This window comes from Podarcis vaucheri, assembly GCF_965113315.1.
Source record: "Podarcis vaucheri genome assembly, chromosome: 16".
Lineage (NCBI taxonomy): Eukaryota > Metazoa > Chordata > Lepidosauria > Squamata > Lacertidae > Podarcis > Podarcis vaucheri.
In genome coordinates, this window is record NC_138754.1 from 19,517,549 (window position 1) to 19,643,412 (window position 125,864).

The 125,864-nt window shown below is 47.4% G+C and overlaps 6 protein-coding genes and 1 long non-coding RNA gene across 12 annotated transcripts; 2 read left to right on the top strand and 5 right to left on the bottom strand.

Annotated features, from left to right (window-relative positions):
* Nucleotides 1-2,611: 2,611 nt before the first annotated feature.
* On the bottom strand, nucleotides 2,612-11,708 carry FAM89B (family with sequence similarity 89 member B). The gene is made up of 2 exons (XM_082202931.1): nucleotides 10,946-11,708; nucleotides 2,612-3,720 (listed from the first exon to the last, which is right to left on the bottom strand). Exons 1-2 carry the CDS (start codon nucleotides 11,201-11,203, stop codon nucleotides 3,436-3,438), a joined length of 543 nt encoding a protein of 180 aa, XP_082059057.1. The 5' UTR covers nucleotides 11,204-11,708; the 3' UTR covers nucleotides 2,612-3,435.
* A 3,279-nt stretch (nucleotides 11,709-14,987) lies between these two features.
* On the bottom strand, nucleotides 14,988-35,354 carry LOC309521503 (protein ZNRD2-like). Of its 2 annotated transcripts, XM_082204062.1 has the most exons (4): nucleotides 34,796-35,298; nucleotides 17,825-17,973; nucleotides 16,149-16,233; nucleotides 14,988-15,501 (listed from the first exon to the last, which is right to left on the bottom strand). In XM_082204062.1, the coding sequence occupies exons 1-4, from the start codon at nucleotides 35,142-35,144 to the stop codon at nucleotides 15,107-15,109; spliced, it is 978 nt and encodes a 325-aa protein (XP_082060188.1). In that variant the 5' UTR covers nucleotides 35,145-35,298; the 3' UTR covers nucleotides 14,988-15,106. The 2 variants fall into 2 exon arrangements, with proteins under 2 accessions (XP_082060188.1, XP_082060187.1); XM_082204061.1 differs by lacking the exons at nucleotides 14,988-15,501; nucleotides 16,149-16,233; nucleotides 17,825-17,973 and adding exons at nucleotides 23,259-25,258; nucleotides 26,182-27,526 and having other exon boundaries at nucleotides 34,796-35,354.
* On the top strand, nucleotides 18,897-20,212 carry LOC309521504. Its single transcript, XR_014214691.1, has 2 exons — nucleotides 18,897-19,263; nucleotides 19,620-20,212. It is a non-coding gene; the product is annotated as an uncharacterized lncRNA (long non-coding RNA).
* Nucleotides 35,355-36,950: 1,596 nt separating the features above from the next.
* CCS (copper chaperone for superoxide dismutase) lies at nucleotides 36,951-46,118 on the bottom strand. Its single transcript, XM_082202702.1, has 8 exons — nucleotides 45,925-46,118; nucleotides 45,005-45,077; nucleotides 43,439-43,576; nucleotides 41,552-41,732; nucleotides 41,388-41,448; nucleotides 40,282-40,359; nucleotides 39,236-39,339; nucleotides 36,951-38,207 (listed from the first exon to the last, which is right to left on the bottom strand). Exons 1-8 carry the CDS (start codon nucleotides 45,967-45,969, stop codon nucleotides 38,054-38,056), a joined length of 834 nt encoding a protein of 277 aa, XP_082058828.1. The 5' UTR covers nucleotides 45,970-46,118; the 3' UTR covers nucleotides 36,951-38,053.
* A 70-nt stretch (nucleotides 46,119-46,188) lies between these two features.
* Nucleotides 46,189-49,333, top strand: CCDC87 (coiled-coil domain containing 87). The gene has a single exon (XM_082202701.1). It carries the CDS (start codon nucleotides 46,343-46,345, stop codon nucleotides 48,938-48,940), a length of 2,598 nt encoding a protein of 865 aa, XP_082058827.1. The 5' UTR covers nucleotides 46,189-46,342; the 3' UTR covers nucleotides 48,941-49,333.
* Nucleotides 49,334-51,960: 2,627 nt separating this feature from the next.
* Nucleotides 51,961-66,498, bottom strand: LOC309520931 (RNA-binding protein 4B-like). 5 transcript variants are annotated; one of them, XM_082202913.1, is made up of 4 exons: nucleotides 66,377-66,498; nucleotides 60,753-61,175; nucleotides 55,112-55,769; nucleotides 51,961-52,535 (listed from the first exon to the last, which is right to left on the bottom strand). In XM_082202913.1, exons 2-3 carry the CDS (start codon nucleotides 61,162-61,164, stop codon nucleotides 55,120-55,122), a joined length of 1,062 nt encoding a protein of 353 aa, XP_082059039.1. In that variant the 5' UTR covers nucleotides 61,165-61,175; nucleotides 66,377-66,498; the 3' UTR covers nucleotides 51,961-52,535; nucleotides 55,112-55,119. The 5 variants fall into 5 exon arrangements, with proteins under 5 accessions (XP_082059039.1, XP_082059040.1, XP_082059042.1 ...); XM_082202914.1 differs by having other exon boundaries at nucleotides 66,382-66,468; XM_082202916.1 differs by lacking the exon at nucleotides 66,377-66,498 and adding an exon at nucleotides 66,327-66,351.
* Nucleotides 66,499-69,036: 2,538 nt separating this feature from the next.
* On the bottom strand, nucleotides 69,037-121,395 carry SPTBN2 (spectrin beta, non-erythrocytic 2). Its single transcript, XM_082202872.1, has 35 exons — nucleotides 121,215-121,395; nucleotides 113,557-113,708; nucleotides 108,285-108,458; nucleotides 106,824-106,915; nucleotides 106,460-106,540; nucleotides 106,032-106,147; nucleotides 104,871-104,983; nucleotides 103,561-103,748; nucleotides 101,007-101,124; nucleotides 99,919-100,077; nucleotides 98,655-98,957; nucleotides 97,830-97,983; nucleotides 96,621-97,491; nucleotides 95,736-95,873; nucleotides 93,348-94,104; nucleotides 91,585-91,787; nucleotides 89,713-89,803; nucleotides 88,999-89,145; nucleotides 88,264-88,527; nucleotides 87,819-88,043; nucleotides 87,344-87,433; nucleotides 86,331-86,603; nucleotides 85,356-85,486; nucleotides 84,636-84,840; nucleotides 82,804-83,178; nucleotides 82,071-82,315; nucleotides 81,414-81,552; nucleotides 80,353-80,437; nucleotides 79,705-79,901; nucleotides 77,303-77,442; nucleotides 76,405-76,480; nucleotides 75,459-75,694; nucleotides 74,903-75,076; nucleotides 73,529-73,571; nucleotides 69,037-72,524 (listed from the first exon to the last, which is right to left on the bottom strand). Exons 1-35 carry the CDS (start codon nucleotides 121,345-121,347, stop codon nucleotides 72,291-72,293), a joined length of 7,122 nt encoding a protein of 2,373 aa, XP_082058998.1. The 5' UTR covers nucleotides 121,348-121,395; the 3' UTR covers nucleotides 69,037-72,290.
* Between the last annotated feature and the right edge of the window lie 4,469 nt (nucleotides 121,396-125,864).

Genomic DNA, 125,864 nt, shown 5'->3' on the forward strand with positions numbered 1-125,864 from the left:
AGGCAGATGACTGTCAGTAGTGGTACCATTGGAGGCAGCAGGAGTCCCTCCCCATTGCAGCCTGGCAACATTTTGAAATAAAGTAAGCAACACACATTGCCATAAAGTGGGGAATAAGACCATCACATCTAGAGTCTCAAACATACCTACCTGGATCCTTTAATATTCTGAGTCATGCACAGTTTGAAATCGTAGCAAAAGTTGCCAGTCTGCTGAGTGTTTCTCAATTTTTTAAGCTAAGTGGTCATCTATTTGGTATTTTTTATACCTAGTTTTAAAATAACAATAACAATGAGTCACTCTTCCGGCTTAGCAAGAGGAAAAAACCCAAGGATCCTCTCTAGCTTCCTACTGTGGCCAGGCTCCCAGCAGATGTGCCTGGCTTAATGACATCAGTGCTGCAGGAAGTGATGTGGGGTGAAGCCCATCTCAGTGTGACACTGACACCTTTGCCAGCCTGCCTGCCAGGCTCTGCCTCCACGCCAGGGCTAGAGGAACTTTTTCTCAGCCTAAGGGCCACATTCCCTTCCGGGGGCCACGCACCAGGGTCTGAGGCAGACGTGGGAAGAGCAGTGGATGTAAATGTGGACCTTTGCATAGTAGACTATCAGGGTTTCCCAAACTTGAGTCCCCAGCTGTTTTTGGACTACAACTCCCACCATCCCTTGCTAGCAAGGGGCCTTCTCGGTAGTGGCACCCACCTTGTGGAATGCCCTCCCATCAGATGTTAAGGAAATAAACAACTATCTGAATTTTAGTAGACGTCTGAAGGCAGCCCTGTTTAGGGAAGTTTTTAATGTTTGAAGCTTTATTGTATTATTACTATTTTGTTGGGAGCCACCCAGAGCAGCTGGGGAAACCCAGCCAGATGGGTAGGGTATAAATAATATATATATAATTTGTTATTGTTTTTGTTGTTAGACCAGTGGTCAGGGATGTTGGGAACTGTAGTCCCAAAGACAGCTGGAGACCCGAGTCTGGGAAACCCTGGACTAGTACTCTCACACAGCCCTCTCTTCTTCATCAAGGCAAAGAAGAAGCAGAATCCGAGTTGGAGGACTCATCCCCAAACCAGGAAAAACCCCGAAAAGTGAGGGGTGTGGCTTGGGGAGATAGGTATGGCCTAGGGACTGCTGCTCCCCACTGCAGCAAGACCATCTAGATCATGAGGTAAAAGAGAAGCTGAATTGAATATGCCCCAGAGGAGGTGTGGCAAGCTGGAGCTGGGTCTGTGTGTGTCCAACTATGTCCACATATTATTCTTAGTGGCTCCAGTGGATTCCACAACAAGCAGCAGGCCTGGCCCATCATCAAATGCAAGAGATCTCTTTAGAGGTTGTTCAAAACCAGGATCCTCACTCCCGCCCCAGCTTGGAATGAAACGCAGACAAGACCTGGTTCTGCGAGGCCATTTTATTCCCTGGATTCATGCCACGGTTGCAATGGGCTCCGTTGCAAAAATGCCCCATTAAAAATAAACAAAACAATATATTAACTTAGCCGTCCAAAGTTTGTACCCAGTTATATAATGTGGGATGGGAGAGAAGCAGAGATCTGCCCCAACCCTTGTATTTCAAGGCCTTAAAATTAAAACAAAAAACCCAGAACAATCATATATAATTAAATATTTTAAAGAGGCCGCTTTTTAGGTAACGCGGCCGAGGCACTAATAATTAATCCAGCAAACGCAACTCTGCCTAGAAAAATCTAGCAAGTAAGCTTCTTCGTGCACAGCAAGTTCCTATCCAGCTACGCCATTTTGGGATGCTTCCAAAGGACTGGGGATGGGGTGGAGGCTGGGACAGAGCTCAGCCTCTAGAGCAGCGTTTCCCAAACCTGGGTCTGCAGCTGTTCTTGGACTACAAGTCCCATCATCCCTGACCACTGGTCCTGCTAGCTGGGGATGGTGGAAGCTGTAGTCTGAAAACAGCTGAAGACCCAGGTTTCGGAAACCCTGCTCTAGAGACACAGGAAGCTGCCTTATATTCAGAGTCCCTCTCTAGCTCAGTACTGTCTACACTGACAGGTAGCTGTTCTCCGTGGTCTCAGGAAGGGGACCTTGCCTACCTGGGGATGCGCTGCTAGGGACTGATCTGACCTCCTGCATTCAAGGGATGTGGGGCTTCATCTCCCAAAGAGAGAAAGAGAGCAGGTTTGGAGTGGCAGCCGTGGGGACTAAGCGAGGGAGGTGGCCGAGGGGAATCCTGCTACCCCAGCCCAAGAAGTCTCTTTCAGCTGGAAAATACAGTGCCTAGCTGAGGTAGCCACAGACATGGCCTCAGTTATGCCTCAAGCACCATGTACATGGAACAGAGCTGCAGCTTTTCTTTGAAATGGAAGGGGCTTCCTCAAGAGACTTCCCTTCTGGCACAGCTGCAGGGTCAGATCAAGCGCTCCTGGGCAGCAACGCTGGGAGGTTTCTTCTAGATTGGGGTGGAGAAACTTGGAGACCCCCACCAAACGCTGCTCCTAGAGGCCACAGGGCTAGTGGCCAGGGATGACAGCGGCTGGAGGGCTCCCCCATCCCTTCTCCAGGAACCTGGTTGACCACAATGGGAAGCCAGATATTTACATCCTAATGAATGCAGTGGTTCATCTGTCCCATAAGCCCCTGAGTGAGAAGAGGATGGCCTTTGGACTGGAGGCAGGCACTCCAGCCCATTGTTTTCTCCTGCTCCGGAGGATAGGACCCGAACCAATGGCTTCAAGTTACAAGAAAGGAGATTATGACTAAACGCCAGGAAGGACTTCTTGACAGTTAAGAGCTGTTCGGCAGCGGAACGGACTCCCTCGGGAGGTGGTGGACTCTCCTTCCTTGGAGGTTTTTAAGCAGAGGTTGGAGGGTCATGGATGCTTTAGCTGAGATTCCTGTATTGCAGGGGGTTGGACTGGATGACCCTCATGGTTCCCTCTTTACGATTCTGTGGTTCTATGCCCTGGAGCAGAGGTGCATTTAGGGGAACCACGACCAGCTCACCCGCAACAGGTGCCAAGCTGAGGGGATGCTGCAACAAGGACTTAGAATGGAAGGCAAGAGGCAGATTTCGGCGTTGCACGGGGCGCCGCTGAAATTTGAAAGCCCGAAGTCCGCCACTGCCTAGAGGACTAAAAGAATTGCACTCTGTTCCTGAACTGGCCACACACACAAACTTCTTTCTCTCTCTCTGGAAAGATTGCTCTGTGACATCTTGGCGGTGACTGACTGCTAAACCCCCCAAAGGTTAATTGTGAAGCGTAACGTGGTAGTGATCCTCAGGGGTCATTTGATTATGACGGAGCCAGCTGTAAACTGCCCGAATGGCCCTTCTCTCAGCCCTCCTCTCACTCCTGCCTGCGACCGACCCCCTGAATGTCTTTTGTGAAAGATGCAGGAGTCAGGTGCGGCAGCCGACACACAAGGGGGGGAAAGGCAGGTGCGGAGCAGAGGCAGAGGCTTCAGATGGTGATGTGGAAGGAGTCCTGGAGCCACTGATCCCGGGAGTTCTGGGGCTGGAGCAGGCGGAGCCGCTGGCCCAGCGGGGTCTCCTTGTGCCCGTCAGGGCTCATCTGATCCACCTCAAAGTCCTCGTCCTCATCCGAGAAGCCGTTTTCAGCAGCCAGGCTGCCTTCCGAGTGCAGCGAGGAAGACATGTCCTGGAAGAGGCCCTTGTATTCCTGAATGGACTCGTACAGGGACCAGAGCTGGCAGAGCAGAGACATGTCCAGTTGCCGGAGCCCCACCTGAAACAAAGAAAGAGCAGAGAGGCTCAGCTGGAGAATGGGCAACACCTCCCCGTAGTCCCAGCCATTCAATGTTTGCTCCTTATTCCACACCATAGAAAGAGGCAGTGCCCACGTCTCACTGCCCCTGGCAAGGTGGGTCCCACAAGCTGGCTATGCCTACCTCTGCTGGATCAGGCCAAAACTGTTAGAATTCCTGCTCCATGATTGCAGTCATGGGATTTTTGTATATCACATGACGGTATATGTTTTGACTCCACAGAGTGGGAAGTAACGGAGACAGGATGTTTGTGTTACTGTGTTCCGTGAAGTGGGACTTTTGTCCTCTGTCTTTTTCTCTTTGCTGTCTGATGCTAGAGAGAGAGGGAGCCATGTTGCAGTGCTCCGTGTGTGTTTATATGTAAATAAAGTAGGTTAGCCAAAATGCTGAGTTGCTGAGGTCTGTTACGCCAGTTGCGCAAACTCTGCAGATCCCTAAGTGTGCTGGTGTTGGTTGGCATCAATCGCTGTGATGTTCGGGCAGAAGAAAGCTTTTGAAGCTCCTGAACGATTCATCAGGAGGGAGAGAACATGCCAGTCGGGCAAGTGTCTCTGCCAGGGTCCTACTTTAGTGTAGGTTGCACTCCTGTGCTCCATCTAGTCCTGTTCTCCCAGTGGCCAACTAAGTGCCTCTGGGACACTGCTGTTAGGAAAAAAACTGCTCCCTTTCGCTTATGGGGTATCTAAGAGCCCGTATAGAGTCCTTACATAGGTTCTTTATCGGTAGGAAAAATAACAGAGGCCAACCAGAGAATATTGAGAAGCAAAGCAGCTAGTAAGCATGATCTTTATTAAACAGGGTCCCCCCACTCCCCCACGCAGGGATGGAGGAGAGGAACCCAGAACATGTGTGCAAGCTCTTATATAGACTTTTGAAATTGTCTACCCTGTAGCTCAAGACCACCCCCAAAACATCATACATACATCACAGAAAGAGGTGATCCCCAGCAGAAATTTGAGTGTGTTGCTTCTCTCCTGTCTGCCAGGATACCTGATAATGCCTTATCTGATTGCCTTTTCTGGATAGCCTGGCCATTCCTTTGAGATGGTAAATACCGTTCCTGAATCTCTTATGCATATTGATAGTTTGCCCAGCTTAACAGACACTTGCCAGACTGTATTTGCAGGGAGGTGTTAGCCCCTACAGTCCAAAAACAAATGGAAAGCTTTTCCCATTTCCTTCCTCCTTGCAGAGAAATATTTGAGGTCAATTTGGGAGAGTCAAAATGGATTCAGGATTGCTCTCCTGTACTATTTCAGACACGTGGTTTATATACTTATGTGTTTGCCTTGTGCATTTATTTTATATATATATAAGACCTTAGAATTCCCATAACAGTATGTAATAAAGTGATATGGTGGGGAAAGACAGTGCGACCAAAGCTCTATGGCAGAGCTCATAATTTGGCACCTCCAGGTACATCTGGGAAAGAGTCCTGCCCCAACCTTTGGGACCCTACCCGGACCCTGAGAGCATCCTCGGAGGCCCTTCTCTGTGTGCCCCCAATGTGAGCGGTCCAGACCAGGGTGGCAAGATGAGAAAAGGTCTTTTCTGCAGTGGTTCCCTGCAGAGGATTTTTGACTCCGTGGGTCTTTGGCCTGATGCAGCTGCTGCTGCAAGGGTCTCCACATGCTCATGTTTTGTTTAAGCACAGGGGAGGAGAACAAAATGCCCTCAAAGTCACAAGGGCCGATTTGACATCAAGGGCCAGGAAGCTCAGACTTCTTTATCACGCTGGCTCATGTACAAAGAAAAAGAGAGTAAACCAGGGGCGCCGACTTATAAAAAATATTGGGGGGGGGCCATACCGGGGTCCATACTGGCGGCAGGGTGGCAGTGGTGCTTTTGCATGCAAGAACCGGCCTGCCCTCCCCAGGCTTCGCGCCGGGAGGCGGCCACCCCCTCCTACCAACGTCACCTTAGCCGAACCCAGAAAAAAAGCTCCGCTCCGGCGGCGGGAACTCCCGTCCCCTCCATTCTCCCCTCACCCCGGTCCCTCGCCGGCGACGAATACGCCGTTCCTCGGCCCTGCGGCTCCATTCCTTTCTAAAGTCCCACCGCTGGGGGTCTTCCTCTGACTGACCGACCTGCCCGCCCCTTCTCAGGAGCTCCCGGTCACTTTGGGAGGCGCGCGCCGGAGTCCCCTGTGCGGTTTTTGGCAAGGTGCCTAATAATTTTCTTAAATTATTGGGGGTGCAGAGCCCCCCAAACGAATTTTTGAGGGGGCTCGGGCCCCCTCAGGCCCCATGGAGTCGGCGCCTATGGAGTAAGCTATAATTAGAAAAAAGGTGCCAGAAGACAATTGCTGCAAACTGAAAATGGGTTTCTAGTATGGGTTTCCCTGAAGATGGAGTGGCTGCATTTTGAAAAGTCTGCTGTGTGTTTCTGCTGCTCCCTGCTGGAGGAGGAATGCACAACACATGCTTTGAAGCCATGCCAAGTCGCACTTCTCCTTGACTCCCATTCGTTACAGTTACAGGCAACCAACCCAATTTACGTGGGGGCTGCGTTTAAGTGAAGCCGAGCATATTTGCAACACCACTGGAAAAGCCTGCAAAGAACCTCTCAACCTTTGGAAAACCTTGAAAAACCTTTTTAAAAAAACCAGACTCCCTTCCAAACTTCCTTGCTCAAGCTCCAACTCTCCACAGGCCTCAAAGGCTCCTGGGATTACACTTGCAAAGGCTTGTGGGATTGCTAGGTACTGTTTCCATTCCTTTTTTGCCCTTTCCAGGCTCTTCTAGGGACATTTTTGCAATTTTTATATTAACTTCTGGGTTCAGCGCAATGCCCACATGCACAATTGCTCATCTGTGGGGAGTTGCCTGTGCTATTAAGTGGACTGCAGTTCCAAGGGTGGTTTGCCGTCTTTGTTGGGTTTGTTTTCACAACCACCTAATGGGGGGGGGGAGGCCACTGTTTAGTCTCTTCACACACAGGAAAAGCTGAAGTTGCACCCAACCGTACAACATAAAAAGAGCCCTGATGTCTCAGACCACCAGCCTGTCTGGCCCAGCCTCCTTTCATCACAGTGGCCACCCGGATGCCCCAATGGAAAGTCTGCAAGCAGCACCCGAGGGCAAAAGGAGCCTGCCCCTCTTGCAGTTCCTGACAACTGGCAGCCAGAGGCATACTGCCTCCGGCAGCAGACCAGTGTTAGAAATTAGTCAGGCGCCAGGCGCGTTTTGCAACGGTCCAATTGTTACCATGTGGAGATTTGTGGATGCCAGGTTGGCGACTGGGGAAAGCAAAATGTCACTTAAGAGAAGGATCTGAAATGTTTTCCTTGAAGCTTGGATCTGTTTTATTCTGGATAGTTTTATTTAATGTTTTAATGTGTTGTAAACCGCTTCGAGATTTCTTCTTTAAAATATAAAGCAGTATAGAAATGATTATGATGATGATAATGATATATCACTGGGGGGGAAAGGCGCCTAGACATTCCGTTGTGGCAACCGTAACCTAGGTGCCATTTAGCAATTAGCTTATATATCTGAGTTTCTAACACTGCAGAGGACATAGCCTTATCCTGCACAAATCCCACTCTCCCAGACTTCATAGATGGAAGCTCTAGGCAGAGATGGGAGTACTTGATGCTTTCCAATGCCCAGGAGCCCCTTCAGCCAGCATGACCAATGGTCAGGAATGATGGGAGTTGTACGCCACAGGGTCCTCACGCCCGCTCTAGCCACTGTACCATACTCTCTCTTGAATTACCATCCTTTCAGTTTTGATCCACTTACTTTTAAAACTGTCGGTCATTACAAAATGGGTCTCAAGGCAAAACACTAACAACAGCTGTAGGAAATAACCTTATGTTTTACTCTAGCCTATTTAGAATTCATTAACACGGAATGCCATTGGACACCACTGAGTACTGCATTAATGTAGACTTTGGCTTATATCAAATTATCTTCACAGCCTGACATTTGATTGAGTGCACGTAACTACTTCTAATTTCCTAGGCACTGACTGCAAACAAAGACGTCTTGTAAGTAGCAAGTTTGTCCTGATCTGACGGCAGATAACAAACACTCTAAAGATGAATAAATCCAGGGTGACTGTTTCAATGAGGCAAAATACTCTGATCCTAGTTGTATTTTACAGGTGATTATGTACTATGCGGGACATGGGTGGCGCTGTGGGTTAAACCACAGAGCCTAGGACTTGCCGATCAGAAGGTCAGCGGTTCGAATCCCCGCGATGGGGTGAGCTCCCATTGCTCGGTCCCTGTTCCTGCCGGTTAACCTAGCAGTTCGAAAGCACGTCAAAGTGCAAGTAGATAAATAGGTACCGCTCCGGCAGGAAGGTAAACAGTGTTTCCGTGCGCTGCTCTGGTTCGCCAGAAGCGGCTTAGTCATGCTGGCCACATGACCTAGAAGCTGTACCCTGGCTCCCTCAGCCAATAAAGCGAGATGAGCACTGCAACCCCAGAGTCGGCCACGACTGGACCTAATGGTGAGGGGTCCCTTTACCCTTTTATGTACTAAGTAAAACAGCACCATGCAGAGCCCAGTCGATGTATGCAGGTTGATCCAAAAGCATTTTAGCATATTTACCATCTGGCTAAACTGATAATTCGGGGTGGGGGAGAATGATTATACTTTTCTCCAGGAAGAAATCCAGTGTGGCATGCAAAAAGGTTTTTAAAGACAAACAGACCATTGGCATACAGAAAATACTTAGGTCTCTGCAATAAAGTCCAAATGGTTATCAATAAAAAAGTAAGGGTGGTGTCGTAGTTAGAGAGTAGGAACAGGGGAAAGTAAAGTTAAAATCATAGAATTGCAGAATTGGAGGGAGGCCTTGTGCAACTTCCAGGAGGCTGATGCAGGAAAATGAGAAGCAGAGCACCCCAAATCTATGTCTGTCCATGTCAAGCTGACTGGGTGACCTTGGGCCAGCCACTCTCTCTCAACCTACCCTACCCTACAGGGTTGTTGTGAGAATAAAAGGGAGCAGAAACCATGGCTGGATCAAAGGAGTGTTTCAGTTAAACCACACTGCAACTTTGTATGAGAGATCGGGTTGGCAAAAAACGGAACTCCACAGCGCCATCTGGTGTCACAGTGTTAGAATGCCTAAGCAACATATATAAAGCGCTTTTTCTTTGCCAATGTAGCTGAGTCCCACATGTATTTAGAAGGGAAATGGGATGGAAATGGAAATTTAAAGCATGTGGCACACCGGATTAGGGCTGTGCGCACACCACAGAGCACTAAGAAAAGACGAATCTGGCTTCCTCAAGTCCAGAAAGTGGTAACACAGCTTTACAATAATGTACCTTAGGGTTGAGCTACCTAGCAAGGAAGGGGGCTCAGCCAGGCGATCAATGCCTTTCCTTGAGAGAGGGGGTAGTCCCCCACTTGTCTAAAGGAAGTGGCAGCGAAGACCACCCCCTTCAGAAACCCTCCCTGGGTTTGGAAAACCTAAGCAAGGAACTCCATGTCAAGCTAAGGTGATTGTTCTGTTAAAACAAGCGTTTTGGCTTGCCAGACCAAACAATTCTCCTCTGCCACCTTGTGGTGTTGCAGGAGTTCTCTCAACCCCCCGCCTCCCTGAGCCAATTCCGGGGGCTGTGGGGGAAGGGGGAAGCCCCACTGTGCAACAGAAGTCCTTGTGGAGGGCCTCCAATGAGTTGACTCCCACCCTAAATAATTGTTGGCTGGTCCCCAATGGCCCCTTCTTGGGCAAGATTATTGCATGAAACCAATTTTCTAGAGCCATTTCAATTGGGGTTTAGGCTCGGAGAGTTTCGATCAGCCCCATAGAGCCTTCAGTGGGGAGTGCTGTAGGGCTCGATCTTATCCCCCATGCCGCTTAACATCTACATGAAACGGCCAGCGTTTTGGAGTGCATTGTCAGCAACATGCTGATGAAGTACAGCTCCATTTCTCCTTTAGACGTGGAGGCATGGCAGCAGATGTGCTAGCTAGACAGATGCCTGACCTCTGTAACGGACTGGATGAAAGCCAATAAACTAAAACTTAATCCAGAGGGGCTGTTAGCTGATGGTTTCCTAGACCGGATGGGTGAGGTTTGGCCTGATGGGGTCACACACCTCTAAAGGAGCAGGCGTGTTGAATGGGGGTACTTCTGGGTCCACCAGCGTCACTTGAGCTGACGTCTTTCATCAGCTTCAGCCGATGGCCCAGCTTATATTTTTCTCTCTATATGAACAGGGATAGCCTAACTTCTGTTGTCTGGTAAACCTCTAGGTTAGATCACATTACGCCTACATGAGAATGCCTTCGAAGAGAGTTCCAAAATGGTAGCTGGTGCAGCATTCAGCAACCAGATTGCAGACAGACGGCTTTTTTGGTACAAGTGCACTGACTGGCAATTAGCTTCTCAGCTCAATCCTGAGTACTGGTATGACTTATAAAGTTCAGGACCCCAGTGCCTCAAGGGCTGCCTCTCCACACATGAACCATCCTAGGCCCTGCATTCATCATCTATAAAAACAGGCCTTCTCAGTGGTGGCTCCCCATTTGTGGAATGCTCTCCCTAGTGAGGCATGGCAGGCACCATCACTATGCATTTTTAGGCACCAGGCAATACCATCCTTATTTCACCCAGGCTTTTGGCCCTTACTTTTGGAAGTATGTTTGGGGTTTTTTTTTTACTCATCTTTTCAGTGGAGTGCATTTTAGCTTTGTTTTACTCTTGATCTTAGTGTTTATTTTGGTACATCGCTTTGAGTCACTTTTGTGAAAACGAATATGCGTAACTGTGCACTCATCCTTGCCCTTCAGGTTCTAAATGGAGAACAAAATTAAGCTGTGCCCTGCCTTGCAACCAGCTAGAAACCTTATTCAGTGTCTTTCTGGATTCCTGCAGACACAGTCATATCCTTGCAGTCAATGAGGACTAAAAAACCTGCAGAATTTCGTAGCCCAATGCCACTATCTATGCAGGTGGCTTGAAAGGACCTGAGAAATGCACATTCTGGTGGAACCCAAAACTTGAGTAGACCAAGACAATTTGTTGCCCAAGGCAGAATAGTAAATTACCCCCTCCAGTGACAAGGGACACAGCACCCAAGGCAGGTGCATCTCCCTGCTGGCACATACACAAAAGTAATACTACATCAGGTAACATAACAACTTCCTCCTCTTTCATGCCATCCCAAATCGGCCTGCTCCTTTTGCCCCGTACCAGGTCCGCCTGAGGGTCCCGACTTACCATCTCCTTGCGCAGCACCGCCAGGGCCGAGTCGAGGTTGGCGGGTTTGCTCCGGAGCAGCAACTTCTCCGAGGCGGCCTGGGACTTGCTCAGGTCGTCCTGGATGCGCGTCTTCTTGCTGTAAACTTTCTCGATCTCGCGCCACGAGCCTCCGCTGGAGTTGAGGATCCCGCTGAGTCCCTTGGGCAGCGGGGGGAGACCCTCGATGGCGCACACGTTCCCCGCCAGGCTGTCCTGGGAGGACTGCAGGCAAGTCATGGCGAAGGAGAGGAATATGTTTGGGGGGTGGGGGAGGAGAGGAGAGAGAGAAAGCGGAGGGGGGGGGGAGTCGAAATCAGCCCCCACCCGCGCCCGGGGATGGAGAGAAGAGGCCGGAGGCCGAGAGGGAGCGCCCACCGGACGGCAGAGCTAGCCAGCCCCCAGCCATATACGGAGGTGAACAGAGATGGCGGGTGGGGGCGACGCTTCAAAAAGGAGAGGTTCGGGGGCCCAGGCCTACCGGTCTCCACGCCGATTCGGCTGCAGAGAAAAAGGCACTCTGGCTATGCTCAGAGGCCCCCTCGAGACTGCTGGCTTAGGGACCTATGCAGGCTGGGAATCAGGCCCGCGCTGTCCTGCTCTTCCTCGGGCCGGCTAGCTTACCGAGGCCGGCTCGGAGGCGACCCAGCTGGCTCCCCGCATCCCGCGGCCCTGCCCCGGCCGCTCCCGACACCAGACGGCAGTGCCCTCCCGGCCGACCCGCTTGGCGCAGGAGAAGCGCCCCGGCCGCGAAGAGAGCAGCTCCGCCCGGCGCCCGTCTCCGCCTTTGTTCACGCTCTGCCCGTGGCGGCGGCTGCGGCCACACCCGCAGCGCCCCTGCCTGCCTCCCCGCTCGCTTGCCGTGGCGGCGCGGCGCGCACAAGGACGCCGCTTAAAGGGGCGGCCGCCGCAGCGGGAGGCGAAAGGACGCGGGCCTCCTTCGCCGCTTGAGCCCGTTTTCAGGCCCGGGAGGAGCTCTCGGACGTGGAGCACGTGCAGAAGTCGACGCCCTTCCCACTGGCGGGGAGAGCGCAGGTGCCGCGTCTCCAGGTTGGCAAAGGGGCTTGTTGAGCGCGGCAAGGGACTGCAGGGGTGCCTGCGCTGACGCAGGGCTGCGTTTGCTTGGAATGAAGGTCAGCGGAGACCGTGGTTTCTTTAGGGTGGCAGCTTGAATAAAATATTGGGGGGGGGGGGGAGGTAAGCCCCGCCCCGCATAATCGATCACAAGACGCGGCACACGCACACCATTTGAAATACTTTCTGGGAAAGGGGGGGGGGGAGGGACCTCTGGCCCTAGGAGTTGGTTCCTATGCTATTTCAGACCCTCCAAATCCCAGATTTACAGGAATTGTCCCAGTTTCTGATTGGATCCCGGAATGTCCTGCTTTTCCTTAAGACGTCCCTATTTTCATCGGAGAAATGTTGAAGGGTATGGAGTTATGCGACTCCGGAACCAAGGGAATAAGTAATTATACAACCTTTAGAAGACAAGCTATATTAGGGAAGTCTGACCTGGTATAAGCAGCTTCTTAGATTCCTAAGAAGTCACTGAGGATTCACAGAGTACACCAAACCCTCAGGCTGCTTCCAGCATCGCTAAACGCATAGTTCTCTCTGCCTCTGTGTGGCGCCAGAGCTCTGATCTTCCAACGCCATCCCTGCAGGTACCGTATATCACTTCTAAATATTGTCCTTGCCTTTCATGGAGGAAGTATCAACCCATCTCCCCTGAGCAAATAATTTGCTTTATCAAGAATGGTCACTTCAGAATTTCCCACCTGCTAACCATATTCACTCTGTGCCATCTGTGAGAGGCTACTTTGCCTAGCCAATGGTAGAGCCCACCCTGCTTTTGGCAATGGCTAATGAGCTAAAAACCAAGCCATGTTCCTTTTCTCCAGCACTGCTTTACTGGAGTCTGAGACCTAGTGAGAAATCCGCCAGAGGTTACCATATCCCAGTCCTTGCTGTGTCCTTCCAAATGACAAGCTAACATTTTTACCATTGTGCTTCACACATCCTGACCCTATGTAGAACGCTAAGCCTGCCAATTTTGATATGCTTAGGTCTGCCTAACTCTGATTAGGAAAAACGCAGTTTGTTTTTATTGGTGGGGAGAGAAGCTTGGCACCTTTCCGCTATCAGACTGCAGCTCTGGAAGACTGCCACTGACTGATCGTTTCTCAGTGCATCCTTTCTCTTTCAAATGACACCCAACTTCCCAACAGGAGCCATGATAGGGCAGGCTACAGTTGTCTGCTTGTGGCAACATTCTCTACTGGATTTGTTTACTTCCAGTGCAGAACGCCAAGGTATTATGCCAGACTGGGGCTTAGTGTTGTGTAACTGGGGAGGACCATACTTTGGTAGCAGAACATATGTTTGCATGGAGGCTCCATCTTTGGCATCTCAAGAGAGAAAGCATCAGGACATTCACAGGAAATGCTGCTAGGAAGCAGCTCATAGTCAACATAGGCCAACATAGGTGCCCTCTAACTGTTTCTGGCCACAGACCGGGGCAGCTTTAAAATAGGATTGGCCAACTTCAAGGACAAGGCCATCAGTGGCTACTAGCTACAACAGGTATGTTCTACCTCCACTGTCAGAGGCCATACACCTTGAATGCCAGTTTCTGGGAATCATGTATAGGGAAAGTGCTGTTGTACGAGGGTTCTGCTTGCAGGTTTTTCATAGGCATCCAGTTGGGACACTGTCAGAACAGAAGGCTGAATTAGATGGGCCTCTAGCCTGCTCCATCAGGGCTCTTGGGCACACAAGGCAGCTTCTTCTGTTCCTGTTGCATTTGTCTGTTGTCATGAAGCATAAAAACAGACGCATTCCAAATTCAGCCCCAGACTCATAATGTGTCAGGGAACTGACATCGGAGCCAGAGGCGGAGGGAAGGCTCCCAAGTGATGCTGGAGAAGGACCCAGCAGGGAGAGGAGCAGCTCATCAGCTGGGGAAGGAAATCAGCGCAACACCAGGGATAAAGGGGGGCAGATGGGGGAATCAGTGAGAGGGCTCCAGGACTCCTCGCCGGACACCAGCGGGGAGAGCACGGGTCCTCCGCTACCCACACCCTCCCTGCGCAGAAGACTTCCGCGCAGGGAGAGTAGGAGGAGACTTGGCGTCAAACAGCTTTTATGCTGGAAAAGATTTAAGAAAAGCCCACTGACGGATTCTGCTAGCGACTGAAACAGCCACAAAGTGAAGGGCTGTCCAGACAGAAAGGTTTAACCAGGCAACCTAGCCAGGAGTGGCGGCAACTTACGCATGAGCAACCCCTATTATTATTACATAATGCAAATGCAGAGAAACCTTGGTTGAATACTGTTTCACATTAGGAAGCCCGTATCACTTTCCCAAGGGCTACATTATGCCAGTAACTATCTTTGGAGCAGGCAAGAACCCAGAATTCTCACAGCAAGATGTATGTTCATGTTTCTCTGCTGTGTATAAGGATCCAACTCTGCCAGTAGAAGAGGACTAGAACATGCTATCTTCAACCCCCTCATAAAACCACCCAGGCAGGGAAGATGCCAGATTTCTCCTGACTTTCTGCAGCTTCCAATAAGCATAGGTGAAGCTATTAGTTTAATTGATCATTCATGAAGGAGAAAGCAAGGCCTATCAGAATCCACATGGATTTAGGGATGAGGAACCAGCAACATATGGAGAGTCTTAAGTCTCATCCTGACCACATTGTCTTGCCTAAAAGCAGTTGCTGAACAACACCTGAAAGGCCATGGGTGTCCTATCTCTGCTCTACATTAATGTTTGTATAGCTTGTGACTGCCCCCCTCCCCTAAGCTAAACCCTTGACAACCCTAATTTTAGAGTATCATGCAGGCAACAAGACCAGGACGTTTACTGAGTGGGCCCAAAGTTCTGCAGGATGGTTCTATGTACCCTTGTCAAAGGGGAAGTCTAACTCATTTCCCTTCCTCATTTTGTCCCAAATGAGACCCAAATAGTTCAACAAAGATCTCTAGGAACCTTTCCCAAACTTCAAGACAACCAGAATGAGACAAAAAGCAACACATTTTAATCGGAAGAAAGAGCACAGTCTTGTTTGAACTGCTCAGACTCTAATCTAGCCTCTAAGAGACACATTGCTTGGTGCCATAGGCAAGGCTGTGCTCCTATACATCAGGGCCACCTCCCTGCAACAGTTCCTTAATTCCTTTGAGGGATTCTGTGCAGGACCGGATAAGTGAGCAGAGCTGTATACTTGTTTCAACGCAAGTGCTCTGCTGGAGCTCGTGGACAGCCCAGTTGATCTTCTGCAGAATGGCCTCCTCTGCTGCAGCCAGGACACCAGTGGAAGGTGGGCAGGCAGGCACTGCAACAGGGGCTGGGAGTGCTGGAGCAATGGCAGAAGCTCTGAGTCCTGCTGCTGCCCCTTCACAGTGTTCTGGGCGTGGCACATGGCGAGGAGTTGGCAGAGAGGCGAGGTACTCAGGTGAAGTGGCATCATCCGAGTTAGCAGCTAGCTGTCGTTCACGCACTTGGGATAGAGCAGCTTGAGCATTCAGGGCTGCAGAGAAGAAGCACATAGGCATCACCACAGGACCCTGTTTCTCCTGGGCCTCCCTGAGCCCCTGCCCCAGTCCTGCGCACACACACACAAGCCTCTTGCAAGCATCCCAATGAAAAATAACAGGCAAGTACCACTGGAAGATCTAAGCAGCAACTTAACTTGTTAAGTGAAGCAGAAAAGGTTCTTTCCTGGCACACCCAGAGGCCCACTATAATAATTTTACAATAATAATATTTTTATGATTTATATGCCGTCCATCTGACTGGATTGCCCCAGACACTCGGGACATCTCGGGACAACATTTAAAACTTTCCTGTACAGGGCTGCCTTCAGATGTCTTCTAAAGGCAGAATGAACAATACAAACATGAATATAGGGATTATCCCAAGTTGCCAGAGCATCAATGTGTAAGCATTAAACAAGTGCTGCAGCACCAGTTATGGTTTATAGCAACGGCAGCATTTAAACTGCCAGAAATGGAGTCAGGCTCATGAATTATTTCCAGCTAATTAAGAAATACCTCTCCCCACCAACATATAACGGGAGGAAAGCCCTAGTTCCTAATTCCCACCCTCTGGTCCAAGACTCCTACCCTTCCCAATCCATCCCAGTGAGGCAACCTCCACACACTACCCCAAACATACCCGGATTGTCCTTGTCAACATCAGAATTAAGTTCTTGGCAGGCAACACAGTACAATTTCTTCTGCTTGTCTTGCAGCAAAATGGTCTGAAAGGGCAAGGTTATAGCAAGGAGAGAAAAGTGTCAGAGCCTGCAAAAGGAATGTGATGTGTGTGAGAGAGAAAGAATGGTGTATGGGGATGGGGAGGTGAGAGAAATGACACCAGCGAAATAAATAAAAACCTGGATTCTAGGCGCCCAAATTCTAACTGTGAGCTAATGTTTGATAGAGAAAAGATTGTCACAAGATGTCAGGTGCTGAGGAGAGAAGCAGGAGCTTCCTCCACTTTAAAGAGACAGATGCAAAATACTGGGTGCCAACCTGGGCACAATTTACCTCATTGTTTTTGCAATTACATTCAGGGACATATAAAAAAGCATTCTGCACTTGCTTAAGACCAACAGATATCCCTTCTTCAGAAAGCCTCCAGCTCTCTCCAAGGAAAAGATTAGGGCAAAACTATTGTGTGCATGTGTGTGTAGTGGTGGGGATCACAAATGATATGCAGGTGCTGCTTTCTGGATCCCTCCTATCTTCTACTGACCATATGACTGCATATTGAAACCAGTGCTCTGATTACTGGAGAGAGAGGAGCTCTCTTGGCTCCTGTTTTTAGAAAACTACAGGAGAAAAAGATTTGGCTAAAATCTGGGTGAGAACTCAAAGGCTTGTTGATCTCATTATTCCCACCCCAACTTTCTCATCAACTTTCTCAGGCATCGCATTTTTTCCCATGGTTTGAGCATAACTTGCCATTTCTCACGGTTGTTGCAAACTTGCTGAGCCTATGTGTGGCCCTCTCTCACAACCTCGTAAATAAGACCCAAAAGTCTTAGTTGCCTTCTAAAAAATAGTTGGCAGAGGCTAGCTAAGGAAGGGCAGAGAGCTCTGTTTCTCCCACAACAGCCTTTCTTTGGATGAGTGGCCTTTTCTCTCCCAGTAGCCCACTTACCTTTTATGCTGGGATCAGAGGAAGGATGGAACCTTCTGTTTCTCTTCCACCAGCCTACTCGCTAGCCTGTGGCATCAGGTGAAAGCTGAAATATGCTTTGCAGGCCAGTGACTGCCACAAAAACAGCATATACAAGCCATAATAATACTCAACACTGCCACAAACTATTTCAAGCATTCAGAATGCTTCTTATACGTTATCTTGCTGTATTCAACAGCCCTGAAAAATGGAAAGCATATTGTAGATGGGGAATGAAGTGCAGCTAGGAGACATGGCAGTGGAAAGATTCAGACCAGTGACTCCACAATTCAGAGCTCAACCTCAGCTCAACCTTTAGCAACCTGCTACCCTGATGCCTTCGTGTAGGCATCAGGTTGGCAAAGGCTGTCTTTGCCAGTCGCTACACCAACTCTTCATTATTATATAAAAGTACCGCACTTCAGGGAATTCTCCTGCCTTTAAGGTGCTTGAGTTTAAGAATGGTTTTTTATTATTATTTATTAAAAGCCCTTAAACTTCTCTCAGATGTTCTGCAGCTCCAACCTGCCCAGAAATTCTTCCTTGGCGGAGCAGGGAGAAAAGAATGACAGAAGATAGGGCACTCTGAGCGTGCTCAGAGGTCCCTTCGTTCTCCCCCTCGGCCTCGCGCTCTGCAAACGTGACCAGGCGCCTTCGCCTCCTCTCACCCCGCACTCCTCGCAGCAGTCGCCCAGCATGCGGTAGCCCTTGAGGAGATAGTCGCTCATCAGCTTGCTGATCTTGTCCTGCCGTTCGCGCCGGGCCTGGATCACCTTCTGCTCCGCCTCCGACGGCGGCTGCCACTCCGGCTCGTCGCCTGGGCGAGGGGGGGAGAATGGGAACAACGGCGGTGGGGAAACAAGCCTTCGCGGTCCCCGTCCCGCTAGCCGATTACTGGGCCAGGCTCGCCTCTCGCCAGGGCCTGCAGGCCCGGTTGCCATGGTTACCCCTCCCCGCTCACTTACCTGCCGCGTTCAGCGCCATGATGTTTCCCGGACGCCGCAGCTTCCGGCTTTGGCCACGCCTCCTCCCTGGTCGTCCTGCGCAGAAACTCCGCCTACAAGCCTCTCTGTCCTCATTTCTTTCCCTCCCCGCACGAAACTGAGGCGTTAAAACGAAGGTTCCGGCAGGACGTTTGCTTCCACTTTACGTGAACGCACGGAAATTGGCTAGGGGGCAGCGTAGAGTCTAGTTTCAAGCTTGCCTGGAATCCGTAGATTCTGGCACGCACAGGCTTCCCTCCCATAAACCCACGATGTGTCTGCGGAAGAAAGTTTGCAGCCGCTTCAAGGGAGAGAAGTCACTCTGCACATGCTCAGTGGGAGGCAAGGTTCAGTGGTAGAGGACATGCTTTCTATGCAGTGCCCCAGGATTTGGCAAGGCATTTGAATGAGAAAATGGAAAGCTGCTGCTCAGTGGAATACACAGTGCTGGTCTAGGTGAATTAAGTATGGGTGGGATCATAGTTCACATCTTTGCATGCAAAATGTTCTAGGTTCAATTCATGGCATCCTCGGTGAAACCAATATCAAGTGACAGGTGATGTAGAAGAGCAGCTGCCAGTTTGCGGGGGCAATAATGGGCTAAATTGTTGCTTCTTTTCTTTCTGACTGGGGTTTCCCAGAGATATAAGAAGAATAATAATTTATTATTTATACCCCACCCATCTGGCTGGGTTTCCCCAGCCACTCTGGGCAGCTTCCAACTGAATATTAAAAACAGTATAGCATCAAACATTAAAAATGTCCCTAAAGACAGCTGCCTTCAGATGACTTTTAAAAGTAAAATAGTTGTTTATTGCTTTGACATCTGCTGGGAGGGCGTTCCACAGGGCAGGCGCCACTACCGAGAAGGCCCTCTGCCTGGTTCCCTGTAACCTTACTTCTTGCAATGAGGGAACCGCCAGAAGGCCCTCGGCGCTGGATCTCTGTGTCCAGGCTGAACGATGGGGGTGGAGACGCTCCTATATGGCCATCTAACCAAAACACAGATATCTTGCAGTACGATTCTATGCATGTGTACTCAAATTTCACTGAATTTAATGGGACATACTTCCAGGTGTGTATAATATTGCAGCTCAACACTAATAATTCATTTACCTGCACAAGTTCCTCTGGGATGCCCTTAAAGGTAAAGGTACCCCTGCCCGAACGGGCCAGTCTTGACAGACTCTGGGGTTTGTGCGCCCATCTCACATCTATTGGCCGGGGGCCAGCGCTGTCCGAAGACACTTCCGGGTCACGTGGCCAGCGTGACAACGCTGCTCTGGCGAGCCAGAGCCGCACACGGAACGCCGTTTACCTTCCCGCTGGTAAGCGGTACCTATTTATCTACTTGCCCCCGGGGGTGCTTTCGAACTGCTAGGTGGGCAGGCGCTGGGACCGAGCAGCGGGAGCGCACCCCGCCGCGGGGATTCGAACCGCCGACCTTTCGATCGGCAAGCCCTAGGCGTTGAGGCTTTAGCCCACAGCGCCACCCGCAACCCTGGTAAGTTCTAATTAAAGTGAAAATTACTTCTGGAGATGGTGGAGAAACCCAGCAGTTTATTGTTGCAGTCAGTTAGCAGCAGCCTGGGTATGCTGACCTCTCGCCCTCAAGTAAAGGCAAAAAAGAAAGGAGTTCATGCTATTCAAAATCAACTTATTTGGGATAAATGTGCTTGAGGGTTTTTAAAAAACTGAAATGCAAATATAGGGCAGATTTTTATCTCCATACAGACAGTGTGCACAACGTATATTTAAATGACATTGCTTTCCCCAAAGAACCTCAGAAACTAGTTTGTTGGGAGTTGTAGTTCTGTAAGGTGGAAGTTTCAGTTCCCAGAACTCTTGGGGGGAAACCATATGCTTTAAATGTAGGGCATGTATGCAGTCCAAGTGGTGGGGTAGGAGGGTGTGATGTCTATGACAATCCAACAGTGTATTCCCCCGCTATGATCCCCAATCTGCACGTTGGGGATGAGGTCATAACCATCTTGTTTCATGATGCTGATACCAACCCAGTAGATGGGAGACTGAGCTTGATACTCTCTAATAAAAGACTTCATATTATTGCCATTTTGCTCTTTATTGATGAAATGCAACAGAACAGATCACGGTCTGCAGTGAAATATTACAGAGATCACTCGCTATTAATTTCCAAATAGAAACAATAATGTAGCAGGATATTAAAAACATTTCAAGTGTACTCTTTCGGCTAGCTCTGTTCACATGGTTGTATCTTCAGACAGACCCAGTTCCCGGGGTTCTTTTCTTTGCGGGCAGCGGGGCGGGTTGTCCCGTTCAAACGAGACAGGGAAGCAAAAACCAAGCGATACCATGTCAGAGGCAGCAAAAATAAAATTGCTTGGTGGTTTTCTTTCTATACCTTTCCCCCTCCGGTCACAGCAACGCCGAAACTCTCTTTCTGATGTTCTTGCAATATGAAGCCCTCGTGTGCCGCGGGCGACTAAAAATGGTTTACAAAGCTACCCTGGAAGTTTAAGCTAACGACAATTCACGAGCGCCCACTAAAGGCGGGCTGACCCTAGAAAGAAAAATACAGGCTGTTTCTGTTTCTCGGTGGACTTTTCCCGCCCCCACTATACAGAAGCGAACGCTGGGCATAGAAATCATTGGGAAAATCCAGACTTAAGTTGTGGTTGGTCAAAGATTGCAGCAAATTTTTTTTAATCATTTCAGAAAAATGTGAAAGCGCAACTCTTCTGTGCGCGAGGTAGCGGAGCGTGAGACTCCTGTAACGCAACTGATTGCTGCATTAGGGCTGTCAGAGACTCAGTAAGACTGAAGCAAAGTTTCAAGCAACGTAACCACCATGCTGGCATTTGCACTGGCAGGATGTTTAAACGCAAGCAAAGCAAACAGTGGGGTTTTTTTTCATACGAAGACTCAAGTTGGAAAGAGGACGAAGAGGGCTAGAGTCGCACCTACAGTAAAACGCCGGATTTTGCAACACTGTTCCAGCTCGGCATGTAGTAGCTGTTTAAAATCCGGGCGAGGTGCGCTTCTCAGTTTTGTCGTTCTGTGGTTGCGACCAATCGCGACTAGGGAGCGCTGAATTTTAATACCTCCCCTCCCGCGCGCCCTCGGCTGTGGAAAGGACCAGAAAGCAGCTAATGGCGATTGGCTTAGGTCTCGGAGAAAACTGGCTTCTACCAATCGACGTAGAGTATGTTAATAAGGGCGGAACTTCCTGCCACCATTAAAAAGTATCGTCCGGTTCCGCCTCTCAGGCGGTTGCCGTGGCAACGGGTGGCACGCGCTGCCGCTGCTCTTGCAGCGGCTGCGGGATACGGTGGGGATGGCCTAGTGGCGGCGTCTACCTGTGCCGCCGCCAACCTGTCTGCACGCCGGCCTCGGGCTCCCTCCAAGCGAGCAGAAATTGGCCCGCCACGCCTAAATGCATAGCCCGAGTGCAAGAGGCTTTGCAGCGCCTTCTCGGCAGCCTCTCCTCTGTTCGCCGGCGGTGTGTAGTGGGCGCCCAGCGCAACTGCCTCTCCTTGAAGACACATTTGGTGTGCGACCCGCGAAAGCAACCTCATCATCATCCGCCGCCGCCGCCACCCTCAAGAACTCCGTGTTGGCTCGCCTCTCCGAAGGGGCCGAGCTCCACCAGCTGGGGGCGCAGGGCGAGGCGGGATTCTTAAAAAAGGCCTACTAAACTCTGCCAAAGGGATCGAACCTAGTTTTATGCTGGAATAATTTCTCGCAGAGACCTATCAGACGGGGTACAAGTCTGACGCCGCAAACGGGTTGACACCTGGAGCCGCAGATACCTGTGCTCCATTTGTCCCGCAGTCGCAAAGCTTCGGGGGAAAGTCGGTAACGGGTCCTAACCTCTTAGGGTTCCCAAGGGAGTCGGCGTAGGAAGGGCAGGTTACAAAGGGATATGTAGTGACACCTGGGAAACTAGGCTTGATGATGTGTCTGCTTAAGTGACCTGTGATGCCTATTGACACCTGATCTGAAGTTTGCTGAAGGGTAAGTGTAAGCAGGTGTGTGACTAACCAGTCTTTTCAATAAAGTTTGGCTAGCACAGCAGGCCAATTCATGCTAGAGGAAGCAACAGAATTCTCTTCAACACAGAAAGTACAGCAGGCCCCTCTCAAAGCTACGATTTCAGTGTTCTTTAAAAGGAAGCCGATTCAACCTAAATGAGATTAAACCTGAGGTTGGGACACAACCCAGGGATGGACACACTGCACTGAGTGAAATGGGCAACTTATAAGGTACATACTATTTTAATATTTAATTCAGGACGTCAGAGTGCTTAAGGCTACAAACCCCAGAAGGAAACAGCAATTGCATTCGTGTTCAGGAAGCTGAACTGAAAATCCTTGGTTCAGCAAGGCTTGACCACTTGGATATAGGTCTTCTGCAATACCTCTAATGCACTTTTTACACACTTAACACAGTTCACATTTCCTCTTCTGTCTGCACAGGAATGGAGCAGACTTGTACTGTCTTGAACTACTTCCCTGAGGCAGTAGGGAAGTGTTAGATTGTTTTCTAGACCTATTTTTAAAAATGCCCCACCACACCATTTTTAATAAATGGGAGAAGAGACACAGTGTAGATGGGCAGTAAGCTCTTGAAGGATAGAAACTGAACATTTACCAGGAGAAACACATGCTGTCTTACTTCTACCACAGTAAAATCAGAGATCTCTTCCCTTTGCATTGATGCACATTTTGGCCAGCCCATCAACTCTCAAGCCCATAATTACCTTTTCCCCAAGGGGCACAGAAGGCAGATGATTGTGTAACTACAGGCAGCATAAAAACAAAGAGCGCTGCTCCTTTTTAAATTTCCATTTGTGGTCTCATTGGGAAAGTTCAATGTAGGCCTCACTAATTGAAGGGGAAAGTAATTATATGTAAGACTGTGCCCTTTGGTTTTAAGGAGCAATCCACTCTAGACTGGAATTGCAGCTCATCTGACACAAAGGGACCAAGCAAAACACTATTTAGAGCTTGTTGATGTGTTCTTGGGTGATTCTGTCTGTGTCATAGGGAAACTAAGAGGGCAGATCATGCAAGTCACAAGAAGTATTTGCCCCAAAACTCAAGAGCCTTAAAAACATGGAACAGATTCAGGCCAGGAATACAGCAAGTTTGCACATTTTAATCAGTTGCCCAGAAAGCATAATCCTATAAAAAGCAGTACAATTATTTATTAACTACCTACTTGGAAAAACACAGATAAGATTGGCTTCACTCCAAGCATTTTTGTCAAATTATTACTAGAAAATGAGCAAGCGTTCAGCCAACATTGTCAGTTGACAATGCTGCTTTTTGCTTTGTGTAGCCACGCTTACTTAAAACTCTGATTAGATTCTAATTGCTACTGCTGTTCATAAACAGTTGTAATGAAATGGAAAAATATAAAGAGGGGGGAAATGTCTCTTTGCAGTTGCACTGTGAGTTAACAGTGGCAGAAAAAGGCATTCATTAAAAAAACAAAAAAAGTTTTGCTGCAAGTGATGAAAACAGGTTTCCTGCTACAAAAGCAGCAGCACTTGGGGAGAGTACAACTACCTGCCAATAATGTCCTGGAAGATGTCCAGCTGTCCTCACCCTTCAGCATTCTGGCACTATATTTTGTGCAGAGATAGCAGTAGTAGGACATGGCACAATCTAACCAATATAGTAGGCAACATCAAGCTGAACTCCACACTTGCTCCTGACAGAACCATCACTTCAGCCCTTCACGGCTTCATGAACATCTCTCTCAATTTCTCCTACATCTTGGGGTGTGGAGCCCTCACCTATCCATGGTATTCCTCTACTTGAACCCCTGTGAGAAACCTGACTTCTCCCACTATCTGAAAAACTTAACACCATGAAAGACAAATAGGACAGATATATTGAAGTGGGGAGAGAGAAGGGAGAGGTTCCCAAAAAGCTTGTAAGGGAGCAGTCTTAAATATTGCAGGAATAACAAACACTGGAGACAGAGACCTCCCAGTTCTAGGCCTGAAGGCTGTTCCAGGCCTCTAAATATCCTGTGAAACTAAAAAGGGGAGTATTTTGATAGCATTGATCACTTATCATCATCACTGTGTGATGATCACCCACCAGCAGGGATGGTCCTGAGTTCTGCTGTTTACATACACACTTGTATGTAATATGAACGGAGTAACAGCAACATACACACCCCACCAAAACCACCAGGCAGCTGGATTTCCTAAACTATCAGTCTGCCTACTTTTTATTTACAGTTAATACAAAAAATAAAATCTAAACTCACTTCTAACTTCAGGTTTACTTGTGCACTCTATATTAGCAAAAATCAATGGATGCTGTTACATAAAAGCAACTGAGCTCACTTGGAAAGGATACAAAGTGATCCTTTCAACAAGCACATTAAATGAGGATTTCAATGCTAGAACAGTTTCCTTTCTAACAGGTGGGACATGGCAAGAGGCAGGACCAAGGAACCAGAAGCAAACGTTCACCATGTTGCCATCCTCACCCAGGGACTTTGGTTTCAAAATGACTGAATATACAGCAATTTACAGCAGTCCTGAGGCTGAGCACAGAGCCCTAACATTGAAATTAAGATAGCAACCACAAGACTCTCCTAGAAAACTGTTTACCTTGGATGGCCCCATATGGCTCGCTAAAGTAAATAACACCCTTTACTTGGTATAGGAAAAGACAACAACAACAGAAGATACAAGAGCTACAATGACAAGCTGCTAAGGGCACTGTGACAAAGGGTGAGAAGAAATGTAGTGACTAAAAGGATATTCTGAAATCAAATGGCAAAGACTTCTCATCAAGGATGCAGCAGCCGGGGTTTATGCTAGACGTGTTACAACGGCGGGCGCCAGAACAATGACGCAGTCCCACCCCAGGAAAGACGGGGGAAATCCTTTACAGGCGGCGCTGGTAACTAGCATGCAGCTGCAGTTGTGCGTTACGCATGTAATCGCCATAGGCACCCGCATATCGGGCATAATCAGACTGTGTTTCTGGGAGACGGCGATAATCCAGTTGAGCTTTTGTCGGCGAATGGCGGTACGCGTGGGGGGAGTCTGTTAAATGGCGAAAATCTGAGAGGTCAGATAAACGGCGGTCATCTGAGAGGTCAGAACCGTACCTGGTTAAGAGAAGAGACATTAGATATTTGATAAATAATAAAAACCCTCATGGCCGATGCCTTACATTATATACACACTATGATTGAGATGGCCCCCCTCCACCCGCACAGAAGATGACTGCTGAGCTGTAAGCACAGAAAAGAGCCTGCTAAAGGAATCCAAACAATAATCTTTCCTCCATTGCCTGGCTCCAACTGGGGCCGTTTTACATCTCTCAGACATGGGGAATAATCTCTCAATGGTTCAGCTGTCCTGTAATACTAATTATACTTCACCATTTAAGCAGAATTTTGAGCCTCCCATCAGAACAGTGATAAAGCACAGTACCATGCAGGAGGCCCAGACCTCACAAAACTACACTTAATAGTTTCTAAGATGGATACAAGAGCTAAGGCGTATCAAGGCTCAAAAAGACTTGGAGGTGTTGGAGGTGACCGAAAACGATGGATTATGCTCATCATTGCCAGGAATTAAAGCTGGTGCAACTCTTATTTGCAATCTCAGTCAAGTCTCAAAGGTCTAGTTTGCCATCTCTGTGGTGGGATCTGGTCAGGTAGCAGAGCCTTCTCGCAAACACGTACTCACAATTATCCAGAGATATGTGCAGGCGGGGGGAAAAGGTAAGAGCGCAGCCCATATTTGCTCCCTTCCCCACAAACAGTAAAGCACAGAAAAGATTTGAAAGATCTGATAGAGAGAAACTAATGACACAGCCAGTGTAGCAAAGGTTAAGCAAGCCCCACTCCTGACCCATCCTTGCTTTCGAATAAATGCCAATTTAAAGGCATAGCGGGAACTCTGCTCCCTCCCATGGAACCACAGAATGAAGTTGTCCTTTGAACCCCTCTGAAAAGTTCAGAAAAATCCTTGGGCAGAAGGTGCGATTGGCGTGAAAAGCATTACAACTGGTCTAGCTGCATACCTCTTATTCATTGCAGCTGCTTTTCTGTAGAGATCCTCACGGTTGCCACGCGGTGGAGAGAGGCGAGTGCGTTCATACGGCGGATGGAGAGCTGCAGCTTCTGACTGGGACAATGCTGTATATGAGGCTGCCTGTTGGGCAGATTGAGTCAGCCCATTGTATGATGGCTGAGCTCTGTAACCTGCAGCTAAGGGAACAGAAGTGGATTGCTGTGCAGCATAAGCTGTCTCTGCTGGGTTTGAGACTTGTGCTCTGTAGGCTGTTGACAGTGAAGCAGAGAGCTGTGTTTTATAGGAAGCAGCAGCAGCTGCTGCTGCTGCATCCTGCATACCATAAGCGGCCGCCAAGTTTGCTGCAGCCTGTGCCCCATATGCAGCTGGCAGGGCAGATGCAGCCTGGGCCCCATAAGAAGCGGCATGGCCAACAGCTGACTGGACTCCATATGAAGCTGTCTGTGTTGAGAGAGGGTGGGTACCATACAAGGCTGCTTGGTTGGCTGCAGGTTGGGCCCCATAAGATGCTGAGAGGGCAGCAGCGGCAGCTGCTGCCTGGGCACCGTAGGAAGCTGCTGCATATGTTGCAGCAGCCTGGGCCCCATAAGTGGCAGCGTATGTTGTTGTGGGCTGGGCCTCATAAGAAGGGACTTGAGAAGCAGCCACTTGTGCTGCTCCATAAGCAGCTGCTTGGGCACTGAGGGATGTTAGTGCTGAGGCTGCTGGCTGGGCCCCAGAAGTTGCCAGGGGAACAGAGGACTGGGCTCTATATTGATTTCCAAGCATGGCTGAGGACTGGGCTCTGTACATTGCAGCCTGCCCAGTTGTAGGCTGGGGTCTGTAAGCCATCCCAAGTGATGCTGCAGGCTGGTCTCTGTAGGCTGTCCCGTGGGAGGCAGAAGCCTGGTCTCTGTAGGATGCTTGCTGGGCTGCCATAGGAATTATGTAGCCTGCTCTTGTTGGTGAGCGTCTAATGGGGCTTCTGTCCCTTCCAAAATAGGAAGGAGATACCTGCCTAGCCTGACTGTCTTGGGAATCAATTTTAGTTAAATTGTTGTTCCCCAGGCGCTGCTGATAGTCATACTCCAGTGAAGAATAAGTTGATCCTCCCGCTGGGAAAGCAAGATTACTGGATCTCAAAGCGTCATTCCTGGGCTGGAGTTTATCCAGGGTTGGTATTTTGTTCTTTTCAGCTCTGTTGCCCAGCTGGCCGGCGTGCCCAGCTGGCCCCCTTTTATGAGCCTTATTAGAAAGTTCCACATTAATTCTCTTGCCCTTGACTTCCCTTCCATTAAGATGTTCAATGGCGGCTCTGGCATCCTCATCCTTCTCCATGTGAACGAACGCATAGTCTGATAAAGCAGCAGACAGAAGGTTATCAATAAGGAACATATGACATTTAATTACTGGAACCCACTCATACTTCGATGTGCCCTAGAAAGGCTTCAGCCTGAAACACATCTGTTTGATACCAGAAGAATGCAGAATGAATCAGCTGATGTGGCTTGCTGGGCAACTCTTTAAGAGCCACAAGGAAGGAACAGGCCACTGGCACCTATAAGGTACAAGGAACTGGCCCCTGTCTTAAAAGTTTGAAGGCTAAGCATCAAATTACCCATCCTATCCCACAGCTCACTCTGCCTCCTGCATGATTTGCACATAATTCACAGTGTGCCAAAGCATATCAAACTCTCTCTGTGCTGCTTGATTTCTCATCTTCAACGTATTAATCCTCAGCAGGACTTTCCCCCACTGCCCCCAGTCAAAATGCTGAGAACATTCCTGTTGTGCATTAAAATGTTACAGTTTCATTTATACCTGAACATCTTGCATATGGATACTATCCTACACAAATGTAAATATTTTCCCCACCCTCAAGAGTTCTGGCATTCTGCTTCTAGAAGCAATATGAAAAACTGCATTTAGGATGGTGGCTTGAAGCTGAGCTATCAAAATTTAAGGAAAAGATTAACTCTGATAAAACCAGAGGCATTTTATATGATTTTAAACACCAGAATTATGCACTACTTTAGCAAACGTGGATTTCAAATGACAGCACAAAATATACAAGGACAAAGGCCACAATTTTATTCTGCATGGTTTCCCTCCACCCACTGAATTCCACAAATCGTAACAGAATGGAGAACATACTAACAGCTTTCTCAAGGTGTGTTCCCTATTGCATCTTTCCCAGCCTTACATGCCACAGAAGGGAAAGGACAAGCACCTCTGTTGTCTACTGGACTCCGATAAGAAGCCTAAAGGACTCGTGGTTACAAGAACTGCTGGAACAAACTGTTAAGACTGCTGAATACATTTAAGACTTTCTGATGTTTCAACCTAGTGGCTGGATCCTGCTGATGCAAAAAAGGAATTTAAATCTAGGGAGCTTAAAATAAGCACCCAGTGGAATGAATCTGAGGTTCTATTCTCTAAAGTTGCTTCTTAGCTTCAATAAGCAAGTCTGTGCCAGTTTCACAAACCACACACTTTTCTTTCACTGCAAATCCAGACAATGGAAACAGGCTGCTATGCGCACATCCCCTCATAGATCTGAAAAAGAAAATATGAATCTGCTGGTAGATCTCTGGGTGATTTGCAAGGATTTCTGGTTCTGTGTTTAACTACAGAAGCAACAAAATTCCTCTCCCCTAATTATGGCTGCTGAAATGAAGAAAACCTGGGGTAACCAGGAGAGGATTTTTGTGTGGAAGGACTGAGCTGTGTTCACATACAATCAGAATTATTTGATTCTAAGTTTGTCTTTTGCACCAGGTTCCTGAATCTCAGGAGTCTAGTAAAAAAACAAACTCAGAATTAAAACAGATCCTGCAAGTCTGAAGTCTGCTCATCCCTGCCCATTCAAATAGCTAGAACAAATAAAGCTGAAATATTAGACTACTATTTCTTTAACTGTATGCTCTATGATGAGATCAGAAAAGTACTATCTAAAAGGTTTTAAGTTTGGGCCAGCATGAAGAAAACGGGAGCACTCATTATTGATGAAGACTGTGATGTATTTACTGTTGTAAGAATTTAAGGTCTTAAATATATAAATTAAATGTACAAGGCAAACATGTACATAAATATATAAACCACATGTCTGAAACAGTACAGGAAGACAGTCCTGAAACCATTTTGACTCTCCCAAACTGACCAAATGTTTCTCTGCAAGGAGGGAGGAAATGAAAAAACCTCCCCATTGTCTCTGTGCTCACAAATCCTGCCTTAAGGGCACATTTAAGGTGTGAATAGGGTGAGCCTGTGACCTGGATTCAGGAATCAAATCCAGACCCGGAAGTGTCTCCGGACAGCGCTGGCCCCCGGCCTATAGATGTGAGATGGGCGCACAAACCCCAGAGTCTGTCAAGACTGGCCCGTTCGGGCAGGGGTACCTTTACCTTTAGGGTGAGCCTGTGACCTGGATTCAGGAATTAAGTAGTTATACAGTGGTGCCTTGCAAGACGAAAATAATTTGTTCTGCGAGTCTTTACGTCTTGCAATGTTTTTCGTCTTGCAAAGCACGGTCCATCGCAACTGCACCTCTTCAAGCGGCTTTTTAAAAAAAGCGCAAGACGTTTTCGTCTTGCGAAGCAAGCCCATAGAGAAATTTGTCTAGCGAAGCAACACAAAACCGAAAAACCCTTTCGTCTAGCGAGTTTTTCGTCTTGCGGGGCACCACTGTAATAACAAAAGAGTGGCCAAAGCCCAGATAATGCAATCAGGTAACCTGGCAGACAGGAGATAACACACAGGATTCTGTTTTAGACTGCCCTGTGATGTATTTCTGCTGGAGACCACCTCTTTCTGTGATGTACTATGATGTTTCTGGGGGTGGTCTTGAGTTTGAGGGTGGGCAATTTCAAAAGCCTATATAAAGGGCTGGCACACCTTTGTTCTGGGTCCTCCTCCTCTCTCCTGTGTGTGGGGGAAGCACCCTTTTGTAACAGTTTTAATAAAGATCAGGCTTACTAGCTGCTTTGCTTCTCAATATTCTCTGGTTGGCCTTTGTTATTTCCTCCTACCAATGGAGAACCTACAAAGAACTCTATACAGGCTCTTGTGTACCCCATAAGGGAAAAGGAGCAGATTTTATTTGCAAATAGATGTATTTTACATATCTGGCTGCAACAACTAGCGCAAATTTCTTGACAATGCTTGTCAGTTCTATGAGTGGCATTTCATTGTTTAAGCAGCTGCATTTTGAAAAAAATGTAATAAAATGGAAGACTGCTAAACCAGCAAGCCATTCATTCTGCAGCACACAACAGATTCTGTTCTGACCCTCCCTATCAACTGGAATGGGGATGCACACAAATATAGAGGAGTATGTATCTGTTTTCCCCTGGTGAGATACATTGCTGATCTAGCCCGAACGCAAACTGAATTTTCATAAGTCTTCGCGTTCTCAACCAAAGTACTTTAAAAAGAAAACAACTGATCCAGAAGAAGAAACAGAAGGGAGGAAATGATTAACAGAGCTTACAGAGACAGAGTCAAGGAGATAGCATTAGACCAAACAAAAGAATCCATCCGACAACAGTTTAGAGAAAGAGAGAGAGGCAACCATTCCTGGGGATGTGAAACCCAAACCTTTGACCAGCCTCTGAGGAAACCCTATATATACTACCCTCCAGAGCACTCAGTTGAGTCTCCTGAGGTGCAGTCTGCTTCTATACACCCCAGCCTACACAGGAGGCTAATGGGAAAACTTCAGGATGGGTTTAGCTGTCCTGGAACAAATGAGATGTTGCATTTGATTACATGCTGCAAACAAGACCTGAAAGTGGCATTCAGAAGGATGTGTACACGTAAACGCAAATTAAAGATACTGTCATACGACTTACTGGAAATACAGGAGAGGAACAAAACATGAACCTTCCTCCTGACCCACTTAAATGATAAAGTTGGGACTGAAGAGACAGTTGCCTCTGACTGACAGCTCTGTACAGCATGATGCACCGCCGGGTCCTTTAAAATTATGGAAGATTCAGGAAAGCTCTAAAAGGAATGCTTGACACATCATAGCTCAAGTGACAGAGAAGAGGAATATGCAAACTCTTTGAAGCAAATGCCTACCCAAAAAGCACAGGACGCAAGTGCATTTGGCAGTAATAGTTGGGGCTATAAAGGAGAGAAAGGTGGGGCTTGCAGCTTGGGGTGACAGCTTCAGATTTAAAGAAGCTACTTACCAGCCTTAGGACTAAACTACTTGGTGGAAAAAACCTCTCTAACCACACCATTTAAAATTTTAAAAAACTCTGTATAGCACGTGTTACTATTAAAAATTACAAATTAATGTCTTGACGAAGAAATGAAGCGAGGGCTTTTAGTTACAAACAAAGTGGCTGAAAAATGTGTTTAAGAAACTGACATTCAAGCTACACAAGCTGTGAGGAACAGTTCAAGACTCGCCAGCTACAATTGTGGCAACACCTCATACCTTGGTTCAGTTATCAGTTGGAGAACTCCCTTCCTGTGGCTCTTGAGGGATACATGACTGAAACGCTGGTTGGCACTCAAATAATTTATTAGGTCGTTTTTCTTAAATATCTGTTTACTGTATCTATTTGGATTTGGAGATACAAGTAGTCTCTATAGGGGACCCATCAGATATGAATTTTATCCCCAGATTTTTGTCTGGTATCACTGGAAAATTTCTCCTTATTTACAGATACTTGCATATAAATCTTAAAAAGAGAGTGGGAGGGGAAAAGACAATAGAAGCCTAAACACTAGACCAGAAGAACCCTGGCTTAGAGGCTGCACACATGGGCATGGAGCCTCAAATCTGAGGAGTGAGGTGGGACTGCCTTAGGCACATCAGCAATAAGCACGACAGGGATGTTGACCAAAAGTCTAAGGAAAATGAATTGGGGTATTTTTCTGCCTAGGCAGAGAATAGAAATGTTTCTAACACAGCAACAGGACTTTTTTTTTAGCACTATAAAATCCTGCCAATGGAGATGTGGGCAAACGGATACCCATGACCACACCACACACAGTCCTAGCAGTATCCACCACGCAAATTTCTACCTTTGACTCTGCTCTAAGAACAGCACTTCTGGTATCCTTATAGTACAGAAGGAGTGTCTGTTGCAAATACAGTGGTACCTCGGGTTAAGTACTTAATTCATTCCGGAGGTCCGTTCTTACCCTGAAGCACCACTTTAGCTAATGGGGCCTCCTACTGCCGCCGGAGCACGATTTCTGTTCTTATCCTGAAGCAAAGTTCTTAACCTGAAGCATTATTTCTGGGTTAGTGGAGTCTGTAACCTGAAGTGTCTGTAACCAGAGGTACCACTGTACTTATTAGGCAGTACTTCTCACAGCAGGGGTGTACTGGAGGGGGAAAAAGAAACTTTAGTACTAACAACAATAACTTAGAAGCAAGTCTCAGAGAACACAGTGAGACTTACTTTTGAGTAAAGTGGCATATGATGCGGCTGCTTATGTCAAATATAAATCTATGGTGCACCTGCATTTAGAACAATGTAAATAATTCTGGTCATCTGCTGTCAAACTGTATAGAAAAGTATCCATTGAGAAATAAATCTCTCAATTAGTCATAACAAATGGAACTTGAAAGAAAATGTTCAGTGTTGAGTGCTGCTGTTCAGGATTCCAGTCACACCATCTCATCCCCATATACCCCTTTTTCTACCCCTCACAACAGTAAGTCAACACTGTGTGCCTACCAAGCATTGAGTTGTTTGGAGGGGATATTTTTCAGGGGTGTGTGTGTGTGTGGAAGAACTTTCTGATGGAAAGAGCTGTTTGACAGTGGAATGGGCTGACTCGGAAAGTGGTGGACTCTCCTTCATTGGAGGTTTTTAAGCAGAAGTTGGATGGCCTTCTGTCACTGATGCTTTAGTAGAGGTTCCTGCATTGCAGGGAGTTGGACAGATGACCAGCAGGGTCCCTTCCAACTCCACAATTCTATGATTCTACTGGTGCCCAATCCCTGCTTCATTAAAATCTTGGATTTCTCCATTGATTTTTATGGGCAGCTTTACAAATAGTTTTTCAGCATGAACCAAAAGACCCCAATTCAAACAAAGAGATAGTTCTCTCTACACCTTTTATGTCTATGTCTCTTCCTTCATGCTCCTTTTTCAGTAACTCCCATTAAATCTTCCCTCCCACCAAGTTTCTCCCATCAAATACAGCAAGTTCTCCACAGACATAAGACACGCTCAGTTCTTATTGGACTGTTTTGGGACTTCTCCCACTTAGGCCTTTTTCCCTTGAAGTTTTTGTATTTGGTACTGTACTTTTGCAAGGCTTATCCAGAGTCTGCCAATACCCCCCTCTTGTGCGTGTCTGTTGCCATTTTGGCTATATAAGTGGTAGCTGTCGATGAACTAAATATAAATTAGAATATTTAAGATATTTAAATATTAAGGATATTTAAGAAGGAAATGTTCATGTTTAGAGATTTTTGGGATGCTGAATCCTAGTGATAAACAGTTCCATGGTACTTTGCTTGTGAAGTTCCCAGGGGCCAGTTGGGGCTGGAGAAATGTTTTAAAGTAGATGATCCATCACAGTAAACTATATACTGGTTAGGAAACTTAATGGACTTGCTGATAGGCTACATGAGGGTCAATGAACTGAAGCTCAGTCCTGACAAGATGGCAATACTGTGGTTAGATGGTTCCCTACTCAGGAAAAATTGTGTCCCACATATTGCACTTGCCCCAAAGGGTAAAGTGATACTTTTTTCTTTTTTTACACTAGACTGGTATGCCAACTGTGACCACCTCTGCTGGACAAGAATAGTCTAGCTACAATGATCCATGCTCTGGCAACTCCCTACTTACACTACTGCTGGATATTGTGCATGGGGCTGACTTTAAAAGACAATCTGGAAATTGCAAGTGGTAAAAAAATGCAGCTGCTAGCTGAGCTACTGGGTTCAACATACCAGCCTGGCTCTTTAAAATACTGCACGGCAGCTTGGGATAAACATACATTATGGAAAGCCCATGCCTCCACCACCCTGCCGTGAGAGTACTACCCTTCTTCACATTAGCCCCACCGTCAGGAATAAGGCTTCTGTCAGCGGTGTGCGCGTTACAGAATTGCCTTCCTAAAGCATGACGCTTTTCGTTTAGGTGTCAGGGGAAAAAACCCAAGTCTACTGTCCCGGGCTTTTCAGCTACCGTTAAGCGCAGCAAGTTAGTCTTTGCAATCATTTAACAGGAAAAGGCGCACTCCGCACACGTTTACAGGCGCTCTTTACCTTCTCACTCAAACCAACTTTTTTACGCTCTCACGAGAAGAACTAGGCGATTTCTCGCGGAACAAGCCTACCGAGAAGCATTAGCAAGGAACAGAACCTCCCCAGCTGGAGGCAGTCTACCTCCAAGTACCTCCAGCTACTGAGGAGGCGGGGGCGGGGAGAGAGATATACAACGGCAGCAGACGGGGGACGTTGTCGGTTTCAACACCTGGCGATCGAGGCGGATCCGGAGCGGCGGGGGCGACTTAGGAGGGGGAGAAGCGGCCTCCTTCGCAGCCGAGAGGGGGAAAGGCACACGCCGCGCGCCTCCCCGGCGGCGCCGCGGTTCGGGCGGACGGTGGGGTTTTGAGGCCGAGGTCGCCTCCGCCTGCCGTACCTTTGACGACGTCGCACTCGACGACGGGCCCGTACTCCTGGAAGAGGAGGCGGAGCTCGCCGCTGGTGCAGGCGGCAGGGACGTTGCCCACGAAGATCTTGACGGTGTGCGTGGGCCTGGGGCGGGAGGGCTCCACGACGACGCGGTGCCCGTGCAGGAACTGCCCGTTGAGCTTGAGGATCGCGCGCTCGGCCGACGCGTCGTCGCGCATGTGCACGAAGGCGAACTGCTTCATGAGGGCCACCCGCAGGACCTCGCCCGGCTCGGCCGCCTCGAATAGCTCGCGCAACTCCACCTGCGAGGTCTCCTCGGGCAGGTTGCCCACGAACACCTTCACGCCCGGGTGCATCGGCTCGCCCTTCTCACCGAGCGGAGCCAGGCAGGGACAGAGAGAGAGAGAGAAAGAGAAAGAGATAGGAGGGGGAAAGGAGGGAGGAAGGAAGGCGAGAAGGAAAGACGCGTAAAATGGCGGCCCCGGCGGTGACTGTGGCGATGACCCACAGGAAAGGAGGGGCCCAAGTCGCCGCGCGTGCGCAGTGTGCTCCGCGCATTGGCGCTCCCCTCCCCCTCACAAACCGTAAGGCCCTGAACTCTGAGGAAAGGATGCGAGGCGCGTGCGCAGTGTTCCGCTAACGTCGCGAGGCGCGTGCGCACGAACACCTCCCCGGGGAGATACAGCAGTGTCTTTTAACCCTTAGAGCGTCGAGGCTGCATCTTTACATGAAATGCGTACACGTGTCTAAGGGCGACATGTTATATTGATGGGTCCCTGTAAGGCATGGGAGTAGCCAAGGGGGGTGGGGTGGGCAGCTGCCCCCCAGATCAAGTAGAAACACTTAACTAACTTGACCAATCACGTCGTTTCTGCCCCCCCAACAAAAATCCTGGCTATGCCTATGCTGTAGAGCACAGACAGGTAAAAATATAAACTACACTGTAGGTTGCACTTCTGAGTCAAATGGAGCATTTCCTCCCCCCCCCCCCCGCTTACCTAAATTCCCCTTAGATGTAAGTTAGAACTGTAAATCGATGGTTATTTATCACATTTATATGCCACTTTTTCCTTCAAAGAGCACATGGTCCCCATGAACCCAGTCAGGTAAGTTAGGCTGATAGGCTGGCCCAAAGTCACCCAGTGCGCTTCACAGGCCAAGGCGGAATTCGAACCTTGGTCTCCCCAGGTCATAGTCTAACCATTACAGCACACTGGCTTGTGGCTGGCCTGCTGAAAAGTTAGTAGCAAAGATAGGAGATTCTATTGTTTCTAAAATGGGTTAAACTTAAAAGTGCAACGTGTCCATTTTCAAGTTAATGTCAAACTAGGAGACCGGGTAGGGTGTATGCCTGAGTCCTCTCTGATTCCTGCACCCAGCAAGGATTCAATTGCTGGAACAGATTTTTGTTGACGTAGCGGCCCCCTAAGTATGGGTCCTTAAGGTAACAGAAGGAAGTGGCTCTGAGCCAGACTCGCTGGTAGTTAGAAAGACAACAGCCAGAGGTGAAATGTGCATATGAGCTAGCATCATAGAATTGTACACTATTACTTTTTCCTCTCCAGAGGAATAGCTGTGTTAACATATTGTAGTGTGATACCTTAAAGACCAACAAAGTTATTATGGCATAAGCTTTTTTGAGTCAGAGCAGAGTGGAAGCAGCTTTGCCCCCAAAAATGAGAAATCCAAGAATGTAGCATACCTTTAACCGGGCAACTGCATGTCCTACCCCCACCATAAGACCATTCTTTGATGCACTTTATAATTTGCATCTTACTAGTGGGACCTTCAACAGAATGTTGCAATGTTCCCTTACCTCCTAACAGGAGTTCTGCTCAAGGTTCTAGCCATTCCTTACCACAGGATATTCCAGTCAAATTCCCAACCTCCCCTCTCCCCCAAATCAGCATGACATTCTTCAGCTACAGCAGGCACTGTCCTCAATGACATTTTGGGGTGCGGGGTTCTTCTGCAAACAGGGTTCCTTAGGGCATACCAGTACTTCCATCTTGTTTGTTTCTGAGTTATTAAATGGTCTCAAACTTCTTCCCTTCCTAGCTCAAATTCAGTGTTCAGCTGAAAATCCCACAAACTTGAGTGACTTCTATGCAAGGAAATTATACACACCAATGAACATGTCAAGCCAAATAAGACTGGATAGCTACTAAAAAGAATTTTAAGTTTTAATGGTTCTATTAAGAGCATAATGGCACGGGTCTAGAGTATGCACACCTCAGAAGTCATGGATTCCCCTTCCCATCTCCCCAAAACATGCACTGTAGCACATAAGGCAGCCACAAACCCAACATGACAACTACTGTGCATTTATTTATTAATTCACAATAACGCCCCCTCCTGTGTTTCCATACTCACAATTATTAAGCTGGATTAGTTTCCCTATTCTGCTCATTAAACATGCACTGAAAGAGGAGGGGATAGCCACCCATTACTTTTCCCAACTCTGTGTCCCAAGGGCAAGGATGGGAAACCTGTGGGTCCCTTCAGGTGTTCTGGGACTTCAACTCTCTACAGCCCCAGCCAGCACTGGCCAATGGCCAAGGCTGATGGGAGTTGGAAGTCCAACAAGACCTGGAGTACCAATGGTTAAGTGTTGTGTTCATTTACCTTGTATTATATACAGAATCACAGTGAAGGTTTATCGCAAGAAACACCACCTCCAAAGTTCAACCAAGATCCTTAATTGGCAACAGAGAAGGTCAAGAAAGTGAGAAGCAGCCAGCGAAGTCCTACCAGAGTAGACCCATTGAAACCAAGGGCCATGATTAACTTAAGTCCACTGATTTCCAATGGATATACTTGAGAGTAGGACTCATTGGCTACAATCAAAGTGAGTGTGTCTGAAAATAAGGCACTTGAAACACCCAAAGATAAAGCTAGCAGACTTGTTTATGGGTGGCCCAAAGACACTGGAAGAGCAACAACACTTTCCAACAAACTCTTTGCTCATAAATGACTATTTTAGAATTCAGACAAGGGATATAATTCATATGACACATACCTCACAAGGACTGATGCTTTACCATGTCATTGCAGAATAGGCTACATTTCCTCCTCCAGTGCCTTTTAAGAACTTCACAATTAAGACATTCAAGGGGCTAAGCGCTTGCCATTACTACGCCACTACAAAGCAGCACCTGTTGAACTCCTGCCTAACACATTGCACTTAGGACACACAGGAAAATGAAAGCAGCTGGAACCCTTGGGATGTCCTAGCCCAAAGAGAGCCTGGGCAGAACTTCAAAGCCTAGAGATGAGGGGTGGGTTGGCCAGCAGCTTTCCGGTCTGGCCTGGCTGCAGGCCGCTCCCGTTCCTCCCACAGCGTCACTCCATCGCAGGTGCATATTTTCTTGGGGTTCTGGAAGAGGCCGGCAGAGCGCGCAATGATTCCACAGGCCACTCTAGGAAGGAAAAGGAAGGCGGCTTAAGTCCTTAGCTGCAGAGAGGACCACTAGACCAGGTCTCTGCATCCCATTATTGCAGCCTTTCTCAACCTGTGGGTCCCCAAATGTTGTTGAACTACAACTTCCATCTCCCCTAGCTAGCAAGGCCAGAGCTCAGGGATGGGAGTTGTAGTCCAACAACATCTGGGGACCCACAGGTTGAGAACCGGTGCATTACTGACTGAAAATAGTATTGCAGCTGCCTTCCCACAGCTCAAGCTCTGGAAAGACTTGGGTATGTTTAAAAAATGATATTAAAAAACCATCCACACACACAGAAGAAGACCCAGCAGACTAGACACAGTCAAATCCAACTCCAGAGATGCACTGCATATCGTGGTGGGTGGGGAAACGATCTGGCTGGCAAGAACAGGATCCTTATCTCCCCTATACCTCCCACCCCCGCAACAAAATTTTACAAGTGGTTGGGGACACCTAATGGATGTCAGAATGTTATCAGGTGCCCTGTTTTTGCAAAGTTTGCAAAGAAGTTTGAAGGAGAAGCACCGGTGGGAGGTTGTGGGTGTGGGTGTGAAGGAGCAGTCTTATGAGTGCACCTTGCTTGACCAAAGAACAACTGGGAGCTTTAAGCTCCCGATTGCTCCTCTGAAGTTTCGCCCTTTGCCCATGCCATATGGGTGGCGTGGCCTACTGAAAATGGCCTCATGGACCGAATGGGGAGGCCTGGAGGTCTACATGCTGACGGTTCCTCACCCTGCTGTACCTGTTTAAATGGAAAACCAGTTGTGCGATCAATCACTGGCTAACCTTTTCCTCAAGGCTCTGAGGAGTCCAGGCAAGAAACACCTCCAGGTAACAGGAAAGACTTGGGTCTGCCAAAGACCCTGTTGGTTTTCAGTGAGCCAGAGTAGGCAATGCTATGTCTGATGGACAAAGAATCTGCCCTGGTTTTAGACAGCTTCCTAGGTCAGGTGCCCCACCTTGCAGCAGACAAAGAGAACTCAATAAACTCTAATCCTTCTTACCTCTCACCCGAATTTCCAGTGACTTTTGAGAGCGGGTGGCTTCCGCGGCCCAAGTCGTCCTGCCCTGCGTCTACCACCAGTGAGCGGCCAATGATGTCATGAACCTAAAATGGAGCATAGCAATGCATGTGCAACCAGTCCTTGTCGCTCTAGTGATGGTGGCAGCTCCCAGCAATGCTGGCCATGCAAGGGGCACTATTGTACTTGATCCTAAACTGAAAACAACTCTGCCCAAACTATTGGGTCATGACAAAACTGTTTGGCCACTGGATGAAGTGCTGCAACACGGTGTGTTCCTGACCACTGTCAATGCTCTAAGAGAAGCTGCCAACAACAGAAGAAAACTGACAAGCAAAGCAGGTTTCATGAGCAACACCACAGAAAGGTCATTTTGACTGGGAAGTGCGTCACACAAAGCCTTGAGGCAGGGGTGGGTGTGATGTCCATTGATAGGAGGGAGCTCAGGAAAGTCTGTTTAATACAGCACAAGGTTTGCTCTGTGGAAAAGATACTGGAGTTTGTAGACATAACAGAGCCGGCACGGGAGTTGGGATGCAAGTGAGCTGTGCAGGACCAAGCTGATTGCTAGCTTAGCAAAGGCTCTTTTTATCAGCAAAATATGCAAAACCAGCAAGATACATTCAGGGCTTTGCTCTTTATACTTCTCCAATCCCAAGCCTCCTGGGTGTTATCTACGCAACTTGCTCCACCACATCATGTTCCCATTACAGGGGGAAATGAAGTAAAGGTCAGGACATGGAACACTGCTGAGGAGACAAAAGGTCAAGGAGTGGGCATGGCGGCTAGACAGCTGTAGCTTGTCTTATGCTGCGGAGGAGGGTATGCCCTCACCCTGCAACGCCATCCCTACAGGAGTTAATGAACAATCAAACTATAAAATTTTCCTACACTGTAAGAAGGGATCTATTGATTCTGAAGAAAATGGAAGGGAAAAGGAACCAGCTGCCCTGTGTCCTGTTGTTTCCATCAGTTTTTTGATCACAAGCCCACTCACTGTGCTCCTCACATCCTCCAGGAAGCCTCACCTTCAGCTGGTTGTCTTCCATCCGGAAGGAAGCCCTTCCATCATCAGCTGCCAATATATTTCCAAGATCCCCAGCATGCTGCAAACAGAGCCCCAGGAAGCACAGTTAGATTCTGGGCAGCTCAGCCCAAAACCACTATATTTGTTCCCTTTCTCTGTCCCTCCCTCTCATACACACAACACAATGTTAATCCCTTGCCTCCCTGCACACCTTTCTCCCCATCACAACCATGCTCCCAGCCAGCCCATCAAGTAACAGTTGGAGGAGTGCAGTTTACATTGCGAGGGACCATGCATGGGCTTAGGCAGGGATCTCCCCATGAGCTTGGCAGGGAAGCAGAAAAAGTTGTTGGTGGAAGTCAATTTGGCAGCCCGAGACAACCTGCGAGTGCTACACCAAATTCATCTGATTCTAAAGCGCTTTCACCAAATGTTGCCTTTCCCTGAAGAAGGCAAAAGGCGCTTGCCTCTCCTTCAACGCTCACCCTCTCCCCACTTCTTGGGGTTTTTTAACGAAAAGCTGGACTACTCAGAAATAAAAGTTCACACCACTGGATCACACCCACAAATGGATGCTTAGCCTGCCCTTAACTCCCAAAATTGGAAGTGGGTCCCAAATCAGGGCTGCAAATATTTCATTTCATTCAGTTACTTTATTATTAATTGGTGGGAAATAAATTTTGAATCACTATGGGTAGGTTTTAATTGGAGATAATGAGAGTTCAGGACACGGTTCTTTATTTTTGAGGTTATTTTGGATCTGAAAAGTTATTGCAATAGGGAACGAAAGAAGGATGCCCCTTCTAACAAATGAGCAATAGCTTGTACATTATCAGTATTCAATCAGTTACACACTTGGTTACCGTAATTAATCAACTGAAAGTTCTTTAAACTGGCTCATGGTCCTGGTTAACAATTAATTTCATTTATCAGTCACCTAGTTAAAAAACAGTCTTGTGGTGACTTAAGAGCAGAAAAAAATTGCAGAGTTAAAGCACAGCACTCATCAATATGAAAACAAGACAACCACCTCAACACCAGGAGGAACCTGGAGGGTTCCCACCCCTGCCTTAAGTAATTTAATACCTGGTGATGCCACAAACTCACCCTATGAACATCCTGGGGACCCCCATGACATTCCCCATGAGGATTGAAGTGGTCTCCACAGCTGTTTGAGAGACAAGAAAAGTTTTGATAGCGAGAGTCAGTGAAAGAAAGGGCTCCCTAAAGCCAAGGAGACGCCTCAGAAGGTGCCTGTTAATGCCTCTCACCTGTCGCAGGAATTGGTGACATCCCCAAACTCATGCACATGCAGGCCGTGCAGCCCCGGCTCCAGACCATCAATGGCGCCATCAATGAGGCAGCTTTGTGGGGACAGCTGCAAGAACCTCACCACACCCTGGACCAACCCTGGGCCAGACACCATTGCCACAGCGGCAGCACCGAGACTCCCTATAAAGGGAAGAGGTCGCACAAGTTTGCTGCTTGCTTTGAGGAGTTCCCTTACACATGTCGCTCTCAGGACCAAGAGACTTCCAGGGGAGGAAATGGCTGACTGACTGCCTCTCTGTCTACTCTCTGCTGACAGAGGTTAATTTTGTGGTGATTGATGGTATTCAGACGAAATCACAGTGGGATAAAGAGTGATCAAGGGAGTAACCTCAAGTGCTCGGATCAAAACTGTTTTCTGCTGTCTGAACTGACACTGCATCCAAACTCCTCATAAGAACCCTTCATAAGTTCTGCATTCTCCCTTAAACATTTTTGGGACAGGATAGCCTATAACTTAGCAAGATTTATCAGCCGGCAGATGAAAACTCACTGTCGAAAAACTTGCAAGAGCCACTTTCTGTCTTTAATAAAAGAGAGAAAACTGGTTGTTAAAGTGTCTAAGGCAGAGCAAAAAGCCCAATTTATGGTTGACGATAAAGATTAAGCAACTGAGGGAAAATCTTTCTTTCTTTTTTTTCTTCTTGTGGCTGGGAAACCGAAAGTAAATCGGCCATCACTTCCTCTGTGGGGGAAAAATATTGTGGGAAAACAATGTTGCTGTGACTGTGATCTTAGGGTGGAACCTTAAGGCAGAAATATTAAGTTAAAGTTGGAACTTATAAAGAAACTGTGTTGTTAATAATGATGCTTTTACACATAAGCAGGGAGGGCTAGAGAATCTGCAACTCCTGCAATCACGACGAACGCTCTAGAACAGGGGTAGGCAGCCTGTGGCCCTAGGACAGGGGTGAGAAACTTCTGACCCATGGGACACCCTTAGCTTGCTAGGGGTTCCCATTTTTGCCTGCAAGGCTGTTGTGGTTAAACCACGGCTACCTGTCAATAAATGACATCATCACAACGTTTGATGGGTGCTGTCAACTCCTGTGAAAAGCCTATGGGTACTGAGCAGGGAGTTTTCCCTTGCTTGACTTTCCAGGACTTAAAGTGGCACACAGAGCTGATCCCTGCATCTCGCAGGGATGAACCTGCAGATGGGCAGAGGATTCAGTCCTGCTAAGTTCAGCTGCATATGCCAGTTCTGGTGGGGAACTGACACATGCAGCCCATCTGTGTAGAAAGCAGAATTGCAACCCTCCACCCATCAGATGGTGCACAGGGAATTCAACCCCGCTTGGTCACTATCTTCCCCATCCCCATTTATCAGTTTTGGTGGTGGTGGGCAATCATGGGTGGTATCCAACTAAGTTCTACTTAGAGTGGATTGTTAAAATTAATGGCCTTAAATTAGTCATGTTAATTAATTTCCATGAGTCTACTCTGATCCAGTGATCTAGCCCTAAGCCTAAGGTCAAAAGTCCTCTGCAAGTTACCCATTTAGGCCTTTGGCAAGGATGGCTTGTCGATCCCCCACACAGACTGATGGGTGGAGAAAGAGAGATGGCAGACAGCCACTGACAAGTTGCCCATGAGCAAATGTCACTCTCGATGGCAGGAGGGGAGGTTGACAACTCCTGCTCTAGCCACTGTTCTTCTCTGTACCAGCACATTTTCTGATAAAAATCCTTAGCTAAAATTGCCAATATTCATTTGGGAGGAGATGAAGAAGCCATGATGCTTGGCACCTATTGAAAACGAGTTTTGAAGTTTGTTGTGGAGATATTCTAGGTGGGAAGCTGGAAGGAGGTGAGGCAGAATCAGCTTACCAGGCACAGCAGCCCCCATCCCTTTCAGCACAGCACTGCGTCCGGTGCTCTCCAATAGGCTTTGGACCTTCTCAGCACCAAGGCTAGTCTCCACCAGCACACTCTGTGATTCCAGCTGGACGTTAAGCACCTGAAGGCCTGGGGAAGAGGTAGGAGGTGGAAAGAGATAGGGAAGGAGAAGGTGAAGTGCAAAGACAGAAGTCACTGCCATGATGCAACTGTTGCATTCCACACTAGTCCATTAAACTACCCTGCTCCCCTGACAAGCCACCACTTTTACTCATAACAAGAGTCTCCTCCTTTATCCTTAACACAAAACATTCAGAAGACCTTCCTGATGGCGTAGGTGTTCTGGCTGTGGAACCAACTGCCTTGGAAGGTGGTGGACTCCCAACTTTGCTGGAGGTTTTGAAACACAATCTGGATGGGATTAGGGATGCTGTGGTAATAAATTTCCTACACTGGCAGGGGCTTGGACTAGATGACCCCCGAGGACCATTCCAACAGTATGAGTCCTCCCACACAAACCTGCCTGTTGAGTACCACCAATCTGCTATATATTTTAGAAAGTGATTTGTCTGTCTTTCTATCTGTTCTCCATAGGTCTGGCTACCTCTTTTGCCAAATTTGGCACTAGGGTTCCCACACTGGGGGTAGCTGTTGTTGTCAATGTTTGGGCATTGGCTGCCATTCTGAAGCAAGACAGCAGACCAAAATGTCACTTTGGCGTGACTTTGTCTGGATTTTTTTGGCATAGGTTCAGTGGCCTTATGAGATATCTTTACCCCTGCTTCGTATTCTCCTGGTGGCATCTGTATAGTCACTGTTCCTTTTTTTAAATGGATAGCCATATGTTTTAGCAATGTCACAAGGTAGCTAACAATTAAAATAAAAAACAGCACAAATCAAGAAAATGATACAAACACCTGGCGGGGAGAGTGGGGAACAGTTTATCAGAGAAAAGAACAAGCCCAAAAACTCAGGAATTAACCTGGCACCTGAAGCCAGGGAGTATCTAGGTTTGATGGACCTCCCTGAGTATATTGTTCCATTAAAAAGACCCTTCTGCCAGAGGAGGTGTGGGAAACCTTTGGCTTTCCAGATGTTGCTGATCAACAGCTCCTATCAGCTCCAGCAAGCACAGCCAGAGATGATGGGAGCTGTAAGATCAGAGATATATGGATGGCCAAAGATTCCCCACACTTATCTTGGCAAATTTAGACAGAAGAACCTGGAGAAAGGCTTTTGATGTTGTATGGTAGCTGTAGACAAGATGAAGACCTAGATGGACAATTGTGCTGATATTGTAACACATTTTTTTTAGTACTGCTGCGCTTTCTGAGGAGTGTCAATGTGAGCAGTTGGGAAAAATAAAATTGCAGTGCGCCCAAGGAACAGGAAAAATGCCCACTCCCTGGACAGGGTTTAGAATTGTCACTTCAGATGTTGTTCCAACTTCAACTACCATCATCCTTGCTGGCTAGGGCTGATGGTAGTTGGAGTTCAACAGCATCTGGAGGGCCACAGGATCCTGACAAATGCCACAGGCCTTCATCATCTGATCACCTGGTATTCCCTGCAGAGATGACTGAATGGCCTCAACACAATTCTGACACACCATCTGGACAGCAAACTCCAGCTGTAAAAAAGCGAGAGAAGCTCATGTGAGTCCAAAGCTGCTTATTTAAAAAAGGAAAGAAAGAAAAATGTCGTTGTATGTAGAATGCAGAATATCTCTTACTGATCTGCAGCTGGAACATGATTTCAAATTACCAGACACTATTCAAGGAAAGCAGGGGGAACAGTGCTGAACCTGGTGGGCAGGTGGTCCTCCTTAGCACATTATGTTCACAGGATAAGGTTAGTACTATGTTAGGAGCAGTAGTTTGAATCCTTCACCCATTCAACAGTCTTTCTGCTTCATACCCTATCCATGGACACCCTAAACCTGCACGTTTATCATCATCATCTTTATATCCCGCCTTTCCCCCAAACCGGTAATCAAGGTAACTTAAAAGATAAAAGCATGAAAAGATATTCATTAAAAAAGCAATTAAACACTAAAGCTATATCTTTATTGTGTGTATGTAAGCTGTATTTCACCATGGCAGATTATGTGTCCATTTAGCTGAGTATTGTCTCTTCTGACTGGAAATGGCTTTCCAGGGCCTCAGGCAGAGGAGGGCCTTTCCATTCCTCGCTGCGCGATCCTTCCTAACTGGAGCTACCGTTGGAGGAGGACTTTGCACGTCTGTTCTGCCGCCCGTTTCTCCAACCATCCGATAAAAGGTAACAATTCCACCCACCCTCACGGAAGGCTTCCTGCATGTTTGCCATAGCAGGCAGAAACACAACAGGGGCAGACGCGGCGAGGAAAAAAACTTCCCCTGCTAGATTTCTGCATGTCATGCCTCTGCTTTTTAAGGCGAGATAACGGTTGGGCAAAGAAATTAGTGGCCCACCCCCGGCGGGGGATTCTATCCCACCTTGCAGCTGCTGCTGCCTCCACCGCTTCCTGGAGGTGCTTCCATCGCCGCCGCCGCCGCCTCCTTCTTCCTTTTCCTTCACGGGGAAATGTTGCCCGCCGGACCCGCTTGTACAAACACAAAACAGGAACCCGGAAGACGCTGACCTGCCACTCTAGCTCATCTCTATGATCGGCGACCGACTCGTCCTGTAAAAAGAGCAGTAAACGGAGTTGACAACGTCACTTCCTGCCCCCTCCTCTTCGGAGTCCGCGCGCCCTTTTCCCAGGCCCGGAACCAAACTCTCGCGCTCAGCGTCCCTCGGGGAAGCCGATTGGCGCCGAGTAGTCCGTTGTGGAGTAACCATGACGACCGCTCCATAAGCCCCCTTGGGGTTGCTGTCGCTGCTGCAGCTGCAGCTTCCGCCGAGCTCCCCGCCATGAATTCGTTTGTCGCGCTTCCCCGGCGCGAGGTGTACGCCCTAGACAACACGGAAAAGGCCAACCAGCAGCTGCATGACCACTACCAGCGGATCCTCGCCCCCCTGTCCCTCTTCCCGGCCACCGTCTCCAGGTTGAGGAGCTCGATCGACAAAGGGTCCTCTGCCATCTCGTCCCTGCAGAAGCCTGTGCCTGTGCCCATCTCCCTGGCCAACCTCATGCAGCTGCTAAAAGGCCGGATGGAGGTGGGGACCCAGTGGCAGCAAGTACCCAGCCCACACCAGCGGGCCTTCCAGCAGGTCATCCTAACTGAGGTCAAGCACATCTTTAAGGATGTACAGCGTTCCCTGTATGACCCAGCCTTCAGTCCCCAGGAAAATAGGGAACTCTACCAGCACCTGGTGACTTACATTGGCTTGGTATGCCAGCACCTTTTCCGTCGCTATCTGTCTGTCATGGAGCACCATCGTGCACTGTCTGTCTTCACGGACTGTGCTAACCTAACTCGCTTCTCTGCTCAACTCTCTCTGGACTGTTCCAGGCTCCTCAATGTAGCAGCCGTCCGCCACCGCCTAATAATGGACACGAAGACCCTGCAACTCCGCCAGACCGAAACGTCCAGGAAACGGGTTAGTATGGCAGGTTGGAGGTCAACGCAGATGGACGCATGCCATCTGCGTTTCAGCATTGACTACTTCATCAGGCTTATGAAACCTCACATAACAACAATGAGACAGAAGATAGCGAAGGATATCAAGGAATTGGAGGACTTACCTTTGTTAGACATGAACAAAATAAAGCAGTTAAATCTACCAAGACCGAGCTCTAGTAGCCACTTTAGACAAATGCAGTCTGATGTGTTGACAATGCCATGCTCACGCACCAGTACTTTAGGAGATCGGTCTAAACTCCAGCGGGTTAAGCATGCCCTTTCTAGCAGTCTCAAGAGGAGCCAGTCGTTGCCCAATATGAGAGTTGGACAGCTCCTAGCAGATGAACTTGGAATTCGTTTATCTGTGCGCCCTATCAGTCCTGATCTGCCTTGTCATTATGGTGAGACCACTGAAGATGATGGGCTCAAGGGAATGGCCGGGCTGGCTGAGGACCTCCGAAGACTAGCACAGAGAACAGTCCTGAAAAGCAGCCAGCAGAAAGGAGAGCAGGATGAGGATTTAGAGCTCCCTCCCCTCATTAAAGCCTTGACACGGCGCAAGACTAATGAAGTTCGCCTTGAGCAGCTTCAGAGAATACTTTGCTCTCTGCAACGAGAGGAGTCCTTTGAGATGTCACGGAAGAACACCATGATTGCTGCCCCAGCCACACATCCTCAGGCTGCAACAGTGAACTTTAAAGTCAATGAAAGGATGGTTGTGAAGGCAGCTGATATGCAAGTGTCAGAAAGAACCTACGTAGAAGCTGTGTCTATGGAGATATGTCCAGTAATTTACAATCACCTCCTTGGAGAGATAGATAATGCTACAGTGAAGTCTCTAGATGCAAATCTTTCGACTGGTGAAGAGGTCAGGGAGATGTACAAGGAACTAATGAATACTATCCCAAAAGACCACTTGAAATTCGACCTAGGGCCCATGATAGAATCCCCTGCAACCAACATTCAACTGGCTGGGTGCTTTGCTTCCTCAACATTGACTAGGGGGGAAAGTGAACAGGTCATTAATAAAGAGCTGAGTAACATCCTGCCACCTGGACCATTTGTCCCTGAGGAAGTGTCAGAGAGCCCAAATGTACCCTTCAAAAAAAATACTGGTAAAAAAACCTCTTGGCTTAAATGGTGGAAAGCAACATTCAACACTGACGATTACTTGAAATACATTGGCACCAAGGAGTCTGACTATTTGCCAGTGATATTTCATTTATACAGCGTTAAGGAAGATGAGGAGCAACAGCCTGTATTAGATGAGGTGCAAGTAAAGAAACAAGTGAAAGTGAAGAGAGACGTGATAAAGAAAGCTGCTGAACTTCAAACCAAGAAGGAAGAGTTTGAGCATGGGAAGTGGAATTCCAAATGCGCCATGCTGCGGGGGTTGGAAAATGTTTTTTGCTCTGACCACACATCTGAGGATCTCAAGGTCTTTCAGAGAAGGCTGGAAAGACTGTGGACAGTTCTTCATTTCTCTGAACAGGAAAGGCTGGATATGGCAATTAAGTACAGCTCCAACCCATATTACTGGCTGCTCCCAGACATGCTCCAAGCTTGGGAGACAGCAGCACGGTCTATCCAGGACCGAGAACTCCTGCTGGCTGATTTGGAACAGTTTGAAGAAACTGCTTCGAATCCAAACCGCTTGTTTGACCTGGCCCCCCGCTCCTTCATAGCACGAATGAAGGAATCCAGAACCAGGAACCGCTTGCGCTCTGAGTTGGCCCAGTATGACTCAGAGCTCTATATCATCCTGAACAATATCAAAGAGTCTTACAATGACACAGTGACCTACAAGGGACGCCCATACCTGCAGAAGATGGCATGGGACACAGTGGAGATGCTCTATTGGCTACAGCAGGAGCGACGTGCCAATACATTGAGGAGAGTCGTCCAGAAAAGGGGCCTAATTCGAAGACTTCCTCCTATCACTTAGAGACTGGTACCACTGTTTAGCTCAATGGCCAACACACCAAGATGGCAGTGGAGAAGACATCTTTTCTGCACATGCACCAAATTCATCCACATACTTTTCCAGCAGACCTCTCCTTCAGCCAAGCCAAAGGTTGAAAAACATGGAGGCAGACCCCAACAACCTAGATTCAGTTTGTAGTGTCATGGTCTATTGGTGCAATAAGGGAAAGAGCAGAGAGTGGTGGTGGGGAAAATGTGGGCATGCACCAAACATCCAGAATATGTTTAGCTCATTCCAAATTTCAGAAGGGTTGTCAGTTTGTGAGATGTGCCTTATCCACAAATGAATTGGATCCTATGAAGAATTTAAGGTTCCCCTATATCCTCAAATTAAAAATGTTTCTTGTCCTCATGATTTGAAGTGCTGCCATGATCTTTGAAGTAATTGCTTACAGACATTAGGCCTGCTATGAATTTCTTCCCTATGGCTTACCTTGCCATCTTACCAAAATTCTATTAGACCATGATTTTGCAAAGAATCCTGATGTGCCTGCCATGCACATTCTCTTCAATCCCCCAGGGCCTCTGGCACAGGTTGTGTCCAGCCTGTGTCAGTGCCCCTGGGGGATGGAGGAAGCGGGATGTGGCAATTTAGTGTGTCTTCAGAGTTTTGGCTACTGTACTACAGGTTCTACAAAACTGCAAGCATACAGTACAGGTTGCTTTGATGGAGCTGGGGTGGTGGGGTTCTGCTCCATCCCATAGTTGAGTAATGGGGGACCTGGCTTACCCATCAATCTTACATGGCAACTGGAGGGTAGATGTAGAGCAACGGTTGTTGTTGTTGTTGTGCAGGGTAGATGTAGAGCAACAGTAGTGGTTGTCAGCAACTAGTTTTCCTACAGTAGAAACCAAGACCACAATCCTCATTCCAGAGTGGTTTTCAAGTAGTTACGCTATCATATGAAACTATTCATACCTGTTAGTAACAAAGAGGCAGCTAAAATCCTTTGGGGGGATAGATTTGGCAGAGCTGCCAGTTGCATATCTCTATAGTAGACACCCAACTTTCTCCCCACTCAGTCCTCGTCAGTCTTCTCTGGCTATTGCAAATGGATTCCAGGAGAGGTCTGCAGGTTGGTAACATGAGAGTGGACCTTTTCTGCAGTGGCTCCCCATTTGTGGCATGCTCTCCCTAGGGAGGCTTGCCTGGCACCTTCATTATACACCTTTAGGCACCAGGCAAAAACATCTCTTCAACCAAGCCTTTGGCCAATTAACATTCTATGTACTTTTAGATGTGTATTGGGGGGGTTGTTTTGCTTTGCTTTCGTTCTTGTGTCTTTTTATGCTGTGAACTGCCCTGAGATCTTTGGATGAAGGGTGGTATACTGATTTAATAACAGATAAAATAGCTTTGTGAGGTCTGCCTGAAAAGCAGTACAACTTACTGCACCCTATTGCCCTGTAGAAATTTTGGATTACAACTTCCATCAACCACCAGGTGATGATGGGTGTGGTGTATAAATGCCTTAAGGCTTAAATATTCAGTATTGGTGGCCAGTTTGGTGGTTGAATAAATGCCTGCTGATCCTTCTATCAACTACTGTATCAATTGTTGCAAATGAAGCAGGATGACAAAATCACAGGCCAAAGTTGCTGGTTAGAAGAAGAAAGGGTATGCCATGAGCACTTTGCACTACTGCACAGATAAATTTGTGTACCAGATAGTTTATCATTGACACCCAAAAGATAGCTCCGTTGGTTACCGCATAGTGCTGATAACACCAAGGTTGCAGGTTTGATCCCCATAAGGGACAGCTGCATATTCCTGCATTGCAGGAGGTTAGACTAGATTATCCTTAGGGTCCCTTCCAACTCTACAGTTCTATGATTCTATGAGAAAACAGTTGAGATGCTAGCAGAATAAAACCTCTGGTATGTGACTCAGAACAAGCAGCTGGGGAAGCACAATAGGAAAAGGTCCAGTTTGACTTCAAGGAAAGTTGCTTTCTGGGTCCAAATGTGGCTTGTAGTGTAAGCAAGACCAGCGCTCCACCCTTTCTGCTTTGCTGTCCCTTGTTGCTTGGAGGTGCCTCTCAGAACACCTACATGATGCAAGCTCTCTTCTAATCCATCATCAAAAGCAAGCTGCATAAAGCCTTTGGTCCCCCATCCTGTGCTGTATCTCAGCAAAGACTACAAACCTAGTCCTGCTTACCTGGGAGTGAGCCCCACTGTGTTTTGAGTAGACGTGGTTAGGATTGCACTGTAACCAACCCTTAGCATGAGACAACTGGAAAATGGGATAGTGGCGGAACATGCATGTAGAGATCAGTAAATCTCACACCTTGCAGCATCTTGTGATTGCTATTTGACATCACAGCAGGGTTTCTCTCAAGTGAACAAGTGGCAGCTAGAAAGTGAGAAGGGTGGTCCCCACGAGGGATAGGCATATCCTCCCACACATTTGCAATTTTAGGCTAAAACAGGGGTAAACAACTCAACACTAAGGACCGCTCTGTATTAACTCAAGAGGCTGCGCCTCTATGTTAACCATCACAAAGCAACTTTTTGGCCATATGGTTAACTCAGCCTTTGTTTTATGGGCTGTAGTAATATGCACGTATGGGCTTGTGGGTGTGGGGAAGAGGGAGATGTATAGAATTACGAAATGATGCTCACTTCAGACCAACCAATTCCTGCCGGGAAGAAACAGCAGATGGGATTGATCTCCCTAGGCCTCAGATGATAGTTCTTGTGCAACTGACAAATGAAGCAATAAATAAGACATTTAGACATCCTGCTGTACAATAAAGTGAAATAGCCTAACTCAGGAGAGCAAAAAGAAATCAACCTTCAGTTTTGCAGGGGGCTGAACTTTGCAGATGGCCTGCAGCAGAGGGAATGTTCGCTCATCAGGTGCCTAAATAGCTACACTGTCCCATTTCACTTTAACACATATCATAGGGGCTTCACAACTGCTTTAAGTTATCGTTTTGTCTTTTAGTCTATAGTACAGCAGACAAAAACTCTCAGGCATCTGTTACAAATGTTTTATTTTACTGGAGAAAAAGTTTTGTCAAACTTCAGAGAACAAAAGTCACAGGTTAATTATCAGTATAAGGAGGATTCCACAGGAGGGAATAAACTCAGGAAAATACCAAATATGACAAAACAAAACAAAAAAAAGGAAAAAAAGGGGGGGAGTACTGATTATTCACTTTCAAAATTAAGCCACAAATAGGGAGACAGAAACTGAGCTGGGAGGGAAGGCTGTGGCTTAAAATAGGCTCCAGAAGGAGAAGAGCTTGCCTCCTGTTCCACTCAGGACCACCCTAAACTTAAAATCCAGGTCTAGGCAGGGGCTGAAATGTCAGTTATTGCCCACAACACCTTCCGCACAACACATCCCTCCCCCAGCCCTGCAAAAATCCTTGGGAAATGTGTTCTATTATTTTTTTTTAAGGAAAGTTAGTTGTCACTAAACTTTGAAGAGACACAAGATGTCCATTAGTGAGACCATGCTAAACACAAATTGACACATCGTGAAGCCTGGCACAGTTTTGTCGCGGATGTACCACAGGAACCCGACGTCCAGCCCTCAAATAGCCTACCTGAAAAATAAAAGACACAATTCATTTGAAGGCTCAAAGGTGGATCTCTGCCTAGAGTGCCTAGAGGGAACCCAGGACCACGTTGCACAGGATTCCAACACAAAGATCTTCACTTCTAAGGATGGTGCGTGAGTACCTACCCAAACTTCTGAATGTCAAGAAAGCTGTATGTGAGGCTGGTGGAAGGAACAGGCATCAGGGATAGAAAGAGAAAGAGAACTCAGAATTGTAACTATTTCACAAATAGCTCTGGAAAGATAATTATCAGCATATTCCTCGGTGGTTTACAAAGCATCCCACTTTGGCTGGGAGCCATAATACAGGATGAGCAGTTTAAGGGAACATTGGTCACCACAACCCCAATTAATGTGAAATATATATTTTGAAAAGCAAAAGAACCTCCCTATTTATAGGAAATTCTCAGTGTGCTCATTTTAGTTACAGATTTCCTGAAATGTAAGCAACTAGTTAAAATGCACATTGGGGCAACCACTTTTGGGGCAATGCTTCATTTGTTGGCATTTGCAATCCACCCTGAAGCAGGACTAAGACTCCCTTCTCTCAGCTCAGACCAGTGACTGACACTGCCTCCCAAGTTCCTAGGCAGAGGTCCTTTTCCCACAACCAGGGATCCTTTTAACACGAGATGAAGGGTACTGAACCTGAGACCTTCTGTATGCAGAGCTCTACCAGTGAGCTGTGGTCTCTTCACTGAGCAAGCTGCCTTACTCCAATTTAGATTACTTCTCCATCTAGTCTTATGTTGTCTACTCCAACTGGCAGCAGCTTTCCAGAGTTTCACTGAGAAAATGGGTTTCTCCAACACCTGTTACTTAATCCTTTGGGGGGAGACTGCGCCTGGGACCTTCTGCATTCAAAGCACAAGTTCTACCAGTGATCTACAGCCTATGTCAACTGTAGTTAAACCCTGACTTGCATGTGAATTGCCCATCCATTCTGACAGACTACCGAGGAGCCTCAGGCTATCCTACTGTGCACTGGGGTCATACATACCCTACAAACAGCAAATGGTGGCATTTGCTATTATTGCAGTTGGTTGCAAGCAAAACAAACCTACGGGACTCCTCGTTCCCGTCAACTGCACACAATTCAACCTAACTTCCAGATGAATGCATGCTGACTACCTGAACAGGGAGCTGCTGTGTATTTGTGCTCAATAAAAATGTTGCAGTTAGAAAAAGGGGAGGAAGAAAAATCCCTCAATATGGGGAATTATTAGGGTGAGATTGCAAACAGAATTACAAGTGTAATAATATGCATCTGTGGTATGGTAACATTTTATAATGCTGCATATTATCCTATCCCTCAAAAGGCATCACACAGCTGGAAGAAATACAGAAAGGAAGCAATTAAGATATCAAGGGGGTGGAGTGCTTTCATTATAATATAAGGCTTTTAGTTTTTGTTTTAGAAAGAAGGAAAATGGGATGGATGGAGAGAGGTTTATAAAATAATGAACCACATGGGGAAAATGTGGAAAGAAAATTATTCACCCTCTCTTACACTACTAGGACTCAGTGTTACCTGCCAAAAATAATTTGCAATGGGTTTAGAATAGAGAAAATCAGAGTATTCCTTCATATAATGTATGATTAACTCAAGAAATTTACTATCAGAAGATGGGGTGATGGCTACTGAATTATGTGGCTTTTAAAAAGAATCAGACAAATTCATAAAGGAGGATATCTTCTCAATGGCCACCTCCATGAATTGAGCAGGACAACTCTGAATGAATGCTGGAGTAGACGAGGGAAGCTCAACTTTATGCCCAGCTTGGGACGTACCTAATTAGCCACTGCTGTAAGGAGAAGGCTGGTCTAGGCAGATCTTGGTCTGATTCAGCATGGGTAATCTTGTGTAAGGAGATGTTGAAACTGCACCTTTGACAAGCTGTCATCTTTGAAAATCCACAGGCCCTCTGCGAATGACCCTCCTAGCACACAGCTCAGAGATGAAGCTGGGGAATCTTCTGGATGCTTAAAGACTTGCTGCTTATTTCAGAGCAGCATTGTCTAAAGGCCACTGCATCTCCTGCAAGCCAGAGTGACTGCTACACCTCAGCCCCAGCCTCTATAGTGCATACCAAGCTACATATGCAAGGGGGGTGCTGGCAGCCTTGTGAGCAGATGGCAAAGGTACAAGGTCAATGGCAACAGTGGGGAAAACAACCGAAGCACTTGGGCTGGAGAGCAAGAAATTGACAGACAGGGCCAGATTTTAAGAGCAGGAGAGTGGAGCCTATTCTTCCCATGGGAAAATACTCAGTCCAGCTATGCAGCAAAACCCTCAAGGACAGCTTGCTTCTCCTCCCTCTATTGCTGGGCTGGTGACAGTGGTCCAAACTACACCTCCCACACCCAGCTGCATCGCTTGCTCCAGGTTGCCTATGCTGCCAATGCTAGGCCTATGCTGCTGCCAGCAGCTTTGCAATCCAGAGCACAGCAGATACCAGAAGGTATCCCTCAAGACACAGCAGACCATTTTCCCAAGTCTCACCAGCCACGTTAATGTGCCATCCCCCTCCTCCAAGCGACTCAGGAAAAAAACGCTCTCACCTCCAGACTCAATACGCGGAGTATCGCAACCTGTCCGCGCCTGCATCCCGCCCGAACCGCTGGACATCGTAGAGGGATGATCGCGGAACGGGAGAAAGCTGAACACGCTCGTATCCGTACACGTCTCCGACGGTGGAAGCCGCAGCTGCCGAGCGACGCAGGGGGCTTCTATCCCGGGTGTAAAATGAGGAAGTCGCGGCCGCCGCCGCAGCAGCTACTGCTGCTGCAGTTCCCGAGGCAGGCAGCAAGGCCCTTTCGTAGGGCTCTAAGGCAGTGGAGAGGCGATTGGCCATGGCCGTGGCTTGTGAGTACTGGGCGTACTGGGAATACTGGGCCATGGTCTGCTCCGCATAAGCGTCGTATGCAGAAGCCCCATACGCCGCGGCGGACCTCGCGCGATACCGTTTATAGTAGTCCACCATTCCGTAAGGGTCATCATAATACACGGGGTCCCCATAGCCCGTAGGGTAGGGGGTGCGCACCATTCCGTATTGCTCGCTATAAGTTTCGGTCAACTCGGGCACTTGCCCCGTGCGATCTACCGGGCACTCTTTAGACCAGTGACCCTCCTTCCCACACCGGTAGCAGCCACTCTTGTCTCCCATCCCGGGTGCGGTCCTGAGACGGCTGGTGGACAACTGCACGCGCATTCGTTTGCCTTGAAGAAACAGACGCAAGAAGGGCAGCTATAAAGATTTGTTAAAAACAGTTCAAAGCAAAGCATAGCAGGTCAGGTTTGTTTGCTTGTTTATGTCACGACAACCAGCTTGCCCAGCCTGCACAGCTAACAGTACAAGAGGCAAAATAAAAAGTGTTTCTGGGACCACTGTTTTCTGGGGAAAGTGGAATCCTGCACCTTCTGACTTGGAATAGCTCACCAATTTACCTGAGGAGCAGAGGATACAGCAGCAGAAGAGTTGTTCCAGTCTGCTTAGGAATGTGAACTATTTCATTCAATCCCCAAACATGGTTCTGGCTGCAGTAACACAAAAATATTTTGGCAGACCTGCAGAATGTTATGGTAAAGCCCGAATGAGCCAGCAGACCCAGGAGGTTTGGGTTCAAAAACTTTGCTAGCTTACTTAGCTAGCTCACTGTATGGCTGCATCGGGAAACATACAATATCCCAATACGTGGTCCTGAACACTCCAGAAAAAACTGTTGCTGTTATTTTGTTTTAAAATAACATTTGTGACCCTTATGAGGGGATTAAATGCTTATAGGGGCATAGCAATGTATGCTAAAGGTTCTAAAAGGATATGAAGAAAGTTCCAACTCTGGTTTCACATTGAATTAATCCTTACATTCTTGATCCACTCTTCCTTGTCTCTCCATTTTCCAAAGGCAACAGCACTTCCCTGACCCTGACACCAATAAAGCTTGCATATAATGAATCAAATGTAATCTATTCATTCTGCTCAGAGGGATCTTGCAGGATAAGGCTTCCTGAGTTTCCAAGAAATGCAGTTAATTGAGATCCCTGTCTCTATTCCTGGCCTATCACAGACAGACAGACTTTTTCATGCCCAGAGAAATGACTAGCACAGCAACTAAATGGAAGCTAGAGTGGTTGCAGGGCATCAGGGAGGACAGTGACCCCTTATGGAAGTCATAAACCAAGACCACCCATTTCCTCAAGCCAGACCAGAACCAGACATGCACCACAAATGAAAGATTTACACTTGGCACACAGCCAAACAGAGCACAGCTTAATTCTTACAAGGCCAGCCAAGTCTTTTTCTTTCTGCTGCCACTTGCCTTAGAATCATAGAACTGGAAGGGGCCACGAGGGCGACCGAGTTCAATCCCCCGCAATACAGGAATCCTTCAGCCTTGTGGTCTTACCATGCACAGAGACTGATAACATCCACCCAGCAATGCAGGGCAGGTGTTGCTCACCAAACTAGCCTAGTCCATCTTTTAATTGAGGACAACTGTTTACAGTCTGTGCCCTCATATTTCAGCAGTGAAAAGGTTTAAAGTTCAACCCAGCTGATTTCTGCAACATGCATCCAAAAGGCTACTAACAATGGCTATCTGATACCTGTAGTGGCAGTCAAAATACCAGTCACGAGGAAGCATGAGTGGGAAAGGGCTCAGGTTCTACCTGAGGGCTTCCGAGAGACATCTGGATGCTCACTACGGGAAACTGTGTGTTGGTCTGACACAGCAGGGCAATTCTTACGCATGAAGCCCCCTACAAACTTGCCCCAAGACCACTGCTCCTTTTCAGCTCTCCTTTATTCCAACACGCCCCCTGGGAACAGGGGAATCTCAACCACCCCCACCCCCGCGCATCTTGTTAGGATAGTGGAGAGGAAGGGAACCTTTTTGTGCCTGGGGTTTTCATGCACAGTTCAGCAGCTGCTTTTGCTCCTAGACAACAAGCCCTGGATAAAACCTACCTCCTGATGGAAAGAGGCCAGGTCATCCTGAGAGTAGTGTTTGAAATTTCCCAGGTGCCTTTTGCAACTGGCGTGGGTCCAACTGCGACCACGTGGAGATTTCTGGATGCCAGGTTGGCAACTGACCTCTCCATCTGGCTGGCCCCTCCAGCTATCTTAAGCAGAAGAGCTTATTTATTGCATTTGTATCCCACCTTTTTCTCCAAGGTGCACATGGTTCACCCCCATCCTAAGTTAATCCCTACAGCAGCCCTGTGAGGTAGGCTAAGAGGCTGTGACAGGCCCAAGGTTACCCAGTGAGCTTCACAACTAAGTGGGGGTTTGAACCCTGATCTCCCAGGTCCGAGTCAGACACTCTAGCCAATACACCACACTGACTTCTTAGAGTGGGACAGCTATATAAATTAAGTAGGTAAATAAATAAATAAATAAATAAATATGGGAAAAGCAAAATGTCACTCAGAAAAGGATCTGAAATATTTTCCTTGAAGCCTGAATTTGTTCTATTCTGGATTGTTTTATCTGATGTTGTAATGTGTTGTAAACTGCTTTGAGTGTTTTTCTTTAAAATATAAAGTGGGGTAGAAATGAAATGAGTAACTAATAAAAATTCCACTGGGGGTGGGGGGGAAATGGCACCTAGACATTCTGTTGTGGTGACTGTTACCTAGGTTTAAGGTGCCATTTGGTGATTAGCTTATATATCTTAGTTTCTAACTCTGCCTGGGAGTACATGTGGCTCAGCTTGGTTACTGGGAAACAGCTTCTGTGTTCTTGATCTCACCTTTTGGGCTTTATGCTCCATTGCATGTCAACCCACAACTCCAAATAAGCAGCAGATGGGATCCTGTGCCTTAAAAGCTGCATGAACAGGGCAGGCACTGCTCACCAGACCCCACTTTTAACTGAGTAACACCACTGAAGAAGGAACTTCAGCAAAGCTTCTCTCATCTTTGCATGATCAGCTGTGTTTGAAAAATCCCTTCTGATTCAGGCAATTTGTACCTTTTTTGCTGCTACTTAGTTATCTCCTGGAATTCATAAACAATCACTGTTACTAGCCTCGCAGTCTTCAGGGAGTATGAGTGAAGCACCTTGGCACAGAGAAACACACTTCGCTGCCAAGTTAGCTACAGTGGCTGAATTTAATTGTATAAAGTCTTCAACACCAAATCCAAGACTATATACAACTACTGTATGGGTACTCTTTGGAGCCAAAAGGACTGCAAGTAGGAATTTCTCACCTCAAAGTGTGGCTTAATACTGCCAGATTGGGAGATGAAACAAGCAAACAAATAATGGGCATTGGTCTGCAACTCCTAAGATGCTGAAGCAACAGAGAGACTGCAAAGGTGGAGGCTTGCCTTATCTGTATGGGTGCTTAATAGGTAATAAATTTTATGGCTTATTTCAGCATATGTTTATCCCTGTCTTAACTCTATACAGGCTTCTCCCCGCCATGAACACAGCTCAGCCAAACAATTTCAAATGAACCAGGCCTTTGCTCACATGACATACAACCCTACCAATTCCTTGCCTTGACCACTCCCTAGAGACACCTAACTTTATATACAGAGTTACATCTTACCTATCAGCATGATATAGCTAGATTCTAACCACGTTCCAGACAAGCTAAAAGGAAAATGAAAAAAACTGTGCATTTTAATTGTACATTTTGGTTGTTGTTTTGTTGGAAGAAAGAGTACTTTAACATATTATCATGCAATTCTCACCTGGAAGGTATCAACCTCAGCAAAAATTGACATGGATGGTTATTTTGGATTTCTTCCCCCACCCAAAAAAAGCTCCAGATTGGAGAAATTTGTTTTGCTAACACATTTTTGCAAACACTGTACTGAAGAGTTTTAGTAACCAACTAAAGTACAACTCAGATGTTCAACATTCTCAAAATTAGGTATATATCCCTCTCCAAACCCCCGAAAAGTGGAAGTAAAATAAATAAATAAATAAATAAATAAATTACTAGAATAGAAATAGTAGAGTACTAGAACAAGCTAAAAAAAATCAATCTTTGCTGCCTGTCCCTAGCCATCAGATTTGCTATATTTTCTTGGATCTAACAATGACATTCTAACTGCTCGGCAGGAAGCTGTTAGCAACATAATGTTGATAAATATTGCAGCTTCTAAGAGAGAAGTAAAAGGTCATGCAGGCCTTGGGAAGGAGAAGCCATGTGTTGTCAGCAATAAAAGGAAAGGGCAGGGGGGGAATCAGTTAAGAAGGCCTGGAAGTAGAAAACACAGGAAGTGCAAAAGTAAACTGGCTGAAGGAATGGGAACAGAGCAGGCAGTGGGCTGGGAAGCATGGACTTAAGTGATTGATAGCTATAGAGGCGGGAAGCGGGAAGAAGAGAGGCAGTTCTTGTTTTTAAAAAGGATCTACTTGCTGAAAGGAAAGTGACAGGTAGGTAAGGAAGCTGGGTGAGGAGGAAGGGTAGGATTGCACAAGGTCAAAAGGCTGATTAGGTGGTGGACGAGCTCCATATCGCATGGATTTGAGCCGATCTTCAATCATCAGTGCTGAATGCTTATAGCAATTCAATCAATAACCAACTAACTAAAACTTTAAATACACACTGAACATCCACAAACACCACATAACTAGTAGGGCTAACAAGAAGCAAAGACCTGGGAACTCTGAAAGACCTGGGGGCTTTTTCATTGCTGTTCTGTACTGGATCTAAGAGAAATTTAAAGTCATTTTTAAATTTAAATTTAAAGTTAGAAAACTTCTTTTGGGGTGGGAGGATACATTGAAAGTTTTTCTTCTAATACATTGGCTGTTCAGCTAAAATCAATTTTTAAGGCATCTTTCTGGGATTTCATTAAATTTACTTGTATTTGAAATTGTTCTGGCTCTACAAGTGGTATATACAAATTTGGATGCAAATGTATTGAGGAGGCCTTCCTTTTTAGAAAGCAGTGAGCTTTGGTTCATTAAATTTCTCTCACAGAAAATAAAGTACCCACTTTCAAATCCACAAACAAGGCCTTTTGCCAAGAATGTACATGTATTTAAATTGAATCTATTTAAGAAAATCATTGGTTAGAAGCCAGACTAATCAAATATTAAAATCTAGCCAGCGGACAGCCCTCCTAGCTGCTGAACGTGGCTGGAATAGTTTGAAACTCTTGTCGGCCCCCGTGGGAGAGGCAAACCCATACATGGGTCTTTTTCCTTCCTGTTCCTAGCCCACCTGGCTCCCCCTTTCCCACCTTGGAATTCTGTGTTGTCAAGGCCCCTGATGGCCTCCACGGCATCCTCTGCTCTCTCCATGTGCACAAACGCGTAATCCTTAACAATGTCGCATTCAAGCACCGGCCCATACTCCTCAAACTTGGTTCGCAGCTCCAGGTTGGTGCAGCCGGGGCTGATGTTGCCTACGTGCAGTTTGGTGGAAGCCTTGCTCTTGTTCTTACTGGCCTCCACGTTGATGCACACCCCGTGCAGCTTGTAATGGTGCAGGTTGCGGATGGCATCCTCGGCTGCCGTCTTGTCCTCAATGTGCACAAAGCCGTAGTTCTTGATGATGTCGCATTCCAGAACCCGTCCGTACTGCTCAAAAAGGGAGCGGATCTCCTGCTCCGTGGCCTCCCGAGGAAGATTGCCAATAAAAAGTTTCACCATGGTGGCTAATGCTGAGCGTGGGGGACAAGAAAGAGGCTGCATTTCAATGAAGGAAGACAAACAGTATTAAGACACTTACACAAAGAAAGAAAACCAAACCGGGATTCACTAGTCAAAGAACAATTCCTCACATCAAGATCAATAGCATCTAATGAATTTCACAAGCCCCCTTCAAGTGCTATCTTCCAAGAGATCATAATCTTGGGGGTATGGCTCTACCCCCATACGGTTGGGGGGGGGATATCTGTGCAGAGAAGCAGACTCTAGTTAAGTAGCCTTCCCATGGTTTGCAAACCGGTGTGATCAGGGCTCTAAGTCACAGATACTTCAGGCAGACTCTCCTCTTCAGAAGTTCTTCTCTTATGTGTGTGGATAGCAGTGCGCAGGCACAACTCCCCTCTTTCTCCATGCAGCAGATGGACTGCCTGTTTTTAGGAATATTGTTATTAGGCTTATGTACTTGCTTCCCTGAGCTCCTTTGGAAGGAAGAATATAAACTTTTAGAGTAATAATAACTGAAGGATCTAAACCTGGATTTCCTATATATCCAAAGCAAGTGATCTATCCTATTTACCACAAACTGATTTTCTAAGAAGATTCACTTATTCAACAGATTTATATTCACCTCTTAAGCATTCAGATATTCAAAGCAGCTCACAATAATGTCTTAATCATGTTTAAAGTCTCTGTAAAAGCAGGCCTCTGCATACAAATCCAAAGATGCATTCCACCCACACGCTGCAACATTTATTTATACAGTCGTACCTTGAATACCAAATGCCCCATAACTCAGACATTTTGGCTCCCAAATGCCGCAAAACCCGGAAGTGATTGTTCCAGTTTGCGAACGGTCTTTTGGAATCCGAATGTCCGATGGGGCTTCTGCAGCTTCTGATTGGCTGCAGGAGTTTCCTGCAGCCAATCAGAAGCTGCAATTTTGTTTTCAAACATTTTGGAAGTCGAACGGACTTCCGGAACCGATTCTGTTCAACTTCCAAGGTATTACTGTATACTGCTTGGTTGTAACAAAACCTATCAACCTATCATAAACATTGTCATTCCTACTTTCTTTTTTCAGGCCCTTTATCTGTGCCTTTAACAGCGGCTTGGCATAGAAAAATTTAGAAAGTGACTATTTTACATTCACTTCATGAAATAAAAGCTTCCCCTACAGAATTTCTGGGCAACAGATTGTTGCTATAGCAGAAGATCAGAACATCTTTTGTGAGGTACATCCCTCTGGAATTACCTTCCACAAAGCAGCATCTCTCCTAACCTTTGAGGCTGGGTTGGTTTATTCATTATCTGCTATTGGAGCTCCTTGTGTTGGTGCTGCTTTGTGGATTTGTGCCACACCCTCTTGAAGTGCACAGCTCTCTACCTTCAAATAAATTCCTTTTCAAAAAACCAGTCTCTCCTCAGGGCCTTTGGATTACATCCCCCCACTCTCACCACTGCAATTATAACCAAGATTGACACTGCATCTCTTTTCATGCTCTTTCAAGGTGTGTTTTTTTTTTAAAAAAATGTATTGTTAGGACTCTTATTTCATATATATTGCAAGCCACCAAGCGCTCTATTGAGGGAGTGGAAAGATGGCATATAAACTTCTGAAACAAACAAACAAAAATGCAAGTACATGCATTTAATTGCTTTTGCTACCTGCTTACCTCACCGTCCTCTCATTTTCTAATTTAGATAGTAAGTTAATAATGCAGTCCTTTGCATGGCTCTATAGAAACAAGCTTTTGAGTTCAATAAGACCGAAGCCTAAATATGGGCTGCATATGCACTGTGCTTTTAAAGCACACGAGCTCTCTTAAGGAATCTTGGGAACTGTAGATTGTTGGAGTACAGGGGATTGTTCAATGAGGGGTAAATTATAGTCCCCAGGATTCTTTGGGAGACCCCAACTGCTTTAAATGTATGGTGTGCATGCAGCACGAGTTTAGTTTAGGGCAAAACTAGATGTGACATTGGTTTAGTATTGCATAGTTGTTTTTAATGAAATAGTCGGTGTGTGGGGTGGAAACTGAATTGTGACAGTAGTGTGTGCTGAGGGGAAGTTTTATTTATTATTGAGATTTATACCCTGCCCTTCACCCAAAGGTTGTAGGGTATGGGTCACATTAACAGAAATAAAAAATAAAATTTAAAAATTATACAACTAAAACTAACACACACATTTCTGATATGATAAAAATACATTTATTCTTCTGCCACTACCCAAAGGAAACAAAAATGGTTTCAACCATCACTGAAACCCCTATGGCATGATAGCCCCATGTAGAGTGCATTGCAGTACTGTAGTGGGTTTGGAAGTTACCAAATCATGGGTTACTGTAGCCACTCTATCTCATTCAAAGAAAGGCCATAGCTGGTAAACCAAAAGTAGCTAGTAACAGACACACTGTGACAATGTGGCTACTAGAGTCTACATACATGATCTTTTAATGGGAGTGCAACCTCTCCAGAATAAGGTGTGAACCCACTTCCTGAATATAGGACCAAAAAGCCACAGAATCTCCATACTTTCAGCTCAGTGCCCGCCCCCCGCCCTCCACCACTTCCAGGCAATCAATTCGCACCCAAAAACCTTCTGATTCCAATGCAAGAAGGCATCATCAGCATATTGATGCCAACTCATCCCACATCCCCTTATGATGGTACCCAACAGCTTCTCATAGATGTTAAAACAGCATGGCAGACAGGATGGACCCCCTACAAAGCTGAACAGCGCAATTACTATGGGGTCAAGCAGGAATCTCAAAAAGCTATTCTCTGAATCTGGTACCCAGAGTGGATGAGCTACCATTGCACAACACTGCCTCCAATTCCCAATTTACGAAAGCGGCCCAGTAGGACACCAGAGCTAAGTATATCAAAAGCTGTTAAGTGACAATCAACAGAGTCATACACACTCCCATCCCTCTCCCAATTCAAATAATCAATAAGGGCAACCAAAGCTGTCTCTGTGCCCAAACCAGGCAGTTGACTGAAATAGGCCATGATAACATGCTTCTTCCAAGCACACCTTCTCAATTGCCTTGCTCCCAAAAGTGGGTATCATATTTCTCGGTCTAAGGAAGGCTTCTTCAGGAGGGGTTGCACTCTCCTTCAAAGCAGCCAACACAGCACAATGCTCCCTAAATGAAGTATTCACCACTGCTGGGATTCACCCAGTCAATCCCTTTCAACTAGATTTTATAAGCCAGGATGAGCAAAGGGTTAAGATTACAGGTGGTAGGCCAAACCCCTTCAATGATCTTCACCAGGTCATTGGGGCACAACAGCTGAAATTGATCCCATTTATCCAACCTTGACACTGCCAGAGACTTCCCCTTGACCTGCAGAAATATGCAGTCCATGTCAGACCAAATACAAATGATTTTGTATTAAAAGTGCCTTGCAAATCTCTCACTTATGCCACTTATGTTCAAACAAGTAGCCAGTCCATTTCACTGATCAAAGGTTCTCCTGAGAACCAGTGGGCCCCATCACCTCCATGGACTGAGAGAGGATGCTCAGCAGCAAATTGGCCTAGTGTCCCCTCCATCAGAACATTTGACAGGGAGACCAGGGCCTCAGCCTTTAACCCATTGCTCCTGTCACAGTCCCAATCAGAAGCAGACCCCCTCTACCCCATTTATTACCATGAGAGGAATGTAATACATAACATTTAATCCCAAGAATAAAAGTAGCACATATCGATTGTACTCTGCCACAAAAACTCATTGAAATTAAATTGGATTTCACTCAGAAGATGGTGCAAAAGCACAATACTTCAGTTTAGCAAGAACCTTTACGTATCTCACTTTCAAATGAGGTAAGCTAAACAAGATAGTAGAAAGCAAATAAAGTATTTTTGTCACACAATGACTTAATTGCTTTTCTCCCCCCCTCCACAACTTCACCACACTAGCTGAAGTGTCATAAGTAAAATGAGAAGGGGGTGATTTCAGCCCCCAAATCTATTTATTGTTTGCAAAGATCCATACCCCGCCTTGTTAATTTAATTGAAAGATAGGGTATACATTTTAATAATAAACTTATTGGGACACGGACCCCCTGCCCTCTCTCTTTACACTTAAGACTTTGTAAATTTACGGGAAGTAAGGTAATAATTTGCTGCATATAACTATATGATTGAGAACGCAGGGAAGGGCGATGTGAGGAAGTGAAAATATGGTTTATGAATAATTTCATTCTATTTGTATTTTCTTTTTTATTTCTTCTGTATCTTACAATCTTATTTTGATTTCTTTGTTTGCTATATGGTGATGGTATCTTTGATATTTGGTGGTTTGTTTGTTGTCTAAAAATTATAATAAATATATATATTTTTTAAAAAAGACTTTGTAAATTTACGTGTACACAGTGACACTGATGCAAAGATAATAATAAACTGCAACAACAATAATGCTAACAAAACCATTATTTTGTAAGCCACCTGAAGAACTTCTTACAGCTCACGAGAGTGCCCTCTCAGGGATGCCCCCAGGAACAGTTAACTCCTTCTCCACAACAGACACCATGTCTTTACAGCTTCCATCCGTTGCTGAAGACACACCTCTATATCCTGGTCTTTTGAGTAATGCGCTGTGTGGAATTATTTTGGCGGGGTTATGGATGATAGAGCTGTTTTACTGTCTCATGTTTTTTAAATACTGCAATTCCATCCTGGGACTGTCTGGCAAGGGGTAGGCAAGAAACACAACAGCAACAACAATAGCGCACGTAACGTAATACTTTCTTCATTATTTGATAGAAATGAACGTTAACACTGGAATATGCTTATTGTTAAGAGTAGAAACACAATGTGCTAACAATATGGATAATACTAAGATCTTATTAAGTTTACATTACAGTATTTAATCTAACAACGTGTCAACATCAATTAGGATAAAACTGAAAGGGTTCATATTGACCACATACTGCTTTCTAAAAAATAACTGCTAGTATTGTATGTTATCGTACTTCGCTGTTTTCGTATACGCCACCTGGAGAAGTTGGTTATCGGGTGGCATATAATTAAAAAATGCTAGATATTAAAGTATCGATATATAACAGAAGAATAAGGCGAGGAGGAATTAATTAATGTCAATAACATAACAATTATTACCAATTATATTATCAGTATTATTTAAATCCACAAAACCCACCCAACCCCGCTTTACACTTCAGCCAACCGCCCAGAATTGCACCTCGTTACCTTGCCTTAGCAGCAGCAGCAGCGGCGGCAGCAGCCCACGGCACAAAATGGCGGCAGAGACAACGGAAAAGCTTCTCACCCGCCCTCCGAACCCCCTAACCCGCGCTCCGCTGTACCGTAATTGGTCCCACGAGGAACCGCCGCGCGTGATGAGTGGGCACGGGCCAGAGTCTATCAAGGAAGTCTAGCCAATGAGAGCCCTCTTTGAAAAGGCAGCCATGTGGGTTGGTTCCTAGCATCTGACGTCCTAGCATCTGACGTCGACGACGAGGAGGAACAGGGGGAAATTTTTCGCCCCTTGGCGCGCCCACGCCCAGCTTTCTCCTCTTCCCCCGCCTACGTCGGCTGATCCTTCGTTCTCAGCGTCGTCCGAGAGCGAAGGGTCGTACCATTTTCAGGAGCGTGGGGGTGCCCAGTTGGGAGGTGGGGCCGCCGAGTGTATGTTGCTGAATGGTAGGCTCGTAGATGTGGGAATTTCCCCCCCCTCTGGGTGATACCACGAAAAGGCGGGGTTGGTGTCCCATAGCGGCTCACAGCGAGGATGAGAAGGGATAGAAAGTACTTTTGGGAAGGAGTCGCTGAAAATAGGGTGGGGAAAGGAGCCTCGGAGTACCTTTATTAAAGTTTTCCCATCTATCCGTGATTAACGCTGTTACCCCACTTACTTTCTTCTGTTCCAGGCTCCCCTCTCTCCATGTTATTCTCACAACAGCCCTGTGAGGTAGGCGAGGCCAAGCAAGGAGGACTGGCCCAAAGTCACCCAGTAGGAGCTTCATATCGAATGGTGTAGTACATGCTATGCAATGCAAAATGTCCCAGGTTCAATTCCTAACATTGCCTGGTAGGACTCGGGAAGACTCCTGAAAATTATCTGAGAGCTAGTGTGGCATAATGGTTAGTGTTGGACAATAACCAGCTTTGAGTCGCCATTCAGTCAGTCATGAAGCTCACTGTGTCACCATCTCTCAGCCTAACCTACCTCCCAGGGTCACCGTGAGGATGAAATGAGAACACTGAGTAGTATCACCAAAAATAGCCCTGATTGTGGGGGTTCTCCATAGGGTGTCTGAAGTAGCATAGAAACCTTTTTTCTTTTCAGTTGTTTCCCACCCCCCACCACTCACAGTATGGGCAGAAATCCAGTATGGAAAGCCTTTTTCCAGTGGGCAGATGCAGTGTGTCAAAAGGGAAGAAAGTATGCCAGATAAGGTCTGACCAAGGGGGAAATGGGGCTGTACTTTTCTTCTAATTAAGCATCACAGAGGAGATACCTACTGAAGGCTATGGGCAGTTATAGTTAAGTGGAACCTCCATGGACAGGTGCAACCTGAATATCAGTTAGCAGACAAGACATAATTCATGCTTGTGAGTCTCCCTGGATGTTGTTAAGATCTTAAGGAGAGCCTGGCTGCTGGATCAGGCCAAAGGCCCACCTGGTCCAGCATCCTGTTCTCTCATTGGACAACCAGATGCCCATGGGAAGCCTGCAAGGAGGACCTGAGTGCAACACTCTCCTCCCCCACTTTTGATTGCTAGCAATTGGCATTGAGGCATGCTGTCTCTTGGCAGTTGAGGTAGAGCACAACCATAATGGCTGGTGGCTACTGACAGGGCAAATAGGATCAGAAGTGTAGAGTTGGAGTAGATGACCCTTGGGGTCTCTTCCAACTCCCTGCAATGCACTAGAGATGGGCTCTGGTTTACTAGGGCTCCTTTTAAGCTAAACTTTTGCCTGTGCTATGTCTGTTAAAGACACAGAAGCACTGTCAGCCTTTTTTTAAAAGGGTGGCAGCCTGAAGTTACGGTACACTGGAGGAAGCTGATGGCAGTAGCCAGTCTATAAAGCAGCCTTAAGTCTGCACTGGGATTGGGGGTGGAGGTGTCTCCCCTCTTTGGGTTAACAATACTTATCCAATCATGTTTCCGCTTCAAATGACGGGTCTCCTCTTGGGGTGTACCAGTTAAAGTGTTGCATGCTGCAGACTCAGGGTTTTTAACAGGAGCAGCTGCCTTGCCCCAAGTCAGGTTTTTCTAGCTCAACACTGGCATTGACTCTCCAGGGAAACCCTTGGGCAAGATGCAGTGCATGCTTCTCTCCTCCTCCCTGCAGCCACTCATTCTGAGCCCAATCTTCACTGTTCCCCAGAGAGAAAGGGCAGGTGAGTGAGGTCTGCAGGTGACAAGGGTGAGAATTGCAGCAACAATAGGCTCTGGTGATCAGCAAAGGGGACCCTGTCAAGGTGCCTGAAAATGCCAACTCCATACATGTCCCTGCATTATCACTTCTTGCAGTGACTAGCAAGACAAGGCAAAGCTTTTCTTCGTGTTGGAAAGCTTTACCTGCCTATATTTTGGCTCATCAGGCAGCTCTCTCCATCTTAAAAAAGCAGCTGACCAAGCAGACTAGTTTTAAAACTTTTTGCTTTTAAATTTGTTTTAACTTTCAGACACTTTTATTATATGGTTTTTATCTTTTTAATGTTGTGAACCATTGCAGTATATTTTTTATCATTTGGTGGTATACAAGTATTTTAATAAATAAATAAGATCCTGCTCAGCCTATTTGCCTTTTAACGCAGAGACAGCAACACAGGGAGGGGATTTCAGATTTTGCTGCCGTCGCAACAGGTGGGCAGGAATGAAACAGGCTGGCTACTCTCTACACAGATTCTTTTTATTTGTCCAAAAAGATCGGAACAGATGCCACTGCAAACACGTGAATAACGGTCTCCCACAAGCACGGATACACCACCGGGATGCTGCTTGGGAGCAGGGACCCCTGACAGGTGTGCTGGGAAGGCACAGAGTGCCTTGCTTTTAAAAGCCAGATCCCCTCCCTCAGAAACAGAACCCTCTTCCCAAGTCACCTCCTGTAATCCAGATTGTTGGGAGGCAGGTGATGGCTGCTCTCTGGGTTTTGCGCACCCTGCTGTGGGCCCTGTGCTGAGGCAGCCTCTGCATCCTTTGTGGCAAGGGTGACGGCGCAGTGTTATCTTCACATGGCAAGGGGGTGGGGGGGGTGGAAGTGTAGCAGGCAGGGCAGCATATGATTATGAAAAGGAAGGCACACACAGGTCAAAAACCAGAGCTAGAAAAACGGGAATGGAGCAAGGACACAGCTGTGCGGGATGTGAAGATCAGCAGTGGAATCCCATGCCTGTGGAGATCAGGCAAGCTGGTGAGGTTTCGATGGACATCGAATCCAGGTAGACCCAACAGAGCAACCTCAGTTCCTACAACCGGGCAAAGTAATGTGATTCTTGTAATACCCAACCACCACCACCCGAATACACATGCTCCAGCCATGTAAACTGGCTCCTTTCAATATAGCCTTCAGGAACAACTTTTCCTGCTTCTTTTTCTTAAAAAAGGGCCCAGAGAGGAGTTATTTTCAGGACAGGCTTTGCAAAAAAATAAAATACAATCACTGCCAGAACACAATGCATTTGCTCCCTTTTGATTCCAAAGTCTCCCTTTTAAGACAGAACAGAGTGACTCATGGCCACAGGATGTGGAGACTGGACCTACAGCTGGGAAGTATAGAAACTGCTATGAGCCGCGGTAGTGCAGAAAGAAATGTCTGTTCACAGGCAGGATACTTCCATGTACTGTAACCTCCTCCAGCATGAAGCCTAGGTGATTTGGACCCAAACTCCCATTAGCCTCAAGCAGCATAGACGTGTTACCTGGAGCTGATGGAGGGCATCCGGTTGGAGAAGGCTGGTATAACAGATGCTGAGAACTTACAAGAGGTGCTGCTTGAGAGTTTTGCTGGATTAGATGTTTGAGCTCATAGAAAATGAGGAAATCAAGGCCAGAAAAAGGCAGGGGTGTGCGAGTGGTCTTTATAATAGTGGCATGGATTACCAGAGCCATAGATAATTGTGACTGGCAGAAGGTGTCTCTTGGGATGCAGCTCTGCCCCACTGCTGTAGAACAAGTCTTTCCAATCCTGGTTCTGCACTACCCCTTCCATCAGTCCCAGCCAGCAAAGCATGTGTGTGAGAGAGAGAAATTGAGAGTGAGTGACAGAAGGGGATATGATCTAAAGTGGAAGTGATGGGTGCCTCTGGCAGACTGCCTACCTATCAGCAGCAATGCCTGCTTTGGCCCAAGGTGGTGCCAACATCTGGTTCAGCCCCCCCCCAACCATTGGCAAACCAATGACGCCTGCCATTTTAAAATTTCCCACAATGCTCCAGGGGCACCATGGGATTGTGGGGAAATAAAAGTGGCTGCTGGTTTTCAAGAACCGGCTGGACAATAAGCCTGGGTCCAGAGGGGTACTTTGCCAGTCCCCACTCCCCAAAAACATGGAACTGGCCTTGGTAGACAGAAGAAAGCTAAATTTGTCTTATGCAAGACCTCTCCTGTAACCACCCCTCTCCTGTAACCATCTGTTTATCCCGGTTCTGCTCCCAGTCTGGAGGCCTGAGAAATTGTAAGAATCACAGTGGAGGAGGCAGTTTCAAAGACGGGGGTGGGGCTTAGCCCCCTACCTCGCTCACCCACAATGTCTCCATTGATACACCCTCTCCTTGCTTAGGTAGCGTAACCCTAATCCAGACCTGGGCAGAGTGTAGGCCTGAGGGATCTACTTTGTTCCCACCCCCCACTACAACCCTGAGATCTACCACCTGGAGGCAGGTGCAACAACAGGAGCTCAACTGAGCAAATGTACTGAGGACTTAATAAGAATTAAGGATGAACGTGTGCCCTCTGAGCACGTGCTGAGTCCAGGAAGTAGTGATCAGTATCCAGTATCAAGATCACAAATCCTTTCATACAAAAATCCACTCCTGCTTACTCCCTCCCAAAGCAATCTGATTTGAGGGAGGAGGCAGTTGTTGCTATTGTCAGACCATTAGGAGTGAAAACCTCTTGCCGATCTACCACAAAACAGCCAGAGATCTACTAACAAGATTCCAATCTAACGTCTACCCATCCCTGATGAAAGCCAAGGACCGGGGTCCTTAATTAAAGGGGAACTCACTTGTTTGCCCATTGAGAAGGTGGCTTAGCTACTGTTTTTAGACAGCTGCTGGGGACATGATTTAGCTATATAAAAAAAAAAATGGAGGGGAAAGACAGAGAGCAAGGTTGGGTCCAGCAGTGCACTGGAAAAGAGGCTTGTCTTCAAAACCAACCATATCTTGTTCCTTCCCGTTAGCCTTCAGGACAGGGCCCATTTCAGGAGGCTGCAAAAACATGATGGAGCATACCAGGTATGGCAGGGAGGAAAATGGGATGAGGTGGTGGGGCTCCTCAGGCAGTGGAAGCATTTCCTGGCTAGGGATGAGATCATAGGAGAAGATTCTCAACGACAAAACCCTGAACAGTCCATTTCACCTCCGACAAAGTTTTGATGGCACCTGGAAACGGAAAACTTTCGCACAGAGCCCATGCCGTTGCAACCCCAGAAAGGTCGGGATCCCTCTGCTCCTATTGAATGGAAGTAGCGGGCCGTCCTCCTCCCTCTCCCCATGACCTGCGCAGCACCCATCACTTGATGACCCAGATGTGCACCCCTCCCACCACACCCAGAGTTCATCAACCCCCCCTCCCATCTCAAGGCAGCCTGCCCCCCACCCTCCAATGCAGCATCTCTGCCAGGGGCTTCTGCAAACGTGATTCGATAGAGGCAGCACGGCTTGTTTAGTTTTTTTTTCTTTTGTTGGAGGGTGGGGAGGCAGGAGGAGAGGCATTCCTCATAAAGTTTGAAGATGCTTCATGCAATCTGCAGTTCTAAAAAAAGAAAAACAACTGTGGTCTCCATCAGCTGTGTCATGCCCCGGCCCCTCCCTCCCTCCCCCCCCCAGTCCAAAGCCCCCGCCATGCCCGCTCTGATGATCAGTTCTGTACAGATTCGGCAGCTGCAGCCCCCACCCTGCCCCACTTCTCCGGGTGTGGCCCCTTATTTGTTCTTCTTGAAAAAGCTAAAGCGTTTCTCCCGATCTTTTTCCTTGGACTCTTTGCTACGCAGAGTGATAGTCCCTTCCGGGGCGCTGTTAGGCGAGACGGGAGGCATGGTCAAGGCCCGGGTCATTCCTTTGCTGATGAGCGGCGGCTGGTCCTCTGCAGGGCCTTGTGGTGTTGGGGCGCAGGCAGCTGCAGCGTTGATGACTCTCATCCAGCTGCTCATCTCAGCCTGGGATGGGGGAAGAAGTGGGAGAGGGGGCAAAGCATGAGCCGATAGTCCTTCTGAGCACATGCGGAGTGTTTTCCCCCCAGGATGCCCCTGAGAAATGGCACCATTCCCCCTCTAAGGGGTATATAAGGGATGGTGGATGTTAAGGGCTTTGGAGTCAGAGGCTGGGCTGGCATGGATGGGCGGCTCCTTTCATTTTATAGACTCCAACTCCCATCAGCTTCACCCAGCACAGCCAATGGCCTGAGTTGATGGGAATCCCCCCCCCACCCCAATCCTACTATGACCACCTTTCTTGTACATGGCTACTTAATCTTTCTTCTGGCTACTTAATCTGTGGCACTCGACTCTTAGCATTGGAGACATGGGTAAAAAAGAGCATTGAGTGAGGGCAAGAAACATCTAGAGCCTGTCCCAATCCTGAGATCAGGAGGAGGGGGGGCACCCAGGCCAAAGGGTGTGGCTTTTGAGCAGCACATCCGCACTGTACATTTAAAGCACATTTGGCACACATTCAAAGCACCTGTCTCCCCGCAAAGAATCCTAGGAACAGCAGTTCATGCCCCACAGAGCTACAATTCCCAGCACCCTTATAAACTACAGTTCCTAGGATTCCTTGGGGAAAAGCCACGCACCTTAAACGTATCCTTTTTCCCAATACAGACTTTCAGAAAAATTCTAGCCATTCAGATGAAAGTGGGTAGGTGCCCCATAACCAAGTGCTGCAGAACATCCCAGGTTCAATCCCCACCATCTCAAGGTTTGGCTGGGGAAAAGGCCCATCGGATACCCCAGAGAGCCACTGCCACTTGATGTGCTAGATGGACCATCAGTCTGATTCAGCAGCTCCCAAACCAGGCTGTACCCGATGCTATTGTAGGAGGAAGAGTTGGAGCTGAAATGAGGGCTGCAATTTGGCTTCATGGTGGTGGTGGTGGGGGTCTGAGGCCTTGGAGCCGCCTGTTCTCTAGAAGCAGGATTTGCAGAATTAGACCTCTACTCACCTCATCCTTGGCCTGGAATAAAAATTCTTTGCCGTCCGCTAACCTGCAAGGAGAGAGAGAGAGAAAAGGAAGGTAAGAATCGCCCTGGTTCCTGTCTGTGGATCATATCCAAACTCCAATCCCTCTGCTAACAGGAGCTAGGAATCTGGCTAAAAAACAGTCACATTACTTTGTGCAAAACACAAAGTCCTAAACATGCTTGCCTTTTCTTTTTTAAAAACATATATATTGAGAAAAAGCCAGTACACAATCATAAGATATTACTACAAATAAACTACCAAAAACACCACTCACACGCCTTCTTTACAGGAAACAGGACCCCCGCCCACTGCAATTCAAGGTGCAATATAAGGCAATACAATACAATATAAACTTAATAAGTTGTCAAAAGCAGAGTTTGAATATTTAGGTGTCGTCTTCCCCCTTTGTTACCTTTTTACATGTTACTAAATTTCTCACTGGAAAATACAAATGAATGAATGGCTAAAAAATAAAGATATCCCTGTATATTTCTGTATACAGTATACTGCATATACTGTTTGGACCATCCTGCAATGCTCCTCTATGTTCATTTATTCAATAAATGGAAACCAAATGGCCCAAAATGGATCTCTTTTCTGTTGCCTCCTCATCACCTGTAGACAAGCTTACCTGACATTAACACCTTCTGAATGCATGCATGGGACTGTGCTGCTAGGACAGTACTTTTGCACTGTGGTGGGTGCTGAAAATTCTATGAACTGATCTGCAACTGCTTTCGCTACAGTTCTGAAGATTCCTAGGGCTGAGAGCTACAACAAGATTCCCCCATAGCTCACATGACCCCCAGGGCTGTGAGAGACATTCCGTTCAGTTCAAATTTAATGTTGAATTTTTCAGATTTGCACTTTCTGAAACACGAAAACCAAAGCACAGCCATCCTTCAAAATCTGCACTCATCCAAAATTTGCTATACAGTTCTCCCACCAAATAATGTTTACACAAGAATGCATGTATTAGAGGAAGCGTGCATAAAAGCAAATAACATACAAAGCATGCATTAGGTTAGGAGAAACTGCTTGCATATATGCGTGGTTTGGTCAAAGCTGTGTACAGAAGAAATGATGTCCAGAAGAAATGCTCACAAAAATGCTGAAGAATCTTCACAAAGATTTTAAATAAGAGTCGCTGTGGAAATGTGGAGAAGCGAGTCTGAGAATGGAAAAATGAGAAATGGAGGGAAACCAAAATGGACAGATCCTCTCATCCACAGCTGTGAGTCACGGCAGTTAAGCTGCATGGGCAGAGAGCATCCAGTGGTACATTCAGAAACAAGGAGAACATAAAAGTAAGTGTTGTCAATGCCACTTGGCTGAAAGAACCTTGCTGACCTACCCAAGCTTAAAAACGTGCTTGCGCTTCTTGTAGTCCAGAGCGACGTTGCACTGCACCCCTTGCAAGCTGATGGGCACTTCGCCATGGTAAGGGATGCCATGACTGGCACTCTTGCTGTCCTTGTAGAAGCCCAGGCTGCCCTTCCGGACAATGCAGTAGATGTTCTGCCAGGACCTGGATAGGTGGGGAAAGAAAGGAGCTGTGAGCATCTCTCAATGACCCCCTTCACTCCCAAGCCACCCAGAGTTGCTCTTCCCCCTCCCCACAATGGCCTAGAAGCAGCAGAAATTGTGTCTGTTTAAGTCCGGAATGATTTGCAAAAAAAGTAAAATTCCGGACACCCGCAAAGTTGTTGAGCTTTATTTTAGAAAGACCCCCAAATTGTTGAGCTTTTCCCATCACGTTGCCATACATTTCCCTGACATTTTGCCAATTCAACAAAATTCCCCCAACGCCATTTTGACACCCAAAAACCAAGACATGTACAGAATTTTCCTGACGTATGGCAGGCCTATCCAGTACCCCAGGTTCACACACACAAACATGCAGAGCTCACCTGTTGGCTGCCTTTTTGCCGTGTGACTCCATTTCCTGCTTCCGACACAACATCCCTTCCATCTGCTCTGAGGCCGAGGGGTCTGGTGTGCGCGGGGCCAGTGTGGCCAACTGAGTGGGATCGCTGTGGGCAGGCGGTTTGGAATGGAGCTGAGGTGATGGGGTTGGGCTGGGCTCCTTCCCCTTGGACAAGGAATCCATTCGTGACCCGTTTACCGTACCAGATGTCTCTGAAATCTGCAAGAGACAGGAGGTGCTGAGTTATGGGGTTCTAAAAACACACTTACCCTTTTTAGTTGTTGTATCCTGTTGTAGTTCAGTGCATCTGCATTGGCATAGGGGTTTGGCGGGAAGGGGGGATAGTAGTAGGTATAAGGGGTATTTATTTATTCAATGGTATTTATTTATGCCAATGCATCTGCATTGGCATAGGGGTTTGGCGGGAAGGGGGGATAGTAGTAGGTATAAGGGGTATTTATTTATTCAATGGTATTTATTTATTCAATTTATATCCCACCAAGCTTTATACTTTTCTCCACCATTCCCAGTTTTATCTTCAGAACAACCCTATGAAGTAGGTTACATTGATGAGTGGCCCAATTCACCCATTAAACTTCCTGACTTTGCCCTGGCATCTCTTGAGTCCTAGCCTGACATTCTAACCAAAGTGCCACACCGCTAAGAGATCCTGTGTCCTCTTTCTCCTTCCTCTGAGCCACTGGGGGCTTCCAAAACTACACAATGGCTGATGAATGGTTTAGAACCCAATGCAATTTTTTCTCTTGGGAAAAATAAGTGGAATTTTCTTTTTTTAACTCAGGGTTGACTATCCATCCCTTGCCACTCTATGGTTCTAAGATTCCACCTCAGGCCTTACTCGCCAACCAATCACCTCTGTGTCTCCCAATCCCGCCCCCAGTCGTCACTCCTTAGTATCCATGCCTTACCTGTGGAGACTCGGAATCTGGGTCAATCCCGTTCAGAGATGGTAACTCCAGCGACAAGCCTCGCTCTCCAGGGCTCCTGGGGAAGACAGGTGTGTGAGTCTGTGCTGAAGTTCAAGCACACCAGGTCACAGTACATCTGTGGAGAGACTCTCACCTCTTTATCTCCCGTGTTGCATTTTGCTGCTACAACGCTATGGCTTGCTGCCAGCATTTTGCAAATGCTTGTCTTTTGGGGGGCTCAGAGGGAGTGCGTGCCTCTACAGAGAAGGCACAATAGTTTGACGATGTTTCATTTCTGATTCCTGCTCTATAATACTGTTATTGTCCTTTCGTACTGTGTGTAATTTTATTGAAACCTATGCACGCTGACCTGAATCTCTCATCATAGAATTGCAGGGGAATTGGAAGGGACCCCAAGGGTCATCAAGTCCAACCCCCAAACAACACAGGAATCACAGCTGAAGAATTCCCAGGAAGATGGCTATCCAACCTCTGCTTAAAATCCTCCAAGGAAGGTGAGTCCACCACATTCCAAGGCAGTCTGTTCCACTGTCAAATAGCTCTTACCACCAGAAAGTTCTCAATGGAAGCTGGTTAAATAAAATAAATCTTTCCCCACCCACCCAATTTATCTTTCCATTGAATATTCAGGTGGGTAATCAACCATTTCCTTTAACAGCCTTTTCTTCTCTCTATCCCCAGTTCCTGCAAATGTAATTTTCACGATAAACACATACAAACACACTTTCCTCCTAATTCTTAAAAATAGTGTTAGACCAACGGCTGTGGAGTGGATTTAATTTTGCATTCTACTTTTCTTCTGTACTGAATCGGTCCCAGCATTCTGCCTGCTCTGCCACTCCAAATGTCCTCCTTCTTCCCCTGAAACAACTCTCACCGGGCGTCACTGGGAGCATGTGGCATTTCCAGATGCTGGTTCTGTGGCATCGTGGCTGTGGGTTCTGGCACAGGTGGAGTCAGGGGCCTCTTTTTCCTCGCTTCCTCCTGCTCACGTCGGCGACGTTCATTCTCTTCCAGCTGGTGGAAAAGAAAAAAAAACTGATGGAACAAGGTTGTCAAAAATAAGCTAATGTTAGGTCCTTTTTTCTTTTCTTTTCAGTTTAGGTAAGGAGACCATTTTAATGATGTACTCATAGTTCTTGCCTACCTTTCATCTTTAAGGTCCCAGGAAGGGTTACAATATAAAAAGGCAACATTAAACTCTTTTAAAACAAATTACAATCAGAAGGATAGGGCGCGTCTGAAAAATATCTCTAGTATCGAAGGCCAGGGTAAAGGCATGGAGCTACATGAGTCATTTGGGAGGTGATAAGAGCCAAAGTTAGACGGCATGCCAGTTTAAACAAGGGGGTGTGGACATGTTTTCTAATGACTTATTTAGCGAGATTTCTGCATTGCAGGGGGTTGGACTGGATGACCCTTGGGGTCCTTTCCAACTCTACAGAGGACAGGATCACACTTCAAAACGACCTTGACAGATTAGAGAACTGGGCAAAAACAAACAAGATGAATTTTAACAGGGAGAAATGTAAAGTATTGCACTTGGGCAAAAAAAATGAGAGGCACAAATACAAGATGGGGGACACCTGGCTTGAGAGCAGTACATGTGAAAAGGATCTAGGAGTCTTGGTTGACCACAAACTTGACATGAGCCAACAGTGTGATGCGGCAGCTAAAAAAGCCAATGCAATTCTGGGCTGCATCAATAGGAGTATAGCATCTAGATCAAGGGAAGTAATAGTGCCACTGTATTCTGCTCTGGTCAGACCTCACCTGGAGTACTGTGTCCAGTTCTGGGCACCACAATTCAAGAAGGACACTGACAAACTGGAACGTGTCCAGAGGAGGGCAACCAAAATGGTCAAAGGCCTGGAAACGATGCCTTATGAGGAACGGCTAAGGGAGCTGGGCATGTTTAGCCTGGAGAAGAGGAGGTTAAGGGGTGATATGATAGCCATGTTCAAATATATAAAAGGATGTCACATAGAGGAGGGAGAAAGGTTGTTTTCTGCTGCTCCAGCGGACACGGAGCAATGGATCCAAACTACAAGAAAGAAGATTCCACCTAAACATTAGGAAGAACTTCCTGACAGTAAGAGCTGTTCGACAGTGGAATTTGCTGCCAAGGAGTGTGGTGGGGTCTCCTTCTTTGGAGGTCTTTAAGCAGAGGCTTGACAACCATATGTCAGGAGTGCTCTGATGGTGTTTCCTGCTTGGCAGGGGGTTGGACTCGATGGCCCTTGTGGTCTCTTCCAACTCTATGATTCTATGATTCTACGATTCTCTGATTCTGTTCTATGAGATGTCTAGTTTGGCCATGACAGAAGTTTTAAGAAAACATGAAGAGAAATCATGGGCTCCATGTCAGGATCAGGCTTGGGCTGGCAGGCCCCAACACAGATGGAAGAGAAAAGGAAGTGGGGGGTTGTGATTTGTGAGAACACAGGCCAAAGGGGAAGTGCTCTGCCTGGTGTGCTTCAACTTCAGCCACTTTGGAAGGGGGGCTAGGATGCCAGCTCAGAGAGTTCTGGCTGGAAAAAAAGTCCTGCCTAACATGGGTGGTGCACTTTTAATACACGAAGTCAGCCGCTTGAGGCAACCACATCTTTCTGCGTAAGGGGAGGCCTGGCACAAGTCCTGGCTAGAGGCACTTTCCTTGAAGAGGAAGAGGGCCAAAGCAGAGGTTGCCTTTGGATCATGGTGCCTGTCCATAGCAGCAGACCCTACTGCAGGACCACACATCAGGGGTGAGGAACCTTCTCTTATGGGCAACTTTTTGAGGGCCTTATGCTAGGGGTCAGAAGGTTGGGTAGAGCAATGAACGTAAATGTTACCTCTGTACAATAGTCTAGTTTCTACAAGAGGTGTTCAAGGATGCGTTCCAGACAGGCAGAAACATTCAGGGCGTGCAGTAGGGCTGGAGAGGGGATGTGGCCTGGGAAAAGTTGTGAGAGCCAGAAACAGAGGCCTGGAGGGCTGCATTTGACCCCTGGGTCTGGAGCTGAGGAATTCAGGAAGCAATTGCCTTCGCCTTATTGCCCTCATTGTGAGATGGGCCTTTGGGAGAACAAAAAGGACTGGACAAATTCATGGAGGATTGGCCTAGGAAGAGATGTTTGCTGGAAGCAGAATCTTCATGCTGAGGAAATGTACGTCTGAGAACCAGGCTGCTGTAATGTGGTGCCAAGGGGCAGTGGCTAACAGCTGACTCGGGCACTTCCCCCAAGCCTCCCAAGGATTCGCCTGACCCCCCCGCCCTCCCTGATCTCACCCACTGACCGTCGTGAGCTTCTCCAGTGCCAGGAAGCGCTCCTCCCAGGCAGCAACTGATTTCTGGAAGCCCTCGTGGCGCTTGATGAGGTTCTCCACTTCGTCCACGTTGCCACCCAGCTCTGCAGAACGCACAATTGGCTCTTGGCTGGAGAGCCAGGCCTCCGCCATGCTAGCATCCCGCCCAAACATCAGCACCTCCATGACTGTGGGCAGAGGGAGGGATGAAAGGAAAGAGAGAGAGAGAGTAGTCAGTGGTGAGGACCCCAAATCTTGAGCCTCAAGTTCTTGCTTTTAGTTCAGGGATGGTGAACCTTCTTCAGCCTGAGGGCCACGTTCCCTCGTGAGCAGTGCTATATTTCTAGAAAAAGAGGTGCCAGAACTGACCAAGGACATCTCCCTGGTTCTCTTACAATGGCAATGGTGCCTGAAGCAGAACCTCTCTCTTGGGACCACAGAGGCCTGTGCTTAGCCATGAAGTTCTGCTGGTGCCCTTGGCTTAAAGTAACCACCTCTCAGAAAAACCTACTCAGAAAAAGTTGTTGTGGGGATAATGCGTGCTTCATCCACACATGCCACACATGCCCCAAAATGAACTCTAGCCCTCTGAAGCCCCACTCCCCGAGTCCTCAGGCCCCCACACCCTCACCCACTTACCAATTTGTAACCAGTCCATTTTCTCCCGCCATTTGTCATTGATCTCCTTGCGTCGGTCCTGCAGCTGGGTCAACTTCTCTGCAATCTGAGCAAAACAAAAGCAGAGAGATGCAGAGGGAGCTTAGCTGGGGGGAAATAGTAATCCAGAGTCGTCCCAATTAATCTGAACGTTGGGGCATGTACAAGCTGTACATAGGTTTACCTGTGCAACTCTCTACCATGAGGACTAGTATCCTACTTTATTTCTAGGGGAAGGGTTAGAGCTTATTGGTTGAGCACCTGTTTTGCATGCAAAGCTTTGTTAATTTATGGCATCTCCAGGTAGACCAGGCATAGGCAAACTTGGCCCTCCATATGTTTTGGGACTACAACTCCTATCATCCCTAGCTAACAGGACCAGTGGTCAGGGATGATGGGAGTTGAAGTCCCAAAACATCTGGAAAGCCGAGTTTGCCTATGCCTGAGGTAGACAGTGGTGGGATAGATGGACAAATAGCTTGACCTAGGCAGCTGCCAATAGAGGAAAAACATCCCTGATCTTTAACGATTGTGGGGCTGCAGAATATCTCAGGAAGGGAAAGCTTATCATCCAGCTGTGGTGCAGGCTCAGCGAATGCCAAAACTGAACCCTGGTCTCTTGCTGCATCTTCATAAGGCTCTTTTTGTTTAATTTAAAGGCAAGAGGGACTTACCTTGCCTATCTTAAACTGAAAAAACCCAACAGCCATACCTGAGCTTTAAAAAGTGCATAATTCCAAAATCAGTACAGTGGTACCTCGGGATGCGTACGAGATCTGTTCCAGAGTCCCGTTCACATCCCGAACAGAACACAAGACGCGATGGCGCATCTGTGCGTGCCACGTTTTGCCGCTTCCGCGCATGAGCGTGACGTCATTTTGAGCGTCTGCGCATGCACGAGCAGCAAAATCCAGAAGTAACGCGCTCCATTACTTCCGGGTTGCTGCGGAGCGCAACTCGGACACATTCAACTCAAGGTATGACTGTACATCTTTCCTGCGAAACAAGCAATAGCTGCATCAGTTCAGGGGAGGCCTTCTCACCTTGTCAGAGGCATAGTGTCCTTTGGCCAACAACTCGTTGCCAATGGCGATGCAGGCGTTGAAGCTGTCTGTCCGGGCCTCAACTTCGGCCTTGATCCCTTGGTGGTTCTTGATGACCAAGTCTGCTGCAGAGACGTCCCTGTGGGGGAATGTAGGAAAGGCTGGCTACTAGGCTTTCCCCCTAGAAATCACATTTAAGCAGAGCAAGAAGTGGGGAGCTGGAGAGCGGGCAGGACGAGACACCCAAAGGATCAGTCTGGTCCCAGCACATCATTCCACAAAGACACATCCAAGGATGGCCACATTCACACTACTTTAAACACTTACAGTTTCCCCCAAAGAATTCTGGGAGCTTTTCAGAGTGCTGAGAGTTGTTAGGAAGCCCCTATTCCCCTCACAGAGCTACAATTCCTAGAGAAACCACTCTAACAAAGAATCTGTCTTCACAGGGATCTCTGGGACCTCTTAGAGGGAAATGGGGGTATCCTAATACCTCTCAGCACCCTTAATGGACTACACTTCCCAGAATTCTTTGGGGGGAAGCCATGACTGCTTAAAGTGGCACCATAGTGTTTTAAATGTATGATGTGAATGTGGCCTGGGTGAGTTAGGGACTAGATCTGCCACCTATGGAGACCTGCTCCTATTGACCCTTACCTGGGCTTCTCCTGGGCATCTATCTGGAGGTTGACATCATCCATCCACAGCAGGAGGTCACGCACCATGCGGAAGAAGCGGAACTTGTCAACAGTGTCAAGGAGGAGGTGCCGGCGGCCGCTGCTGCTGCTGAGCAGGTCAGACCAAGCTTCACTAACAGACTGCTCATGCCTCCGGATATCGTCTGCCTTCTCGCCGGCATAAGCCTTCTGCAGCCGCGCCGCATCGTCCTGCACCTGCTTCACCTGCCAAGCCAAGCAACCCACAGGTGATTCAGGGTCCCTCACTATCAAGAGTGTCCCAGGTGCTCCCACCGAGGCCCTTGATCAAGGCAGGGCAATTGATGTTTGCATTTTGACCACTGGAGTTAGGAGAGACTTTTTTTTTGCAGAAACAAGGTTTTTTTTTGTACAAATTGCTTTGTACAAATTTATCTCCAGATTTTTGGTTAAAATGTGTAATTTCCTAATTAGCAATTACTCAATAAACAATTTTGTTGTTGTTGTTCCAAAAAATATTTTTGAGTGATATGTGATTTTTTTGTTAACTAATTTAAAGGAATAGTGGTTTACAAGTATATAAAAACAAGTTACACAAGCATTAAAACGTAAAAGCTCATTGGAGACTGCTCCACTGTTCTCCCGATGCTCCTCCGCTTGGCTTCTGCCCCCTCAGTAGGCAGAGTCTGGACCTTGCACTGATTTTATTCCCTTTCCCAGTCCCCCAAGTGCACCTGGGTACTAAGTGCCTGGATGTCGTGCTCGTATGCGCTGTGCATCCGCTGCATGGCCTCTGCCGTGTTGAGGTCCCGGCCCACTTCATCGGGCAGCTGCTTCTGCTTGTTCTGGACCTGGCTGAGGGTCTCACGGGCGTCGTGGTAGAAACGGTGCAGCTCATAGGACGCCGCCAGCATCTGGCTCCGGGTGTCAATGAGTTCCAGGAGGTCGGCCCAGGCCTCATTCAGGCTGTCCTTCCACTCGGCGATGGTAGCGTTTTCGGAGTGACCGGCAGAGATCATCTCGTCCGCCAGCCGGTTGACTGCATCCACCCGCTCCTGACCAATAGTGCTGGTGTCACGTGAGAATTCCCGGAACTTGTCCCGCAGCATCTGTAGGGAAGAAGAGAGCGCTGTGTCAGGTGTGCATGCAGGAGCCAGGCCCAGTGGCCCATAGGACTCTGCAGGACTGAGGCCTTCCTAAGTTGGTTCTGAAGAGGCAAAGTGAGGCCGATTGGTAACTCACAGCACCTGGTGGCAAGAGCCGGGAAAGGGATCCAAGGTCAGCATTTTCCCTTCGGCTCTTTGTCACAACAACACATTCCCTGCCTTGCTGCGTTTGGTTCTTTGACTCCTTGCTTCCTGACCCTAGGACCCTTGGCTTCTTGACTCCCGGCTCTCTGACCCTCAGACCCTTGGCTTCCTGACTCCTGGCTTCTGGACTCCTGTTCCTGCTCCCACCCCGCCATCTTGCCGCCCGGTCCCGACGTCCCCAGCCAGGACTTTGATCGCCTGTGAACCCCAGGGGAAGAAGGCTCAGAGCCAAGGGATTGGTAGTCGGACAGTGATGAGTGGTCAGAGGGAAAAGTGGGAGACTGGGAGGAGCAGGTGTCAGAAACTGAAGAGGTAGCTGGGTTTGGTGAGCAGGAAGAGTCTGTGGCCGAGAGCAGTCCAGAATCAGAGGCAGAAGTGGAGGCTGGAGAGCAGGGGGGGGCAAGAGGCAGAGATGATGCAGGCTGCCAGGGAATCTCCCCCTCTTGCTGCAACCAGCTCCACTCCCGCCTGGTCTCCCAGAACATAGAGGAGGAATGAAGAGGATGGAGCAAAGGGAGACAAGACAAGGGAGCCTCAGATTGCCAGGGAAGGACCCAGGGGAGGAGCAGCCTTAGAAAGCAGTATGAAGGCAATTGCCTCACTGGGGCAAGACCTACTAGATAGAAAGAGTTGCTGCGATCACTAGGCCTGCACTGTTTTGGTTTCTTTGAATAAAGAGCTGAATTCTCTGACACAGGGTGTTTTATTGCTGACCTGCTCCTGACTCCAGCTCCTGGCACAATGGTGGGAAACAAACAAGTGTGAAGAGCAAAGGGGCAAAAAAGGCAGAGGGATAATAGCACAGAGGTAGAGCACCCGCTTTGCACACAGAAGGTTCCTGGTTCAGTTCAAGATATGTCCAATTAAAATGATCACAAGAAGTAGGGGATCAGAGACTTTTCTCTATCTGAGACCTTGGAGAGTTGCTATCAGAAGACACAACAGTGGATAGTTGGACAAATAATCTGACTCCACAGCAGGCAGTTCCCTATGTTCCTATTTAAATCAGCCCTTTATTCAGAACCACAACGACTGGAATCTTACTGGGAAGGGGTGTAGCTCAGTGGAAGAGAACCTGCTATGCATGCAAAAGGGCAAATAATGCACCATTGATATGGGGTTTCCTGGTGCAGAACTAGGATCACTTGGGTTCCCTGTTCACCCTTCAGCCACCTCAGTGAAGGAGGTATAGAGCTCTGGAGAGGTGCTTCCTGCCTCTGGGTATGTTAGGGATGCCTTGGGAGGGCGAGACCCACCGTGACATGTTCATAGTCCTGTCCAAGCTCATGAGAAGCAGCCACCACCTCGCGCTCCGAGATCCACTGTTCAAGGTCGTCCACTTCCCTCTTCAGCTGGCAGAGGCGGAGCTGTTCCTGCAGCTTGGCCCGGCGCTCCTCAGCCAAGTCCTTCAGGCTGGCATAGAGCTTGTCCACTTGGCCCTGCCGGAGATTGATCCGTTCACTGCAGGAAAGGGAAAGAGAGAGGGAGAGACATCATCCACGGATGCCAAGGAATTCAGGTCTCCAAAGCCCTGACCAGTGCTGGCTGGCCCACCAACTGTCGTCATTTTGCATGGAACCCCAGGCTCTCTGATTGGCTTCCACCCCTACAAAAGAGTGGTGCAATAAGCTGGTAAACTGGTGCATGCCCTGAGACCTCTAAGAGGAATGACATCCCAACAGGACTGGGGACAAGGAGATCAGGCCTCAAAAGCCCTGGCAAGTGCTGGCTGGCCCAACAGCTGTCATCGTTTTGCATGGAATCCCGGGATCCCTGATTGGCTTCTCCCCCACAAATGAGTGGTGTAATAAGCTGGTAAACGGATTCACACAACAGGTGCATGCCCTGAGATATCCAGGAGAAAGAGGGGTATAATGACATCCAAAACAGGACTTGAGCCACAGCAGGGAACTTGATGGGGCATGTGGGGAGAGGCTCCCCAACTGTCTTGGTAGGGGAATGGAGGGCTTCCTTACCTCTCGGGATGCCCGTTGTTTACCATATCGCGGCTCTGGATGGAGAGCTGGTGGATGGTCTGGGCATAGTCTTCCAGAGCCTGCTCCATCACCAGATGTTTTTTCACCATGGCCTGAGCAATCAGTTCATCCTGGTGAAAAGAAAGAAGTGTGTTCCTGTTTGTTTGTTTGTTTGTTTGTTTGTTTGTTTGTTTGCTTCCTCCCACCCTTTCAGAAACAGAAGCAGGGGTAAAGAGGATGGGGTAGGCGACATTAAAATTTGAACTAGGATTGAGACCTGTTATTCCACATCAGGATTCAGTCCCAAAATGTTTATGTGAAAGAAGGGTTCATGTGGGACTGTGCAGAGTACCTTTCTCCCCACTGCTGAACAACTGCAACCAGCCTGTGTATATCTGGGGTTGAAAGGGGACAGAACTTTCAATCAGAGAGAAATGTGACTTCTGGCAACTCCTAGAAATATTCTTACTAATCATAAAGGACAACCCCAGAGTGGATTTGTCTCTAGTGAGAGAGAGGAGTTAAACACAGCTCTCAGGCTTTCCCCTCCCCCACTCACTCCAGTTTTCAGCATGCAACCTTGGAATGTGTGCTGCGATAAAGAAGAGATTTGAGGATTTGCAGAGTGCATTTTTGAATGCTACCAAATGAATTCTCACAAATCGAGGATTAGCAAGAAGGGCACTGCTCTTCTGAAATGCAAGGCCCAGGAAAGAATGCTAGAGAAATTAAGTATTTTGAGAATTCCAGTACGAACCAGCATGATCTGCACTTTCCTCAGCTACTATGTGTATCAGAATTTTGCAATGCAGTTTTGGGCTCCAAAAAATATATTTTTTAAAAGTTTCTTAGTTAAAATACATCTAGAAATGCTCCTTTAAATGAACGAGTACTTTTGCATGTTTTGGTTTTTAAAATGCAGAAATAGGACAGAATGGGTTTATGAATTAACACAGGCAAAAAAAACCCACAGACCTTGGCCTTCTCCTCTAATATCATGTGCAGCTCTTGTTCGCCCATCCAGGCCTCGGCCTCTGCAACATCGAAGTAGAACTGTTGGGCCATCTGCGCTTGCTCCAGGCGCCCGTGCCGCTGCTCCACCTGGCTCTGCAGCTCCTGCCACATCTCCTGCAAAGCCTCCACACGCCCCTGCAGCTCCGCTTCCAGGCCGCTGCATGCCAGCCCCTGCCACCTCCCCAGGATGTCATTGATTCGTGGCTGGTGGCCCTGGATCTCCTTCTGCAGGGTCTGGAAGTGTCAGGAAGAGGGAAGAAGAAGAGTGCACGGTTAAAACTCTGGAATTCGCCCCCCCCCCAATGAGGTAGCGATGGCCACCGACTCGGATAGCATTAGGAAAGGATTAGTCAAATTCCTGGAGCAGAGAAGGCTATCAGTGGCCACTGGCCTTGATGGCTATGTTCTCCCTCTGCCGCTGGACGCAGTGTGCCCTGAAAGCCATTTGTTGGGCTTGCAAGCTTCTCATGATGGGTACCTGGTTCACTACTGTGAGAACAGGAAGCTGGGCTAGATGGGTGTTCGGCCCGATCCAGCAGGGTTCATCTTGGCGTTCTTTTGAGCAAGGGTGTGTGTGACATGACAAAGGCATGTAAAATTCAGTATGGTGATGTGCAGAGAAAGTGGAAAGAGATGTTTGTCTCCCTTTCTTATTTTACTTATTTATTTATTTTATAAGATTTACATACCACACTTTATCGTAAGATCTTGGGGTGGGGGGGAGTTTTGCAGAATAAAACACAAGACAAAAACAAGGAAATGGGCTAAACAAAACAGCAAAACAATAACCCCCCCCCACTTCCCACAAGCACATTTAAAAGGCTGTAGAATATTCATCAGCCAAAGGCCTGGTGGAAGAAGAACATTTCTGCCTGCTGCCTAAAAATATACAGTGAAGGCGCCAGGCCCTGGGGAGAGCATTCCACAAAGGGGAAGCCTCTACAGAGAAACCACCACACCCAACTAGGCCTTACCTGGTTTTTCTTGATCAGTAGTTGGACAGTGGGAAGATCTTTGCCATGGTCAGTGGAGACTGCCATGGGCATCCGCTCCTTCACCCACAACTGCAGGACACAAGGCGAGAAAAAGGTTAAGAAATGCCAAGAGGCTCCATAGCAGAAAAACTTAGCGGGGCAAGAGTCATCTTACTGTCCATTTGGGGGCGGGGGGCGAGGGTTGTTATTTAAAATAAATAAATCACACACATAATATCCCACCAGTTAAATTAAATATATATATATTCCAGGGTGGTATACAATATATGAAGATAAAGGACACAACAACATAAAATATATAGAACCACAAAATTTGTTAAGCAATTCAAAGGCTATGGAGAAGCGAAAACTATTGACTGCACATGAAGATCGCACAGGTGCAAATAAATTCACCACCCTGCATTTGTGAGGGAATGCTTATAAGCACAGCGGCTCTCCCTCTCCTCTGACTCACAATTTCATCCTCCAGGTCGCGGTTGAACTGGTGCTCCTCCTTGGAGGCCAGCAGCTTCTCGCAGCGCTCCCTGAGTGGTGCCCGCAGCTCTGCAAACCTGTCTTCCACTGCCTGCAGTTTGCCATCCACTTCCACAGTGTTGGAGTCCTCCGGGCTGAGGGCCAGCGCTTGGGCTTTGAGGCCCTCCACCTCCTTCTCCCGCACGTCCATCTGGTTTTCCAGCATCTGGGAGTGGAGAAAGAAGGTGTCAGGAATGCAAAAGGATCGCGAGGTGTTGCAGCTCTGCAAATGCCTGCGACATCATTACCGCTTCATCCCAGCAGCCTCCCTCTGCTTCTGCTTCTGCAGATTTTGGCCCTTTCCTCCGAAGAGGCATTTGGTGCAGGTGGAAATTCATCAGAGCCACAGCCAAGCCCTTCTCCCCTGCCGCACAGCACGCACTCACCTGCTGTTTCTTGAGCAAAATGTTGACGCTGGTTAAGTCCTTCCCGTAGTCGTCAGAGTGCAGCTGGGCCTGAAGGCCGCTCAGCCAGGCCTCCATGGCGGAACAGCTCTGAGTGAAGAGCTCGGCGCGGTTGGCGTCAAAGAGGCACTGAGCTTTGCTCTGGGTGCTGGATTCCAGCTCCTCCCAGAGCTTCTGCAGGCTGTCCAGCTTGGCCCTCACCACGGGCTCCAGCTCTGGCTTCTCGGCCACCAGCTGCTCTCCCTCCTGCCAAAAGGAGGGCACAGATGCTGACGGAAATGTTGTAGGGGGCGGAATGGAAAAGCGTGAGTGAAGGTGGAATGGGGTATCCTGGAACAGGTCATAGCTGATTAACTGGACCCCTGAGCAGCAGGAAAACTCCACCCTGCAACATTTTGTTACAGGTCCCCCATCATCATCTGCTATGATTCAGCCTGTTTACGTGAAAAAGGGAGTGCTCCTTTAACTTACCAGCGAAGAAACCACAGCCACCTATGGGAATAATAGAGATTGCCTCCAAGCTTTAAGGCAGGCTCAGGGCCCCAGCACCACTCTAATAAAGAAGCCGGGGCATGAAAACAATGGGCTCCCCTGAGCATGTGCAAAACATGCATTTCTACACAGCCATGTCTGTTATTAATTAGTGGGCTTCCAAGGCTGATAACGTCACTGCAAGGAGGTTTCAGCACCAGCTCGGGGCTTGGTAAGAAGACCCACCTTCTGGATCTTCTCCAGCCAGCCCTTGTTGGAGGCCAGCTCGGCCATGAAGGCCTGGTGCTTCTGCCACTTGGTGTGGAGGTTCCGGGCTTCATCATACGACATGTCCTGAGCTGACAGCATCTTCTCATTGATCCACAGGGTGAGCTGGAGGAAAGACAGGAAGAGAGCATCATTGGGTGAGGATCCCCTAAGGAGAACCAACAACCCTAAGAACACCTAATGCTAAAGAACTTTCCCCTAAATAGATCTCAGTTCTCAATGTAGGTGGGCAGGAGAGCCAGCCATAAGATGATGCAATTGAAGACTTGCCTAGCATGGCATCCTGTTTCCCACCACTGCCCCACTAGGTGTCCCTGGGAGGTTAACAAGAAGGAAATGAAGGCCACTAGCCCCCTCCCACTCAAGTTCCCCAGCAACTGGCATTCAGGGACTTGCTGCCTCTGATCCCAGAGAAAGGATATGGCTATCCTGAGCTCTGCCTTTTTAAAATGGTGGTGGGGGAATATGACTCTCTGGCTGGGGGGACCCATGCTGACCCCAAGCTCACTATGGCCACAATCACACACCATACATTTGGAGCACGATGATACCATTTTAAACTGCCATGGCCGACATATATTATGTTTATAATTCAACGCAGAAATAAATGTAACTTGTATCAAATTCACATTGGCTGGGCATCCATCATCTGTCAAAGGCGATCCTGCTCACCTCTTGACAGTCTTGCAGAAAATGCTGCAGTTCCCGATTGTCACGGAGGCGGGCCAGAAGGTCCTGAGCTGCCTGCTGGTTTTTCCTATGCCTGGAAGAGAGAGGGAAGACAAGGCGTAAAGTAACCAGAAGGAGCTGCTTGGCAATACTGCCCACAGCCGTTTTCCTGGGAGAGGAATCATAGAATCATAGAATCATAGAGTTGGAAGAGACCACAAGGGCCATCGAGTCCAACCCCCTGCCAAGCAGGAAACACCATCAGAGCACTCCTGACATATGGTTGTCAAGCCTCTGCTTAAAGACCTCCAAAGTAGGAGACTCCACCACACTCCTTGGCAGCAAATTCCACTGTCGAACAGCTCTTACTGTCAGGAAGTTCTTCCTAATGTTTAGGTGGAATCTTCTTTCTTGTAGTTTGGATCCATTGCTCCGTGTCCGCTTCTCTGGAGCAGTAGAAAACAACCTTTCTCCCTCCTCTATGTGACATCCTTTTATATATTTGAACATGGCTATCATATCACCCCTTAACCTCCTCTTCTCCAGGCTAAACATGCCCAGCTCCCTTAGCCGTTCCTCATAAGGCATCGTTTCCAGGCCTTTGACCATTTTGGTTGCCCTCTTCTGGACACGTTCCAGTTTGTCAGTGTCCTTCTTGAATTGTGGTGCCCAGAACTGGACACAGTACTCCAGGTGTGGTCTGACCAGAGCAGAATACAGTGGCACTATTACTTCCCTTGATCTAGATGCTATACTCCTATTGATGCAGCCCAGAATTGCATTGGCTTTTTTAGCTGCCGCGTCACACTGTTGGCTCATGTCAAGTTTGTGGTCAACCAAGACTCCTAGATCCTTTTCACATGTACTGCTCTCAAGCCAGGTGTCAGCCATCTTGTATTTGTGCCTCTCATTTTTTTTGCCCAAGTGCAATACTTTACATTTATCCCTGTTAAAATTCATCTTGTTTTTTTTGCCCAGTTCTCTAATCTGTCAAGGTCGTTTTGAAGTGTGATCCTGTCCTCTGGGGTGTTAGCCACCCCTCCCAGTTTGGTGTCATCTGCAAATTTGATCAGGATGCCCTTGAGTCCATCATCCAAGTCGTTGATAAAGATGTTGAATAAGACCGGGCCCAAGACAGAACCCTGTGGCACCCCACTAGTCACTCTTCTCCAGGATGAAGAGGAACCATTGATGAGCACCCTTTGGGTTCGGTCAGTCAGCCAGTTACAAATCCACTGAGTGGTAGCATAGTCAAGACCGCATTTTACCAGCTTCTTTACAAGAATATCATGGGGCACCTTGTCATGTATAATTGAGTATTAAGTTTCAAGCTCTAAGGTATTTTACGGTAAGATAAGGTTAAATAAATCAAGGCAATTTGAATAACAGAATATGGAGAAAGATGGAAAGGATTTGTTGAGTTAATTAATAGGTTAAATTTTTAAGATAAATTATTCAATAAAAATTGAGAAAGATGGAAAGAATTTGCTGAAATAACTAATTAGACTAGAATACAAAAAGGGAGGTGTGAGGAGGTCAATGAAACAAGCAAATGGAAGTTAAAGATACGTAATATGGGATTTGTGTTTTGTTTTTTGCTGTATTGTTGTATTGGTTTTATGCTTTGTTTTTTTCCCTTCTTTTTATGTATTGTGGTGTTGTTTCCTATTTTTTCTTCTTTTCTGTGATTCTGAAACTTTTAATAAATATTTTTTTTTAAAAAAAGGAAACTCTTCCCTATATCTACTGCAAATAACCCAAAGATCTTCCTCATCAACCTTCTGCCCATTACCTGCTCCAAGTTGCTAGATCGTGCTCCCTTTTCCAAATCAGATTACCGCTACCAGCGTTTCCGCACAGAGTAATCCCCCTCACCTGCTGTCAATGGAATTGACCTTCTCCTGGATCTTGTCAGAGTGGAGCCCGTCCTCCATGATAAGCTTCCGGCCAGAGTCCACCAGCCCCTTGATCTTCTCCCCGTTGGCCTCCATGGTGGTCATGAAATCCTCATGTTTTTTAATGGCAGCCTCAGCAGCTTGGAGGGAGCTGGGCATGCTTGTGTGAGTCAGCACATATTCCTATCCAAAAAAGAAAAGTGTTGATCATCCCAAGAAAGCATTATCAGAGAACACCCTGGATAAGGAGAGACGAAAAATGGAGACTGCATAAGCCCTGGAGTCGAAGTGGGGGACTTTTAGGCTGTGAGCCTAATTGTTTATTTCATTATTTTATAAAATTTATATACCGCTTGACTGTAGGAGGGGGGAAACCTCAAAGTGGTTTACAAAAAGAATTTTAAAAATATCAGTAAAAAACAGTTGTTTAAAACATTCAAAAAATAATGAAAATCAACAATCAGAGATCATTTAAACATGTGTCAATATTCTACATGCCTAAATAAAAAAGGTCTTCAACAGAAATAAATGTCAATAGGCAGGGAGTTGCAAAGTGTGGCTGTTGCCACACTAAAAGATCAATTTCTTACAAATGCAGAAGAAGTATTACACGGCACCTGGAACAGCACTGGTTCTGCCAATCAAAGTGGTTCACTTAAAAAATGTGGATGAAGCAACATCGTCTTCCAATCTCTCTTCTCCTCAAATCCGCAGAATGCAAGGTAGCCACTTGCATTTTCTCCTTTAGGGCAATAACTGCAGTGCTATTTTTCTTAATAAAAAAGGTTCCGGGACTCACCATGAACACCTCCCTCATTCTCTTAGAATGGCAATGGCGCCCCCACCTGAAAGGTGACAGAACTGAGTTCTGGCAAGTTCCAGCTGGGGGGAAAAAGCCCTGCCTACTCAACCACTGTTCACGTCCCAAGTAGGTACCAAACTTCTGGCACTGCAAGGTTATGGGTCAATGCTGGCACCATCGTTGTTCCTACAACCCTTTACACCTCAGGGGTAGGGAAGGCTTTACCAGCCCTAGAGCCTCATTTCCTTCTAGGGGGACCACATGCCAGCGGTAGGCGGGGCCAAAGGCAAAAGTGGGTAGAGCAACAAAGGTAAAAGTTGTAGTTTCTACACACACTCACACACCCTCTCCCTGCTCCATCCAGGCGAATGTTTCCCAAACTTGAGTCTCCAGCTGTTTTTGGACTACAAACCCCACCATCCCTGACCACTGATCCTGCTAGCTAGGGATGATGGGAGTTGTAGTCCAAAAACAGCTGGAGACCCAAGTTTGGGAAACACTGATCCAGGCAAAGAGGAGGCATTATCAGAGTCCAAAGACGCATTCCAGTCAACCAAAAAAAGCCATAAAGGGTAAAAAAACTGGCCACTGAGGGGTGTGACCCGGGGAGAGAGATGGCGGCTTAGAGCAGGGGTCAGCAAACTTTTTCAGGAGGGGCCTGGTCCACTGTCCCTCAGACCTTGTTGGGGGCCAGATTATATTTTGAAAAGAAAAAAGAACCAATTCCTATGGCCCACAAATAACCCAGAGATGCATTTTAAATAAAAGGGCACATTTTACTCATGTAAAAAACACTGATTCCCGGACCGTCTGCAAGCCAGATTTAGAAGGCGATTGGGCCAGATCCAGCCCCTGGGCCTTAGTTTGCCTACCCATTGCTTAGAGGGATTCTGGAGGGCCACATGTGGCCCCCAAGGCTGTGGGCCCCAACTGTGCCTTACCTGGTTGCTGAGCACCCCTTCCACCTGCTTGGTGTCCCTCAGGAAGATCTGGAAGCTGTAGGCTTGGGAGAGCAGCTGGTGCCGGTTCTCCCACATCTGGTCCAGCTCATTCCAGCCAGTGTCAAGGGCCTGGAGGCGCTGCTGCAGGAACATGTGCTGGGCATCGGTGTGGCCTTGCGTCACCTCCTCCCCCATGGCCCGCAAACGCCGGTAGTCGCCCCTGTAGTGCTCCACCTCGTTCCGGATGGTCTCATGCTGGTTCAGCAAGCGCTCTGCCTCTGGCAGGGTGGCCGGCACGTCTTCCGAAGCGATGGCCGTCTGGGTGCGCAGAAGCCACGCCTGGAAGTCGTCCAAGTCCCGCAAGAATCCCTGAAGCTTGCTGGCTTCTCCCAGGGACTCCTCTCGTCGGCGCATGGTCCCCCGTAGCTCGTCCCAGGTCCCGTCAACTTCGGACAAGCGGTCCAAAATGGCAGGAGCCTGCTCCGGGTGCTGGTCCGCCAGGCGGGTGGCCTCCTCCCGCAAGTCCCGCACTTTGCCCTGGATGGCCTCCAGGTCCCGCTCCATGCCCGCCAGCTTGCGCTGCAGGGCCATGACCCCTGCCAGGTCGTTGCCCAAGCCTTGGGTGGACTCGATCACTTTGGTTTTCTCCCGCATCCAAGCCTTGGTCTCATTGCACTCCAAGTAGTAATTCTGGATGCTGAGAGCCGAGGTCAACGCATCCTTCTTGCGGCTGGCCAAGGCTTGGAACTGCTGCCACCTGAGAGAAGGGGGAAGGAGGGGAGATCCAGTTCAACGCTACCGTGGCTGCCACCTCCATTTTTAATGTGAAACTCGTATATTGAAAGACAACATTTGATCTTCATTTCCCACTCAGGTCCAGGGCCCAGTGGTGGGGAACCTCTGGCTCATGTGAGGAATCCAGCCTCCTCTTTTGTCAGGTGGGCAGGTCAAAGTTGGCTCACAGGGGAAGTAAGGATCTGGCCCACAGATCTAGTCCTCACCCCCAGCCTTAGTCAAAGTGAGAGAGCAGTTGCCTCAGGGAGCTAAATACGATGTCATGAAAAGGCAGGAAATGGATAGCTACTGGTTTGGACCCTAAGTTAGCTTACAGAAGTCAATGGAATGAAAACTTATCGTTCCCTTTTACCCCCTGCAGCCACTTCAACCCCAAAAAGCCTTTCGGGAGGGGGGTTGGTCAGGGACCCTCCAGAACAATGTGAGATGATAGGGTGCAGGTGGAGGAGGATAAGCTTTCCTTCAACAAACTTCCTTAAACTTTAGGATCTAAGGCTGAGGTTGAGTGATTCCCCTTTCCCGCCAGCAGCCGCCCCAACCACATTGTTCAGGTGTCCACCCAACCCACCAGAAAGTACAAGATAATGCAAAACCACATGTCATTAGGTATATTTCATAGTCACTGTTATTTCTTTCTTATATTATTTCTTTCTTTCTATTATTATTATTATTATTATTATTAGATTTTCTCATGCATGATAAATTGTTAATTTATATTCCCAATAGGAACTTTATGCATATAATACTTAAAATTATTGATATATGGACGATTACGTATTGTTTTCAAAAATAAAATGAAATAATCGAATGTCAGCTACTTTCTACAAAACTATGTTGTTCTTTAGATCTCATACCCTCATACCCACCTTTCAATAGGCAGGTCACAACTTTTTACAAATGAAAGAATAAGGTGGTCCTAAAAACTTATCTCAGGTTAAAAAAAGGGGGGGGTAAAAAGGTCTAGTCAAAGGCGACTATGGGGTGGGGCGCTTATCTCTGAGGGAGATAAGGGAGCTGAGGGAGCCAGCATTTGTCCACAGCTTTCCGGGTCATGTGGTCATCATGACTAAACTGCTTCTGGCACAACAGAACACCATGACAGAAGCCAGAGCGCAAGGAAATGTCATTTACCTTCTTGCCACACTGGTACCTATTTAACTACTTGCACTGGCGTGCCTTCCAACTGCTAGGTTGGCAGAAGCTAGGACAGAGCAACAGGATCTCACCTCGTCAGGTGGATTTGAACTGCCAACCTTCCAATCAGCAAGCGCAGGAGGCTCAGTGGTTTAGACCACAGTGCAACCCACGTCCCTATAAAATCTCAGGTAAGGAGCATATGACAAGAACTATACAATGAAGGTGCCAGATACAGCTCTGCAGGAAAAGAATTTTAGTTTGGGGGCCGTCACATACACAAATCACACTTCAGAAGGCCCTCACTACCAGTCTTAACACCTGAGAAGGTCTGTAGGGAAGGAGGTGATCTTTCAGATTTCTTGGGTCAGGCTTGTCAATCACTCAAACCATTGCACCATCTCCCTGTTCGTTCACACACACACACACACACACACACACTCTCTTCTAGATCCCCACCTGGCATTGAGCTGTTCCTGAGTGGCCTGGATGCTGTCCTTGTTCCTGTGGTCAGTTCCCAGAAGCCGGCTCGCAATCTCATTCACTGCTGCAATGCGGGAGGCCAGGTTATTCATCTCTGGTTCCAGAGTCTCAAACCTGAGACAACAAGGACCGAATGAGAAGTGGGCGAGAGATTGGATTAATTTATTAATTAAATGCATTTACATTTCATCTTCTCCCCCCCCCAGCTCCGCCCAAGGAAGGTCAAGGCAGAGTACATGGTGACCACACCCATTTTATCCTCACATCAACCCTTTGAGGTAGGTTAGCCCGAGAGACAAGAGCAACCTGGCGCAAGGTCACCCAATAAGATTCAGGGACATGTAGGGCTCTGAACATGGGTCTCCACTCTCTCACGACCACACAATACATTTAAAGCACTACTTTAATCATTTTAACCATCATGGGGGAATCCTGGGAACTGTAGTCAGTTAAGGATGCTGGGAACTCTGTGAGATCAGCACCCTTAACAAACTACGGTCCTCAGGATTCTCAGCGTCTGCTAAAATGGTGTAACAGTGCTTAAAACGAATGGAGTCACATATGACACGATACGTAATGCTATGATGTCATATAGTACTGTGATGTCATGTATGATGTCAGGTGTCAGACAGGTGGCTGTGATTTGGAGAATGGGCCTCATGGGCCAAACAAGGGCTCGTGCTGGCTCTACTTAAACCCACGGACTGGATGTTCCCTAGGCCTGACAGAGTTTAACTGCAAACAATATTAAGTATTTAACTGCAAACAATATGAAGTATTTACTTTGAAGAACCCACCCACCGACCCCCCACTCCTGGGCTAGAAGGGGGAACAAGGTGGCTGCTGGTTGAACCTACTCACCTTTGCTGAACCACTTCAAGGTCTTCCAACTTCTCAGGGACATCCATCGTTTCGATCCAGTACTCCCTCTCCCCAATCCAGAGCCCACACGCATCCGCCTCGCTGAACATCTTGTAAAGGTTGAGAGCGTCCTGCAGGGCTTGCTTGCGATGCTCGGCGAGCGCAACCAGTTCCTCGTAGCGCTGCTCCAGTGCAGGGAGCCGCCCGTCCACCTCAGGGGCATGGGCAAAGGCAGGGGGCAGGCTCCGGGCCTGCTCGTGGAGGGCGTCGAGGGCAGGGCGGTGGTTGTGGATCTCCTCCTCCACATCCTTGTGCTTCTTCACCAGGCTCTGGGTGGAGTACTCATCATGGCCCACCTCAGAGCTGGACACCAAGCGCAGCGCATCCAGCAACCAGGCCTCCATGTCATTGGCGTCTGCCTGGAACTGGTAGAGATTGGAGGCCTGGAGAAGGCGCTGCTCCCGCTCTCGGGACAGCGCCTCCAGCTGATCCCACTGCTCCTCGATTTCCCGGATCCGTTCGGCCACCTCGGCAGCCCCAAAGTGGCCCTCGGCAACCAGCTGGCGGCCTTCGGCTATGCTCTGCTGCAGCGGGCCAGCACGGCCGCTCATCTCATCGCGGAAGGCATTATGCTTGCTGGTCAGGCGCAGCACACTCGTCAGGTCCTTGCCAAAGTCGCCCGACGACAGGATCTGGCTCTGCTCCCGGATCCAGGCCTCCTCCTCGCCCATGTCCCAGAAGAACTTCCAAAGGCGGCGCGACTCTTCCAGTTTGGCACGCCTTTGCGCTGCCAACGCCACCAGCTCCCGATAGCAGCGGTCCAGTGTTGCCACGCGCTCTTCGACAAGGTGGGGGTCACAGGGCTTGTAAGCTGCAGGCAGGAAAACCGAAGTGAGGAGCCGCATTCCTGTCAACTTTCGCAAAATCAGCAGCAGAGATTGACGCTCCCTACTTGGGCTTCAACCTGCTCCCTACACCTACCACTTTACCCAAAATAAAGGAATGATAATTTGCAGTGGAGTCACACTGATCATTTTAGCAAATCCCATGTTGCACAGAGAATCCTACAACTGCTGTGGAACAGCAAGACAAGATAGGAAAGAGGGGAAAGTTGGGAGATAAGGTTTTGAAATGGGGAGCCAAGGGCACTCCCACTCTGTTCCCCCTCCCTCCATCCATACTTCCTTTTCAAGCTCCTGAGGCTCTCACCTTCCCCAGGGGTGGCAAAGCGCTGGGCAGCGGCACTGATGGCTTTCACCCGTTCGGCCTGGACGGAGATGTCGGCCTCCACCAGAGAGTGGATCTGCAGCAGGTCCTCCACACCATGCAGATGTTTCCCGAAGTCCTGAGACTGAAGGCGGCCCTGTGAGGAAAGGCAGCACAGGATGAGGAAGACCTGACGCCTGGCCTCATCTCAACCACCCTGCTCGGGGATACAATAGAAAAGACGAAGGGGGTTCCTAGGCAAAGCTGCCCTTCCCTCTCCCCACTAGGGTCTTCCAGGGCAGGTGAGTCTCTAAACATGAAGCTCCCTCACTTCTCTTTCTCGGCCAATAGAAATAAATAATAATCTGCGAATTCATAATATCAGAATTGGAAAGGACCTCAGCAGTCATTGACTCCAGGACAATTTACTACGCTGCCCTGGACAGGGCCCAAATGCAACACTCCTGTTGGCTTCAGAAGTTTCTGCATCTGGTGGTGATAGGAACCCTGGAAGCTGCTTCACACCAAATCAGACCCATTGGTCCATCTAGCTATATGTTATATACACTGACTGGCAGCAACTCTCCAGGGTTTCAGGCAGGCTTCTCTCCTAGCCCTACCTGGAGATGCTGGGGGTTGAAGCTGGGATCCTCTGTGTACAGGGCAGGTGGTCTCCCATGAAGCTATGGCCTCTTCCCCTATTCTGATGCAATCCATAGCACTGGACATGACCTCAAAGGTGGCATAGTCCAACACATACACCCCTCCAATGCAGGAAATGTGCTCTCAAGCATCACCCCTCTTGCACACCACAGCCTCGCCAGCTACCTTCATCTCTTCCAGCCAATCCATGAGGTAGGCCAAGTCCTGGAACATCTTCTGCAGCTCGAAATGGAGCATCAGGCGCTCCCGGCGGGCAGCCACCAGCTCGCGCAAGTAGTCCCAGAGCCTCGCCACGTTGTTCTTGCGCGCCAACACCCGCTTGATGTCATGGTACCCCTCCGCCTCCAGCTCAGCTGCCACCGCATTCACGGCTGCCACACGCTCACTATATGCCACGATGTCCGTCTCGATGGCTTCATGTTTCCGCACTGCGGCCTCTACCGCCGAAATGTCCAAGCCAAAGTTATCCTGCAGGTTGCAGAGCAGGAGAGAAATAATCTCATTCTTCAGGATGCTGGGGTAAAGTTGTCCGTCCCTCCCGCTCTCCCAGACCAGACAGAGAGAAAGATACTCCAGGTTCAGAAAAGTGCCACCAAAATGATCAAAGGAATGGAGCGATTCTCCTCTATGCATGGCATGGAGAAAGTGAATAGAGTAAGTTTTTCCTCTAATTATTATTATTAGTAGTAAATAATATAATATAATATAATATAATATAATATAATATAATATAATATAATATAATATAATATAATAATATAATATAATATAATATAATATAATATAATATAATATAATATAATATAATATAATATAATATAATATAATATAATATAATATAATATAATATAAAATATAATATAATATAATATAATATATCACACTAAAACATCAGACATTTTAAACTTCCCTATACTGGGCTGCCTTCAGATGTCTTCCAAAAGTCAGAAGATAGTTGTTTATCTCCTTAACATCTGATGGGAGGGCATTCTACAGGGCAGGTGCAACTACCAAGAAGGACCTCTGCCTGGTTCCCTGTAGCTTCACTTCTCACAGTGAGGGAACTGCCAGAAGGCCCTTGGAGGCCAGGCTGAACAATGGGGGTGGAGATGCTCCTTCACGTATGCAGAACCAAAGGGCTTTAAAGGTCAACACCAACACTTCGAATTGTGCTCGGAATCTACTGGGAGCCAATGTAAGATCCTTTAGCTGGGTCTGGGAAACCACTCCCAGTCACCAGTTTGGCAGCCGTATTCCAGATTAACTGTAGTTTCCAAGTCACCTTCAAAGGTCCCAATGAAGCTGAATGCAGTTCCCAAGATTCTTTGGGGGACGTCATATGCTTTAAATGTGCATTGGATGTGCTTTAAATGTATGGTGTGGATCTGCCCCTAGACACAACCTAAATGCTCCTCCTCCTTTCACTGACCTGGGAGACGAGGCGCTGGTTCTCACTCAGCCAGGTCTCGCGCATGGCTGCCTTGCGGTCAAAGCGTGCTGCCAGCTGCTCCAGCTTCTCCTGCCGAATCAGCTCATTGCGCAGCGCCAGCTCTCTCTCATGCTCTGCTTTCTCCAGCCGCTCCCAGCCCTGTGGAGGAGGAAGGAAATCATGGAGACAAACATTTCCAAAACAAGTGTTTTAATTTCTTTCAAAGGAGAAGAGATTCAGTTTCCTTTGAAGCTTTGGCTGCAAAATTTTCAGTGCATTCTGCACATGCTCAGAGGCAATGCTCCCCATTATTATTCTAATTATTATTGCAGTACTCAACTGGAAATGAGTTCATGAGCTGATCCTTGATTAAAATTAAATCCAGATTCCAGGAAATTGCCCAAATGAATGGACTTGCCTATTAATCATTAATCTTTGTTAGCTGACGGCTTCTATTTGGAATCAACAAATATCAGCTGACCCTGGGCATAACTATTTGTTTGCTTCATCGTATAATGTGTTTCCAGCCTGCATTTCTTTAAAATCAAGGTGGTTCTAGTAGATTCAGACACAGATGAACCAAATACAGCACACATATTTAACACCTGCAGATTGGTAAGCACTAGGCCTCCGCTACCCAGGAACACCAACAAAATATACTCTCAAGTGTGCTTCCTTGGGCAAAAGGACAGGTTCTAAGTAACACCACCCTCCCACCCCACAGTTCTGCAAAGGAAGTTCAGCGGTGGAGCCCAGTGTCAATAATCCTGGCAATATGAACAAGTTGGCGGACTCAGTCTAAGGCAGTGTCCTAAGTTCCAGTGGTGGGAGCACAACTTAGAGCACATGCTATGCATGCAGAATGCCCCAGGCCCAACCCCCGACCAGTCAGCACAGGGACCCAGAAAGTTGCCTTGTACCCTAACAGCCCAGTTGGGCCATCAAGTTCAATAGTATCAGTGGCTCTCTGACCCCCAGTGTTCCACCACCAATCCCTTGGCTCTGAGCCTTCCTCCTCTAGGGTTTCCCTTGGGGGTTCCCTGGCTGGAGCCTCCCACCTCTTCGTCCAGCCAGTCCATGGCACTCACCTTGTTGATGTCAGAGATGAGCCTCCCCTCTCGTGGCGTGTAAACCTTTTGGTTATTGGCTCTCATCTTGCTCTGGATGGTGAAAAGCAGAACTTCAAGATTCCCTTTCTCTGTGAACCTGGGAGTAGGATAATGCATGCAGAGGAGGTGGGCAGAGGGAGAAAGGAGAACAGCAAGCCAGGTTTAGGAGCAAGAATGCACATTTCAAAACTACTTTGCATGAGGCCCCTTTCTCACTCACTGTTAACGAGCATGCAGGAACTTTCAGGAGACTTTGTAAGTCAGAGAATTCCACTGGAAACTGGGGCAGAAATTTCAACAATTTATATGGAAATCACACACAAATGGCATTTGCTATGATTGTTTTCTTAGTCTGCAAATGTTACATTACATTATTTTCTGCATTGTTTTTGACGTTTCCCTTCCCTCAAAATTAATCACGCAATCAATTATGCTAGCTTCGGCCTTAGCAAATAATGAGATGAACAGTGTAGGTTTTAACAGAAGCCGAAATGCAACAGAACAGTGACAGCACTGATTGCGGTGAACACGGGATGGAAATCACTGCCTCCTGACATCCCTACAGAAGATGGACACACATTCTTCCAGCACCCACAACAATAGCGCATGCTTTCCCAGCACTGTGGTGGAGGGGCTATGCAGGGCAAGCAGCTCTGGGACTTTATTTAGAGCTGGAGTGATGCCACCATCTGCTGGAGCACCACAGTAATTGATGGAACCTCCTTCTTCAGGCAAGTGCATGGGTCTTTCAGGATTGTTTGTGATAGCACAGAGCAGCAACAGGGAACCTCCAACCCATGGTCCAATTTAGGCCCACCAGATCATCCCATCTGGCCCACCCCATTCTTGGCCAGCCACACACCACTTGTCACTCACCTGATGCCATAGGGCACTTGATATAAGACAGGTAAAGCTGGGATCGCCCAGGAGCAACTGGGAGTTCATGGTTTAAGAGTGTGCCCTGTTCCTTTGCATTTAATTTAAATTTGGCACCAAATGTAAGGCCCACAGCTTTGGGGTGAGATCAATTATCTCCTGTGAAATGCAAAGGATTGGCTGGCTTCTGATGTGGCCCACTGGTCCCCCACCCCTGGCAGAGATAAAGGTAGAGAATAAGGAAATATAATCAAGCAGAGGCAGGATATTGTATCCCCCCTCCTTTGATGGGGTTGCTATTTCAGGCTAGCAGTTGAAAAGGCGGTAACGCTTTTTTGAAAGATTGTTTGCTTTCCTAATTAGAAGCTAAAGGTAGTATTTCACCTGGCTAAAAATCTTTTGTTAATGTTCAATGATTTTTACTTATTCTGTTCTATGACTGCCAGCTAATCCTAACAAATTGGGCACTGTGCTGTAAATTGCAGCTCTTGCGGGATGGAAGCGTGTGTGTGTGTGTGTGTGTGTGTGTGTGTGTGTGTCTGCCTGCACTTTGGGCTCTTCTTGTGGGTGTGGCTAGCATGGCTGCCATGATGAGCTCTTGCACTTCAATCATTAGCCACAGGAGCCTTTTGCAGCCCCAAGGGCCACCTTCCCTCCTTGGCAGGCTTCCAGAGCCCACATGCCAGTGGAAGGTGGGGCCATGGGTGGAGCAGCAGGTGCGACTCCTGCCTTTGTAGAGTTTGCAAAGCCACAGACAAGTCACAGGTTTCTACACACACACACTCCTCCTTCCTCCATTAAGACAAGTGAGTAATATTACCCCAACTCAAGCACATATCCAGGCAAAATGCTCGAGAAGGATGCAGGTCAGCAAGCAAGAAGCAATTTGTCAGAGAAGTTAACTCTTTATCCAAAGATACAGCATTCAACTCAGCAACACTACCCAGCAAATCTTGCCCCTATACAGCAGTTGCCAGGACTGACAGCCCCTGCCTTCAACCCCCTCTAAGAATCCTCCTCTGCTGGATGTTTCCCAAGCAGTCTCAAACTGCATCTGGGAACCTGTAATCTCTGTTCTGCTGTATGCATCATCCTGCATGTCCTTGGAGATGGGGGGGGAGGGGAGATTGTTGCAGACAGAGAGACAGACTCCTGGGATTCTTCTGCAGCCCCTTGTTTCATGCCCCTCCTCTACTTCAGCCTCTGAGTCTGAACTACTCCTTGTCACAGGCTCTCCTTGCTCACTAAATCCCATTGCCTCTTCAGCATCCAACAACTTCCCCTACTGGGGTTCTAGATTTGGGTAGGTAAATGTGTTGGTCTGACACAGTCAAAATATATTAATAAATTGTCCAGTAGCACCTTAGAGACCAACTAAGTTTGTTCTTGGTATAAGCTGTCATGTGCATGCACACTTATACCAAGCTAATAAGCTTATACCAAGAACAAACTTAGTTGGTCTCTAAGGTGCTACTGGACAATTTTTTAATTTTTTTATATCTTCCCCCTACTGGGGTGTGACCTGGGAAGAGTTCTGAGAGCCTGGAGGACCACATCTGTCCCTCTGTGCCTGAGGCTCCCTACCTATGATTCACCATGACCCCACTGAATCTCTTCCTCCTCGCTCACCGCCAGGTCCACAAAGGCCAGAACTTACTTGGGGGGTTTCTCCACAGTGCGGTAGGTGTTGAAGGCCTGCAGCTGATTCTGCACTCCGCTCAGACAGTTGGCCAGCTTCCGGTCATTCAGTGTCAAGATGGTCTGCTCAATCCATTGCAGAAGGTCAGATGCTAGCGTCTCGTACTTCTCTATCAGCTTGTCAGCCTCGATGGCATGGTCCAGGACCTGTTGCGGGAACCTGCATCACTCAGACACCCTGGGAAGGGGCTGATGGCCAAAAGACCCACACCCCTTCCTCGAAGCATATTGGTCTACACTTGCCTCACCTGCAACGGCTGCCTAATTTGCATCCTGGCCCAATCTGAAGTGCCGGCGGTTTTTGGTTACGTTACCTCTGGGTGCTACAAGCACCTTTAGGAAACAGTGACTAATGCTGCCTTCTCTTACCCAGCCTTTCTTGAGGGAGAATATGGGCAAGGGTGAATGTTTGAGCATGCCCAGACCTGGTGCTGTTTGGCTTTCCAATTTGTTTCATTCTTTTTAAATTTTATAATCTACTTTGGGAGTCTTCAGGCCAGAAAAGTGAGATTACATAATCCAATCTGATCTAAACCAGGCTCTCTTGCAGACCAGCTGCTCCAAACAGTCCCAAAATGGATAAAACAATCTAATCTTGCTATAACTCGGCTCGTTATAGCTCAGCTGTGGTCCAGTCCTGCCCTGGATAGATGGCAGAGCTGAGTTTTGAGACAGAGCAAACCACACGGCAGGGTAGGGAAGGAGACCAGAGATGTGGGACTGTGTGTCCCTCTAGATATTGCTAGACTACACTTCCACCATCCCTGACCATTGGCTGCAGATACAACAACATCTGGAGGGACACAGGATAGACATTCCTGGTGTAAGATCTGGAGTTCTGCTTTTAAAAGCACCTAAAATATCCTTTTAATGTTCTGCATTGTTTGCCACCCACTCACCCCACCTTGAGGACAAGTTTGGTGAAGACTGAAAGCTTTTTCTGCACTTAAGAATAATAGAATTTTAGAATTGGAAAGAATAATAGAATTTTAGCGTTGGAAGGGAACCTGAGGACCATCTAGTTCAACCCCCTGCAATGCAGGAATATGAAGCTGTACCGTATAGGTGTCGAACCTGCAACCTTGGGGTTATCAGCACCACGCCCTAACCAACTGAGGTTGTCCCAGGCACACAGGTTGTCCCAGCAAAATATATCACCCATCTCCTCAAATGCCTGCCCTTCTTCCTGCAATCTCGGTGGCATTGGAATCCAAGTGCATTTCGGCTCCCAGCGCTCCCCAGCTCCCACCACAGCCCTCTTCATGGTACCTTCCCAATCCGTTTCCCTTCCACAGCTAAGGCTTTCATCTTGGAGAAGTAGTGGTAGTAAGTGGCAACATAGGTGATGATGGACTTCTCATCAGGCTGGTCCACGTTCACATCTAAGGAGAAGTGAAAAATAAAGAGGAGCAAGAGAAACAGGACAAAGAACGGCTATTTTTCCAGATGGCCACCACCATCATTTTAGTTTGTTCAGTGTCACTGGAGGCCCAGGGAGCCTCGGAGGCTAGAGGTGCCTTTTACAATGGTTGGCTGGCATGGCAGCTGAGACTAATTCCTGGACCAGGAAAGCTTGATCGCAGTACAGTGGTGCCTCGCAAGACGAAAAACTCGCAAGACAAAATAGTTTTTCGTTTTTTTGAGTTGCTACGCAAGACGAATTTCCCTATGGGCTTGCTTCGTAAGATGAAAACGTCTTGCGAGTTTGTTTCCTTTTTCCTAAAACCGTTAATACCGTTAAAACCGTGCTTCGCAAGACGAAAAATTCGCAAGACGAAAAACTCGCAGAACGAATTAATTTCGTCTTGCGAGGCACCACTGTAGTGCAGCCACTGATAACTTCGATATTGGATTACTGCAATGTTCTCTCTGTGGGGCTTCCTCTATGCTTTGCCTGAAAACTGCAGTTAGTGCAGAATGCTAGTGTGGACAGGCATGATATCCAGTCAGCATATAACACCCCAGCTCAGAAATCTGTACTCACTGCTGATTTTTTGCTGGTCCAAGCTCAAGGTGCAACTGTTAGTATATAAAGCCCTTCAGACCAGTTTACCTTGTACGCACCCACTCATCCACTTTCCGCTGCAAAACTAGCACTTCTACAAGTTCATTTTGCGCTAGTAAAGAACCATTTTTAGACTGTGGCAGTTCCTACACTCTGGAACTCCCTGCCCATTGACATGTACAAGCTGACATGTGTTGTAAGCTATTTAAACTGCTGGTTTAAATTCCATTTTGACTGTTTTAAAATCTGCTTTTAATTTTCACTTTTACTGATAACTTTAAGGTAAATTATTTTTATTATTATTATTGAAAACCACTTAGGAGGTTTGATTTTTTCGTGTGATTTTTTAAAACAAACAAACATGTGGCCAAGCCAACAGAGACAAACAGGAACAGAGATCCAGGTGCCCTCCCTGCTGAGCTCACCTTCAGGGTCTAAAAGCTTGGTGAGGCCCAGTTCCTTTTCGGCAATGTTGAAGGCATTCTGGAGGTTGTAGTGTGCGTTGCATTTCTTCAGGGTGTCAATGTCTATCAGGTCTGGCCTGATGAGGACACCAAAGCAAGCATAAGAACATAAGAACAGCCTGCTACATCAGCGATATTTGCTCGCAGTGGCCCATCTAGTGCAGGACCCTGTTCTCACAGTGGCCCACAAGCAGGACCTGAGTGCAGCAGCACTCTCCTCACCTGTGATTCCCAGGGACTAGTATTCAGAGGCGTATTACCTCCAACAACGGAGCTGGAACATACCCATTGTGGCTGGTAGCCACTGATAGCCTTACCCTCCCCCGAAGCAAAAAAGATGGAGCAAGCTGCTACGAAGCCATGACAGGCCCCAACCAACCTTCACTGACCTGTGTTTGTGGACAATTGCGTTGAAAGCCAGGCCATCCCTCCAGCTGGTGGTGAAGTTGTGGACATTCACATTCGGGTACCTGTAAACACACAGCAGGGGGCCGGGAATAGGCTTACTTATTTTGCTTTGTTTCGCATTCTTGAACCCAGCCCTCCCTTGAACATTCGAGACAGGTCACTACAACTGAAATGCATATTTCCCCTTCGGGCTTCTTGAAACATCCAAGTGTAGTAATATTAAACCTTGGTTGTGTCACATCTAGCTGAGCTGGATTTAGCCTCAGAGGCAGCCAGCTCCTAACCTCAAGCCCAAACAGGGAAGGGGAAACCCCTGGGCTCACAGTCCCCCACTTATTCCCTTACCCAGCTGTTTTCATCTGACACCAAAGCAGCAAGGCATCCTTGGCGGATTTCTTCTCCTTGTTATCTTCTGTCTCCACACTGATATCCTGGATCTGCAAAAGAAGACAGAATAACATTATCTCAATTCTCCTTTCACTATTGGAGGCAGAATGCGTATACAGTGTTATCTCAGGTTACAAACACCTCAGGTTACAAACACTTCGGGTTACAGACTCCACTAACCCGGAAGTAGTACCTCTGGTTAAGAACTTTACCTCAGGATGAGAACAGAAATTGCACGATGGCGGTGCAGCAGCAGCGGGAAGCCCCATTAACTAAAGTAGTACCTCAGGTTAAGAACGGTTTCAGGTTAAGAACAGACCTCCGGACTGAATTAAGTTCATAACCAGAGGTACCACTGTAAATATCATTTGCTGGGAGTCACCAATAATCAAGAGTGTGCTTGCATGTGGGCTTCCCATTTGGGCTTATGATTGGCTACACTGAGAACAGGACGTTGGACTAAAAGGGCCTTTGGCCTGATCCACCAGGGCTTTTCCTATGATTAATCAGAGCTGAGGATGACCAGAGCTGCATTTATACATGTTACATATATTCAAACTGTGATTTTTTTTTAAAAATAAAACCTGTGCCAAACCAATCCAAATTCTGCACCAAAAGAAGGTAATTCTGCAACCTGTGTGACTTATGCAAATTAAGGAACGCTGTACACATCTCTTACTTTGCACAGTAGGCCTGAAACTTATGTGCAATTCACTTACAAGATTGCATCTTTGCATGCTTCATCAATAAATAAATAAATATGAAGGGAGCAGGAGAGCAAAGGAAAACTGTCAAAAGCCGCTGTGCGAGATCTCACAAGAGACTCCAGAGCCCAGAAAGAAAGGCAAAACGGCTTTAAAAATTCTTTCCATGCTGGGTTTTCCTGCTTCAGGAAGGAAAGCCCTCTGCCTTGCTTACCGTGTTCTGCAAGGTCCTATGAGGCTCTTGCCACTCAGCAAGCCAGTTTGGACAGACCCCCGGAACATAACCCCTGTATAAGTTTCAGGCCTATTTCAGAATTTGGCTTTTTTGCTAGCTGCTGGACAGAATGGGAGAACAAGACTGATGCCCCTTCTGCTGCCTGCCAACTGCTGAAATTATTATTTAGCTGTTTTTCTGCATGCATGCTTCTAAGATAGTATTTGCAGCCATGAGGGCTAGAAACCTGCTCCCCATCCCCTTTTGAGAGGAAGGTGGAGGAGCTGAAGAAGTGGAATTCTTGATCTCTACTACAACAACCTGCTCTTTTTCTGCACTTCCATGGAAATGCAGTATATGTATCACTCTAGTTGCAGGGAATGGACAGCAGGAGAGAGGGGTCCTTCTTGAGGCTGACATTTCGGGGAGCCAGTCAAGGGGAAATCAAGGCAAGTTCCTTAAGGGGGAGGGAAAGGGGGAAAGGCATGGCTCAGATTGTACCTGGAAGCGGAGAATGATGGTCCATATGAGGCCCAGGGTCAATCGGTGGTTGCCGTCAACAATATCGTGTGAGCCCATGTTCTCCAGGTGGACGCGCTGCTCCTTTAAGAACTGGAGGGCCTTGTCCACGTTCTCCAGGCAGTGTATGCGCATCCGGCCCTTAGTCGGCTTCGGCTAACAAAAGCAGGGTGAGAGGAGAAAGAGGGAGATAGGCTTTAATTTTAGCCAGTAACTCTGCCAGGGGATGAGCTGGTGCAGAGTGCTTTTCCTCTGCCACCAAGCACACCTACCGTTTCTAATCCCAAGGATACAAGACCACACTCACACCAAACATTTAAAGCAGCACACCATCACTTTAAAGAGTTGTGGCTTCCCCCACAGGATTCTGGTAGCTGTAGTTTGTTAAAGGTACAGAGAGTTGCCAGGAGGCCCCTATTCCCAGCACGGAGCTACAATTCCCTAAGTTCCCTGGAACGAGGGATTGATTGTTAAACCACTCTGGCAATTGTAGGTCTCTGAGGATGGGCTGCCAGAGAACCCAGGAGAGCTGCTGCCAGTCAGTGTGGACAATGCTGCGCTAGAAAGATCACCAGTCAGACTCAGTATAAGGCAGCTTCCTATGTTCCTAAGGTCTTTCCCAGCGCTACCTGGAGATGCCAGGTATGACGCCAAGGAGCTTTTGCATGCTGAGCAGGTGCTCAGCCAGTGGTGGTGTCGGAGGTTAGAGTGTTGGGCTATGGTTTAGGAGAGTAGGGAACAAATCCATGCTCAGTCCCGAACTCATTTGGTGGCCTTGTGACAATCATTGCCTCTCATCCTCAACTAACTTTCAGGGTTGGTGTGGGGATGAAATGAGGAGAACCACACACATTGCCTTGAGCTCCCTGGAGCACAAGGCGGAATATAAATGCAACGGATAAAATAAATAAGGCCAAGGCCACCCAGTCAGTCACAGAGACCTGTCTTTCTTTCATGTTCATTAGCTCATGCCAGATGGGATAGCTCGTGTCAAGGCTGCAGGTTCGATTCCTGTTTAGGACAGCTTTATATTCCTGCATTGCAGGGGGTTGGACTAGATCAGAGGTAAGCAACCTAAGGCCTGGGGGCTGGATGCGGCCCAATTGCCTTCTCAATCCAGCCCGCGGACAATCTGGGAATCGGCATGTTTTTACATGAATAGATTGTGTCCTTTTATTTAAAATGCATCTCTGGGTTATTTGTGGGGCATAGGAATTTGTTTATTTCCCCCCACCCAAAATATAGTCCGGCCCACCACATGATCTAAGGGACGGTGGATTGGCCAACGGCTGAAAAAGGTTGCTGACCCCTGGACTAGATGATCCACAGGGTCCCTTCCAGCTCTACAGTTCTATGATTCATTAGGCAGCAAATGTGAGATGTTTTAGATGCCAGTTTGTTTGTTTTTTTAACTTACTGCTTTATTAAAAAACAAGAAAAAACCAACCAGCTTTTAGTAGCTCACTTAATATTTGATCTGCCACTTTTATCTATGTGATTGTTTTCATACTAGTTTACGCTTTAGCACATATTTTGCAATCCTGTAATGGAAGGTGGGGCAAAAAGGATACTTTAAAATAGTTAGCTAGCAACTGTGTGTGCAAGAGAAGGTGCACCTCCCTTAGCCAGGATGCTGCTGGCATGTACCAACCCACCACCACCACCGCCTCTTGGAAAGTCCTAATTGTTCCTTGCAACCCAGTCAGGTGCTTCCACCACCACCCCTCCCAGCCTGCTTCTGAGTATACCTGGCGCGAAGACACCAGGGTTGCACCTGCCAGGGAGCCGGTTGGACTGGCACCGGAGCTGCCTTCCTACACGACATTCCCAGACAAGAGTTGCCCGAGGAGTCGCTGAGGTTCAAAACCCCTGAAGGAGGGGCAGAGAAAGTGCCCTACCTATGAGAAGAATGTCCTCTCCTTTTGCAAAGCAAACCTCCTGCCCTTAAACAGGCTGTTGCTTGGGCGGGTGGAGTTTGAGGGAAGAAAATGACAGCGCAGGCCTTGAGGATGGGAAGAGGAGCGGAGGTTGGGACATGAAAGGGAGGCTCTTAAGTCACCCACTGATGCCATTTAAGAACTTTGCTTTTCATCTCGCGCCCCTTCTATTTCTCCCTTCCCGAAGGGTCATTTGTGGATGCAATACCCTGCTGATTTCTTTCTGATTAGATCAGGATTATGTCTTTCATGGACTAAAATGCATTCATTGGTCTTCTACTGATGTTGAAATCTTTCCAAACACAATTGGTGCCAAGGGATGGGGAACCCACTGGGCCCTACGGAGGTTACTTACTGGACTACAACTCCCTGACCACTGGCCAAAGTGCTGACAGCTGGGGCTGATGGGAATTGGGAGTCCCAACACCTTCTCATCTCTCCTGTAGCCTCTCAGGTATCGTTAGGTCACCGTCCTCTCGCCCGCTGCAGCAAACTAAGCATTTCACTTTCAGGCTACTCAGTGCCACCACTATCCTTTCAGAGTGGTGTAGTGGTTAGAGCGCCGGACTAGGACCTGGGAGAGACCAAGGTTCAAATCCCTACTCAGCCATGAAGCTCACTGGTTGACCTTGGGCCAGTCACAGTCTCTTAGCCTAACCCAGCTCACAGGGTTGTTGTGATAAAATGGGGAGGAAGAGAACCATGTACACCACCGTGAGCTCCATGGAGGGTCCAGTGCTGGCAGCAGACTCCCCAAGTCCTTTCTAGCCATACCTGGAGATTCAGGGAACTGAACCAGGGCCTATTTGCTTAGAAAGCAGGTGCTCTACCACTGAGCTGTGGCCCTTCAAAACCTTGGTAAACCTGCTCAGTTCCCATAATCCCTCAGATCTCCAGCATCTTCTAGCATGCTTCAGTGTCTCTCTGCTAATACTACCCAGGGAATTCAGCAGCCATAACAGAAGCACCTGCCAAGCTGCCAGCAGAGACAGTCTAGCTGCCAGGCTGCTTGGAAACCGGAAAAACTGCCTCGCTTAGGCTGCGAACGGGCTGTTTTTCCTTTTGGCTGCAAGGGAGGAAAAGCGTGGAATTCTGGGAACAGGTGCTTGGCTCTCTATTCAGGGGTGGGTGGGGGTTGAGGTTGGCCTAGCCTAGAGAGGTTTAAGGAGACGTGGCAGAGACATGGGAACCAGTCATCACTAGGCTTTATCCCAACAGTCTGGCGAGATTTGTTCCCATACAGAAAGCCTTTCAAAGGATCCCCTATTAATTCAACCAAATAATACATTTCTCTGAGACGGTGCAGCACAAATAATTTGCCACACCTGTGGGCATGCACAGTCACAACCACTGGGTGATGTCATTGTAGTTCACCACTTTGTGTGTGTGCATTGTAGACACATGGTTTAAGGTCCTCATCAGTAATGGGTGTCTTGAGCAAAGCATTTCCATGATTCGGCATTTAGGAAATGAAAGTTTTTGGGGGCTATGAATCTGTATAATACACCTGAACTGGGTTTTCCAATAATTAACTGTATTTGAGAAAACGCCAAGGCATTCTGCAAAATTATTTATCCAGTTTGTTTCATGCATACCAGCACAGCTGGAGGCTGCTATATTCATTTCTATTAAAGCATAAATCTTCTCTCAGCTAGATTTGTACACACAAACACAAAATTACAGTTGAGGCCTCAGAATAGGAGGAGCCTCTAAGTACAAAATGATGACCCCATGTCAAGTTTTACACAATTAAAAAAATAATGGGGAAAACAGACTCAAAAACAGACGTTCTCATACTGGTAGGAATAATAATGGTGACAATGATTTTTCATATTGTGTTGATGAATCGGTGCAGAAATAACTAATTTATATCAAAATTTCATTAGGCTGGGTGCCCATAAGATGTCAGACAGCATCAGTAGCAAGTGAGGTGTATTTTAGGAAAAGTACAGACCACACTAGCCTTCTTGCAAGATAAATATTTTAGTTAGGCCACATTCGCACTATACCTTTAAAGCACTGTGATACCACTTTAAACAGTCATGGCTTCTGGGAGTTAGTTTGTTAAGGGTGCTGAGAGTTGTTAAGAAAAACCCTATTCCATCCCCTCCCATCCTTCCACAGTGGGGACATAAGTTTCCGGACAGGATTTGCTCCTGGTGAGAGTTTGCCAAATGTGCCTTCTTCTTAGCATATTTCTCCCTTTCATCTTGAGGATCTTCAAAGCCCATGGAACCTTTGGTAAAGGCTATTCTCCAACTGGAGCACTCGCAGGCCTGTGTTTCCCAATTGTCAATGTTTATACTACATTTTTTTCAGATTTGCCTTGAGGGAGTCTTTAAACCTCTTTTGTTGACCACCAAGCATTACTTTCCATTTTTAAGTTCGGAATAGAGTTGTTGCTTTGGAAGATGAAAATCAGGCATCCAAACAACATGATAATACCAGCAAAATGGCTGCTGTGAGAATGAGGAGCATCAACACTTTGCATTCTTACTGCCAACTCACACAAAAAATCACTGTCAGTGAAAGACAGGCAATCCCCTGGGGAGATGACACATTTTCAAGCCTATTGTTCTAACTTAAAATGTGCTTGCAAAAGTGTTGATATTCTCCTGGTTAAGTCATTAAATTTCATGGATGTTTCATGAAGAAGCCTTTCCTTAAAATAAAATAAAAAACCAACCCTAATTCTATTTTTTAACCAATACTGAATTTATTGCCTATCAGCTTTCCTAGGAGGAAGCCAGCAAATAGATGAGTGGATAGAAAGTTTAGGAAACGAAGGGGAGGAACAGATGTAAAGTATTGGATTTGGCATGTTACTACTTTGCACTACTGCTTAATTTTTGTTCTTTGAAAATATATTAATAAGCCCTTGAGAGGCACCATCTTTAAAAAGAACCCTGCCAAATCTATATACCGTATTTTTTGCTCTATAAGACTCACTTTTTCCCTCCTAAAAAGTAAGGGGAAATGTGTGTGCGTCTTATGGAGCGAATGCAGGCTGCGCAGCTATCCCAGAAGCCAGAACAGCAAGAGGGATTGCTGCTTTCGCTGCGCAGCGATCCCTCTTGCTGTTCTGGCTTCTGAGATTCAGAATATTTTTTTTCTTGTTTTCCTCCTCCAAAAACTAGGTGCGTCTTGTGGTCTGGTGCGTCTTATAGAGTGAAAAATACGGTATATATATTTAATGAATACATTGACACTTAATTTTTCTTACTGCAAATTTGAGGTTTTGGTGCACTGTGTTGCTCCAGTTCTAGGAAGCTGGCCCCCAGCCCCAGGCCTGTGATGGAACTGCTCTGCCCACTCACCAATTGCTCCCCTGAGAGCACCTCCAGCAGGCGCAGCAGCATCCGCCCATCTCGCAAGTCGCTGTACAAATCACTGATCCGGCACGTGACCCGAGCCAGGTGAGAGTTGACCCATTTGGTGAAGGTTTTCTTCTGCACGGCCTCTCGCTCATCTGCAAGACAAAGCATGTGATGCTCAGAGTAGGAGAGACTTCTCTGCAGCCTTCATGAGAACCAGCTGTCTCAGGGCTCCTCACAACAGGCTGCTTCCAGAGTCTTCCTTCTCTACAATACAAACCCTTTCCCAGTAAGGAAGCTCATAACTTCTGTGGCCCTCTCAAAATCTGCCTTTTGCCTGCAAGCCCCCAGCAGCCATTGGCTGAGCTGCTTCTGATGTCACAGAACATCTGCAAAACATTTCAATGGCCCAAGAGGAAACTCTCAGCAGCAGAATATTGAAAAATGGAACCAGGAGAGCATCTTAAATGGAAGAACCAACAATCTGGGATACATGGTGGAGGATCAGTGGAATGCATGTTGCTATTTTAAATAACAATGTTGGGCTGAAACTCCCCACAGATGTACCTAATTCTGTCTGCAGGAGGGGACTGTAGCCTTTACATGCTGAAGGTCAGCGTTTCAATCCCTGACACCTCCAGTTAAAACAGTTGGGTTGGAGGTGAAATACCTTTCTCAGCCTGAGACAGATACTGCTGGTCAGAGTGGACAATACTGGTAAAAAAAGTCAGATCTGGCAAGTGGCAGTTTCCTGTGTGCTCTGTTGGCTAATATCAGGGATGCAGACCTTGTGGCCCTTCAGATGAAGTAAACCATGGAGTTCAATGCAGCTTAGACTCAGATAATGTGTAATCAGAAAGACCAATAAATCCCTTAATCCCCAAGCTCTGTAAGTGGTGCACGTAACTATTGATCAAAACAAAGCTGAAATGTGCAAAACAGTTTTTTAAAAAAAAAGTATACATGAAATGAGTATCAATAAAAACACGGATAAAATCAGTAAAGCTTTTAAGAACAAATATAGATAATGAAACTATATGTCTAGGTAGGCCTGCCAGAATTAAAAAAAAAAGTATGACAGCAATGGGGAACCTGTAGCCCTCCAGATGTTGAACTACAACTCCAATCAGCCCCCACCAACACAGGGTAATGGGAGCTATAGTACAGCAACATTTGGAGGACTGCAGGTTCCCCACCCTTGGGTTAAGTTTACCTGATTGAAGCCTTTGACATCATTCTGCACTATGCAAGGAAGAAGAAGAGCAATCCCTCAACTTGTCTTTATTTCTGTTTGTTTTTAGGCTGCCTTTGATGGTCAAATCCTAGTAGCATGGACATCAAGCTGTGTCCTCCATTTTTAAAAAGGAGATTCCCTGTTCACTGTTGACCTCCCTTGGGTCCTGTTTGCATTGAACTGCTCGTGGTGTCATAGCAGTTTCTCTAGAGCAAGCTCCCAGGCCACGTGTGGTTCACATTTAAATAAAAGTGGGCAGGGGCCAATCAAATATTCCCTTCCCTCCCACTTATTGACATCCCGGGGGATATGGGCATTTCAGAAAGAACCACACACTTGAGTCCACTCATTTGGTCCCTGTATTTGGATACTTACAGCAGTGACAGAATATCTGCTTTGCATTCAACCTGTGGCTAAGGATTGGGCCCGGGGGGGGTATACAAATGGAAAGCAGTGGTGGCGGGAAGGAGGAGAGGGCCCACTAAAGGAGCCCTTCAAGCCACCCCCCCAATAAACCTGGAGCTGGCACTGGTAATTTCCATACTGTTTGCAGTATGAACAAGGACTTATGTGACCCAGAACAAGAGATAAAAGTCCTGCAAGGATTTATTCTGCTGAACCAACCACATGTGACCACCACTGTGTATATTTTAAAACTGCCTTCTTTCTGCACGATAGCACAGAATGAACCTACATTATGGAAAGTTTTCTGTAGAAAGAAAATGGGGGTGGGGGTTGGGTCTTGTCAAGAAGAGAGAAGCTGCCTTCTCCAGAGCAGGGATGGGGAACCTGGTACCTTCTCGACGTTGTTGGGCTATAATTCCCATCAGCCTCATCCAGCATGGTCAACAGACAGGGATGATGGGAGCTGTAGTCCAGGAACATCTTGGGGGAAACGAGGTTATCCATCCAAGCTCTGGAGGAAAGCCCCAACGTTGTAGAAAGCAGGTGATAAAAATACAAGAGCCAAGCTATCAATAATGCACAACTCGTAAGAACAAGCTCTTACGTGGATTTAAAAGCTTAATTTCATTCTCTGAATTAAAAATAATCACTTTGGGGGGGGCATGGCATTGAGGACATTTTTTAAAGAAAAGGAATGACACACAAACATGCACACAATGAGAAGGTTTTGAACTGCAATTCTATGCACATTATCTGGATGCAAGTTGTGCTGGAAATAGAGCTTACATCTGAGTAGGCATTTATAAGATTGCACTATGAAAAACAAAGTAGAACCACAGGCTTTTCCATTGGTTAAACCAGCAGGTTAGCTATAAAAGCTTTTCTTGATTAATGGAGGGGGCAGTTTAATTGCTACATGAATTTTAATCTGTGTGTCTGGAGAAGGGTACACTTTTTGAAGCTATTTTGGTTCTGGTACATCACAAGCCAAAGAAAAAAAGGGGGGTTAATTGTGGTTGTTTCCTTCTAGCAGTGGCCATGTACACATTTCTGTTGATTGTGAACTCGCAGCATTTCCAGTGCTGGGTTTTTAATCTGGGTTCACATGATGTTATCCAAAATGCATATGCATCTTGTACAGTACTATAAGATACTACTGTTTGAGGAGATGTTTCTAAAACCAGCTTCACACACAGTCTGTAAACTGTTCTGTCTCTAGCCAAGGTGTGAACACCTTTGCATAAGGTAAATACATCCTCACTCCCTGATGTGTACACAAACAGAAAAGGAATTGAGGCCAGTCTGAGCTGATGTGAACAGCTGGGGAAGGAAGAAGTATGAAATGTGTGTGTGTGGGGGGTGTCTCTCACACACAACTTCTTCACTGTGCTCTATGGCAGTAATGTGAACATATTCATAGTGTGGCCATTTAGTTTGATAAACCAAGTAACTTCTTGCACAGTTCCTTCAATATCTCCATAAGGAATCTGTTGATAATTTTGTAATACACAGGTTTACTTTATCTGCCTTTTAAGCAATTCATTGATTATCAGATCAACTAGAAAAACAAGTTAATTGGTTGGCAGCCCACGTTGCTAACATCTCTTGGCCTGCAATCTTAGCATTCCCAGTAATCGTTAACTAACTTATCTGGAAGGGATTTGGTGCTAACTTTTAGGAGCCACTAAAGGATATATTCTGCAAGTCTTTATACACCAGACAACCCCCCTCCCCAATCCTCTTACTCCCCACTCCCTACTTCTTTTGAGCAAGCTAGGCCTCGTTCTGCTGTTCTACTTTGTTTTGCTGTTCAGAACTGGTTCAAATCTTGCTCCTTGCCTTAAGCTAAGAAGGGAACCTTAGGTAATATACTCTTTCTCAGCCTCCTCTCTCCCAAACCCTCAATAATATCAATTTACTTTGCTGAAGCCCTACAGATATTTTGGGCTAAACCTCTGATCATGTTTGCCCTGCTACCAAAAAACACAAGCAGCTCCTACCTGTTTCTACTCCACCCAGTGTGTGTGTGTGTGTGTGTGTGTGCGCGCACACACACACACACACACACACAAGATTTGTAGAAGTTCACAAGCAATTATACTAGTACACAGGAGAGAGATAGTTAGGAAGAGAAATTAAGTGGTAGCCCGGACATCTGGGTCCTCTATAGTATTCTGATTTTTCACAATAATAATACCAACTAAATGTACTGCCAGTGTTTTGTCAGAAGGTCCCATGGCAGGTTACAGTGATTTAAAGTTTAAGAATAAAAACAGTTAAAGCAAATAGCATTCACGTGAATGTGAGAGGAAGGGCCTTTGAAAAACACACATCTTGGGTGTCAAATGGCAGGGTAAAGAGATGTCTTCTGCATTTGTTGAAAGCTGCATAGGGGATAAGCCAGAGATACCACTGCAGGGAGAGAGTTCCAAAACTTAGGGGCTACCACAGAGAAGGCCCTGTCCTGGGCCATGCCCTAATCCAGGCACCCCCAAACTCAGCCCTCCAGCTGTTTTGGGACTACAGTTCCCATCATCCCTGACTACTGATCCCGTTAGCTAGGGATGATGGGAGTTGTAGTCCCAAAACAGCTGGGGGGTCGAGTTTGGGGATGCCTGCCCTAAACTTATGTGGGAAAAGGAACTACCAAGAGGGCCCCCTCTGTTGATCTTGACACCTGGGAGGTTGTGTAAGGAGAGGTGCTCTTTCAGGTATTTGGGGCCTAAGTCATTTAGGGCTTTAAACACTAATGTGAGCACCTTGAAGTAGCAGCTGATGCAGACCTGTAAAGCTCAAGTGCAAGAGGGCTGTAGCAACTAGAAAAGGAGGTGCATTTTTAACCCTATAAAAAGGAGAAAGAGCTTTTGCTTCTGCCTGCACATCACCTTTCTGGACCCTAAGCCTTGGGCTGAGAGATGCCAGCAGTGCTGCCTCCAGCTCCTCTTGCCCGTCCACCTTGTTTGCATGCAATGCAAAGCAACCCCAGCAAGTGTTTGGCTCCAGGGTAAGAAAAGCGAAGCCGAAAGGAAAGGACACTGGCAGGCCTCAGGCACTCCACCCCTCCTTGGCCTATCCTTTATTTCAGAGGGTAATTTATTTATTACATTTACATCTCTCCTTTGGCTAAAGAGCTCAGGGTGGCACACACGGCTCTCCTTCTCCCCACTGTATACTCACAACAACTCTGTGAGGTAGGTTAGACTGAGTGATAGTGAGCTTCATGGCTGAGGGTCTCAGTCCTACACTCTAACCACTATACCACACTGCCACTGGTACATTCTCTCCAGCGCTCTTCTCTCACATCCTCAAGGGCCAAAACGTCCTGGCCACTGCAGAAGGAAGTACCCTGAGTCCTGGCTCAGATTAGGACCACACCAGCCTTTGCCAACCAGGTGCACTTTTGGCCAAAAAGTCCTATCTATCCCATTCAGCACAGGATGATGGGAGCTGTAGTCCCATGGCCTGCACAGTCGTCCTGCATTTGGGGTTTGTTGCTGTTGTGGGCATGTGCTGTTGGGTTGCTGTTTTCTTCTCTGCAGCTGGCATTTGCCCTGCAGCCCAGGCAGGTGCTGCTCCTGTGCTTCGACCCAACAGACATTATACATGCATGCACAGTGCATGCAGAGGCAACGGAGGGCTCAGCCTGCCCTTCTGCCTGAGTCACCGGGACGTGTCAGAGCAGGGCTTGTTTGCTAACCCTGAGCCGAACAGCATTTCAAGAAGCCTCAGCTGTCTGCAAGCTGCTGCACACTCCCCCAACCACCCCCCTCACCCTAGAGACTGATAAAGGACCCCCTCCAGCTGTTAAGACAGAAGTATATTCTGTGATCTAAGCATCCTGGACAATGATCCTTGTCTCTCCCCAGTGAAAAAAGGTGGGGAGCGGACGTAGGAACATTCCTTACAGAAGTCAGATCACTGGTCCATCTGGCTCTGTGATTTCTACACTGACTAGGAGTAGCAGTCAAGAATGAGAGCCAGTGAGATGTGTGGGTTAGAGCACCGGGAGACCAGGGTCACATTCCCACTCGGCCAGGAAGCTCACTGGGTGACCTTGGGCCAGTCACTTGCTCCCAGCCTACTGCACAGGATTGTTGTAGGGATTGACTGAGGAGAGGAGAAAACCACACATGCCACCTTGAGCTCCTTGGACAAAAAGGAGGGATATAAATGCAAGAAATAAATAAATTCCAGGCTGTGATCTCCCTCAGCCTAACCTGCAGATGCTGGGGACTGCACCTGGGACATTGAGCAGGCAAAGCTATGACCTTTCCCCAAAACGAAACAAATGTAAGACTCCAGTCGTCAAAGTTCAGGAAAATGGCCAATTTAAACAGGAACATTAGAAGCTGCCTTTTAATGAGTCAGACCAGTAGTTCATCTAGTTTCGTATTTGACAGCAACTCCCCAGGATAGCAGGCAGGGAGCCTCTCCCAGCTCTACTTGAAGATGCTAGGGACTGAACCAGAGACCTTCGGCAGCCCCTTAATCTAAAACACCTTCCCAGCAGCAATTCAGTCACTAGATGCTACAGCAATCCTCGACACCAGTTCTGTCCCCCATTTCCAATCAGGCAACACTATTGCAGACTCTAATAAAACTAGCCATATACCGTCAGGGACTTGTACACCAGGTCATCCTCCAGCATGATATAAGCCACCACTTCAATATGGGCCCATATTAGACACTGAAAACGGCAACATTCAGAAACCAGTGGGAGACAACTTCCCTCTCCCAGGATACTCTGCTGATGACCTCAGTCAGCCACCAGGCTTCAGCATAAAAGACTTCCAAAGGGAGGCTGCCAGGGGAAAGTGCTGAATGAGAATTGATCAGCAAATCTGATTCTATTCAATTTGGGCTTAATCAGAACTCCGGTTTTCTTTCCTACCGCAGGTGTTGAATTAGCACAGTATATAGCTGGTAACGTGGTATTACTGTCAGTAACCGCTGCTGCAAAAAGGACCCTTAAGTTTGTCTAATTTTGCGACAAAGTTCACAAGAGCACATCTTTGTACTCTGCAATAACGAAGCAGCGAGTGAAAATAACACTGACCTGTTTTGCTCACATAGAATGAAGGAGGGTGGATAACATTTCAGGGGAACCCAACACCAAAAAGAGTTTGGGCCCAGATCATACGGTGGATGCTGCCCCAGAAACCTGGGGGTAAAACCTTAGCAAGGTAAAGAGGCTGGGGGTGACAGCGGGGACTACACAATGTGGGACAACAGCCCTACCCGGTGGGTGATAACTTTTTCAGTTATGTGGACTACTCTCCCCAGAGACACACAGCTGGCACTTACTTTGCTTGCTTTTTTGGTGTCGAAAGGAGGTCATTTTATAGCTCCCCCAAGAAGGATTTGTTTTACTTTTTTATTGCTGATTTTACTGCAGTTTCACTATTTAGAGATTTTTTAAAATTACAGTTTAATGCAACGTAAGTTTTTGAATTATTCTGTTTTTTTATTATGGGTAGCCGACTTGGAACCTTTGACTGAAAGGCAGGGTGCAAACCTTTTAAAAATAAGTAAATGAAAGAAATTGTGACTCTGTGTGTTGAGGGGGAGGGGGAGCTGGGGTCAAGGTGAGCATTCCTAGAACAGTACTTCCCACCAAAGAGGGGCAGGGTGTAAAACAGAGAAGTCCTTGGAGTCACAGAGGCTGTATCTGTCGGTATGTACTGTGGACGACTGCCTGTCAAGGCTCCTCTCTCTCTTGACAAGGTCTCCTGCCCTCAGCTTCCAGGAAAATGGGGAAGAAGGGTAGCTTTGGCAGGGGGCAGCTGGGCACAGCCCCAAAGAATCTCAACCACGTCGCTGTGTTTGCCCCATGCAAATCCAGCGTGCGTTCAGCTAATTCCTGGCATCACTGTGCGGATTAGGGTCCCTGCCGCCACCGCTTAAGTCAGGCCAGAGAGATCTTGCAGGTTGGGGTGGTGGGGGAAAGACTCCTGGCTGAGAGCTTGCCCCCCCCAAATCTCTACTGATCACCCCCCTCCCCGCAATTCTCCAGAGTGCCTACCTTGAAGCTGCTTGAACCTGCCCTCCAACACGTTGGCATACTGGACTGCGTTGATAAATGCGGCCGGGGAGAGCTCAGGAGGGGGAGAAGGACCCTGGATCACCTCCAGCAGTTCTGGATCAGGTTCATACATCCTTGCGGCTGGAGTACCTCCACTTGGACCACCACGGCAGCCCCCTGCCCACCCACCCACCCCGGAAAAAACCAACCGCAGTTGGGCCCAGGTAGCAGGAAGGGAAGCTCCAGCACCTTGGTGTGAGTTGAGCGTTTCAAGAGAGTTTTGCTGCCCCCTTCCAGGCGAGGGCGGCAACCCTGGGAAATTTACATAAAAACAGGTTGGGTTGCTCTGAATGGTGTGTGTGTGTGTGTGTGTGTGTGTGTGTGTGTAGAGTACACTCACTGAGCCCAGGCAGACATGGAAAGGGGAGGGGAATGGGTTGGGCAGTCTGCCCACACACATACAATTCAATAGTCTGAAAAACTAGCAAATCTCAGCATTGGGGGTTAACCAAAGCTCTTACTGAATAGGGCTCAGGGCTCTACCCTCAGCTCCAGAGCAGGATGGGTGAAAGGGGACTGGGGCTCAGGACTACTGGATCCTTTCTCTCTTCCCCCCTCCTCACCCTTCTTAAGAGGGGACTAATGATTCTGGAGCTTGCCGAGGTAAGTTTATAAAAAAGATAAGACAGGGTTGTATCCAACTAAAGTTGACTCCGAACCAAATTTAGCCATGCCTGTTCATGTCAATGGGTCCACTATGAATAACACTGGAAACAGCCCATAGTGGGGGGCTGAGGTCTCTTCTTCTCTTGCTTGACTTATCCTTGACCTCCAGCCTCAGGTGTGCAGTTTCTTTTTCTTTTTAAGATATCACTATGACATTTACATCCCTCTTTTCTTCCAAGGAGCTCACCCTACCCCAAACATTTGATCCTCACAACAATCCTGTGCGGTAGGTTAGGCTGACAGACAGGGAGTAGTGACGCAAAGTTACCCTGTGAGTATGTTGGCTGAGTGGGGGGGATTTGAACCCTAGGCCCCCCAGGTCCTAGTCTGACATCTCTAACCACTACATCACACCAGCTCTCATGCAGTACTTTGTAAAAGAGCAGGTAATAATCTCTAGTCCTGTCTTTGTCTCCTGTATTCTCCTATATTTGGGAGAGCTGGGTTTAAAGACGCCTAGAGCTATCCCGTGGCCTTACAGAAGTCCCTCTCTCCCTCTTTGCCTGTTCCTCTTCCCCAATCTGTAAAATGGGGAGGGTTAGCTGGCCACCATAGTTTAGTCCCTAGAACTGTTTTATCTGCAGAACCCACAGGTGAAACAACAATAATGCAAAACCTTTTGAGCATGTGCAAACTACTTTCTTCTAAGACGTGAGGTAGGATTTGTGGATCTGGGACTGTGGGTTTCTGGCCTTCATAGCAAGAAGCAGGTGATCTTGTGGGCACACAAGTGGGGGAAGATAGCAAGCAGGGTAGGGAAGGAAGAGGACAGCTGGTTTCCTAGCTATTCCAAAAAGGGGGGCGGGGTGCTGGACAGGGACAGATGAGCTCAGCCAGCCGCCAGGGTCAAACAATGAAGGATTTGCATCCCATTGTCTGTTTTGTGTGGCTGTCAGGCTGGGCCATGAATCCTCCAGGCCTGCCAGTACCCTTGTGGGGCCAGCAAAGTGACTCTTTGGCCCTATACCTGCCTCCCTGTTCCCCCCTCAGAAATCTGTTTCTCCCAGTCATCCAAACAGGGACACGCTGAAAAGGTCTAACGTGGATTCACAGTTTTGTTGTGTAAGCTTCTGGAGTTACACAGGACTCTTCTTCAGGTCAGATGTGGAAATTTGACAGTTAGAAGGCATGGCCATCCGCTAAGCTTCACCTGTCATTAGTTGGGGCCTTATTCATCTGAACCAACCCTGCACTCCAGAATGGGCTTTTCAAATGCAAGACCCAGCTTTTGAGCCCTTCACATAATCATCAAGAAGAGAACATCTCTGAACAAATGCAGACTGTCTACTCTCCACACCCAGCAAGCACAGGACGCTTTTACAGGGACTTAGGAGGACAGACATTCCAGGCCAGGCTACTGAGAGCAATGGGTGGTTGAAGCCTGCCAGTCCCCCCACCCGATTATGTTCTCCAAACTCTCCAGAACAACCCTGATTCATCTGTTTTATGTTTTCTTGCATGATAGTTCCCCACCACTACTTTGAACATCTCTGCTTGCAAAAGAGCTCTGTGGAACTCAAAGCAGTTAGAATGGCAGGCCACATTCACACTGTGCATTTTAAGTGCTATGAGCCACAATTCCCAGAATCCCCTGTGAAGAGCCATTGTTGGTGAAACCACTCAGAACACTGTAGCTCTGTGAGGGGAATAAAGATCACCTCACAACTCTCAGCACCCTTAACAAGCAACATTTCCCAGAATCCTTTGCGGGGGGCCCGAAAGCCATAACAGTTTATGAAAGGGAATCATAGTGCTTTAAGTGTACAGTGTGCATGTAGTCCAGGGTTTCAATCTCTGCTCAGCCACCAGGTGACCTTGAGCCGGTCACTGCCTCTCAGCCTAACCTACCTCACCGGGTGGTTCTGAGGGAAAATGGGGGAGGGGCGGCAGCCGTGTAAACCACCTTGAGCTCTTTGGAGGGGAAAGTGAGATACGGATGTAGTTAAACGATTAAGAACAAAAACAACAATAAATTCCTCCTCCGGCAACCCAAAGCAATTTGACAGAGGAACAACTGCCTTGCCCTTGATCTTCAGCAATGACTGGAACTCCCCACACGCATAAAACACACACCCAGGGTGCCCCCCACCTGCCCCCGCCACCACTGGCTTCCAGTATTTCCTGCCTGCCTGGCCGCCCCACCCTGCTTGGTATCATCCCAGACTGTCATTAAGTGACTGTTTACTGACTCTCCCAGACCGCCTTTCCCTCGCAATCCTCCCCCAGCCGTTAACAGGGCTGGAGACGCTGAGGTAGCGGCAGAGTTTAGCAACTGCAAGAAACTGCTGGATACGAAATCGGGCTCTTGGTCCATCACCCAGCAGCTCAAGATGTGGGCTGGCAGAGACTCTTGGGTTGGGGGGGCATTTCAGATGGGGAGACAGCCCCACCTAGAGATGCCATGACGTTGGGGATTGAACCTAGGAACTTCTGCAGATGCTCTGTTACTGAACTATGGCCCTTCCCCCCGATGCTCATTTTGGGATTACTCAAGGCCACACTTGCTCGTGCTATCAGAGCCCAGGCCCAAGGCCGGCCTGCTGAGTCCTTGGCTTCTGCCTCCGTTTGGCTATCTCGTGTTTGCTGGCACTTTCCCCTTGCGGGTTGTGATAAATAATGATCCCAGTCCCTCGTAAAGCCAATCTACCCTTCGCAAAAAAGGGAGGCGGGGTGGGGGAATCCCAGCGTCTAAATACAAATACACAAGGCAGCACCATGGGCAAAAGACTACTAGTTGGAGGTCTGAGAAAGGGGCAGGACCAAAGGGGGGGAGGGAGAGTACCCCTACCCCAGCAAAGTTTGGGGTTGCTTTTAAAAGCTAAGGCAGAAATACGATTTTCATCAAAATCAGGTTGTAATGCTAAGCATGCTTACTTGACAGAGAATTAGGTTGAGATTTAATCCAGAGAAAATCAATTTAGGATGGGAGCATTCATTTTAAATCTTCCATTACTTCTCATTCAGAAATTTGGGGGCACCTCTGCCGCAAAATGCCCTGTTTCCTCCTCCACAGTCTCCCCCCCCCCGGAACATTTTACATATTGCTTCTTTGTTGTTATTATTTTGGGTGCTCATAATGATTATAAACAATTTATTGTAAGCGTTGGGAGCAGTTTTGTTCCATTGTTTTCCTATGTTTTGCTAGTTGAACTTCTCTTGTATTGTTGGATAAAAATACATTGTTATATTTTATGATAACTGATTTTAACTGTTTTGCAACTGTACAGTACATTTCATCGTGAATTTTCCCCAATGAATCCAACTGTTATACCACAGGGTCACAAATGTGGCGCCCATAGAGGCCTTCTCTGGCACCCACGGGGCGCAACGCCCCCCTCCCAAAAACACCTGGCTTGAAACAAGTATTCCATTGCAACCAACAGAACAGGATAAACTGTGTGAATGGCAATAATTTATAGTTTGCAAATGTCCTTGTGGGCCCAAGAACGTTGGTAACCCCTATTTTACGTGATTTTCCATTGTATAATGTTGTTGTTTATGTGCCCTAGAAAAGTAGTATACAAATGAAAAGGCAGGCAGGCTGGTCTTACATAGTTTCTGTTCACTTCAGTAGGGCTTGTGCAAGGAGGTGGAGGACCACCTTGGGGCATTCTGCCCTTAGGGAAGGGCTTTAGCTCAGTGGTAGAGCATACAGTGGAACCTTTACTCACGTACGAAATCCGTTCCGGAGGTCCGTTCGTGAGTCAATCCAGGTTGCTGGGAGAAGCACCATTCTGCACATGCGCATTCAGCGGCAGCCCCGTTCTGCGCATGTGCAGATGGCAGCAGCCGCTTCTGTGTATGTTCAGTCGGCAGAAGCCGCTTCTGTGTCTGCATGAATCACAGCAAACCAAATATTTACTTCCGGGTTTGCCGTGGTCGCGAGTCGGATTGTTCGTGAGTAGGGGCAGTGGTAAGTCGAGG

Bases quoted from the DNA above. Each gene is read 5' to 3' on its own strand.
- FAM89B (XM_082202931.1), bottom strand. From the start codon at position 11,203: ATGACTTGCCTGCAGTCCTCCCAGGACAGCCTGGCGGGGAACGTGTGC. The intron at 3,721-10,945 runs GTAAGTCGGGAC...TCTTTGTTTCAG, and splicing joins CGGTGCTGCGCAAGGAGATG to GTGGGGCTCCGGCAACTGGA.
- LOC309521503 (XM_082204061.1), bottom strand. From the start codon at position 35,144: ATGCACCCGGGCGTGAAGGTGTTCGTGGGCAACCTGCCCGAGGAGACC. The intron at 27,527-34,795 runs GTACGGCAGGCG...CTGCTTTATCAG, and splicing joins CGAGTGCGACGTCGTCAAAG to ACTATGCGTTCGTTCACATG. The intron at 25,259-26,181 runs GTATGCAGCTAG...TCTCTTAACCAG, and splicing joins GCAGCTGCAATGAATAAGAG to GTACGGTTCTGACCTCTCAG.
- CCS (XM_082202702.1), bottom strand. From the start codon at position 45,969: ATGGAAGCACCTCCAGGAAGCGGTGGAGGCAGCAGCAGCTGCAAG. The intron at 45,078-45,924 runs GTGGGATAGAAT...GCTTTTTTACAG, and splicing joins GAGGCAGCAGCAGCTGCAAG to CTGGAGTTTGCTGTCCAGAT. The intron at 38,208-39,235 runs GTAAGAAGGATT...TTTCCTTCCTAG, and splicing joins ACTGGAAATTCGGGTGAGAG to AGTGGCCTGTGGAATCATTG.
- CCDC87 (XM_082202701.1), top strand. From the start codon at position 46,343: ATGAATTCGTTTGTCGCGCTTCCCCGGCGCGAGGTGTACGCCCTAGAC.
- LOC309520931 (XM_082202913.1), bottom strand. From the start codon at position 61,164: ATGGTGAAACTTTTTATTGGCAATCTTCCTCGGGAGGCCACGGAGCAG. The intron at 55,770-60,752 runs GTGGGAAAGGGG...TGTTTCTTCAAG, and splicing joins TGACAACACAGAATTCCAAG to GCAAACGAATGCGCGTGCAG.
- SPTBN2 (XM_082202872.1), bottom strand. From the start codon at position 121,347: ATGTATGAACCTGATCCAGAACTGCTGGAGGTGATCCAGGGTCCTTCT. The intron at 85,487-86,330 runs GTCTGTGGGTTT...TCTTTTCACCAG, and splicing joins TATTAGAGGAGAAGGCCAAG to GATGAACTGATTGCTCAGGC. The intron at 77,443-79,704 runs GTCAGTGGGTGA...CTTTTCCACCAG, and splicing joins CACTGGAGAAGCTCACGACG to CTGGAAGAGAATGAACGTCG.